At 45.3% G+C, this 123,751-nt stretch overlaps 5 protein-coding genes across 8 annotated transcripts; 3 read left to right on the top strand and 2 right to left on the bottom strand.

Annotated features, from left to right (window-relative positions):
• Positions 1-22,845: 22,845 nt before the first annotated feature.
• Positions 22,846-27,220, bottom strand: LOC146189506 (peroxynitrite isomerase THAP4-like). The gene is made up of 4 exons (XM_084604300.1): positions 26,953-27,220; positions 26,588-26,755; positions 26,106-26,241; positions 22,846-25,996 (listed from the first exon to the last, which is right to left on the bottom strand). Exons 1-4 carry the CDS (start codon positions 27,132-27,134, stop codon positions 25,955-25,957), a joined length of 528 nt encoding a protein of 175 aa, XP_084460426.1. The 5' UTR covers positions 27,135-27,220; the 3' UTR covers positions 22,846-25,954.
• A 3,567-nt stretch (positions 27,221-30,787) lies between these two features.
• PICK1 (protein interacting with PRKCA 1) lies at positions 30,788-65,100 on the bottom strand. 3 transcript variants are annotated; one of them, XM_084604302.1, is made up of 12 exons: positions 64,896-65,100; positions 63,115-63,226; positions 53,889-54,000; positions 52,182-52,310; positions 50,571-50,637; positions 49,351-49,440; positions 47,568-47,684; positions 46,213-46,346; positions 43,916-44,008; positions 41,642-41,837; positions 39,896-40,207; positions 30,788-34,637 (listed from the first exon to the last, which is right to left on the bottom strand). In XM_084604302.1, exons 2-11 carry the CDS (start codon positions 63,198-63,200, stop codon positions 39,909-39,911), a joined length of 1,323 nt encoding a protein of 440 aa, XP_084460428.1. In that variant the 5' UTR covers positions 63,201-63,226; positions 64,896-65,100; the 3' UTR covers positions 30,788-34,637; positions 39,896-39,908. The 3 variants fall into 3 exon arrangements, with proteins under 3 accessions (XP_084460428.1, XP_084460427.1, XP_084460430.1); XM_084604301.1 differs by having other exon boundaries at positions 50,571-50,640; XM_084604304.1 differs by lacking the exon at positions 63,115-63,226 and having other exon boundaries at positions 50,571-50,640.
• Positions 65,101-65,475: 375 nt separating this feature from the next.
• Positions 65,476-76,992, top strand: LOC146189508 (centromere protein X-like). 2 transcript variants are annotated; one of them, XM_084603276.1, is made up of 6 exons: positions 65,476-65,644; positions 68,256-68,307; positions 68,380-68,433; positions 70,848-70,879; positions 71,656-71,712; positions 76,692-76,992. In XM_084603276.1, the coding sequence occupies exons 1-6, from the start codon at positions 65,507-65,509 to the stop codon at positions 76,707-76,709; spliced, it is 351 nt and encodes a 116-aa protein (XP_084459402.1). In that variant the 5' UTR covers positions 65,476-65,506; the 3' UTR covers positions 76,710-76,992. The 2 variants fall into 2 exon arrangements, with proteins under 2 accessions (XP_084459402.1, XP_084459403.1); XM_084603277.1 differs by having other exon boundaries at positions 65,476-65,606; positions 68,254-68,307.
• Positions 76,993-89,872: 12,880 nt separating this feature from the next.
• Positions 89,873-93,821, top strand: LOC146189509 (uncharacterized). Its single transcript, XM_084605285.1, has 2 exons — positions 89,873-90,142; positions 93,350-93,821. Exons 1-2 carry the CDS (start codon positions 89,873-89,875, stop codon positions 93,626-93,628), a joined length of 549 nt encoding a protein of 182 aa, XP_084461411.1. The 3' UTR covers positions 93,629-93,821.
• Positions 93,822-108,457: 14,636 nt separating this feature from the next.
• Positions 108,458-116,989, top strand: LOC146189510 (uncharacterized). The gene is made up of 2 exons (XM_084605286.1): positions 108,458-108,588; positions 116,695-116,989. The coding sequence occupies exons 1-2, from the start codon at positions 108,458-108,460 to the stop codon at positions 116,987-116,989; spliced, it is 426 nt and encodes a 141-aa protein (XP_084461412.1).
• The last annotated feature ends 6,762 nt before the right edge of the window (positions 116,990-123,751 follow it).

Raw genomic sequence — 123,751 nt, forward strand, 5'->3', positions numbered from 1 at the left:
CTAGGTCAACGAGAGTACGTTGAAACTCATAAAAACTTTAGAGAATATTCTGGAAAGATTAAAGCTTTGATTTTTTTTCGAAATCGTGAAAGTAACGTCTTCGTTACTTTCACGTTACTCTTCGTTACTCAAAGAAAACCGGAGAGTACGCTAAGAACCTAGGGCTGGTTCGCTCGTGAAGACACATTTGCCTATCATGTAAAAATGCTTTAGCAATAAAAAACGTTTTCATGTCACTTCAGCTCGCGTCAAACTGAATATATTTGAATATAATTTCCAGACGCCTGACAGAAATAAATGTATTTCTGAATGTTATGTTCTAATTTAAAGCCACTTAAGTGGAAAAAGTGGTGCATTTAACATAAGGCAAACACCCATGAGAGTCCTCATTAGCACTCGTGCCTCCAAGGAATTAATTATTGCTTATATACACACTTATCTTTAGCACGGGTAAAAATAACAGAGAGAGTGTCGTCTTTAGCGAGCTTCCTTTCAATGCGGATCACGATTTCCGCAAAATTAATTCAAAAAACGTAAGCAACACTCAAAATTCAACATGAATATAAATTCAACGGGAAACAACGTATTCGTGTAGCTGAACAAAAAAAATAAAATTAGAATTTCACAAAAACAGAAAAAAAAACTATTTTTTTTTTCTAACGGTGCACATTTATATCATTTCGATCCACTCAACAATTCGTCATATCACAAGAAATGAAATCAATCTAAACGTCCAAGCACGGTTATAAATATATAGCCGCTTTGCTCACACTTGTCGCATAGTCATCGACCACGGACGTGTGCGAATGCCAGCGGTCGAGATGAAGTGGACGGCTATCTTTGCTCTCATTATTTTGGCTCTGATTTCTGTGTCAAAGTAAGCATGTATTTTTTTTTTTATTTCCCTCGTATACAGCGCTAACGCTGGCAGAAATGTTTAAAAGGAGACTTATTCGGCTGCACAAATATAACATATTTCGAATATAAGTGCCTATTGATGTTAAGATAATGACGGGAAACTTTTCTAATTTTTCAAGTGGGAATTCACTTCAGGAAGGCAAAATGGCTATAAGGGTGGCAGGGCATGTTCATTTTTATCCTGCATTTTTTCTTTACGAACTACGCGATGGTGATGCGAAAATATTTTATCCAAAACTGTCATGACCGTTCCAACATCGCTCTCTTTTTCCCTAAGCCTACCAGCACGAGGTTCGCACAAAAGGCTGGGAGGTGGTGAATGGTGGCCGCTCTTGGCCCTATGGGGCTGATGCTGGTAGGTCAACGCTGCTTGCGGCGGGGGCTAGCCTGCCACCAAAATTTTATCTGTTGCAGGCCGTCATTGCACCCGCCACTGCTTAGGTGGTGGACGAGGGTTGTGGCGGCGCGTATCTATCTCTCCCTCTTTTATTTCTTTCTCCTCTACTTTCTCTCTTCTGTCCGCACGACGGGGTTGATTACTCCATAGCCCTCCACTACGGCTCCTCTTCCTCTCTTTCCACTTTCACTCCCACCTTCCTCCTTTCCCTTACGGCGCGGTTGAGGTGTCCACAGAGAACAAATGAGATAGTTACCGCGCCTTTCCCTTCCTATAAAGAAAAAAATCAATCATTGGTAGGTCAACGCCGCTTGCGGCGGGGGCTAGCCAGCCACCGAATTTTATCTGTTGCAGGCCGTCATTGCACCCGCCACCGCTTAGGTGGTGGACGACGGCTGTTGTTGCGGCGCACGTCTTTCTCTCCCTCTTCTTTTTCATTTCTTCTCTATTTCCTCTTCTGCCCGCACGAGGCAGCGGAGGTGGCTCAGCTACAGAGCCAGTAGCAGGCCCGTGCATTTTCTTTTCCTTCTTCCTAAAATCACAACAACAACAACAAAAGGCTGGCGTTTCCCTCTCAAAAAAGCCATATTCTTTTAGCGATGCTCTTTCGCGCCAGCTCGAGGTTAGGTAGAACATTTTGTTGTGCCTTCAACGCGACTGCCTCAAGGCCTCGTTCACAGCGTTGCCGTCGTCGGCATCGGAGTTACGAGCGAAATAAAAATTGGCAGTGGCTTAGCAGAGCTATGCCAGGATATACGTAACGTGAGCTTGGTTTATCTTGGCATGTCCCGGCTTTTCCTTTGTTTATATTATCTTATCTAGGCTTTTTATGGTTTATCTTGGCTTGTCAAGACTTATCTCTACCCCCTCGGCTTCCTAAGACAGACAGCACGGCATACGACGCAGATGCACGGAACGTTTATTTAGCGAACACCGGTGGTTTACAAACGCCAGTCTACGAACTACGAGCTAGGAACGCCGAAATACTCTGTCATGGGCACGGTTGCGCTCCCTTTCTCTCTCTCTCTCTTTCTCTCGCTTGACAACCCCGGTAGAACCAACACCCTCTTCTTCTTCTAGATGGTGTTGGTAGAACGCTTCAGTTACGCCTTTAAAAGTGGAACGCGACAGCGTTCTTCCCCTTCTTTCATCCATGCTACAGAGGCCGGTTTGCTAGCGCCGGTCTGCGAACACTAGGTACATACGGCTTTCCAGTCTCGGACTACTTTCTGACAGGTCTCGGCTTCCGCTCTGACAGGAATTAGCGTGAGCGTCACATGACCTAACAAGTTCCCTCCATCGTTCTCTCCTAGCCGCTCTTAGCAGACGATGCCAACCACCAGTCACCACGACTCATTCTATCGGTATCTCAGGGCGCCGCGTACACATTTATGTTTTGGTATACGTGCAATACAAAAGACAGATAACAGAGGAGCGAAGCAATCGGTCCTTTTTGCGAAAGTAGCGGGGCATGCCTGAATGTGGAGTGTTTTACAGACCTCAGTTTGGCAAGTTTCTGTTGATGCTCGCGAAGTTCTTCCAAGGGTCCAGCTCACTTCGCTCGAAAGCAGATGAAAGTGTTTGCAAAAGACTTACAGCAAGCATTAGCTGCTCCAGCACAAAGCAAGCTTTCAGACCTGCGCGCTGAAAAGATTGCGAAACGGTGAATAACTTCAGTGCAGCACGAACAAACAGTCAGTGCTCAGGGCTCTGGACGCCTCCGTGTGTAGGAAAATTGAAGACAAGAAAGCGAAGATGTAAGGCTGAAGCTTGTGCACTCCATATCGTCTGTAGGAACGCGAAGAGTGCTCAGAATGCGCTCGGAGTCAATATGGCCGCCGGCCCAGTAGCTTCACTGATGGGCGGAGCTTTTGGGCTGCCCAAGGAAACTCGAACGCCGACAGCTGTCAGCAAGTAGTCCCAGACAGTCCGAGACTGATAATCGAATGTACCCACTGATGGTTAACGAACACTGGTCTACAATTGCCGAGCTACGAACGCCGAACTACACTATCATGCATGGGCACAGTTGCTCGCCCTTTCGCTTTCTCTCGTTTGACACATCCCCTTCTCCAATTCCTCCTTCTCCTTCTTGCCTATACTGACATGGGCATGGTGGATATCCATTTCCCTCTCTCTCTCTCGCTCAACACACCCTTTCTTCTTTCCTTCAGCTGGGGCAGCGCCACCTAGAACGTGTCAAGGTGGTGTTGGCTGGGGTTGCGGCGGCGGCAACTGTGTCCCTGTGACGTACGTGGCCCTCACGCATGCCCAGCTTGGTCGGCGCAGAGGACCCGCGAAACTCCTTCCAACCCGCGTAGTGTAGCTCACGCTACAAAACCCCGAGCGTACCATCTTCTGGCGGGTGGCAGTTGGTAGGTGAGATGGTCGGGCAATGATTGGCTGCTGGGCTCTGTGACGTCACGAGCCCACAATGAGAAGAGCTGCTAACTCGGGTAACTAAGTTGAGAGGAAAGGAAACCCAGCCTTGTGGGAACCTCGGATGAAGTCTCACTTGACCCTGTCGTACAAACGTACCCTCATGGCTTAGAAGTAGCGAGTAGTAGCGCTTATGACTAGGACCAAAGGGTTTACATTATAAGCGCTACTCCTAGGTTATGAGGGCACGTTTGTACGACGGGGTCAAGCGAGATTTTATGTAAGTCAGGTTATATTTCATATATCTTGCAATATGTGACTTTGCTCTAGAGAGTGGGGAGAAAACACAGCCAAACATTTATTTATTTATGCCGTCTCAAAACTTCGAGTAGTGGAGGCATGGTGTAATGGGATCCCCCAGATGTGGCAGATGGCGCAACAAACTTGCCGCAGAGCGAGGAACAAACCGCGGCGGTCATGCGGGCGGAAAATGGTGCTGACGAAGTAGAATTCGCAAGCCGCCGATGGCCACGTTTTCCGCATGGCGTGGGCAGACAATGAACCTTTGCATGAAGCATTGAGAGCTACCGTGGGGAGTATTGATGGTAAAAGCGCAGCTTCGCTCATGCCGGCGATACGGGAAGCATTGCGTAATGGACATCGGCCAGCCGGGTGACCTACGGGCCCTCGCTCTCTGCTACGCTTATGCTGATTAAGCGCGCTGGCATGTAGCTTTGTCCAGTTCGGCCAACGCTCGCGTGCTTCGTTTTACTTTTAGTTCACCTTAACTTGGCGAGGTAACTTATGCGCAGGCATGCATGGTACCTATCAAGGAGACTAATTTATACTATCGCATTGTCTCACTGAACCCCAATCATGCGTCCTTATTATTTTACACTCTTCACTGCAGCGGGAAGTGTCTTTGTCTCACTCAGCCATATATGACATGCACGCTGTGCATTATCCACAATGTCATGCTAAGCTTGTCCCTTCAGCCCTTGATGATCGCCTGGCAGGTCATTAACATAACGTCTAGTATGGGCTTCCTACAGGGTAACAGAATTTCATAGGTGAATCCGGTGCAGCAGTTGGCTCCTGAAATGGGTGAGCAAAGTTGGGCGAGCTTCTCTGGTGTGTAAAACGCATACGAAACGCTGTGCGGGCTGGCTACTTTTTTCACAAGTGGCAACGTTTGGCACTGCTGGTTTAACTGCGCTCCTTTTCAGTGAGCTGCCATTCACAATGACTCGTTTTGTTTTCCTAAGAGCTTGAGGCACTGACAAGATGACCACACAGGCGTACCCGGACGTAAGGAACTAGTGCACTAACCTATTAAACTAGACAGCACAGCATGAGGGCACGACTTCGTGACAGCCGACTCCAGGCATAGGCTAGCGACAGCACTCTTCATTTTATTGCTTAGTTTCAGAGGACTAAAGCTCTTTCAGTGTCCGAGGAGCTTACTCTCAAAATACATGATCCTCCTTTATAAAAACGTACAACAGACATCTAAATACTGCATCGAACACTGTTAAGGGAGTTCATGCGTGCCCAGCAAATTCTTACCGCATTGCTGTAATCTGTTCAAAGTACTAAACACTGCGTCAGTGTACGTGAAGATATTTAATTTGCTCAAAATGTTCCAAAATCATCTAGGTGTCTAAACACTTTCTGCATTCCCTTACCATTAAGACTTTATTTCAAGGGCGCGCTCAACAGAAGCTAAACAAAGTTTCATAGCATGACTGTTAGGCAATACTCGAAACAAATGCTTTTCTCCCAAGATAAAATTTGTTCTCAAAAGAGATAAAAGTCACTCTGAGCATCTGTCATAGCCTGAGTCACTTTGGGACGTAAAACGCCACAAACCAAATCGAAAGTTCATCATCATCATCATCAGCCTGAATATGTCCACTGCAGGGCGAAGGCCTCTCCCATATTTCTCCAGTTAGCCCTGTTCTGTGCTAGCTGCATCCACTTGACCCCTACGAACTTCTTAACCTCATCCGTCCACCTAACTTTCTGCCTCCCCCTGCTACGCTTTCCTTCCCTTGGAATCCAGTTTGTTACCCTAAGCGACCATCTGTTATCCTCTCTTCGCACTACATATCCTGCCCATGCACATTTCTTCTTAATTTCCACTAGAATGTTACCCCTTGTTATCTCCCCCTCTAAATTCTTATGCATGTTTTACTCTGTTCCTGGTTCTTTGGCAACCTCAACCTCAGTTAGAGCTGAATCCTCAGTTAGAGCTGAATACCTATTCTGTAGCGAGATCCTGAACTCTTCTGCCCTCCCCCTCACCGCTAATTCGTTGATGGGTTTCTTTCTTACTAATCTGTTGCGTTCCTTCTTCAGATTTAGGCTAATTCGGGACCTCACCATCCTGTGGTCACTGCATCGCACGTTTCCAAAAGTTACCCAGATATAAACCTCCAGAAGGCCCATAAAATTCTCCACTGTAAGCCCAGATGAATTATAGAAATCTAGAGCCCGTCTTTGTCTATTGGATTCCAAACAACGATGCGTAGTTCATTATTGGACACAGAATAAACAGATCTATATCAACACAGCACAAATATCCAACTCGGTGAAACACATCTTTTCAGTTCTTAGCTGCGAAGTAGGCGTGGACCTGTAGGGAACTTAGATATTTCCGTAGGTAACTATTAATAAGAATCCAATCGGTTTGAAGCACATCCGAAACAAATATGCCCAGAACAGTTGGAAATTATTTCCATGAATGCGCTCTTATGTCTCTCTTAAGTAAACGCTTTTAACAAGTAAATGGCTGTTGCGAATCAGCTTGAAGACACCTATACAGAATTTTTGCTCTATCAAAGGTTCCAATGCACGCTTTTTTTTTTTTTCAGGTGTCAAATGTCTGGATCTAGACCAGTAGCTCGACCCCCGAATGTTCCTGTGGGTGCTTGCCCAGCGCTCGTAAGTCCAATTTGATGATTATGTACCAGCTTGTGTAAGCAACCCTAAAGAACAAAGGTTGGGCTAATTCCTATGAAACGAATGCATGATGTTCTGGGATCAACTATCAATCCGAGGACTACGTTACCAGAACATAAGCAATATCTGCAAGGAGAAACTCCTCAATAGAAAAACAAATTCACTGTGACATGTTATTACATTACGTACCGGCAATGCAAGTGTATAAAGACGTGTTGATGTCCTTACATCGAGACATAGAGTTTTTACGATTCATTCATATTCATAATTCCAGGCTCCTGTTCCCAGTCAGCATAAACAAATAATACTACGGCTAGACTTTTCCCTAGACGTGTATGAAAGAGCCACCACGAACGCAACAAAGATATATCACTAGGCACATTCGTGCTTCCAGTCTAGCGACGTACTCTCCTCCCTCTAAAAGGAACACATAAAGAAGTCCACTGCGCTCAAGTAAAGTCTCTTCTTTCCAGCCAATAGGATACAATTACTTCGACTCTGTTGCCATCATTTCTCACCAGCCATAAACTGAGTTATATAGTAGACCATGAAATGTTTCCCTGTGAGGTTTTATTTGTCTCGCATTAAAGCATTCCTTCTATTACCTCAACTTCCAGAACACCAATGCAGGAAACAAAAGTTAAGTTAGACAACGAACCGTCGATACAGACACAGACAACGCACCATCGATCCATGCACAGTTAGTATAGTTTTGCTTTGAGATTCTCTGCTCTGTTTATCGTTGATTTCATCACGCAGCTTATTTGGTTGAACCTGTAACACTACACAAAATTCCGCACAAAGCACATCTTAATCAAAGCTGCTGGTCGTGATTCTTGAGTACAAGAACAAGCAGCCAAAGCCATCTGCTGCAGTATGTTCTGCCTCGAAGGAAAGAACCGCATTTAGCATGGGACTACCTGAAAGGAAAATTTAAATACATGCTGGGTAAATACATATGAAATTTCTAATCTATGAAGACGTAGGAAACTGGCATTTTAGTGCAACGGGAACCGGCAACAGTATATTGAGGGACACTAATCCTGATCTGTCACTAGCTCGAAACGCGATCAATCCCACATGGCTCAATACTGGGAAAGACCTTAAAAGCGACCACTACATTCTCGCCATTACAATACAAACCAACTCACGTAATAAGAGGGCATGGAACTCCTTTAAGCACACCAACTGGGATAAATTCAGGAAAGACAGGAAGAGTAATGCGCCGTGCAGCATCTCGGACTTGGACAAGTGGGTCCAGGATATATGCGTAGACGCCCTTAAGCACACCAGTAGCATTGAAACGGACGGAGAGCAAACCATCATAGACTCCAGGCTAGCGCACATGTGGGAAGCCAGACACGCGCTCATGATGAAATGAAAAAAGCAGAGAATTAATCGGAAGCTCAAGTTACGCATTGCACGGCAAGAGAAGAAAATTGAAGAACACGCCATTAACCTTACACGCCAGAACTGTTATCAGGTATGCGACGAACTTAACGGGCAGCTTGGAAACAAGAACACGTGGAACCTTCTCCGCCACCTTCTTGATCCAGCCCAGCCCAAGATAGTCAACAGAAACGCTATAGACCAGATCATCTATGCATATCCCGGAAGCGGTGAACAATTTTTATCGTCACTACAAGATAAATATATAAACTCCAGCAAAGATGGAGATTTGTACCCGGACTACACGGGACGCGACAACCCAAATCTTGACGAGCCTTTCTCGGACGCAGAGATCTGGGCTGCACTGTCTCAACTCAAGACAAAGTATGCGCCTGGACCACATAAAATCAATAATAAAATGCTGCGGAACCTAGATCTAAAGTCGGTCACAGTGCTCATGGATTACTTGAATGAGTGCTGGGAGAGTGGTAGCATACCCCAATCCTGGAAGCACGCCAAGATGATTTTTATTCCAAAACCTAACAAGATGATAAACATCGATAACCTAAGGCCAATCTCGCTTACCTCGTGCTTAGGTAAGCTAATGGAGCATGTTGTGCTTAATAGACTGCAGGACTATGCCGAAGAATACTCGCTTCTACCACGCACCATGGTGGGCTTCAGAAGGGGACTTTCTACACAGGATGTCATGCTTCAACTGTCACATGACATCATTAACAGATCTAGAATGATAAATACGCGGGCTATCCTGGCTATCGACCTAAAGAAAGCATTTGACAATGTCTCCCATTATACGATACTAGAGCACCTAAACGAAATTAACCCTGGACGAAAGGCTTACAACTACATCAAGGCCTTTCTGAGTGAGCGCTCGGTGGAACTGCACGTGGGCAATTTGAAATCCGACTCGATAAAGCTGGGAAACAGAGGCACCCCTCAGGGGGCTGTTCTCTCTGCGTACCTCTTTAATCTGGCATTAATCAAGATCCCGGATAGACTTGTCAAAATACCAGGAGTACAGCACAGCCTCTACGCGGACGATATTACGGTGTGGGCAACTAATGGCTCTCACGGGGAAATCGAGGCCGCTCTTCAAGCAGCTGCAGACGTCATCGATGAAGAGGCCAGGAGAGCGGGCCTAGAATGCTCCCCTGAAAAATCGGAGCTTATAGTGTTTCATAAAGGCAAATTAAATACGCCCTTGACGACAGTCATTATACAGGGTGTGGAAGTAACAGAAGTTCAAGAGATCAAGATCCTGGGGATCAAAACAGACTCTGGAAACGCGCCAGCAATAAACAAACTGAAATGGGCTGTTCACCAAACAGCCAGACTAATACAATCACTAATAGAAAACGAGGCATGAAAGAACACGACCTCTTCAAACTCATAGACGCCTTCATCATAAGCAAGATTACATACTCCCTCCCGTACTTAAAACTCCAAAGAAACGAAGTTGAGAGAATGCAGGCCATCATTAGAATGGGCCTGGTTCGCTCGACTCCCAACGAAGAGCTTCACAAACTCGGGGTCCACAATACCTACGAGGAACTTAAAGTAGCACAACGAACTGCCCAAATAAGGCGCCTATCCAGCACGCCCGACGGTAGGACAATACTTGAAAGATTAGGTATTGAGGGCGAACCCCTACAAGACCTCCCTCAAACTATTCCACGCGATATCCGAAAGAGGATCACCATCAAACCTCTTCCTCGGAACATGAACCCCCACGCCCATCAAGGCCGAAGAAAAGCACGAGCCTGCACAAAACCCTGAGCCGGCTACAGGATGTTATCTACGTCGACGCCGCAGAAGACGGGGAAGACCCTAACAAATATTCGATATGTGGAGTCACACAGCCCAACGCTAACCCAGCGAGACTCGTTATGGCGGAGACTGTTTCCCCATCCAGACTCCTAGTGGCGGAGGAGGCAGCCATCGCCGCGGCCATCGCTTTTACTAATGCAACAACCATAGTAAACGACTCCAAACTGGCAATCAGTAACTTTGCTAGAGGTAGAGTCTCCAAACCCGCCTCACAAATACTCAGTGAAATGAGATAATCTCCTCTCGAGAGAGATATCGAATTATTATGGCACCCCAGGTCATGCGGGGAATCCGGGAAATGAGGCTGCCCACCAATACGCTCGAGAATTAGCCGGCCGAGCGGTGGCGCAAAATCAGGAACCGGAACCCTTCGGTGAGCCAGCCGTATCATACCACGAACTCACTGCACATTACAAAGCAATGAGAAGAACACTCCCACCACCCCATAAAATACTGACCAGACAACAACAAGTAATATGGAGACAGCTACAGACGGGGACCCTCCCCAATCCAAACTACATATCAAAATTTATAAATAAGGATATGAATCCCTTCTGCCAGTTTTGCGGGGAGAAAGACAACTTTGAGCATATGATCTGGGCGTGCAAAGCCCATAAGCCTCCCTCAGAACTCTTGCCTGATCCCTCTAAAGAAGCTTGGGACAAGCTAAGGTCCAGCGATGACCCTGGCATTCAGTTCAAGGCCGTCGCATGGGCCGGCGTTGCCAAAAGTCTCCACGGCCTGCAGCACGCTAGCTGACTTCCCCTATTCCTCCCACTTATTGTGAATAAAGTTTTATCAGCCTCAGCCTCAGTGCACCAGCTCTGAGGAATGTCCCCTATAGCTTCCCGTAACATGCTGTAAACACTTGGCGTCAGGGATTACATAGACATATTACTGAAGCGAAAGCTTCACCCCGTCATGGATCAGCAAAGGTCAACCTGGCAGGCCACTTGACCTTCAATAAGACAAAGGTCAGAGTGTAGCTATTAGATTAACCATGGCATTACGTATAATGTACCACCACTTGACCTTTACCCCTTACAGTGGCCTTTGATGGCAGATAATATGTTCCCTCTTGTATATCACGGCGCCCTCGACTATAAGCTCGGCAATTTAATGGCTGCATAATCGTGCCTACCCATGTCTAAACCTAAGCCTGAGACCAAACCAAGAAAAATGACCCTTTCGCTTCGTATAACTAGGTTTAGCAGGGTTAAATCCCAGCACATTTTGCTGCTTGGAGCCATGAATGATTCAATCAATAAAATTTACTTTGTCTATTGAAACATATTGCAGCCCGTGTTCTGGATTTGGGAACGCCAGAAAGCTAATTTAGTTCACTTCTATCCCAAATTAATATTTCACGTGAAAAAAAAAACAATATGTGGCGTAACTCTTTCGCGCATTTAAAATGTAAGACCACTGTACGCCCATTAAAACCTGCATTTGAAGTAGTGAAGAAAAATTTTGATCGCATTCATACTACGAATACACTGCTAAAGTAGCGATGGTACTTACAACCTCTTCTGCTTTGTACGACTGCACGCTTCCCCTTTATGCCTTAGCAACAACGCGTAGCGGAAATTGCTGGTAGTGCTCTCCCTAAGACTATTGTTTGCTCACTTTGTATTGTGGCAGAATTCGTAGCACGTACAGGAAGAACGGTTGGCAGTAGATTACATAACAGAACGACCTAGCAAGCTGCAAACATCCAAAGCGATAAGCGTCTCTCAGGGAATCTAAATTGATTAGCCTTGTGCCTCCAGGATCACACTGGCTTCTTCGTCATGAAGCGAATCCCGAAATCACACCCACAAGCCACCAAAATTCTTTAAATCACTCTCAACGCATCTTTAAATAGCCTTACAGCACCACATTCGTGTAAAGAAGGAGTCGCAGTAGTTCCCAAACAGCTATTACCCTCTACATGCCACAGTATTCTTGTTGAGGGAGTATACCGCACATATACTTGCTACGGCACGCCGCGCTCTAGACTAAACACGTTTGAAAGACAGAAAACGGGGTGCAACGTATGAAAGCTTGCTGTAATTCGGACGAAGTCAACTTTCGGGAGTCTGAGGGGCTTATGCACACCTTGCACAAAAGCCTTGCACACCTACACTAAGCTAGCTGCTAATAAACGCCCTGGCCAAGATCCTCGAAGACGGCACAGCCGAAAGCATGAACAGTTAAGAGCACAGAACCGATGGCCAAATAACCAGTATGCCTGTGAATCTTTTCAATTCGTAGGCATATTTGTGCAGTGCGACTTTACAGCTATATATGCATGTCCCTTTCATATTCTTTACTTCGGCATACTGTAAATTGAATATACCGTCGTTGTCAAAAGTAACCAGGCTGCATGTTTTTCTTCTCACTTGCATTCTAAAGGCCAATATAAATTTCTAGAGGATTACAACTTGTTGAAAAAGTGAGGACAGGAGCTCGTCTTTACATTGCACAGATCTGAAGGTTGAGAAGTGGGGGAATAGAAGCAAATTCTCTGCTATACGACTGAGAAGTAGAACACGCAATCTGGTTACTTTTCGCAAATACGGTACCTTTGCAGCTGAAGCTGATTCTCTCCTACAGTGCTAACCATACGTGACAGGGTTAGTGGGACAATCGATTGCCCTCTGGTTAAGCACGTGCGCGAGTACCCCTTTTATGTCCGGTAATATTTTATTGCTTTCTTTGCTGCGGTTCCAAACAAAAACTTTCCTGCAAATCGGATCGACACGTGATCATTCCGGTTTTGTTATTACATTGGGGAAAATATATCAGTCCTTGCTTCAGTTTCTTTCATTTCCCTCGATGTTTTGCACGCCAAATTATTGTAGCTGTAGTCGAACCTCTTTTCTGTTGATTGGTGCATTTATATAGAAAACGTAATATTGTCAACGCAACGTTGCAGCCTTGGATGCTAAAAGATGACGCAAACAGTATTTGTGCACAAATGTAATATATTAACATAACATTCAATTTTTATTGCCTGCCTATTGCGAGGTACGGCGAAATTTTTAATGAAGCTTTTCTGAGTGCCTTCCAATTAAACCAATTGGAGAACGAGGTCTGTTTGTTGTCCTTATTGTCTCTTTTGATTTCATGCAGTGCCCGCACGGCGCCAGACGATTAGATCCATGTGGTCAAGGATGCTTCTGCGGCGGAAACTGGGGAAACGTGAATCTACCACAACTGCAGTGTTTGCCGGCTGCTAGGGGAAAATAGCCGTAAAGAAGGCGAACCTTTTCACGTTGCCGAATACTTTAATAAAGCATATATGCTAGCCCTTAAACACGGCAGAATTATAGCTAATTTAGGAATTCGACCCTGTACGCGATAGTTAAAACCGCAACGGGCTCAGTCCCACATAATACCTTTGCGAGGCTTGTTGGAAGATTGAAGCGATGGAGCATTTACTACTTGCCTATCAGACGTTCTCACCTTAGGCGAATGAAACATGTGCTCTGACCACGCCGAAGTGAGCTGTCATGACACAGAGAAAACTGAACCTAGTTAAACTATACTTCATGGCTTTTTGTCATCTTTTTTTTTTTTTGTCACTGTAATAACTTGATAAAATACCCGTCAGACTTCACTGTCGGTGGCATGCCCATCGCTTATCGCTATTCGGGGCGGGTGCGAACATTACGATGAACACGCAAGTCTAATATATTGCCCAAGCTCCAAGGAAGCGCCGGCTGAATCTTTATTAGCAATTTTTACTTGCAATTTGTAACATGCAGCTGCGTCATGAAAATAAAGAACCCCGAATATCGTTGGTGGCAAGTGTTTAAAAACAGGCCTAGTCAGTCCGCGCTCGGCAATTTCGTACAGAACTGCTTACAAATGAGAAGCAACTCAGGTTGCGACACCTTCGTTACATACACTTTGCAAGGACAATGCAGGCCGTTATTCTTTATATGCGTTTTGATATTTTACTCTTGTCGAATATAGAATGCAGCTCATTTGTAAAATTATTTTGGTATTTTTTCAGTCTGTCAACCACATGTTTTAGCATTTTACCACACCAGTCCTTTCAGACCCCGCAGGGATGGCTCAGTGGTTACAGCGCTCGACTACTGTTCGCACGGTTGCAGGATTGTGTCCCGGCCTCGGCAGCAGCTTTTCGATGGAGGCGAAAAGCAAGGCACCCCTGTGCTGTGCGATGTCAGTGCACGTTAAAGAACCCAAAGTGGTCAAAATTTCCGGAGTCCCATCCCACTACGACGTCCCTCGTAGCCTGAGTCGATTTGGACGTTAAACTTCACAAACCAAACCAAACCAGTCCTTTCAGGATGCATTCACAAGATACAATTAAATACACTTGAATCCAGCACATATTTTGTGCTCAGTAGATAAAGCTGCTTTTGTTCTTCTTTGGCGTCTTTTTTTTTTTTTTTTTTTTTTTTTTGTGGAGTAGAAGGACTCATTGCTCTAGTTTTAAACATATATCGTTCCTCGTTTTCCGGCGAGCTACAAAGAGGAAAGAAAGCATGTGTTCTCTTTAGTCGTCACGTCTTCAGTGTTTATTGCCTTGTGCTGCGTGTCTGTTCCCAACTCCGTAGTCTGCCTGCCCGCACATGTGCGTCTAAGCGGAAAAATCGACAGATTTTCAGACGCCCGCAGAAAGTTGCTTGACGGCCAGATGAGTTCCAAATGAAAGGGCTCCTCTATTCTTATTCACTGCCTCTTGCCTTCGTCCTGACGACTAGCTTCCAACCCAGTAAGTTCTTTATTACCCAGTGGTCCCTTTTTTTTTTCTTTTTTTTTTTCTATGAATCATCAGCTTCATTCTTGCTCGGTGAACGTGGCATGATGCGGATGTCTATTTAGGGTTTGTACTGAGCGATACGCCAGAGCGATATTTTCGCAACGAGCACTTATTCTGTCGGGGATTTTCTGTCATTCACTGAAGTAGACAGCCGCGCGCTGCCTGATTGAGCATACTTTGCAGTGCATATTCCGTTCTTTTCGACTGTACGTAACGTACATACTTTATATGCTTTTGCCAGCTGCGGAAGTGTTGAGTTGGGATTTCTGGCCCATGCTTCGTAATATGGCTACTATTCTGCACTAAGCACAGTTTTAGCGTGCCTGCGTGAGCGCTCACTAAACGACAATCATTATTTCTACAAACATTTTTCTTTAGTTCTGTGAGCCTCCAAGGGTGACTAAAAATACACGACTTCAAATGCGCCATAGGCAACCTACATTTACCTTCGTAAAGTTGCAGCGAGACTTACACCCAGTAACACTACTCCCGACAATAAAGTTCTCTCTCTCTCTCTCTCTCTCTCTCTCTTACTCACATTCAAATCGCATTTGTGCAGTTGTTGCAGTCTTGCAACTCTGCCTGCAAAGTGCAACTGCTGCGAGGAAGCAACTATGATGATGATGATGATGATGATGATGATGATGATGATGATGATGATGATGATGATGATGATGATGATATCATCCGTCAAAATGGCACATATCCACGGCGGAGGATTGGCCAGGGTACACTGACTTCAAAGTGTCCGCGACAAATCGAAAAAGACGTCTGAGCAACGTTTTCGTCTTCTGTGCATTGCCTGCTGTAAAGGTGCGTAGGATACCCCAACAACTTTTCCGGTGCAACAAGATTCTTCATTTATTATCCAGTCAGCTTTGTTCTAGCGGCAGCTGCTGTTCCGACCGAAAGAAAAGAGGAAAAACAAAATACGCAAGCAAGCAAATACGTCCCGACTGAGTCATCCCCGCTCCCTCGTGCGGGCAGATAAGAGGTGAAAAGGATATGGGGAGAGAAATGCAAACAGGAGAAGCAAACCGTAACAACCGTCGTACTGGGTGCGTAAGTACCCAGTACCCAGAACGATCCCACGCACCCAGTACGACGACGGCGCGAAAAATAGATACTCCTTTGGCAAGAAGCCTTCGTCACAACTGACGAAGGCGCCTAAATTCCCAACGCTGAAGCCCGGGAGTAATTATCGCCAACCCCCTTCGGTCGGCAGCCTACTAATGATTCTCTACTGCTAATATAACGCACATTGATTCATGAACTGGTGTTTAAACTATGCCACTAGTAATATTTTTTTTCGTTTCTTACTATTATTCATTCTCAACTACAATAATTTCCACTTCACCACTTACGCAACCTTTTTTTGTTAATTGCTAACTTCTTATGCCTGGATACTAGTCGTTACACAAGCATATTCCACATCGTCATTTTACTCAGCCGCCCTACGTCACTGCTCTTAGCGATACTTGATTTTGACCTATGTGAGCACTTCGATAATTGATCTGCTGTGTCTTTTATCTTTTTTTTTATCGATAAATTTACAATTTTCATTCTTTCTTTGTGCTAAAATGTCGCCCACTTTACAATATTGCTTTTTTCGTTTAGTTATGCCAGCCACAAATTTGTGTGCTGTCTCTCACTCATAATAAGATTTGTTTTGTTCTAGGCTATTTTTGTTCCATCCTTAGATACAAAAACGCATTGTTAAACGTAGAAAACAGCAGTTCCTGAAACCCACTCTTCTTTTAAATCCTTGCATTAAGGCTCTAAATACCTGATAAGTAAATTATTCTTAAATGACGTCACTAGGGCGGAGCAGTGGTTATTCGCTAGGAGAAAGCGGAGGTAACTTACGCAGTACATCCCTATTGCTGCCGAGGCTGGCCACAGCGTGCGGGAGAGAGCAGGCCATTTTTTCACAAAGCGATGGATCCCTCTACCCTAAAATCCAGTTCACCACATTTCCTAAAGATGAAAATATAGAGCTCCTGTACATATAGAGCCCGAAAACTTCACAGAACTTGGTTTGGAATACGGACCGTGATGGAATGCCCGCTTCATGGTTCCAAAACCACAAATTTGCTACGCCGGTGAATAGAAAATTATGTTGTTAGGCTTGATTTCTGCGTCCCATTTGTTACAAGTTGTCACCGGCTTGACAACTGTCTCCAAGGCGGGAAGCTCTTTTCGTCACTTGACTTTCGCTCTGGCAGGCCTCAAATGCAGCTGAAAGTCGGGCCAAAAATACATTACTCCTGGCGGCCTTTGTGTTCACCGTCATGCCTTTCGACCTACGCATCGCTCCTGCAACATTAGAGCGAATGATTGACACGATTTTGCGTGGCCTCAGGTGGGAAACGTTCCTGTGCTATTCGGACGATATCGTAATCGTTTCGCCCGATTTTGAGACGCATCTACGTTGCCTGAAGCACTTCATGACATACCTCTCAAACGCTGATCTGCAGCTGAACTTAAAGAAAAAACACTTTTGCTGCCCATGACCTCCCAACTTTAGGTCACAGATTTCGATAGATGGTGTGCGCCCTGATCCGCCAAACTTCGCGCCGCGACTGTATTTCCCAAGCCCTCCTGCACTAAGGAACTACGAAGTTTCCTGGGGCTTTGATCTTAAGGTGGTTCATTCGCAATTTCGCATCAATTGCTGCCCCTTTAACTCAGCTTCTTGGTAGCGATACCGCTTTTTCGGCTTGGTCGCTTGCGTGCGACGACGCCTACAATACCCTGCGTCGTCTCCTCACGACCCCTCCCATTTTGCGCCATTTTGACCCGGCGGCTCCGAAGGAAGTCCACACGGACGCCAGTGGTACTGGTCTCGGAGCAGTACTTGCCCAGCGCAAAGCTGGATTCGACAAATATGTCGCTGCGTATGCCAAGTGCATGCTTACCTAAGCCGAGCGGAACTACACTGCAACAGAAAAAAAGTGCATCGCCACTGTGTGGGCCTTCGGCAAGTTTCGCCCGTCTTTTCGAGGTCGTTACGGAACATTATGCCCTCTGTTAGCTTCATTCATTAAAGGATCCTTCCGGCCGCTTGGCACGATGTGTGCTGCGGCTCAAAGAATATACCATCCGCGTCATCTACCGGTCGAGCGGCAAGTATCAGGACGCCGATTCCTTGTCCCACTACCCGCAGAAAAAGCGAAATCGAGACTCCTGCACCGTCTCCCGCCATCAGGGTCTTCTGAACAGCGCAAGGATCCTCGACTTAGTGCTCTTATCGGCTTTCTCTCGACTCCTCGTTGGTTACACCGCCGCCGGTTCCGCGTCGTCAAGTTCACATTTAGACATCCGAGACAACATGCTTTACCGTCGGAATTTTCCAGTTCTAATGGACAAAAATGGCTCCTCATCATTCCACGACACCTGCAGGCCTACATTTGCTCATTCTTTCACACTTACATGCAAAGCGGTCCTGCCAGCCTTTTCAAGACATACACACGCCTGCGCCTCCGATATTATTTCCGTGCCGTGTACCACTTTGTTTTGAAGTACATGCGCTCGTGCCTCGAATGCCAACATCGCAAGACGCCCACTCACCATACTCCAGGAGATTTGCAGCCACTCCCTTGTCCGCCTCGCCCTTTCGACCGCGTTGGCATTGATTTATACAGGCCCCTCCCGTAAACGGCATCTGGCAAATATGGGTTATTGTTGCCATAGATCACCTGTCACGGTATGCCGCAACCGCCGTTCTGCCTGCTGCGACAGCAGGATGTGGCATCCTTTCTTCTGCGGCGGTTCATCCTTGTACACGGCGCCCCTCATGAGCATGCTCAGCGACCGAGGCCGCGTTTTCTTTTCCGACATCACCTAAGTTCTGCTCCGAGAATGCAACATAATTCATCGGACTTGCACTGCGTACCACCCTGAAACAAACGGCCTCATTGAGCGTTTTAACCGCACTCTAAACGATCACTGCAGCCGTGTACACCGGCTCGAGTCACTCGAAATGGGACCTGATACTTCCCTACATTACATTTGCGTACAGTACTGCTACACAATCTACTACAAGTTTTTCACCTTTATTCCTTGTTTATGGTTAACATCTCTCCGTTCCTATCGATACCGTTCCACCCTACCACCCTAACACACATGAGTACACTGTTTCGCGCCGAAGATTGTCGCCAAATCGCACGGTCCCTCTCGATGGCTACCCAATACCTACAACAAGCTTGGAACGAAGACAATCCACCTGCTGCGCCCTTCACACCTTGCTATGTCGTCTGGGTATGGATACCTCCTAGTACACGGGCCTCTCCAGGAAATTTCTCGCAAAATATCATGGTCCCTATCCTGTCTTCAAGCGGACATCACCTGTCAATTACCTTATTGAAACCCTCACGCTATTTCCCGATATCCGTCGCTGCGGCCAACACTTCAAGCCATACTATGGCCCCGTAGTCTTGTCCGCCCCTTAGGTGGCCAGGTTGGCTCCTTTTGTGGCCGGGGGCCATTGTATAGAAGAAGACAGGCTTGCGCTCGAGCCGCGTGGTCTTCGCCTAGTTCACGCGCTTGTCTAGTCTCGTTGATCGGTGACTGCTGTTACGCTTTCTCCAGTTCACAAGCTTTGTAGGAATAAACCTCCACCTTAAAGAAGGAACAAATGCTTTTGTCAGAGCAGTCACTTGTGGCGTACACATTTGCTACTAACCTTCGCACAAACCCGAGTTCGGCAACAGGCTGCGAACTACAACCTCACACAAGGACATTACAATTAATATTAGGAGTTTTGTAGAGAAATGGTGACCGCACCTGTCGCTACACCTGAATAATTGAAGAGGTATTGGAGAAGCTTCTGCCCTGCGCTGGGCCTAGTCTGACTGATAATGATAACGATGAGCGATTTTTGTTTCCCTATAGAGTGGATGTAGTTCCTATTACAGCAGTGTTGCTGATGCAGTTTTAAACACTCCAGCCCCCTTTGTCATGCAGAGGGCGAATACGGCGAGTTGTGCGTCCCCTGCTCCTGCCCGCAGCCCGGTACGACCGTCTGCATGGTGAACAACGGCACGGGCTGCCAGTGCGTCAACGGCATCTACCGCATGGGCCGGCGAGGGGTGTGTGGTGTGCGGGCACTCTGCGAATTCGGCGACGACCTGCCTATTTTTGTGACTGTCCAGGCTGCCCACGGGCCCCGAGTCCCCGTTGGACCGAGGGCGTAGGGCGACATTCAGAGTGAACATCCACCAATGTTTCAGCGTCACTCAAGGAAAGTTGACGAAGAGCGCATATTCCTAGCGGGCATGCACATATGCCCCGTTAGACAGACACACGCCAGCTGTGGGCGAAGATCCCATGAAATCTCATCGGCGCATGCGCGCTAGCATGAGAGTTATACAGTAGACTAATTACCGCTACGTCAAACTAAACATTTAACCATACCATAGACGAAAAAGATCCTATTCAGGAACTACCGTCGCTTCGCTTTTCTGCTGTAACGAAACCTTCCGCGTTTCAGCTGTGCAAGCCCGGCGGTTTCTGCTAGAATGCGAGATTTATTTTTGCTGTGAAATGCAATAAAAATCAATTTTGTATATCAAGATCACGTGCTAGACCACTTTGTCTCTATATCAGAGGCTGCTACTGAAAAATTACAGGTCTGCGCTTCAGGTAAAAGGCTACTTTAATTTTTTTCTAAACAAAACATTTTTGAAATAATATTTTAATTAGTTACTTATTCATTTCTGAATGATTTGCAAAACAATTAAGCTAAAACTATTCCGAAGATACAGCCAAATCTGTAATTCCCCATGCATTTTGCAAAACAAAGTAACTATTTCTGTTTCCACATAGCGAAATATAATTCTTTTTCACAGCCTTGTTATTTTTTGTCTTTTAGTAGTATCTCAATTTACAATCAGAATAATTGTTTCCAAGCATGTATAAATATTTTGATTGGAACTCATAAACAAAAACGCTCACAAGAAGGACGCATGATATTATAACCACGTAGGTCGAGTATATTACAATGTTTCCGTGAGAATTGAAAAACCTTACGACTGATTTTGTTTTCAAGTTATATTTCATCAATTTCAACGTTCAAATAAAGAAATTATAAAACTACAAATTAAAAAGTTATGCACCAATGCAAGAATATGAATATGTTTTACTTTGTTTTATGAAAGAGGTAAGCTATTTTAATAAAGCATTTATAAAGCATTTCATTTTCTTTTTAATTTTACAACAGTCTTGTTGCGTCCACGAAGGCAACGAAGCAGTTTCCTATCAGTGCCGTAACGCTGTCTGTTCTAGTTAAACATCCATATTTATCTGAATACTCCAGTCCTTGAACATTTATATTTACAATCTGCAATGCACCCTGGCCAATCCCCCGCCGTGGGTATGTGCCATTTTGTCTGAGGTCATCATCATCAACGCAGTCTGGATGGTTCTCCCGATAATGGTACGAAGTTAGCTCACTTTTTTAAAGTGTGCCGGTTGCGAAGTCTTCGTCTTGCATGGAAGTTGTTTCTCAGTCATTACTATTAGACAACATGCTTCAAAGTTTTGTAAGTCCGTCGTCTTCTCGTTCTACGTGCGGCCAGCGCAGTCTTTTGTGCCGTTGTGGCAAGCTTTCCGCTTCTTTCAAAACTTAAATTGGTGCCTATAAAACTGAGCTCGCTGCATGCGTATAACTGACGCACCAGCCATAGCCAGGATTCTATACCGTCGGTGTCACCAACATTAGAGAGATTTAGCTTACCGTGATCCGCGATCCGCCACCGTGATTCTCTACCGCGCGTGGGCGGGGCGTTCAAGCTGATTGGTCCCAACGCGGCAGGTCTGTGTGCCGACATCCAGTATGTGGCGCCATCTATCGGCGCCAAGAGCGGTCTGGGCATGCGCAGTGGAACGCGCGGTGGCGGATCACGGTAGCGGATCACGGTAAGCTAAAACTCTATTATTTCCCGCAGGACTTTCACACGTGAGCTCCCGTCTCCATTTGTAGTCTACCTTACGTGTGCGTATTGGTAACTTACATGTATTGTTCAGTGCTGACTTTGTTGTACATTTTGTTGGTATGCTTTATCACTATTTGTGGGCTTGATAGAGTAAAGCACGGATATTTTCGAGGTATGCTTATTCGACACTTTATTGCGAATTATGAGGTTACACCAGCTCTTTACAGGTCATGCTGTACGAATATGCTGAGCCTGCCCCTTTGGATGAGGGGCTGGTTTGCTTCCTTAATGTCCTGTGTTCTAATTTCTGAGTGTGATTGTCAACTACACCCAAACAGCAGGAGTCGAGTCCAGTAGAATGACGAAGTTTGTGAGCGCTGAAAGGCGCCCTTCAAAAGGACGCTCTCGAAAATACAGCAGCATTCAGAAAAACGATTTTATAATTCGCGCAAATTTTATACGTAGTTCTGACGTCATTCAACGTCACTAACTTTCGTTGCCCCCCCCCCCCCCTCTATTTCAATTTTTAGGGGGCGCTGAAGTGCCCATAAGCCGCCATGTTTTGAACGTATATGCGTCTAAGGAGCCTTTGCTCAGTGTGGTGGTGTACACAAGAGTTCACCCGCGGATTGAAGAAACTGCAGATTACCTCTTTGAAGTCTCATGTATACAGTCGCGAGCAAAAGAGGTTACAACACGCAGCCGGTGGCGGCGTTGGGGAAAACTGCATTGCGATGACATCTAGTAACACTAGGACTAGGATTGAGACAGTTGTGACAGTGCTCCATTTTACTGACATGCATATGTCGCAGTCGCATTCTTTGTCACTAGAGAGATTTAGCTTACCGTGATCCGCGATCCACCACCGTGACTCTACCGCGCAGGGGCTGATTGGTCCCGACGCGGCAGGTCTGTCTGCCGACATCCAGTATGTGGCGCCATCTATCGGCGTCAAGAGCGGTCTGGGCATGCGCAGTGGAATGCGCGGTGGCGGATCACGGTAAGCTAAAATCTCTATTAGAGAGATTTAGCATACCGTGATCCGCGATACGCTACCGTGATCCGCCACCGCGCGTTTCATTGCGCATGCTCAGATCACTTTCATGCCGATAGATGGCGCCACATACTTGATGTCGGCACATTGACCTGGCGCATCGGAACCAATCAGCTGTACGCCCCGCCCACGAGCGGTAGAGTGTCACGGTGGCGGATCGCGGATCACGGTATGCTAAATCTCTCTATTATTGCTCTATGGCGTTTCGATGCAATTCTTCTGACCGTCGCCACCGTCTGCGTGTTGTGTGCCACTTTTGCTCGCCACTGTATTTCTAAAAATTCACCTCGTTGTTAACTGGCTTCAACTACGTGGGATAGGTGAAAGCGTATTCGAAAGCTTGCTTGACAGGCAACCAACCACCCATCAAGAAATCCTGCCGCCACTACCAGAGCTGCAAGAAACGCAAGGTAAAAAAGCGAACAGATGAATGGGCAAAAGGAAGTAAAGAGAAAAGAGAAGAGGATCTGAGCTACAAATGCAACTGGTTTAAACCAGTCTGGACAATGCTATATGACATATGTAGCTATGTAAAAACTTTGTTTTTTTTTTCTCGAAACTCAGATTCCTTCCATTTCGCCTGGCGCGAACATTCATAACGTTTTTTTTCTCCGAAACAAATATTTTACTAAAACTTTGCGCACTTCCTCTTCATATATTGGGCTGTGCAATGAACCAGGAAAAATAAAATCTTTAAATAACTTTTATTACTATTGCCTTTTTGAAAACATTATTAAAAACCATTGTTTTTGGCAATTAGGTCATTAAGAAACTAACATTGATGAAATAGTAATTTTTTTTTTCATTGCACAGCTGACATCTCTACGCAATAACTTCAAAAGCAATTTCCGTTTCGGCGAGAGTTACGATTGCTGGCATGGGACGCAAACTTAGTACATTTCTGATAGTAAAGTTAAAAAATTTTTTCCAAGCGTTTCAACCCTCTGATTATAATACAAAACGACCATCCTCCATGCAGATCACTAATTTCTTCTTTGTGCTTGACATTGAAATTCTTTTTCTGATGAGTGGCCTCCCACCTTGTCTGCTTATAAGCGCGGAAATGGCGAAAGCCACACAGGACTGTTTTTACAAACTGCATCGTTATTGTCGTCCCTATTAGCATTATCATTATCGCTACCGCTACTATCATCATTATCATTGTTTGTATCGCCATTGTCATCGCTACTATTATCACCACGCTAGACAAGAATCACGATCGGTTTCTCGCGGTGCTTTATGGTTTGATTTGTGGGGTTTAACGTCCCAAAGCGACTCAGGCTATGAGAGCGCTTTATGATTTATTGATGTTGATGGGTCTATATAGTAAATGGAAAAGCTGAACGATCGACAGTCATGCTGCATCAAGGCGATCATAAAAGTTTTTGTTCCGAGGACAGTGTGCTCTGGTGCGGAGTGTATGCTGTCCAGTAATGGCCGCCTTGTCTACAACCCCATCTTGATACTTTTGTGGAGGGGGGGGGGGGGGGATTGCTGGGTTTTAGCGAGCTTGCATTATGCAGCCCGGTGGATTTGAGGCATAAGCTCTTTTAGCCTCTATTTCTCCGTGGTTTTAGTGGTTTGGCACTCGGCTGGGGACTGGTGGTATAGCGGTTCTATTCACGCTGGACAGATCTTTTCACGTGCGGATATTTTTTGCGAACATTTCCGCAGTCCACGAGCCTAGAAAGGATTTCGTCATAAAAAAAAAAACGGTTTAGAAGCTGCGCTCCGGTTTCATATATTTCTTGCAAAATTGGACACCGGGTTTCAGTCGACCACTTGTTCAGTCCCTACGAGGCATATCTCTACTCAGTGACCTGATGTACGAAGGTGGCACTGGCAGAGGCTCTTGAAGCGATCTTCATTACGCGAGATCGCCAGATAAAGCCAAGGTCACTGTATGTTTTCGATTACCTTCAAATGGCTTCTAGGTCAAGTTGGAACTTCAGCCATAACCACTTTGGGTAGCTATATGTTCCCACCGAAGGTCAAGGCCAATTGAGGTGGGCAGTAGCTTAACTCGTGGGCTGCTGCGTGGCGGGAAACATGATCGCTGACGTCAATCCCGAGTATGTATAGATGGGTTGCAGAAACCTAGAAGTCAGCTTCTCTGCAGAGCAAAAACCCCTTCACCATGGCGGCCAAAGACGGCTGCCTGCTGAGCAGTTGATTAAAAGTCCTTTCTCCAGTGGCCCTTATGAGGCTTCATATGTCCAGTCGTTGGCGGTAACACGAAATCGCAATGATACAACAGTGTCTTCTGCTAGATCTGACAGTGTGTGCTCACTGATGGCTGAAATATCCCAAGCTAGTCGTGTTGTGTACTTTAACAGGCGCGTGCTCATGTAAACAAGCCATCTGTCATGCGCTGCAGCGCTACTAAATATCTGCTCTAGAAGAGCATGGTGCGGGGTTTTACGCACTTTCCTTTTAGCTTTCGCTTGTGTTGTTGAATGCAGAGAAGAGTGCGCACCCAAAGTTACTTCCAAACCACTGCATGCAGATGACTAAACTCGATCTATAAATGAGCTTTCCCTCATTCGCTATTAACAAATGTACTATATTAGTGGTTTATTCAAAATCACTTCAATGATTTGAGCGCTGGGATTTCATGTCCGAAAGAAGCCCAGCCTATGCTCACACATTCAAGCTCGTACCCAGCCCAGGTCCAGAACTTTAAGCCCGAGCCCGTGCAGTGCTCTAGCCATAGCCCTCTGAAATAAAAGTTATTGCACCATTGGGTGCATGTATCTACCCTTGTAATGGGAGAACCACATGTTTTGTGTCTTCACACTCGGCGGCATTTCAGTTTCTAGCTAACTGCAGTCTATGATAGTCCTGCACATATTGTATTTTTTGAAGCTTGGCAGCATTGTACACTGTACTGCAAGTCGTGACGGTCAATAGTGCCAAGATTTCCTGGCGCTTTTTATGTCAACAAGAACAAATTTGAATATTCTAACTGCCGTTGTGTTATGCATACAAAACAGTGAAGCTAGGAACGGAAAGGAAAGTGCATGCTTGAACTTCATCAATGATAAAAGAAGCTTTTCCTCAACACAAAGTTCGATCAGCCTTTGAGTTCCAGGTTGAAGAACACTTAAAATCAAAGAAAAGACCTGAAAGGACACTACAGTGAAGGAATGAGGTGCATCCTCATCGCTGCAAAGTGCTTTAAAACCATCGAAGTACTACGGCTGTTTCCTATTCTGTTGCAGAATTCGGCATCGGTTACTCCGCGTTCTTTGGTGGACAATAGCAAATTGCGTTGCCATTTGATGTTGTGGACAGGATCAGGAAAAGCATCCAGCCTCCACGTCGGTCATCGTCCATTCCTGTAATTACATAAAATAGAAAAAAAAATCAACACGACAGTGAATTATGATAGCATTTTTTTTTATTTTCTGGCATGCAATATCAAGCTTTGGAGAAAGGGGTACATACATCGACGAATTTCTTTTGTGGTGCATATTCGTCACCGCCGCAAAGTGGAGAGTCGGCGGCAGATGCCGCCGAATCCGATAGGTGAAGGCCGTCTTCAACCAGATCATTATGACATTTCGTCTCTCTTTCCTTTTGCCTGCAAATATCATGAAAGTAGCTAACTACAAAAAAAATTATAAAAGGGATGACCACTGGGCTAACGAAGAGACGCTCCGCGCACCACCACTAACAAAATGTATTAACAAAAATGCGCCGCTCTGAAGGGGGCATAGATTTAATAGAGCAGCGTAGTAAATTGTTCAAGCGGCGTGCAGGTCCGGCGTCGTCACGGCAGGCGAACTGTATGTACAAAGCATTTGGGTTCATCTGGCCACGAACTGTCACTTTTCGGAACAAATCGCGGTTTCTCGGAACTAATATCAAACATCCAAGCCACAACAATCTATGCGCAACAATGAATCCAGAGACAAAAGTAAACATGCCTGTGATAGTGTACGGAAGAACCATTTGCACTTGCTCTGTTGTAGACTTCGGGGAAAATACTTGGATCGTAGGATGGGTGCGCTTCTTCCTTAGATTTTGCATTTCCCACAAAATGTCTGCTGCATATCTTGGATCTCGCCGAAGGCATCCAAGCCGTACCATCTTCGCTGCACAGAGGTAAACATAAAAACAAATGAGTAGCGCTATGCGCATGCAGTGAACGAAGATACGACGCTTTCATCCGACGTACTACGTGCAGCATAAAGACAGATGCCAAGAAACGTCCTTTTCATGCATTTAAAGACTTCAGCAAGTGCCTACTTCTACAGCACAATGTGGGTAAAAAAACGGAGCTGAAACTTACTTGACGCGACGAACAAGCCGAATCCAACGCTGTCGGCGCTCCGTCTCCCAATGCCGCGTTGGGAAGCCGTAAAATTTTGTTCCAGGCGAATTCGTGTATGTATTGCTGCAGCCTACAACACAGCAGTGTGTCCGGCTGTTTTTACGCACCATTTGTGATCGAGAAAGAGGCGCAGAGGCCATTCGCGACAACGCGCACAGCACGGCACTGACGGCACAGGGTCCCAAGCACACTACAGGTGTCAAAAGCTATAGTCAGACTGTTCCAGCCATCTCCATGCCTTCCCTACAGGGACGCGCTCAGTGCCACGAGTGGCGCGCATGTCGCGCGGGAATATTTTTGCAGATCCTCAATGCGCAAAAAGCAGAAATGCAATGCGGAAAAGGAGAGAGCGAAGCACAGAAACGCGCTGCTTAAACGCGTGATGATGTAGACTGAACGGCGATTTTGTGCGTTCGCAATCTTTGGCTTTTGTTCTATTTCTTCGGGTGGTTTGGCTGGGTGGCTGCTATTTGAAGCGATGCAGGGATGCTCAGAGTCATGAGTCTGCTTCTTCGCAGCGCGGCGCAAGGAATGTGCATTTGCTTTCTTCATATTCTAACGAAAACGTGCAAGAGTGCTGACCGCATGCGGGACCACAAATATAACGAGTGCCTGCGCATGAGTTATTTGCACACGCGCGCGCCTACACATTTTATAGTGGCGGAGAAGAAATAACTGTCAAGACTGAGAGCATATAGGTGGGCTGCAGGAACCTAGAAGTCAGCTTCTCTGCAGAGCAAAAACCCCTTCACTATGGCGGCCAAACCTGTTTTCGGAGCAGAAGTTGGGTGCTGCGCAGAATACTTCTATGTCCAGCCGGATGTCACGGACAAACCTGGCTTCGCTATTGAAAGCCTGGACTCGGTAGGGGCGGAGAAGGCGCTATAATGGCACTCACGAGGCACTCGCTTCGCGGAGGGGTTCTTAACCTCATAATTGCAGCAGCAAGCAGTGGGGTGCAGGATATGGACGTTATCATTATCGTCACAACAGACGTCTCCTGCACTGCACCCAAATTTTGCCCCCAAAACAGGTTAGGCCGCCATGGTGAAGGGGTTTTTGCTCTGCAGAGAAGCCGACTTCTAGGTTTCTGCTAACCACCTATATCTTCCAAGGGCGCATAAACGTTGATGTTTGGAATTAAGCTGTAAAATTATACAAGATGATACCTAGCTGCGCCACTCAGGCCAAATTTGCAGCCCATACCTCACTGCTCGGGAAAAAGAGAGAGATCGAGAAAGGAAGCAAGCGTGCATACTGCCCTGCTTTGCAGAGGGCGGCTATCTAAGCCTACACTGGTTTGAAACATTTCATCCTATCAGCATAGTCTGCTAGGGAGGAAAAAGAAGAAAAGCGTGCGTGCTTTTATGTGCTTTGCTCGCAGGACGGCTTCGTCTTCTCCACCTCAAAACCGTGCTTGGACTTGAGAGACATCTTGCAGCCAACCTCCCACTCGGGTATAATAAAAAAACAGACAGGGTACGCAGGAGTGACAATGACCATAGTCACTTTTGTGTCACGTGATTACGCGCCCAGAACCTACAATAATATCCTTCCGCATGTAGCGCCGGAGGGTGCCGAATTACAGTACATAGCCGAGGTCGGCAGAAACTCATTTCTTTGCCAAGAATTCTTAAAGATTGCATGTATTCATTTTAAATGCGTCTCTATACTCGAAGCAACGGCAGTGACTGCGAGTGATTGCACGCAAAAAAGAAAAAAGAAAAGCAAACGTATAGAGCAAGAACTAATTGCTCAGGAAGACCCAGCTACAACTGTAACTCAATCTCTAGTGCAAATTTAAGCACAAATCCGGAGGGTCAGAGCCTGGCAAACTAGGCCTGGTATATAGCGGCTCGCCAGCTCCAACGCGCACATATCCCGATGGGACGTCCTTCAAGTTCGCCAGCCAAGAGAGAGTGATAGAGCCTATGACTTACCAGTGACTGACCATGATCTCTTGTAGTGTTTTAGCACTAAAAAACCCTCAGAACGGGAAATCTTAGAATCAGAACTGGCTGGGTTCGAACCCGGCTGCGTTGCCTAGCCGAACGTCTTGGGCACTGAGCCACCATGTTTTGCTTTTGTTTTCTTTTTGTAAAATGAACCTTTATTTATATAGATATGTACAAGGATGATACTCTGCCATAGCCAGTGCACAGATGGTCGGCATATTTTAATGTTGCCAAAGAACCAGGAACAGAGAGTAAAATATGCATAAGAATTTAGAGGGGGAGATAAGGGGATAAGAAAAGTAAATGACTTGGTCATGTCGGCCTGCGATACGAGCAACAAAGAGGACAAGGGAGAAAGTCAAGGAAGAGGGGGGTGGAAACTCTGGGTGGGTTGCCACCATATGGTGCTGATCTCAGTGGCACCCGAACCGCTTGTAGTGTCGAGCCTTGGAAGAGACCACAGCGCTGCAACGACGCGACAACTCTTCGCGCAGGCAGTCGTCAGAGCCAGATGCCTCGAATACGCTCGCTGTCCACTGTTTCGTTCACAAGGCACCGCCACCCTGGTTGCTGGCCAGGCAAGCACTCCATCACATCCACATGCATACACCAGAGGGTATGCATGCAGTGCGAAGCACAGTTACTCAGATCCACTCCGCAAATTGAACTTCAAAGGCAAAAAATGCCAGTACAGCTCTGATGCAAACCATCAAACAGAAGCACTCCTGCACCAGTCCACCCGGACCACTCCCTCCCTATACTGGGCAGACGATCAAGGAACTCGATATGTACTTCACCGTCCATAAAAATACAGGATGCCATCCTAGCTATACGCAGAGCATGCAGAGGCACAGCTCCTGGAAAGATCATAATGGAGCTCCTCGCCGGCCTTCACGGGGCAGGCCCTACACGGCTCACGATTTATATTCAGAACTGTTGGTGCAAGCGCCGGCTGCAAGATGAGTGGAAGACTTCAGGGGTGCACTTCATCCAAAATATGTACCCGGACAAACCCATCAATATTAATATCCGCCTCCCTTTAACCCCCAATAACCCTTTCTTCGGGGCGAGTCTCCCTCTCGACCTCAAGGAGACGCTTGAAATTTAAAGTACCACTCTATTTTGGAAAATAGGAGCCACATCAATTGCAGCACTACACGTCACATGCTGCTGTCCCCTCACCTTTACTAATATCACTTTACTAAAACTCCGAGCCCAGCTAAATCAAGTATCCCATTTGTGATACGCCCTATACGTGGATGTCACCATCTTAACCACGGCCTACTCCACCGTGGAAATCAAGCACCGCACAGATTGATTTACAAGAATGCAGTTGTGTGTGTCGGGACTCCATCAATGCAACTGTCAGAAAAGAAAAGGAAATTGCTTTCCTCGATGATAATGGTATGAGCGTGCGATGAGTCTAATCTTATTTTTCCTTTTTGGAACACTTTTTTCTGTATATGCACTTCCGTGCTCCAAATAAAAATCAGTTGCAAGTTAGCACTTTGTCTGGTATCTCTCTGACGTTCGTCTTTTTTGTGCTTCAGGCTTCGCTAATATGAGCAAACTCTAAATATGCTTTGGTCAGTTCTTAGTCCCTTGAGAGAGACTTTTAACCGATAATTTCTCTTACAGCGTAAACTTCTTAAAAACAACACACTCCTAACTACAATGCACTTTTGGTTTATTCATATGCTCATCATAAGCGGCTTATACTATTCATGTGTTAGAAGCGAGAAATTGAATTAACTCATTAACGTCAACAACTAAGCAACAGTCACGCTTATACGTCTGCCAACCAGGTAAACTTACAACATAACGGCATACACTCAGAGTTGAAAATAACAAAGGTCAGTTTATTGTCCTCACCAATTCAGCTCATAATAAAACCATAAAACAATAACAGCATAAAAAAGACAAAAGAGTGGAATGGGTCCTGCACTAATAATAGTGCAAAAGTGCAATAAAAGGGCCACTTTTTTAACCTACAGCACCTACACTGGTGTAGCAAATCTCCTATACCTCCAATGGCTTTTTGCCGCACTAGTGTAGCTGGTGTAGGCTGGTGTAGGTTAACAAAAATGGCCCTAAAAACATCACTGGAAGCACATTTTACATACACTGCTAACATCTACATTTAAACTGCAGACACTTGAACAAAAAAAAGTGCATGAATGGACACTGGACAAGACTCCCATCACAAGAAGTTCCCCACAAGCCCCGAGAATGAGATTGTTCGAGAGACATGAAACCCAGGTTGCATACAAATGCACTCAAGCAAATAAAGCATAGAAGATGAAACTTATGGATAATGAGGGGCATTCAATGCTTCGCTAGAACAAGCACCGAAAGGTGGTATGATGGTGCATGGCAACACAGTACAAAATAGAGATAAGAAAGAAATGAAATTGATTCTCAAGAGATGACAAACAGTGCTAACTTTTTAGCCTTGCCTTAAAAGAGCCATACTGGACAAAACAAGCGCCTGCAGCCTTGTCCCAACTAGACTCTGGAAATTTTGATGCACACAACAGAGCAGTGCTCAGACATTTGGACACCAATGACAAACATTGCGAGAAAGCTGAGGTAGCTTAGTCCCAGAATACCCATTACACAAATGAGCACAAACTGATTTTACTCCCAAAATAAACACACTTGCATATTAAATGTACCACCGACACTAGTCTGGCATTTCAAAACATTTTATTTTCCCAAAGCATAAACTTTATCCAGCACAAAGTATGTGCCTTCCAAATTAGTGTTGTGTTGAGTTTTATGGCACATAGGCGACTCAGGCCATCATGCGCCAAGAGCAAGGTTCGAAATTAAACAGATTTTACAGTTGGTTTAAAAGCTTTGCTTCTCTAAGGAATAAAAAAAAAATGTGGGAAATATCAATGAGTGACTTTTCTCGATTAATAAGCTTGGGTGCCCCCATTATGAGAGTAAATATAGTAATAATCTGTTTAAGGGGACAAAAACTAACTGAAGTCAAGATAGGGCAATGCTACTTTCAGGCCACAAAAAAGACATGCTCAACTGCACCGACCATCACTTCCGCACAAAAAAAAATTGTGCAAAAACAATAGAATAGACATTACTTTGGCATCAAGCAACCACTCCTCACTAAACCAGCAATAACATTTTAGAAACAAAAGTTTACCCCTTCAACCTGAATCAATACTTCTTTAATATGTATCCCACAGGTTGAGCATACTTGTATCCACCTTTAGAACTAGCATTTATAAACGGCTAGTCGCAATCAGCCACAAGGTTAAAAAAAAAAAAGCCTTTTGTTTTCTGTATTATATATGTTTTGCTTTGTTTTTGCACATTCAACATGCACTTGGCCCTCACAAGGACTGCTGTCTCCAGACAACAAACAAGCAGTCATAAAATCAATAAAGTGACTAGCAAAGGCACGACTAGCATATTTGTAAACACTCGCAGGAAGAGATGAGGCACTCTTCAATGCACAGGATTCTCAAAACTGAGTAGATACGTTAGGGCAGACAATAACAATAATTGGTTCACAGGAAAGGAAATGCGCAGTATCTGCAGGATACAAATGCACAGGATACAAAAGAGAAGTGGTCAAACCCTTTTCTTACACCTTTCAGGCAGGAAGCTGAACACCAACGCAATGCAGGTGTCAGTGCTCAGCGACAACTTTTCTTAGTGACGAAAACAAAGGTAGAAAAGTTTAATTTGGTTTGTAGGGTTTAACGACCCAAAGCAGCGCAGGCTGAGAGAGACGCCGTAGTGGAGGGTTTCGGACATTTCAGCCACCTGGTGTTCTTTAACATGCACTGTCAGCGCGCAGCACACAGGTGCCACTCCGTTTCACCTCCATCAATAAGCTACCGGGATTAAATCCCGCATCCTTGGGCACAACAGTCGAGCTCCCGAAGCACCGCACCACCATGGCGGGGTAAAAGGTAAAGGTGCAGCCTCTGCAACCGTGTTACACTAAATAGTTCGATGACAAGACGACATCCTCACATACTGTTCACTACGCAGTTTCTGCCAGCCATAATGCCGTCACCATCAATGAACCAAATGCGCCTGAAAAACTCGCCATAAAATTAACTGTTATTCAAGGTCCTTCAAATTAAAAATGCACATTTCTGTTCGAAACTTGCCTTAAGCGTTAAAAATATATACTGTTTTAAAATAAAAGTAATAGCTTCAACAGGAGAACGTGTTTCGGTTCTGTAAACTTAGTTTACTTGCCAACACAAACTGTCCTTCAAATTAAATTGTCCTCAAAAGGCAGAGAAAAAAGGCTCTGCCTTGCAAGCATATTGACGATTTGTGTCAACCCAAACAAATATGCTAACGAGATATAGGCCAATAAAAATCCCCACTGATAATGAAAGACGCAGGGCTCGAGATAAATATCTTAAGGCTGGTCAGTGCAATAAAAGTGAGCGGCTAAAAAATATTCAAAGATGCAGTGCATAAGCTTCCCACGATGCCTCAATGACTAGAATGGTAAAAACAAACTTTGTGCAGGCCACAAAGATAATCAAGATTGCAATCGAATACAAGGCTGTGCACAGTACTAAATGCATTGCACAGCTCCCAATCTGCAGTTGGTAGCATCCCAATGATTAGAATATACAACTTAACACAAGTGTGGTATGGACTTCAAATCAGCACCACTGTCAATCTTGCAACATATTCAGTGATGGAAAGACCACAGAGGCAGCAGGATGGAAAGCTTCAAATTAAAAATATGTAAACAATAAACATTAAAAATTTGACCAGGAAGATGGTTACAATTGTTTTCATTTTCACATTTTAAAACAACCTGCCACTTGAAACCTGCAGTGAGTGGAATCACATACAAAACTGGCTCAAGGCCTTCACAACACGAATCTGTCGCTGTGAAACCGTTGTCTGTGTTGCACATGTGTAACACAAGCGGTGCAGTATGAGTGTGGATATGTCACACAAGAACTAAAGCCATGACAAAAGTAATTTCCATCAAGGGGAGCTGAAACTCTGTCAAGTATAACAAAGAAAATCCCTCAAAATCCAACAGCTGGCAACCCTGCCGCAAACCAACCCACGGAAAAGTTCAACCGCTCAAGTGAGGAGGGCGTTCGCCCGCGCTAAACTGCCTTTATGTATAATTCATGACACCCTACTGTTCTCTTGAATCTCTGACATGACCACAATACATAGAGACAGACCCTCCGATTACGCTAATGCACGTCCCTACCTTTTGTGCGGAGAATACAATGAAAATGAAGTAAGACGGGAACAGGCATAGAATAAGCAGCATACTACACCCTGTCAGCTTTATCTATAGCACGGTGAACTGCTGTGAACGTGAAGTCAAGTCAAGAACCCTTCTCGGAGCCGATGCACAAGAACGCCTTGCAAGTGTTTGCTTTAATGGCCGCGAGAATCACTCTCCTCTAGGCATGTGCAAGAAAAAAGAGGGGAGAGAAAAAAAAGGGGAAGAGGAACAGTTCTGACAAGCCGAGTTGGAGTGGCAGGAATCACAGCTGCAGCAACAACAATTTATGCAATGGCTCCCGGCACTGTGAGTGGTCCAGTCCAGGTGGTCGTGAAAAGCGGGTCACAAGAGTGGTTCTGACTAGTCCCAGGTCTGTATCTTGAAGTCAAATGACTCGAGACGAGGCAGCTGAACCTGGAGACTGAAGCCTTTAGAGCCTGCACAGGTTTCCAGACAAAGTGCAGGTTAGGTATATAAGGAGTCAGCGACCCAAGGCTGGACACTACCTATGAAAGATGCCACTGGGGTGGGCTGCGAATTAATTTCAACCACTTGTAGTAGCTACTGAGCCAAGAGCCATAGCTCTGGCAACAATGCACTCCCATGCTTGTCCGAGAATAATTTAATATGTTAAAGGTGCCATTCTCCAAGAATTGTGGCTTTGGTGTTGCCAGCGCTGTGAACAAAATGTCAAAATGTGGCAAAATGTGGCATGGCTTTTTCACTGTTATAATCAGTTACAATACAACTGTGAATATCTGTGAGGTACCAAGTAAAAAGTTAGAAATTAAGTAACGAGCAAAATGCATGAACTCGAACAAGCATTTGCAAGCGGTACCCATTAGCGCTGTTCCGTCACATCCTTAACACTTTCTTGCCAGAATCTATTTCCATCGATAGCCCACTATCGATGGCTTCACGATTCGAATTTTCCCACTTTCGAAGCGCTCCTTGGCAAGTGGTGTCATCCTATGGGAAATAGAGGAATCCTTCTTTCAGTTTTGATTTTGGTTAAATTTTTCCACCATGCCGCGTCCGTCTAGATGGTCTCCGGAGTCAGCTGATCAGCGCTCCTTGTTTACTTCATGATGTCGATGTTGCTCGCTCCTGCTGCGCGGAAGCAGCGCGGTTCTGCGGACGACGCATCGGAGAGCTCGTTTTTGGATGCGAACAGCAGCAGTGATGACTCGGAAGACAAATTCAGCTTTTCAGACTTCAGTACTGACTGCGAAACTACGTCAACCCGACCCGAAACATCGACAGCCAACATCGATAAGTTTCTCATTCGTTCCTCAAAGATTTCCGCTTTTGCTGCGCGCTTATCGGAAGAGATCACTGTTCTGAAGGTCGCAACTCTTACCTGCAAGGCGAAAACGTCTTTTGGATAGTATTACTTGCCGCCGGCAGCGCAGGGAGTTGTGTTTTCCTCTAGAGGACAGCCAGTGGTCGACCTCTACTATTGTTTTCTATCCTAACTCAGCGAATACTGTACACAGAAAGGTAGAATTTGTTGCAATGTTGGATTGGTCCCTGTTGTCAAAAATGTATCTTTTGAAAAATTTTTGTTTTATTTGTATCAAGAAACTTTGATGCTTTTGTGTATTTTTATTTACCTACAATTTTTTACTGATAGTTCTTTTTTTCATCAGTTAATCAATAAACATGTTGATTGCCACTTGTGTGATACCATTGTGAAGAGGAACTCCTCTACAATCTTATACTAGACACTCCTGTACCAAGCAAGTTTTGTTTAAAAAAAAAATGTTAATGACACCACCCAAAAACCACCCCTTTTCCCGCGGACAGGAAAGAGTTAAAGGCACAGCTCAAGCGTCTCCCCCATTTTTTTTTTTCTTGATACAGTTGAACCCCGTTATAAGAGGCACGGATGTAAGAGACAATCGGTTATAAGAGACACTCTTCACCCACTTGGTTGGTTGCCCTATCTCTCCCATTAATTGGACCTCTTTTGTAACAGACATCGGACATAGAAGACAATCAGTTATAAAGGACAAATTATCCTTGCATTCTGGTTAACAATCTCTCTTGTAGCAGACATTTTAACTTTCGATGCAGTGCCATCGGTCGCTAATCGCAGTTGCGCCCATTGTGGAAGCAAAGGGGGACGATAGAAGTGCGCAGTCACTATTTATTATAACTTCAGCAAAGCCAGAGTGAGTCGGTCAGCTATAAAATACAGACGAGATCCCCTGCAATCGGATTGCAACATAGGAAAGCACTTAAACTTACCACCAAGGGTACGAGTGCAACCGCGCATGTAGGCGTCTGCCCGAGGCAGCAGTACCGGGAGTGCGAGGTGGGCACTCTCGTTCGCACAACTCCCAATCAAGAATCACAGGTGTCGCGTCCGCAAGCCTGGCAAAGCACATAGCGGGTGCTATCTCTCGCGCTGCATTTCGTTAATGACCAATATACCTGCCAAACGCGAGCGAGGCGATCAGCTAGCGTATGGTGGCTGTAGCCACCATAGCGTCTTAGTTGGCGTGAACAAGCCATGAAAGCGAGGCAATCGCCAAGCCAAGCCCAGACAAGCAGCGCGAAAGCGGCCGCACACATGCTTTTTTAGACAGCAGCATCGCAGTTAGCATCAATGAAACTTTCCTGCTACTGCGCTTAACCCTAACTGCGCCGCCACGACGAGACGCTGCTTTTTAGGAACATCGTGAACTGGGCTTATCTGTCATTGTTACCGTTGTGCAACGTTCACCATCGCCACCTGGCTGCTTCGCTGTTACCACGTCCCCGGGCACCTACAGTTGAATCCCGCCACAACAAATACCGCCACAACGAAATTTCCGCGACAACGAATAATTTTTTATTCCCCGCGAGTATCCTATAAGAATTAATGGCCTAAATTTCTCTGCACAACGAACCATTTTTGCAGAGCGTTTCCGCTTCAACGAAATTTTCGCGTTCAAAATCGAAACCGAAACTAGTTTTATTGGCGAGAAGTCCAAGTCAAATCCAAAGCCACATTAAGCATGAAATCACGTGATTGCAGTTCCGCCATTTTGGCTTTGTGTCGTGGTCGCGTTGTTCACTCGCTGCCTTTCTCTTCGACAACGACGAGTTTTCATCCGCAGGACACGATGGCAACGCAAGTGAAAAAACGCAAAACTCTTTCCCTTGAGCAAAAAGCTCAAATAATCGCCCAAGCAGAAAGCGGAAGGAAGAAAGCGGCAATTGCTGAAGACTTCGGAATTCCTGCAAGTTCGCTGTCAACGATTCTAGGCAATAAGGACAGCGTGAGAATGGCACTTGCTTCAGGCACATCCTCGAAGCACAAAAAGGTGACGCGGCCCCTCCATGAAGATTTGGACAAAGCAGTGCATGCGTGGTTTGTGGAAGCACGAGCCAGCAACGTCCCCCTGTCCGGAAGCATCGTCCAGCAGAAAGCCTTGAACTATGCATGCCTACTTGGCATTGATGATTTTAAAGCCAGCATTGGCTGGCTAAACCGTTTCAAGGCCCGCCATAACATCGTTGGAAAAGTGTTGTGCGACGAGTCAATGTCAGCAGACGTGGACGGAGCAGCTGCTTGGAAGGCGAGTAACATGGCCGGAATTTTAAGCAACTTCGCGCCTGCAGACATTTACAACGCCGACGAGACCGGGCTATTCTACGAGATGTTGCCGGCTAGGACGCTCGACTTCAAGGGGCAGCGCTGTCACGGCGGCAAACACAGCAAAAAACGCATCACAGTGCTGCTTTGCACAAACATGGATGGCTCGGACAAGCGTCCGCCGTTAGTCATAGGCAAAAGTGCCAAGCCGCGCTGTTTTAAGGGAACTCGTAGCCTACCTGTGCAGTACAAGGCGAACAACAAGTCATGGATGACCCGCGCTATTTTCACCGAGTGGATGATGGCATTCGACCGCGACATGAAGCGGCAGGGCCGTAAAGTTTGCTTGCTTTTGGACAATTGTTCAGCGCATCACTCCGACGAAGTCAAGCTCACTAACACGGAGCTGAGGTTTTTCCCTCCCAATTGCACGTCTCCTTTGCTGCTGCTTGGGCAATTCTTTCTGCGTTTCACGTCAAATTTTTGCGATAACGAAGTTCCGCGAGAACGAATTTTTTTTCGTGCACCGTGAATTTCGTTATAGCGGGATTCAACTGTAGTCAGCATGGCGGACTGCTCAGTCAAGCGCCGTACTAGCCTTACGGTCGCGAAAAAGTTGGACATCATAGCGGATCTCAACTGCAGGATGAAGCAAGCAGACGTCGCCAGGAAGTTTGGGCTGTCATGCAAGACGATCAGCGGAATCTGGACTCAGCGAGAAAAGATCATCAAAGAAGCACCCACTGGGGCAAGCAAGTCCAAGCTGCGTAAGTCGTCCCATCCCATACTAGAAGAAGCGCTTCTTCTCTGGATTCAAGACGCACGGAGCAAAAACATTCCACTCAGCGGGCCTTTAATTCAAGCCAGAGCCAGGCAGCTTGCGTTCGGTCTTGGCATTGAGTTTGAAGCCAGTCAAGGATGGTTTGACAGATTCAAGAGTCCTCATAGTATCAGCTACAAAGCTATTTGCGGTCAAAGCAATGCTGCTGACGAAAACACCGTAAGGCAATGGAAGAATGAGACGTTGCCGTCTTTATTAAGTGGATGGAAGGCTTGTGATGTGTACAGTCTTGACGAGTCGGGAATATTTTTCAAAATGCTCCCCGGCAAAACATTTGCCTTCGCAAACCAAAACTGCAGCGGAGGCAAAAAATCCAAAGAGCGCCTTACAGCTATGTTCTGCACTAACATGGACGGAACTGAGAAAAAAAGAATTTTGGTTATTGGCAAAGCTAAAAACCCAAGATGCTTAAAAAACTACTCCTTCAATGTGAAGTACACAGCTAATAAGGCTGCATGGATGACGGCAGACATTTTCAATAAATGGCTGACAAGCTTTGATGAGAAGATGGCGAGAAAAAACAGGAACATCTTGATGTTTTTGGACAGCTGTTCGGCACATATGAAACCCCCGCCGTTGAAAGCTGTTCAGCTCAGCTATTTCCCTCCAGCTCTTGGCCTTGTCACGAAGCTGGAAGAAGCTGTGCTAAAAAACACTGTAAATGCAGCCATGAAACAGAGCAAGATTGAGAACTATTTCACCCGCAAAGCAGTGTGAGAAAGTTCTGGTGGAAGGAATGTGGATTGTATCCAGTGTATGGCTGTCGACCTAGCAGGTCATAATATGAATCAAAATGATAATAAACTTTTTGCAACAGGCTATACCAGTCTTTTGTGCTTCTTTTAGTAATAAGGTACCTACTTTGAAATAAGGGCTGATCAGAGAATAAAAGAATGGTACCCTGCTTATAAGAGACCTCTCATATAAGAGACAAAAACTGCTCTCCCGTACATGTCTCTTATAAAGGAGTTCAACTGTACTGACTCTTATCAAAAGTGATACCGACCTATTTGAAGAAACATAATATGCCTTTTCCTCTAGTCACCATCTCCACACAGTACCTCATGGTATAATTTGAGCCAAACTACAAATATCACTTCTTTTTTTTTTTCTCACTGTTCTCTGAGACCAAGCCAAAATGACATCAAAGAAAAACATGGTCAAAGCAAAAAACTTGGGAGATTCTGTTTCTTGTTATTTTTGTTTCCCCCTAAATTTTGGGGGGCCCAAGGTCAAAAAGAACCGGCAAAATGTACTAGAGTTTTCCACACCTCCTCAATGTCCTCACTCGTTGAGCAGCAAGGACTTTTCGATGGCCGCAGCAGCGGCAGTCGCACTGGCGTTGTCGCCATCAGCCACGCCGGAGGCACCACCTGCCGTGAGCAGTTCGTCGTCATCCTCGTCGTCTTCCTCTTCCTCATCCTGGTAGGGGCTGACGGAGGGGTCCGGGTAGTGGAAGGTGGAGCGCGACAGGTCCACCTCGATGGGGAAGATGCAGCTTCCCTTCATCACCCCGTGGCAGTCGCTGTGGTACTGGGACAGCGCCGACACGAGGCGCTGCAGCTGGAACACGATATCCTGAACTGCATGCAGAAAGGATTTTAACAGCGAGCCGTTAATGGCGCCTGTCTCGGTTATGCGGTGTAAGCAGCGTAATACGAAAGGACAAACCGGGAGCAAAGGCGAGCAGTGCCACATTCAGTCCCGCAAAAAGCTGCCACCAAATCTCGCATGACACAGGAACGCGTTTTTGGTGCAGAGAGAGAGAGGAGACAAGCTTTCAACGCTGACCCTCCAACCATTGGTGGTACGTCAAGGACATGATTGCCATCTCTGCAGGCCACACCAACTCACGATAGATATCGCATTCACAAAAAGATGTTTTCCTTTTCTCACACTACGCCAGTATAAGAATGCATGCCGCATTAAATTTGGAACCAAAGTAAATTTTTCTCCCAAAACAAGACAGCTAGACGACCTCCACCACCAGACTCGCAAATTGTTCAATGACCTTGGACGTGCGAGCATGGTTAAAGTAAAGCATGTCGACAAACAAGGAAAGCAGACACTGGACACTGAGAAAGAGAAGGAAGTGAAAGAGTAGAACAGGGAAAAGCAAGCATGCGACTTCTAGCAGTAGAGGCTAATATAGCAGTGAGGGGAAAATAGCACAATATAGCACATTGGGGAAAATGCCCAAAAACCTTCCCCGCTCTCATTCTTGTTCACCAATTCGCCATGGCCCTGCCATTTAAGCCTTGCTGGTAGGCTCAATAGATAAAGTGACTACCCTGAATCGGCGACAGTCCTGGGTCTGAACCCTAGGCCAGGATGAATTCTACTTCAACTATGAAGCTTCCGTAAAAGCCACATAGCTACACTTAGTACCCATTTGGCTGTGCTAGGTGGAAGCTAACGAGTAATCACTCCCTTATAATGAAATCGAACTGCTGAAAACGAGAGTCCTCAACACTTAAGTTCCTCCCAAGTAATGATTGCAACTGGAGCCAATAAATAACGGATGGGGGTCGGCTCACACGAAACACAGCAGCCTCAAAGACGACACTCACTCCAGCTGTAGAGACTGAGCACGCTCTCGTATGCTTTCTCCTAACCCTCATCTACTGAATGCGCAAGCTTTGCGTGCAGTTTCACCCCAAATGAGACAGGGGTTGAGACGGGAGCATTTTTTTTAAGGCCTTTAGTGTACGGATGCACAATGCTGCATTATTCAAAATGTGAAAAGATGTTCGGCTTTGGTGGGAAAAAAGACAGTTCAAACAACCTATGAATTCTTCTCTTACTCCTCGACCAGAGTTGAAAACGTCTCAGGACAGTTCTCATTCATAAAAATGTTATTTCAAATTAAAGAAATGCGCTTCTTGCCCTTACGTAAAAAAGGAGCAATGACAGTAAGCCAAATACAAGTAACCTGTTGTGCCTTCCATTACTGAAGCAACTTAAACACTGTGAAACTGTGCCACATACAACGCAGAGCGAGAGAGAGCGGTGCTCACCGTGTTTCTGGTCGAGCAGCTCGAGCTTGACGAGCACGTCCGAGCGAAGCTTGGCGAAGCGCACGCGAGCGTCCTGCCGGCAACGCAGGATGAGGCGGTACTCGTAGTTGCCCGTCTCCACCCGGTACAGGGGCTCCTGTAGGGCCTGGTAGGCGTACTCTTCATCGTCCATCTCCTTGACCTTCAAGCAGTACGACTGCAACACGCCCAGGGGTCATCTCAAAGGGCATTCTACTCCCGTGCCTTTTTCTTTTTTCACAACTAAGAACCATTGGGCTTTGCACATACCTGCCACTGACATGTCAGCGTAAACTGTACCAGTATGGTACTTACTGTCCAGAAACTGCACACCTGCTATGAATTAGTTCCAACCCCTTGGAGCTCTTCAACGTGCACTGACATTGCAGAGCGCATGAGCGTTTCTTTGGCATCTTAGTGCCACAGAGATGAGACTTCATGGCCAGCAGCCAAATGCCACAGAGACTGAGCCCTTGAGGCGAAGCAAGCTGCACCACCTGGGATATCGTTCCAGTCTTAGAACGCCAAGCCATAATGTACCTTCTATCTAATGTCCACTAAGCGATTCTTCCATTTTATTCTTGTTCTTTGCGAACGGTCACTGCCGTGCACAGCTGCCTTTTCCTCTGTGTGACCCCTAGCTGCTTTTGATTGCTTGTTTGCCCGCACAGTGCAGTGCAGCCACTTATAACGATACCAGATATAGCGATATATCGCTATATAACGATCAAAATCTTGAGATTTATCATTTTTCCCATTGCCCCTATGTAAAACTAACCAGATATAGCAATCGATTATCGGTGGTACATCGGATACAATGATTGCTTTACCGCCACCCGGTAGGTGTTTACCACGAAAATTTGATTGAATATTGAATAAAAGATAAATTTTAAGGCAATGACATGAAAACTCAACATATACGGCGAAAAAGGAAAAAAATGAGCACTATCATGCAAACGCAGCCGCGCAAAGCGTGCTGCTGTGGCCGTATTGCCATCCCTATAGCTGATTCTGCGTCCGTGGAAAATGGCGGCAACCACATTGACAGACGGCGCGATAGCTCACGAGATAAAACAGCAGATTCATCGGGATTTTTGGCAGGGTTTCAAGGTTGGAAGCCTAGCGAAAAAAAAAAAACTGACGTTCGCACTCTACAATTTTAACGATCATAAGGCTGGATATATCCTTCAGTTCATCCAGTTGCTAATCGGTTTCGTGCACGCAAAAAGGACTGCCGCCGCCGTACACGCTACTGGAAGCAATGCTCACAGCGATTGTCAAGCTTCAGCTGCTGCTCAAACAAGCACGAATTTCCAACTTCTTTAATTATGCTTAGTTATTTTATGGCTATTGACGTATACTTTAATAAAATGTTTAGTGCTCTTTACGATGATTAGAGTTTTAGTTGCGTGTTCTTTCTTTGAAATGATCTATAGCACACTGCTGCAGCTTTTGTGGTAATTTTTTACTCAATTTTTTTCTCTCATTCGGTTTCAACAGCCGAACAGCGGTTCTGATGCGATAAACAACTCAAGGTCACGTGAGACATATGAAAACTGCAATCTGGTCGCTTCTTGCACCATTTAATTTTCACACTATTACAGAAGCCTACTCAAGGACTAAAATCACAAAAAAATATTCAACAAAGAGCAATTTGTATCACAGTTTTTGCAATCTTCGCACAGCCTGCTACATTACAGCCATCATTTGCCCATTGAATCCGAAACCAAACAAAATCTACTCCTTTAACTGAAATTGGGAAATATTTAAACAGACGCATGTCCTAAGTTGACTTTGCTATGCACGTTCGGCAAGAAGCGATGGAAGCTAATATAAATGTGATTCCTCGGCACTTTGTGGTAGAGAACTTGCCGAGGTGAAAATCGGCCCACTCAGACAGAGCAGTCATCGAACAGTTCTATATAAAGCTCGAACCTGCAACCACCCGAACCAGCCAGAGACTACCTGTGCAGCCTTTTCTCTGTTGCCCGATAAAGCTGTTTTCATTTGTCCATTCATGTTTTGGCAGCCCCTGTACTAATCTCAACGTCTTGCACTGAAGCATCTTCCTTTGCGAAGTTTCAAAATCTGTCGATTACGGCAAAGGAGTTGGCAAAGTCTCGCAGAGCAAGAACTAGCAAAACCTTTAGTGAAAATGTCAATGACCAAAAAATGCCTTTCAGCACCTCCAAGAATACCTTCTTTAACTATTTAGGACAAAAGGACAAAAGAAGCACAAGCGAGGCTCTTACTGACCAGATATTCAAACTTGGCGTCTGCATACTTCTTGATGGTCAATTTGGTGTCGGGTACAGCCTTGTTCAGGTATGTGTTCAGGTCACTCAGCATCTGCACCGTTATCAGATGGGTTGACGTAAGGAACAGGCAATGCATCGAACATTGTCCCATGATTAAATAAGCCCAATGCTAAGCCAGTAACAGAATCAGGCTCATGTTTACATCTACTCTCAACTACGGGAAAGGTAATTTTTTTAGACAAGGCAAAGGCACCTCATTACCAGCTGGAGTAAATGCTGCATTATTTCCCGCTGTTGGTAATGCGATGCCTCTCCCTTGCATTAATCGGTGCCTTTTTGTTCCAGCAAGAGAGCTGATAGTCAGCACTCATCCTGCTGTTTCTGCATATGTTTGCTGTCCTAGGTATTTTACATGTTGCTCAAGGTTTCGCTACTCGGGAGTTTTCTCCTTGTCCTATGCAGAGAAACAAGGCAAGCGAAGTCGACATGCTGCAAACAAAGCTTCATTCACGTTTTGCAGCGAAACAAGCAAACAGAGGAACCAACAGCTGGAGTATACTTTCAACTGCCTGCCTCTCACGACGACGGTGGTGCAGAATGGTGCGTAAGCAGTATCACTTGGACAGCTTCAGAGCTTTGGGACCTTAAACTAAAGAGTTGTTCAAAGTAGCAGTTATTTTTGTTTCCCACTCACTAAACCTAGCAAGTTTCCGAGTGGTTTCAAGCAAGAAAGCTATGCAGCATATCATTTACCTGAACCATTCAATGAAACGAGTAAAAGCATGCATGGTAAACAACACGTGTTAGTCAAGCAACAGTGGCATTAAAGGACTATAGGCACCTAATTTTTGGGTTCGTGTTTTATCATTTGTAATGATGCCTAGGACATATTAATGTACATGGATCCCCACGTCACATTCGCTTACAACCGCTGAATAATTTTTAATCAAATTTCTTTTGACATCTGTTTCGGTATCGGTTTCAACAGCCGAACGATGGCTGTGACGTCACAGTCAAGTCCAGGTCATCACGCAAGGGACGAAAATACAGAGATATAATCATTGCTGCATCATTTGAATTCACTACAACGATAAAGCCAGCCTGCCTCAAGAACAGGAATCACTACAAGTGAAGAATGAGCGATTAAATCGCTGTTTTTTCATGCCACGCATCAAGACATGATTGTGACGTCACAGCCATCTCTCGGATAATGAAACCGAAACTGATGAGAAAATTCAGTTATAAATTATTTAGCGGTCGTAGGCGAAAACTGCGTGCAGATTGATATACAGGAATGACTTACGCATTATTAACAAGAAGAAAAATGCCACCAAAATTTAGTGTCTATAGTCCTTTAACAGAGCTGAAATAAGAACAGGGGTCTATTATTTACTTGTTGCCGCTAGACACCGAATGGGGTGTTCCTTTAGGTTAGTCGGTTCATCAGTTTGTCATTTTCCTGGTCCCACAATTTGTAATGCTAACCACGTTCTGGACATTTGGGCTCTTCTAACCAATCCCAAAGTGGCACTGGCACAAGCATGGTCACCGGCAGTGACCGAAAAAGCAGCTGCGTGATGAGTTTTAATGTTCGTGGTTGACTTTCACGTGAAAGACAAGGCACATGACCTTGCAGGAACTGTGCGCTCATCATGCACTGTTTGTGAATTGCCATGTAGAACCCATTCACATGAGAGGCATGGCTTGTGAGCAGGTTCCACTGCTACTCTATTTAACTATGAATGAAACTTGCAAAGGCCAATCTAACTCTGAAGGCCTTCTGTGTTGATGTTCTCAAAAAACTTGCGTGCAGTAAGCCCTTTATGGAATGCCAAAAATATTGCCACCAGGCACAGTTTTAATTTCAAAAGCAGATGATGACCACCCAGGTGTTTACCAAATAAAATTGGTATCTGGCAACTTCCGGGACAGTTATTTGAATTTCGGATAATTTAGACACTTTTCCCAGCCCCTCGACATCCGATTTAACGAGAGGTACTGTACCACACGCGAACCTTAACTAAAACTATCCATTTTATAGTAAGAATGAAACCATTCTTTGACCACCTAGTTTTGACTCTGAGCTTAAACCTTGCTGACAGGTGGTGAGTAGGGTCTGGAGGTCACTGCCTCTGTTGGTCTCCAATCCGCAGATTACTATCTTGGCATGACAATGACTCCCCAGCTCTCACTATTCACGTAGATTATTTTAAGCAGCAGATCCCGCCACTGCCACACTTGGGAACGCCGACTGCTTAACACGATCCACACAATGCAACCCGTACTGGCACTCACGGGTCGCACGGTCTTCAGCAGCTTGATGCCATACTTCTCGATGCTGCGATGAGCTTCGCCAAAGCGGGTGAAGGCCTCGCTGGCCCTCGGCTGTGGCTCGCGGACTCCGATCTCCGCAAAGACGTCGCCAAATACTGCGACAGATAAGAACAGCAAAGGCTTTTCATGCAATCCGCCAAAAGGGAAAGAGCAAAACAAACAAAGAAGGCAACAGCAATGCCTCGCCATGCAATGTACAGCAATACCAAGGGAAAGTGCATCTCGAGAGATGACAGCATCGCGGAAAGGAATAATTTTTTTGTGCTCCACAAGTTCTTAAAGCAAAATACAAAAATGCATCCCTGTACAGACCCTACTCCATTCCACCCATGATGTACTGTATTTTTTCGATTCTGACGCTGACATTTCTTCCGAAAAAAATCGCTTAAAAATCACTCACACTAGGATCGAGAACGGAAATAAGCCTATGCCAGCAAAGCAATTTTCTCTTTCCCTCAATGAAAATTACATGTATGCTATAATTGAGAGCACTACAGAACCAAGTGAATATAGCACTACTGTCATGGCTAAAGTCGTAGACGTTCAGCCGATGCAAAGAGCACACAGCAGTGTGTTCCTTCAGGGAATGCCCGGCCCTCCGAGGAACCTCCTGATGGAAGTGACTCGAAAACATGCAGGAAGTGGGTACAAAATCACTGAAAAAGCCATCACAGCAATGACTTGTCCTACATTTTGCAAAATGAAAACCGATCTACAAACCCCTCAAGTGGGGCCACAGAACGAAAACAAGCAACTTGTAGAAAATTATGAAATGATGGCTACCGAATCTACCATTGCACAGCCAAAGACTGGTTGTTCCACGGTGGCGAAACACATCATCAGAGGCATTGAAAATAATTGAAACTTATCGCTGCCGTCAACCTTGTCAATATCTGTTTTGGCTAATCTGTCGCTGCTTCCCCTCAGTGGACTTTAATCTGCCCTTTAACATGCTGAAATTGTGGTTCCAGATCCACTAAGGTTGCTGTGGATAGCTCTAATGCTTCAGCTACGAAAAATACTCTATTGCACCTTGGGTGAAGCTTCATACTCTACATTTCGGTTGCAACATACTGCTGCAATTATCCGAAATAGTCCGAAATGTTTTACCGCTTTACCTTCCGCAATGATTCGACGTCTTACCGCTTTACCTTATGGAAAGTGCCTTATGCTCAGTGTAGATATACTCTCAACTGTATAACTCAAAGCTCATGCAGTGTTCAGCAGCAATAAACACACAAACTTTAAGCAGCTTGCCACCCACAACTCTTCATCGCACTGTGGTGGAACTGCGCATGCATCGAGAGTACGCTCACTGCGATAGACGTGGCACATCTCGAAGAAGGCCTTGAGCATGTGGTGTGTGTGCTCCATGAGGCCCTTGTAGATCTGCTCGTTCCTTGACAGCTCCTCCAGCTTCTTCACCAGGCTGTCTGTAGGGGAGGATGAGGAAGGGGATGGAGAGGGGATGTGCAAACAAGTTTCGACACGCAAAGCAAAACATTTTTGGTTCAGAATAATAGAGTGAATGTGCATCCTGCATCTATAGCCATCACTATGCATTTCTGCCGCTTTTCCCTTTTGTGCAAGCACTCTACCCAGCATACCCTTCCTCCTCCTCATGATGCATCAGAGGGTGCAAATTGTAATTGGCTCTTGTACGCTTGGACAATAATGCTTTCCTTGCGTTATTCTTTCTTGCATTTGCCATTGGGCCCATACTATACTGTAGCGTTTCTCCAATAGAAATCTATGGAACTCCTGAAATTTGCAAAGCAACTTTCGGGGGTCCACGAAAACCCACGGCCAATCAAGAAAAGAAACGTCACGCAATAGCTCTGGCCTGGATAGACACAGTTTTGCAGGGTTAAAAGCACGGAAGGTCAAAGCCCACTTTAGCTTCTCAAGGCGAATGAAGAAATGCGAGAGGTGTGCGGGAACAGAGAGCGCATGGGATACAGAGGGAGAGAGACAGTATATGGTGTTTGTTGATGCTGCCATCAGTCAAACTTGAGCTCTGGCTACATTGCTGGATGGGGCTGCAATGTAAAGCATATCAGGTATCCAACGAACGAATGATGCGTGTTAGGTAGAGTCGAATCCTTTCTAACGGTATGCATACTGGCGCCAACATATCGCCTCTTTCCAACCTCGTCTCTGCAGGGCGGGGAGCGCTGGCTTAAAAGTGCACATTTCTTTTAGGCTAGTTAAGCATTGATTCAATCAAAATTCCATAACCTGCTCCCGGAACTGCAGCAGCAGTCCGCACAAGATTGCCGCAAAAGATCTCCCCCTCGCCTCAATCGTCCAGAAGCCCCCAATGACTTCCACTGGTCCACAAGGGTTCCCAGACACATCCATGGTCCAGAACCACCACTGTACTGGCATCCTGTTACTCTATACCTCTGTACCTAGCATTAAACAACAAAACACAGCCTGCATCTGCCCTTATCACAAACAGTACCAGTAAAAGAAAAATAATGCACAATGTTACAAATGAATGACAAGAATGACTGAGACTCCCCCCCCCCCCCCCCCCTCATCTCTAGCCATGCTGGCTGGTGTAGTGCGGCCAGGTGTCTTCAACTTTGGCTCCGCACAGCCCCCCGTGCTCTGTGCAATTCTCTTTTAGTCCCAGAAGCACGCTGACCCATGCGAGCCTCAAACTTCCACCTTTCCTTCTGCCATTTTTGTTTGGAACGCAAACCACTCTGTATCTTCTTGCTGCAGGATGTTTCAACACACTACTGCCAGCAACCGTTGACTGCAGTGTTTGCATGCTAGCATATGCAGCAAGTACCAACTTCACTCATGCAATCTGTGTCTATGCCAAGCTTTACTGCATACGACTGCCATATGTGAAAACAAATGAACGAGCAAAATACAGCAGGTAATTTTTTTATTATTAGAAGATAACCAACAGTTGCATAGGGGAACAATCTGTATTACAAGAGAAGGCAAGTGCAGCAGGGTGCCGCAGAAGTTAGGAAGACAGATAATGTTAGGAAGTGATGGACAGGATTAAGTGGAGAGGTATGGGAGATGCCTTTGCCCTGCAGTGAGTTCAGACAGGTTAATGATGATGAAAACTACACCCACCATTGCAGAGGATGGCACGACTCAGTCCGAGGGCATCCGCCGTGGTGGAACTCATGTTCTCCACAATGCGGTGCTTGGCCTTCTTCAGCACTGCAGGCGCAAAATAACAAGCACCACTCTCCCTTCAGACGGATACTTTCAGGCACAATTTCAGTTATACAGTTGCAACATCAATAACAGCATTTATCCTGAACAAGCAGTCTTTTGTTCAATCATTTTCACTCCAAGCAGCGTATGTTCAGGTTCACATATCTTGAAATTACTTTTAGGTCCAAAGGTATTTGCATTAAAAAGTAAATCACCCATTGGTACCCCCTACCAGTCACCACTTGTAAGTGCAATAACTGTCTTAGACAGTCACACTTCTCGAAGAAAGCAACCAGTTGCGGGGCGGCACAGTCTATCCTGCCTGAAACCGGATATGCCGAACTAAACAACCAAAGAATCTCCTTGAAAATTCAAATTAAAGGTATTATCCATACCACTAACGCTAGTGCCCAAGAAGCTACCCCTTACCACAATATTCAAATAACTGATCAAACTGCACCAAGTCGGATTGGAAGCACTGTTGTGGACATCTGTTGACAGTGCTATCCACGTGAAGGTGCAACTGGTTTGGTCTGGTCTGTGAGGTTTAATGTTCCAAAGCGACTCAGGCTACAAGATGTGCCATAATGGAGGACTCTGGAAATTTGGACCGCCTGGGGTTCTTTAACGTGCACTGACATCACACAGCACATGGGTGCCATGCTTTTAAACAAATTAAACATCAATGGAAAGGGGTATAACCATGGAACACGGGGTCATGCCACATCGGAACTCCTCACATAAATAACGAAAGGGGGCTTTATGAGCACCAGCTGAAAAGAGAATGCCACTGTGGCCTCTCTTAAAAGACTTGCCACAGAAAAAGCAGCAGTGCTAGCAAAAACAGCCTATACTGGTACTAGTACCCCACCCACCCTTATATTCCTTCGTGTTTCCAAGTGTTTAAAAACTTAATACCTTGGGAAAAGTTGGCCCAGTGAGATTACAATACAAAAATTTATCTATATTGGCCAATTTCAATTTGCTCTCACCGTCTCTTTAGGAAGGACGCATTCCACAAACTGCACCTTTCTTTTAATTATCGATTTTTGCATCATGCTCCCTTTTCTTACAGCCCTTTTTTCGCTCTCACTAGTTTCGGAAGCAATCAGAAGCGGACACAATCGACTCACCGATGTCGAGCGTCTTGCCCTGCTTTGGGTCCGCGTGCAGCTTGTTGTAGTTGATGGTCACTTCTTTCTGCTGGGGTAAACATGCGGGAAACACAGACCCCAGGAGGTGATCCCATCCACCCAGAGGGGAGGAGAGCAGAAAAAAAAAAAGATAACAGAAGCAAGCGAGCAAGCAAGGGGGGAACAGGACCAAAGAGGAGAGTGTTCGGTTGGGAAGGGAAAGCGCAGAACAAAACTTCATTACTACGAGGCACATACACATATCTGAGCACTTTTCTCCATGCATCCTCGGTTACCACAACTCATTACCTATTTAAAACACACGACAACTTGTAAGCCCTAAACAAAAGCAGAAAATCAAGTCTCAGGAAACAAGCCTGAGCAGTTATTCCAAAGAGTAAAGCTAAACTAATCAGTAAAAACGAACATGCCAGAACAAAACTACTTTCGTTCTGAAAAAGCATACTGAACTGGGTGAGCTGAAGTGGCCTGATGGTTAGAATCTAGGGCAAACAAACGAGGATGAAAAAGAAAACAAGTACGCAGGAGCACTGACTACATCAACTAGCAGATACGCCTGAGAAATCTGAAAAGCGTCTTTTTATGCACTCCTCAACTATAACGGCTGATACAACGTGCTCAATCCAACAAGTGGCTGGACAAACAAACCTAGTACAGCTTTACGCAGCTGTCACAAGACACTAACACGGGGCCTGTATGTTTGACGAGTAATGCTCCATTTCTATTAGTAGAGTTGACTGTTCTCCTTGCATACTTCACGTTATGTAATACTCTAAGTGCCACAACAGCAAAGCGACTAAGTTGGCGCTGCTTCAGTACAAATGAAGTATGTTCACCAGATGCCAAGCCTTCGTTTTACGATAGTAAAAAAGCCTCTACTGACAGAAACCGAAGAAACATCCCTTGACTTCAGTGTTGGTTGAATGGAGATCCCCCTGGGTACAGCAGATTTGTAATAAGGAAGCAATTACTCATTGAGAACACTGTATACAGCTTTCCTTTGTAACCGCTTGGGTTGATATCAAAGAGTAATACGTAACTCCCTTATTACATTCCCTGGCTCTAGCATCTGTTTCGTAACATGCTTCGTCCATCTAGTTAGGATTGAGGGGTTGGGTGGGGGGCAGTCGATTCCTACTGAAGCCAGTGTGGAAGCAACAATATAATGAAAGGTGAAAAGTCTTGACATGACCCTTTAACAAAGAGCACACACATTAAATTAAAACAAGTCATATACATTAGTAACAAGAGGTATAGATACGTAACATAGTGGACAACCTTTAGACGAATACATTTCACTGATCTAGTTTATTATTACAACTTATACTTGCACCTGCCAAAATAAAGTGTACAAAGGAGGCTTCTCAAATCTGAACTCTGTGTCAATCTAACAAATTTCCAGTTCCCCTCAAGATTTAATACAGCGAGAATTAACAGTACTGAAAAATCAAAGCAGGTGAGTGGAACTACAAATAACAGTAAGCATACAAAAAAAGAAAAAGAAAACTAAAGGCCCATTTCATGAATGGAAGGCACTTTCCTGCCCCAGAAACTATGCACACAAACTGCGACTGAGCTTAGGACCCTTGCCTTGACGCTCTGGATCATCTTGGCAACCTCCACCTTGGTCTTGCCTTTGACGGCCGAACCGTTGACCCCCACAATCTCGTCACCTGACTGCAGGGTACCATCCCGGGCAGCTGGCGTGTTGTCGAACACCTGTTGAAAAACTAGGACAGTTAGGAGACTGCAATTTGGTGATGTTGGAACACTCTAAATGACAACGTATCTACCTACTTGCCTCACATACAGTAAAAATACTCAAGCCATCGTTACATAAATAATGGACAGAGGAAATAGGTAAACAGGGCAAATGCAAGAACGTGAAAAAGCATAGAGCAGCGCCGACGAGCTACATTCTGTAGTGCAGAACAGGCTTAAAGCACGGACCTCAAAGGTAGGCCGGCAGTCTGTGAATTCACAGACCCACGACAACTTTTCATCAAAGGGCGGGAGGAAATCCTGACCCAAGCTAAAACCTGTTTGAAATACAACTTACACCAATGGCTGCGCTGTGGCAATGAAGTTGCAAGATCCAAGGAATCTTAACAAAATGTTTAGGCTTATCCCTTATCCTGTTTGAGCAGAACGCAACCCACTGATTATGAAGTCTGAAGCACCCCAGCCCAAGGTTACGTACATACTTGAACCTACACTCACTATGGCTGGTTACAATCTGCATTGCAAGAAAACGCCAAACATGCTGTGAAATCACAAAGAACAGAGAAAACCGTGGCTGGCAGACTGTGAGGTTTGACAAGCCTGTCAAAAAAAAACCCTGACACAATAAGAGTTTAAGTGTCTTACACAAGTCTTAAAAAGGGAGCTAACAGTCCCCTACAATGAAAACCTATGATAATCTTCAAAGTATCTTACAAGCACCACATAGAGCACAAGGACCAACTGCGTCATGATAAAAGCCATGCCAGAACGTGGTGACCTATCCAAAGAACCTTCACCATCAAGAATCTTGAGGGCTGTTTGCAGCTAATGCCTCCTGGAGAATGAACATTACTGCTTCAGAAGTGATAACTATACACTTAACTGCCTGAAAGATTTACACAGCAATACAAGAACAAAGTGAAAAGAATTCTTGTATTCCTTTTGTATTGGGTTTCGTTTTGAGCTATTTCCAACAGCGTTGTTTTGTATCACGCTTGTACTTGCTTTTGTTCTGTTTCACTGCCCCCCAACCCTCTGTAATGTGAAATCCCCGAGGTTAAAATAAATTAAATGAAATAAGAGAGGCAAAATTACAGTGGCCTACAAGGAGAAGAGCAAAATGCTACTCATTAGGGCTTCCATTTGTCCCCTTTCTGGTGCTTTTCTGATGAATTTTGATGAATGAGTCACCAATCAACCTAGAACTGCGTTTCACTGATCACTGGCTAAACAGCATCTCTATTGCATGCTCCTGTTCCGCAAACTGCATAACAATGGGATGACCGATGTGAGGATCGCATAACATTACTCATCTATTCTATCAATATAGGCTTTATGCCAAGTAAATAAATCAGGTTTAAACGAAAGGAAAGGGTGCAGCGACTGTCCCACTTCTTGGGTGGACACCTTAACCACTCCCCTCAGGGCAGAGATGAAAAGAGAGAGCACAGGCACTGTAGCAAAGGGCTTCATACAAACAGCAACCACTTAGGTTCTTTAACATGCACTGAAATGGCATAAGAGTGCCTTCTAAGCTTTATACAACGACAACAAGAGTGAACCATCTCCTCTTACCTGCACCACATAGAGGCAGGGACACAGGGGAGCACCACCTCCAATGCTGATGCCAATCAGGTTGCTGTCGTCCTTCTGAATCACCACACTGCCAGAGGTCACTGTCATGCCCCTGGTGGAGAGTGGAGGGCACACGCAGAATTGATGTCAGTGCTGAATGCTCAAAGGGGTGCGTTTCATCTTGTCCAGTGAGAAGCGCCCTCTAATCCAAAACATGAACATATATCAAGATAAACAGCACGCTATCGCGTCGCTTTGACGACAGCCACGGGAATAATGCGTAAAGAAAGATACGAAGCCCTGGTGATGTTCTTTACTCTGTGATGTGTGCTCTCTATTTCCGGCAATTGAAGCATGAACTAAACGAAGTTAGGTACATCATACTAAAACGAACTCTGGAGGGTTATCAAATGAGACTTCAAAAAAATGATAGTGCTCTGAAGCCAGCAACTGCACCATTAGTTCTCAAGTGAAACCCACTTTTTTCAGTATCTCAGTCGGGTGATCAGAGTATACAGCAAATGCAACCACTATTGGGACCTATGGTGTTCTAGGTCACACATAAGATCACGTGTCCGGTTCCAAGCAGTCCATACTGCACACAGAGCAGAAATGTGCCAAAAAGCTAGCTGTCCCGAACAGGCTTTAACAGCCTTGCCTCAAAAGAAGATTCTTTGGGAAAATTTTCTTTTCTTGGACAAAGAAGGCAGTGGACCCCACAATGGCACCATTTAAAAAATAAAGGAAAGAAGGAAAAAAAGAAAGAAAGAGAAAAGAAACAACGAACAGAACGATGCCACACCAGCGTAAAGGCTTGGAAGGAGATATATTGGAAAGAAGCCCACAAAAAGTGCACCACCAGCTCTGAACCACAATTCAAATCACACACAGCACTGGTGAAAAAGAACTCAACCCACAAACTACTCTGGATTGTGTCTGACAATGCCTCGACATCTTTTCAGTACAAGAGAGCTGAAAAGCACCCTTAGCGTATCCCTGCCGGTATTCATTATTACAAGATAAACCCTGTGTCAGAACAGTAAAAAAAAAAAAAAAAAATTCCCAAGCTTCTTCTCTTTATTCTGCACCAATTCCAATCACACAGAATAGTCACCAAAATGATGGTGGTCACAAATGGAGCTAATTAACAACTTTCCTTTTTCTGCACATAAAATAAGACTACTGCCCCCCATGTGTTAATTCCTTCAAAATATTCAAAAGAGCATTAAACCAATTTTCATCAGTTGAACAAACTTAAAAAAATGACAACGCATTAATCTTTTGTCAATAATCAAGGGTGCCGAGACCTGTAGCAAAAAAATGTTTGTGTCAGGAAAAAAAGACATGTCAAAGACCTTAACTATACCTTGAATTTTCACTAAAAGCTCTTGCTAAATTTTAAATGAGCCAATATATCCTGCTACACACAAAAGCAGAGTATTGAAAACACAATGGAAACACGCAGCGGAAAGAGAAAGGCCCTGCCTGTCCATTTCTTTATCTAGCACCGCCTTCCACACTGCACAGACTGCAACAGAACACATAAGCCAGCCTGGCTGGCTTTATAAGATGTTGAACTAAAGCAGTTAATCTCAATAATTTTTGGCTCATAAGGAGGCCAAAAAATTTGTTCAAATCACATGCAGAGTTGGACGTGATATTAACAGGTCCAAAACGCCAGTTTAAGTAAACCGGAAATTTAACTTAAGCGAGACTAAATTAACGAGGTTATGTTGCACATTTTTCTTGACTAACTTATGCCACCAAGGCTACTGCTAATCAAGCTTGGATCTCATACAAAAAAGTGACATTAAGTAGCATCACAATTTGAAGTAACAGACTCTTGATCTAACATCCATGTATGGAAGAAGACAACTGGGCCAGTTTAGAAAGATTCATGGTTCGGATGCTAAGTGACACAACAGGGAGATGGTAGGGAGCAAGGCGATAATGCAAGTGGCAGAGAAATTGTTTTGGAAAAATGTAGAAGAAAAAGAGAACAGCCACAAATGACACGTTTACAAAAAAAAATGGAATGAATAAAAGAAAAGCAACTTTTGCACACACAAACAGGCAAACAGTTCACTTTAATGAAAAGGCTACAAGTGATGCAAACATGTGTAATGCAGACAGTATATCCGCATTAGAACAGGACTCCTCCGATATTTCTCTAACCAGCCAGTTTCATGTTCCTTTCATGTGATATCATGTTCCGGTAAAAAAAGAAGGGGGATTACATTTTCCTTTTTCTTCATGAAAGCTGCATTATTCCAAAGTAATCTCAGTTGCGATTAAATGCTTGTCATCTCCCAGCATCTCTGTTGTCATTACAAGGCCCACAGTTACATTGAAAACCCAAGCGCAGATCAACGAACATGAGTTTCAGCAAATAATTTAGTAAGTGCAAAGTGAAAAAATGGGCAAGTATTTCACTGTCAAGTGAGGCCACCAAATGTTCCACCAACACCAATTACAGGCCCCAGCACGTTGAAAATGCGCTCTCATCTGCACAGCGCATGCACACAAGGTTCTCAAAGAATTGTGAGTAGACACAAAGTTTATAAGAAATAAAATGTGCATCCAGGCTTGAAACTGTCCCTCGTGCATGATGTTTGAAGCACAAACTCGCACTGCAACTCGCAAAACCGCTGTTCACCCCACCATTCAATAACTAGAGCCCACTATAATCATGCACTGATTATATACCCACTATAGTAACCGTATAGTGGGTATATAATTGACGCGTTTGAATTGTGGTGCTGGCGGAGACTTTTGAGAGTTCCTTGGACTGCCAGAAGATCAAATCAGTCGATATTGTCGACCATAAACCCTGACTGCTCATTGGAGGGTCAAATTCTAAAGTTAAAGCTCAGATACTTTGGTAATCTGATGAGAAGAGAGGAGCCGCTGGAGAAAGATTTGATGTTGGGAAAGGTTGAGGGTCGCCAGAGAAGGGGTAGGCAGCGAACGCGATGGTTAGATGGCATCCTCGAGGCGCTGCAGATGAAGTTATGTGATGTTAGGAAGATAGTGAGAGACCGGAAAGCGTGGCGTGACATGGTCTATAGGGTCACGAAGAGTCGGACACGACTGAACTGAACTGATAGTAACCGTATAGAGCCGTTTACATGCAATGATAGAAAAAAAATTAAATGAAACGATTAACAGAAAAAACTGACGCTAGTCAGTTACTGTCAACCATTTTCTGGTGACAGATCCTACATCTCAATTGCCTGAGTGGTGGAACTGCGTAAAAGTGGTGAAAATCAGAGTGCAGCTAGCAATGTAGAGAGAGAGAGAGAGCGAAACAGAAAAATGGAAAGGCAGGGAAGTTAACTAGGCGAGGCCTAGTAGGCTACCTGCGTGTAAGAGTTTAATGTTTAAAAAGAGTGTATTTATAGAATGCAAGGAGTGCAAACGATGGAAGGCAGAAACAAAACAGCCTGTTACCAAATCCAATGCAGACAAGAAAAAACAACACACATTAAGTAGCCCTCCTTGCCACCACCCATCCCTCTCCCCTCTACGAGAAGCGCTTGTCAGAGACGTTCACCAATGCTGCATATATTAAGGCCAGTGACACTAAAAACGCAATTTTACAATGCTGGAGTCTGCTATCAAGCACCAGTCACAAGAAATTTGAGAGGCTTCAATCTGCACCGAATGCTAACGGCCACTTTCTTCAGACACCCATGCTCCACTCTATAGAGGCCACAGTAAGCAGTATGTAGAAGGTAGCAATAATTCTCACTTAGCAAATTGGCGCTAAGCTCTCAAAGGTGAGCACAATAGTCACACCACAGCCATTTATGGCGGATGGTTTCTCTCGCTGCCTCATTTCATGCAATGTTCTGAGTATATATTGCATCCTGCTCAGCTACAACCATCGAAAATGAGTTAGTCTCTTGTCTCTCTCTCTCTCTCACTCTCCCCCCCTCCCCCTTAAGAAAAAAAAGTTTAAAGCTTTTACCATAGCTTCCAAGTGGTCACCAGATACCTGAAGTGCTCCATCTAAAAAGATGCAGTGTGCCTATCAAAGACGTACTAAATGAAGATAGAGGTCACAATCGTCCATCCCTCAGAACGTCTCTCTCATTAGGTATATGAAGAGACAGCGAAGGAGCATTCCCAAGCCTCTTGGCTTACAGCAACAACGCACTCTAGGAATTGATTATCAATTTACTACAGCTGCCAGCTGTGTGCGTCTCGTGTTTATTGCAGCACTTAAAGAAAGAGACCTGGTAGCCGCTGAGCCATTCTGAGTCGACCATCCACTTCACAATGCTTTCGAAACATAGTGCTTCAAAAGAAAAAAGCATGTCAGCACAGAGATGCAGAGGCAAACTGGCGTTAAAAGAAAAAAATTAGGGTTTTTTTTAAAACTAACTCAATGAAATATGAACTATTCTGAACACCAATTAGGAAAGAAAAACTGAGAATCCTTCTTATATGTGTCCACTGAATTTCTACTAATATTCATTCATTCACGTGCTTTCACTTTCATCACTGGAAGCATTCCCTGTAAGGTTGCCATTGCAAATGTTCTTCCTATGTGCAAACTAAAGATTGAACACTATGTGCCTAAGTGACATTGTAAAGTAAAAAAAATATACGCAACATGCTTCCACATAAGAAAGCCACACAAGAAGTGGCCAACAAATGTAAAAATTGTGAAGCGGAAAACATGTTTTCATTCCACCAGTGCTGCCTGTTAGTAACGCCTTTCTGATATGTGATAATGCTGATGCAAATGAATTTCTCCTCGTGTGTATATTGCTTAAGCGCTAGCTCTTCAATAGCCATTCGCCACTTCAGACTTTGTATCTCATTTGTGCAATTGTTACGTTATCATGAGTCACACCTCTGAGCAAACGGGCTAATAAATAAATGATCTGGCCAGTAATGCCACTAGCATTGCCTACCTCCTTGTCTTGTAACAAACTGCATATCGGACAATGGGGCATTATAGGAACAACAAACCTGGGGAACATGCAAAATAAAATACAGCAATGAAAGTGCACATCTTGCTCAGCCCTGTTTGGCATACACCGACTGCAAACCAAGTTTCCGTGATGTAAGAATCCCGGAAAGAAGTATGTAAAAAAGTGGCTCGCTAAAATTTGAATGGGACCAAACTGCCCCAGCGATTTTCAGTAGTTATTCATAATGCTGAGATGATTTCTTCGCACTTTTCCCAATAATCCTGATGACAAATCTCCGAGTATCTACCACTGTTGCATCTGTGCAGGCCAGTGCCTCTGCCTTCAATAAATAGTTGCAAGTAGCGCTTGTGTTCATCATCTTTTACTTTTGTTGTGTCCTTTCACACCTGGCACCCCTATAATGGCACAGTTTTGTCCTGTCGTTTCACACTGCTTAATGACATTACTATAATGGCAGACAACCAGCTAGTAAAAAGGTTAGCTATTCTCGAACATGGTGACTTCAATTTCTGCGGATACAGCATGATTTAGTTCGGTTTATTGGCTTTAACGTCCCAAAGCAACTCGGGCTGAGAGACACCTTAATGGGGGACTCCAGAAATTTTGACAATCTGGGGGTCTTTAATGTGCACTGCCATCGCACAGCACACGAGCGCCTTGCTTTTCGCCTCCATCGAAAAGTGGCCGCCGCAGCCGGGATCCGATCCCACACCCTTGGACAAAGCAGCCAAGCGCCCTAGAACTGAGCCACCACAGCAGGGCAGATATAGTATGCTTGAGCAGGTAAGTAAAATCGTTGTTTACAACTTTTCACCAAGTGAGGCTCGTAAGCTGGTCTGTCTCTGCAACTAGCTAACTTGTTACGTAACAACTGTAGCCGAAAAAAGAATGCGTGTCAAATAGAATAAATGTTCTTCCTTTACAGCGTAGTCCTCACATATGCACAAAAAGAACCACACTGAAAAGAAATGGCTAGTTGAAGGTTCCCTAATGCATGTGTCCTTGCTTTCCAGTCCCCCTTTGCTGAATTGCTCTTTGCTTTACTGTAAGAGACCCCATATTATCGACCATAAACCCTGACTGCTCATTGGAGGATCAAATTCTAAAGTTAAAGCTCAGCTACTTTGGTCATCTGATGAGAAGAGCGGAGTCGCTGGAGAAAACTTTGATGCTGGGAAAGATTGAGGGTCACAGGAGAAGGGGTAGGCATCAACGAGATGGTTAGATGGCATCCTCGAGGCGCTGCAGATGAAGCTATGTGATATTAGGAAGACAGTGGGAGGCCGGAAAGCTTGGCATGATATGGTCCGTAGGGTCACGAAGAGTCGGACATGACATGACAAGTGGCCCCAAATTAAATACACCATGAATGCTTAAATGAATAGTCTACTGCCAAAGACGAGTATAAAGATATTGGCATATTTTGGTAGATCTCGCCACTTGGTGGTAGTATCGAAGGAATAACTCACGGTTTAACCAGGAATTTACATAATAAATTAATCAGGAAAATTAAGTTTTAGCATATGGTGATGCCATACTCTGTCCTTTCATCGCTACTAACATTATCTCTTTTGTTTAATTTGTTTTAAGCATCTGAAGTGAATATACTACGTTTTATGACTATGCCACAGCGTCATACAGATAGGTATTTGTGTTCACAATAATTAAAGCAGCCTACTTTACTGATTTTCAATAAATTACAGCTTGCTTGATTCCCTTTTAAAATGCATTCAAAAAAGAAAGCCACACAACCAAAGACTCCATCATACTTGTAGCGGCACTGCCATTGGTAGCATTGCTAATACGCAGAAACAGTTGTTGGCATCTGCAGTAAATGTCGCCGGGTTTATTTGGTTCATTTATTAATTTCAATTTATTTCAAGCTATTTTGGTACCCTCAATTAGTTTTAACAAAATCTGTGCATCTTAGTGGCATGCTCTGTGGACCCCTGGTAAAACGGTACTGGCAAATTTAACAACTGCGGTTGGCTGAATATGCTTTTTAGAATCTTCACTGATCACAATAGGAACTTGTGGCACAGGATAGGCAGCTTCGGAGCTATGTGGCCAGACTAGAAAAAAGCTTTGGTCAAACTTGGCCAAGCATGGGAGTGTTTCGGGGAGATTTGTTTTAGTCGTACGATCGCAAAAAAGCATCAAAATTCAGGAGTTTCCCGGATAAGTCGGGAGAGCTGGCAGGTATGCATTAACATTCTTCCTTGGACGTAGCGGCTGCTGCCACTGATGAACTCCTACAACCATGAGTCTGTGGAACAATAAAATTCTGTCAATCACGGGAGCACCGCCACTTCCCTCTCAAAAACCAATCCAGCAATCCCAATGTGGCATGCCAGCTCCACCCTCTTCATGTCTTTGCACTCCCTTCCCCTGGCCTCGATTCCTCTCTCTCTGCATCAGATGGACAGGCGGACAGATTTTTCCAACTTGAGTGTTCCAATTTATTTAGGAGATCCTTCCTGTTCGCCCAAATCACGAATCCACACGCCAATGATGTCAGAAACCCTGGATGTCGAAAGCATTCACAAATCAAGCCTTGCAATTTGCCGCGACATCATCCCTTAAACTTGCCAGCATGCAACCGCTAATAAGATAGTGAATCACAGCTGGGATAGCTATTCGACACCAGTGTGATTAAATCATCAAGTTGATGCCGTGTGACAAAAAAATGTATCGAAAAGTGATAGTCACGCTGATAAGGACGAGTAACAGTATCTGTGGAAAGCACGAAAGTTATCAGAACTGTTATCGTCAGCATATCCCCTGTGTAACAAAAGGGTCTGGTCCAGCTGCAACCACCATAACATCACAAAACTTCCTAACCTCATCTGCCCAAGTGGTTCTTCGGCACCCTGTGCTATGCTAGTCCGTTTCAGAATCCACTCCGTTACCATCAGGGACCTTCTTTCCGATTCAAACTCCGACATGATTAGCTTGCACTTGTTTTTCAATTCAATTTCTTCTCCTAATGCATCTCAATGTTACACATTCTTTTTCCACAGTTTGCTGCAATGTCCGTACTGTAAATAGGAGCCTTTTCACTAGCCTTCAAATTTTAACCTACAACTGGTAACTGGGACTGCAAAACAATGTGGATCATGGACCAATCGAAATAATAAAATGCACACAACCACCGAATACAAACAGAAATCTCATTTCAGGGCTGGAGGTTTATTAAGACACAGGAAGAAGTGAAAATCAAGAGAGCGCAGCACAATTAGCAAAAATTAGCATAGTCACATTAAAGAGAAAAAAAGAACACAAAAATAAACTTTAATATGAGAGAAAAACTGAAGGTGTAACAGGCCATAACACAGGACCAAGAGGTAAGCAGTTCCAAATTTCAAAACAGGTTTCACAGCAAATTGAAATCGATGCTTCAGAGTAAATTCAAAAAATCAAAAGCTAAGGAATTTTGTTTTCATGAAAAAAAGAAAAAAGAAAGCAAGGGTAAAAGGCATGACTATACTGCACATTTCTCTCTTTGTTGTTTTCTCTGAACAGTTTGGTGATTAACAACCCAAAATTGACTCGAGCTATGGGGGACTCTTAGCGAAGGGCTCCAGAAATTTCGAACACCCGCGGTTCCTTAATGTACACGGACCTCACACAGTACATGAGCGCCTTGCTTTATTGCCTCTATTAAAATGTGGCCATCAAGGCCAGGATCAAGCCCTTGTCCTTAAGGCCAAAATGTCGAACGCACTAGCCCCTAAGCCACCACGGTGGGGCATTTAGCTAAAAATGCCATAAAACACTTGTGTCTAAGAAATCAACTAAAGAAAATTCTCGTAGCAGTGCCCTCCTCCGCCAAATTACAAATTTCACCTCTACTTCTCCACTATGCTTTGCAAAGTCCGCACTCAACATGACATCACCTGTTTGCAAGATTTTAGAACTTCGGAAGAATTATAATGTGCCCATAAAGTGCTTGCTCAAGCTATCTGTAAGTGCCGCACCAATGTCATGGCTAACGAGAGAGGAAGAAGGAGATAAGAGCTGACAGAAGCAAAGTAAGCATGGCCTTCTAGCTTTTTTAGCATAAAAAACACTTGCTGGTACGAAAAACAAAATACAGCTTGTAGTGAAGTCTCTGCTGTGCCAGACTGATTGAACTGCACGAGTCGAGGTGCTCCTTGCTGAAAAACGCCGCTCTACACGTGCAGCCATGCACCGAAACCAAAGAGGCAAATTCTTTACAAAGGCCACTTCACCAAAACAGTTCAAAGCTTAAAACGGGCAGCGAGTCATCAGAGCAGACATACATGCGGTCCTCCATAGTGAAGAAGAACGTATCCGGCGAGTCGTCTGGGTCCTCTTGTGGGATGAGTTGGTAGGCCACATCAGACATAGCACGCGCCCACAGCGCATCCGCCACTAGGGGGCCAGAAAACGGGGGGGAAAAGAAAAAAAGAAAACAGGAAACAAAACAGAACTGTGGGGACAGGGGAGGGATGCAAAGGAAACACGTGCGCACGAGCAAGTGGTGATCAAGCCTTAAAAAAAAAAGGAGGGTCAGCACACTTAACAAGCACATAAGCTCAAAAGAAGAGGGCAGCCGTAATCCAACAGAACGAGAGGAAAGATGAGAGCATGTGCAAGGGAGGATGCAATGTAGTCACATATAGCATCTAGCCTCTTCATAGAACGAAAACCAAGGAAGTGAAATGGAAAAATTTGATAAATAAGAGCCCCAGTCAAAGCTCCATACGAGTACCCTGTCGCTATTGCACTTTAAGTGCAGCTCAAGGGTTACATAGAATCTTTGCACTGGTAATTACAACACCCTTACTAAAACAATGTTTCCAAACAAGCAACATTGCTGTAACACTCTGAACAATCTGTACTACATGCACTTTCAAAGAGGAGGCGTGCAGCTAACCTTCCTTGTGAACCCTGGACGCTTGAAGATTGATTAACTGAGCTATACCATTAGCCAAGTAAAGGAACTTCAAAAAGTGAAGGCAAATGCAACATAATGTTTGTGCAAACTGATGTGCGCTATCAAATTATGTTATTAACTAGTGTGCCAAATGTCTGAAAGCATATGAGAAAGACGTATTTCGCAGCTCCATCCCACTCGGGTTACCAAACAAATCCACTCATCGTTGTTCCGAAAGCACGCGCATTCATGAGATTTCCTCTGTAGAGCGCAACACAAATACAATCCATACACAGAGCTACACAATTTCCATATTTGGAATGAGTACCAAAAATACTCCACAGAGATACCCAGCATAAAATCAAAGGATCCTCAGCAGTTCTATGGGGAACAACTTTACACAAAACATGAACTAAAAAAAAATCTCGGATGTCATCATCAATACGAGACAAGCTATGCCGTCACTGATTCCCCTTGTTTCTAGCATTAATAAATTACAACCTTCCCCATGCTTCACCGCACCTTGGGAGTGTCCTTAAAACACGCTGGAAAAGATTCTTGCAATGCGCGCTTCAGTAAAACCGGCATTCGCCTCTCCAGCAGCAAACTGAAGAACATTGCAAAGACGCCCATTGCGCGAATAGCATAAATGCTTGTTTGTGGGGGTTGAAAAAACAGCGCGACCCGCTGAACACAAGCTACAATGTAATTAATCGCGCTAGCAGTCCAAAGTGATTGATGTATCTTTCTCTAGCATCGCTGGCTCAACTTCCCTGCAAGGCTAAAGTATTTAAAATCTCGTCACTACTGACACCATTGATGCTTTACCTGAACACCAGAAGTCCCTCCGCTAAACCACGGTATTGTCAAAGGCAGTGAAAACAGCATTAAAGGTGCCAACTCAACGTAGACCGCGTGTGTTGGCTGAGCACACGCACCTGACAGCAGCTAGTCACATAGGCGTGGATCGAGATCGCGTGCATGGCGGCAGCGGAAGAATAAACAAGAAATAAGATCAGAAGCCACAGCGAGAGGCCCGCAAAACGCATGGCAGCAGCTGCCTGCGAAAGCGCCAGGTGCCTCAAGCGACACGCAGCAAACGGAAACGGTCGCGGCCGGTGGCTTGCGCGCATACGCGCGGCCGCCGCTGTGTCAGGTACGCACATTTTGTCCTCCTCGAAGTAGCAGTTCTCTTCGAGGTCCAACATGATTTCGACGGCGGCGGAAAACCCCCGAGGGCGACAGGAACGAAAAATTAGAAACGCAAAAGGGTTTAACAGAGTCGAACCATTGGAACCACCGTAGTAGGTGCACGCAGTACAGCTCGGCTCACGAGTGCGCGCGCTGACAGCAGTGACAGGGAAAGAAATGGCCGAAGCCTTTCACTTCATTTCTCTAGGCTTTAGATAAAGTTTAGATTACAAAACAAAATATTACTTATAATAATTGTGCATTCATGTTTGTACTGTTTATCAAAAATAACGTCCAAATTGGTAATCCTAAATTGATTATGTGGCACACTTTGCTTTTATTTTATTCTGTTTTTAAAGCTGCACTTTTTGTTTGTAACAAATACTGTACACGCTGAAAGTTCGCGTTTTTGCACTTCTAATAAAATGAAGTATTGTATAAAACAGTGCTATTTATCAATATTTTCCTTACCAAGTCTTTGTATTAGCTCGATGTTACAAATGATGGGCTGGTGGCGCTTCACGACAACGAGTTGCTTCCTTGCTTCCATCGATCCATTTGTTGTGCGCGCGTCAAACTTCAACATGGCAGCCAGTCCTAAAGCGGGAACTTCGAGAGCGCAAGTTGACGACGAAGATGTTGAGTTGTTGGACGAAGACAGTGATAAGAACGCGAAGCAATTGGAGGAAAGTCTCATTGTTCAAACACCTACGTTTAAAGCGGTAATTAAGCGAAGCCTTTTATTGCACACTCTGCTACGCTGGTCACTAGTGCGCGGCTTTTTGTTCATTGTCTGCTGGCGGAAACCCGAACAGTTGTTTTAAAGCCTTCGACCAATGTTTCTGCCAACATAGATAAAAGCAATTGAGTAAAACAAGTTTTTGGGCAAGTTGGTAACATTCTTGATTCATACCGGCAGCGAAAAAGCACGAACACAAAAGATAAGGATCATGCAAAAACACGAACGCTGCACTACACTCACGCGTCTGCGCACTGCATTATCTGTAGGGCACAGACGCGCGAGTCTTTTTATACTGTAAATTTTTCTCAATAAACCAATTCATCGCCTCCTCTAGATGGCCAATTATGAGTGCAGCGTTCGCTCGTATTTTTGCATGTTCCTTCTCTTTCTGTTCGTGCTTCTTCGCTGCCGGTAGGAATCGAAAAAGAGTAATCGAAGTTCTCTGGATTTGCTTGTCTCTGAAATGAAACTGCCAAAGCGGAAGCCTGGATCATAGAATTCGTGTGAGCGCCTTTGTGTTTGTAATGCATATCTCCTTCGGAGTTGCTGAGAACGGGGTGAAAGTAATTGATGCCCTAACATTGGCAGATGAAAGTGGAGAGTGTGCGCAGTGGAGCATACTAAAGACTTCTGTGGCTGCTGCTGTTGGCACTTGCCCGTACTGAAATATTTCCCTCATTTGTGTTTAACAATGCAACTGTGTACAGTGAGTATACATTCGATTATCAGTCCTAGACTGTCCGGGACTTCTTAGCTGACAGCTGCCCAGTGTTCGATTTTCCTCGGGCAGCCCAGAAGCCCCATCCACCAGTAAAGCTCTTGGGCTGGCGGCCATTTCGAGGCAGACTCCGAGCGCATTCTGAGTACTTTCTTTGTTCGTGCATACGATATTGCACGGTAAGACTTTTGGACCTTGTGTCTTCACTTTCTTGTCTTGAATTTCACCACACACGGAAGCGTCCAGAACCCCGAGCACGGATTATTTGTTTGTGCTGTCTAGAAGTTCTTCACCTTTTCGCGATCTTTCTAGCGTGCAGGTCTAGAAGTGTCACAAGTGAAGCACTTTGTGCTGGAGCAGCTAGTGCTTGTTGTAAATGCTTTTTCAAATGCTTTCATCTGGTTTCGAGTGCAGTGCGTGAGCAACAGCGGCAAGCAAGCTGCTAAACTGAGTTCTGTAAGATACTTTGCTTTCAGGCATATCACGCTCTGTTTGTGAAAAACACTGGTTGATTCACACCTCTGCTATCTATCTTTAGTACACCAAAAGATAAACGTGCGCATGGCGTCACTGCGTAAGAACCGAGTCGTGGTTATGGTGATTGCGGTGACTGATGGTTGGCATTGCCTGCTAAGAGCAAACGATGGAGGGAGCTTGCAGGGTCATGTGACCATCACGCTGCTTCCTTTCAGAGTGGAAGCCGAGACTTGTCAGCAACTAGCCCAGGACTGGAAAATCGAATGTACTTAGTGAAAGCAAGATGTGCTCTCGGGCGACGTGCATTCGTCACGAAGTGGCAAAATTCCTTGGGAAGCAAATTTAAAACCATAATTTCATACAGTTGCTTTGGAGCACTGTGTATGAGGGTGCACTCAGTTGTAAGCTGCGTGCAAAAGGCTCGAGCACTCGGTCGATCAGTCGGTCTGTAGGGATCACAGAGGGCAGCATAAAGCATTTTTGAGACTTCAAAAACCTGCTTACATGCATAATGAAAACACTGAATACGCCTTTGACCACACATTGATTCGAGTTCACGCGCGGTGCATGTGTTTGACACATCACTCCAATCACTTGACATAGACTCAGTAATATCGCAAATATGGTCCGTTTCAAAACGTTTTCTGCCTTTGGTAATGTTTCACTCCACAATGAAACCTTTGACATCATTATTGGTATATGCCATAGCTGTGAGCAGCAGAGTAGCTATCCTGATGAGTACGCAAAACCGGTCTTGCGGGCTGCAAGCCAGATGTAGGAGGTGCCTATATAGTAATTCACTGGTATTGATGAGGTCTATTTTATAGTAACAGTTTGTAAAAGCTATATATTGCGATAAGCATTTCTCAGGGTTATATCTGCATTGGTGCTTTGTTCTCCTCATTTCTGAAAGTTTTTCAGTTGTTAAAGTTAAGATGCACACTTTGCTGGGCTTTATATCTCCTGTACGTGGGCCTGTAGTTTAAAGGCCTAATTAGAGGACTGTAGACACCAAATTTTAGCTGGCATTTTCTTCTTTTAATTGATGCATTAGCCAATGAATGCAATAATCGGCATGTGGTTTATGTCTATCGCAGCTAAAAGATTTATAATTGAAGATAGGGCATTTGGGTTTATGGGCATAACTGCAGTAATTTTTAACATGTGTTGGAAAGCTTGGAACCATAGAGGGCAAGGGGGCCTAAGTAGCTTCTCCGAAACCAAGTTCAGTTGCATTTTGCTTTCAACACCAAAGGCCATTTAATGAGACGAGTTCAGAGTTACATACATATTCTTGTATGTCGATATATAGAGCAGACTTGAAGTTTTTGAAACCAAGATCGTGCGTAACCTGATATGTCTTTTTTGTTGCTTCTTCTTTTGTAACCCTATGCAGAAGACAATCCAGGAGCTGATGAAGATGAATTTCGAGCATGACAAGACAAGGAGTGAGTAGCTGTGCATGTTGAGTCTTTTGTGTACTTCTTTCCCTTCATTCTTACCTTTTCTCTTTCTTTCAGTCAGCGCCGATGCACTCAAGATGCTCACGGAACTCTTTCGCATTATGACGATAGGTGAGTTGTATTCACCATCCCTGTACGGATACCGGCGCCTAAGGTTAGGTTAGGCTAGGCTTGGCTGGGCTAGTTTAGGTTAGGCTAAGCTAGGTTAGTTAAGTTAGGCCCACCTAACCTATCCTAACTAACCTTGGGAGCCATGTTGTTGGTGAGGTTGGCCTTGCCCACCTAACTAACCTAGGAACAAGGCCCACCTAACCTAACCTAACTAACCCAACCTACCCTAGCCTAACCTAACCTAAATATCGCCCGGTTTGTTGAGTCTTGGTTTTCTGATGCTTGTAGAAATGCTGCTGAAATCTAGGTGTGTGGAATTGTATTGCAATGGAAAAAGGAAAAATCTTGGTGCATTCTTACGTCTTGAGGCTTCTCTCTCGAGCCATCCAAGTTTTAACACTGTCACGTACAGATCCCCATTCTCTAGAAACTGGGTCGCGGCATTGTTGGCAATGTGAGCAAAAAGTCACCAGCATGCCCCTGGCCGGTGAAATGGCTGGGCATTAATTGGTTGGCAGGTTGTGTGGCGTCACAAGCCAATGGGAGTGATGTGACTGATTTGGCACGAGCTGCCAATTCGTGCTGCTCATTTGAGATGGGAGGTGACTTGGGAATCGAACCATTCGGGAGCACCACATCCCGATTCAGGCGCTACTTCTAGGCCACAGAGGCACATTCATAAGGATTAGTTAAAGCGAGCTGTCATATCTGTGTGAGGTGGTCTTTTACATAGTTTGGTAGCTTACGACTGTATGCTAATAAATATTTGAGACAACAGAGGCACAAATTACGGAATTAGTAGTTAAACGAGTAGCGAAGTATGTGTACACATATAAGGAGCCTTAAGGAGAGCCACAGAAGGGAATCATTAACACCATTGCTTCAATTAAATGCAGAGCTTGAGTATCTTACAAATTCTCTCTCTCTCTCTGTTTTATTGTTCACTTTTTATTCAGCTGCTTATAAAGAAGCGTTCAGAAAGAACACACTACTTCATTTCATCAAATTTAATTGTAAATATACCGCATTAGGAATAAATATGGGCTCCCATCAAAGCTTTTCCTGACTATGAGATGATTTAATTGTAGTATACTAGAATACCACTTGAATGAACGTCATTTAAACGAAGCATTCAGCTTTACAAACTTTATTAAATTGCCCTACCAAAGCCCTATTGAATGCTAAGCAAATGCCCTTCATTTTGACGAAATTCAGTCATTGCTCATTTCAGTTTTACGAACATCCTCTGCGGCTCATCCTGTGTCTCCTACGTCATACTGAGCACTTCAGCAAGCACAACCCGCACATTTTGTCACATATATTTACGTCGAGAACAGCGTTTCATTACCACATGACGAAACCTGGCCGTCATTTAGCATTAAATTGAATTAGCCAACCTAAACAAGCTTGTGGCCAGCCGAATCCATAGCTGGTTTTGCACTCCTAATTGGCTCCGCAATCGTAACCATCCATAGCCGACCCTCATCCCTATTAAGGCTTTTAGCTCGAACAAAGGCGTACATATGCGTGCTGGTTGACCATGATCTGTTGAAGCAATCATCTGCTTGGAAAAAATGGAGGCCTTTGCTGTTCAGCAGACCGTTGTGCTGGACAAAGTTCACGGCAGCTTGCATTCAAGACCACTGCAGTCCTAAGTTCAAAAGTACTACAAAAGATTACTGCATTCTTCGCTTGCATATGAGTGCAACAACAAATGCATGGGTTGAGATATGATGTGAACACAATATTTCTTGGAGCTAACGGAAACGAACTTCCACGCACCTATTTTCAGTTAACGAACTTTCACTTGAACAAACTTTTTCTGAAGGTCCCTTGAAGTTTGTTCAGGTGCAGTTTCACCGTGTTATCAAACTGGACGAACGCAAGTGCAAATTAAACCCGCGTGATGAGCCGACGCTGGCCATAGCCCCTCGCAAGATGGCTGCCGCAGGCTTCACCCGCTCCCATTGGTGCCTATTATGAATCACCACTCCAGCTGTTTTATGTAACCTCCTTTGCACTGATAAAGGTAGCGCATTCCCGTACCTGCCTAATTCAAATGTCTCTTTTATTCCCAATGATTTTAGTTTAAAATTTTACTGTATGGTGATTTTGTTACCTCCATGTTGACCCCCACTGATCTTCATTTGTCGTTCGTGTTGCTCTGTTTGCAAGATGATGCAGCTTGCCTGTATTGCTAAATTCTCCATTTGTAGGGGATAGGCGTACTCAGTGAACAAATGAAAATAAATCCTACCTGCAGCTTTCTTTTTTCTGTTACCTCCTCGATATCATTCCCAAAACTAGTATAGAACAGCGTGATGCAATTTTTTATATGCTGATCTTTTGTGCGCGCAAGTGGAGATGTGGTGCACTTCTGATTGCTGTCTTCGCTGCTTGTTTTATTTTTACAGAGACCGTAATGAGGGCCACTGATCAAGCAAAGGTGTGGAATGTCGATTCATTTCTTAAATAATTATTGGCGCCTTGCTGTGATATTGTTTGTTGATGTCATTCTCGTACGCTTTCTTTTGACATCTTTCGGTCGTGTTGTGCTGGCTTATGGGAGCCTTTGGCTCTTAAGTCTGTATGAGAAGCATCAAAAAGCTGCTTCAATGTGTCACTGCAAAGGCACCTTTCAAAATAGAAAGTGTCAGGGGTAATGCTTTATGCCATCATTTTGCGAAATTTAATTCTGGCTTGTTTATTCTGCGTGTACTCAGGGAAGGTGCACTGTTGAGAATGAGGAGTTCGTTTGGATTCGTGTCGTGCAGCGAACAGTGCAAAATTACACAGATGAAGGATTCGAAGTGTGCGTGCTGACTCATTCCTTCGCACTTTTGATTTATTTATTCTGGGATTCTGTGCAAATTGTAGACTGAAGAATAGTCTGATGCACACGTCAGTCAGATTAAGCAAAAGCTTAAAGTGTGAGCATGGTATTGTGCTGAGCAGTAGTCATCAATCCCCCATGCAGTGCGGTAAAACTATGAAATAAACATGCCACATGTGAGGATTAATTCTTTTCTTTTATTGTTTGTGCATCATGGGAAAGAGCAAAAAGATGCCTTTGTCACAGCTGAAAATCGTTACAGGTTTTGACAGAGCTACGGGTATGAGTTTTGTTGGCATCTGTTATTGTCACTGTCTGTTTTCTCAAAGGGTAATGAATGCTTATACCGACTTTCCTGTCTCTTCTTTGTCGTTTTCCTAATGTTCCAGATCCAGTGCGACACTGAGGTTCGTCCTGAGCACCTGGAGAAGGTGTTGCCGCAGTTGGTAAGCGTAAATCTGTCTTGCTAGTCACAAAAAAGATTTCTCCACTCTTTCTGTGTGTACCATAAGAACCCTTATTCACTTAAAATGAGGGGGCTAGAAGGGCAATGATTACAGGACATTAGAAGTAATGGGAAAAGTAAGAGGCATAGTTATGAGATACATGAAGAAGGAGCTAACAGCCACTGATGCAAAAGAGAATAGGGGATTGTTTTTTATTTTGTTTTGATGAATGTGGAGCAATAAATAATCAGGGAGGTAATTTGTGAGAAAGTAGAACAAAAAAAACCGCATGCCACCATGTCAGTGGCTGCTAACTCCTTTCTTGTTTTGAAGTGGTAGCTGTATATGACTTTTGTTTAGACAGAAATTACAGGCCAAGCATGTCAAGTGTCTGGGCGACTAGTCGATGCTTTCTCCTTCCCCGTCAGCTCCAATCCAGTCATGGCAGGTGGTAATGGAAGAGGAAGGATGGGGTCGTGAAGTAGTGGACAGGAGGGTGTAATGAGTGCATTCATCTGGATGAGCCAGAGAACGCAAACTTCTGGCATGGCTACTGATACTTGGGATGTGGGTTGGGTACAAGCGCTTGTTGAGGCAAAGCTGTAGGTAGGACTCTTTAATGCTCCAGCACAGGGAAGAGTCTCTCACCGTCCTCAGAGGGCTTGGGCTAAGGGATAAAAGGTGGCTGGTCAAGAGTGTCACGGGTGAGTTGATGGGCCAATTAACTGCCGTCAATCCCTGAATGCTCAGGTTTCCAACGGAGGAAACAATGGAAGGCTGTAACGTAGTAGAGCATTGTTTTGACTTTTTGTTGAAAGGGCTAGCTCCTGCTTTTATATGAGCCATAAAGTGGTTTGCAAGTCTCAATACACCGTGTACCCCGGAAGAGAAAGAAGGAGGGCAAAGGATTGGAGGGCGTCGTCAGTGGCGACGATCTCAACACACGATGCGTCCAGCGGGTGGAGGCATGGACTAGTGGTGTGGGTTTCAGGGTCTAGGAGGCAGAGTACAGAGCGTAGCCACCTTGAGGAGTCACAAAGGAGGCATCCGCATAGGCCGCTCCCTGGGTAGCGAAGAATGGAGAATGGTGTTCCACGGCCACAGATTGGCAGTTACCGGCATGGAGGACAGGGTACATATTGGATAGGATGGGGAGGATATGAAGGTTGGGAGCCGGGACATGATGGGGAGAGATTGTAATGGAGTTGGGAATGGGAGGGGTGCCCACTGAGCCAGTTACCACTGGCTTACAACAGTGTGGCAATACATACTAGATAGATGGAAGGGACTTTAGAACATGCACATGAATCGAGAATTGCACATCTATAAAAGTGATAGCGTGTAATACAAGCATATACAGTACCTTACGAACGAAAAAACTACTTAAAAGGTATGCATAAATTTTATTTAGGAAGTTAACTTATTACAAATAACAGTTACAAAGAGGTACTAAAGAGTATTACATTTTGTTAACAGTATACACTAGAAAAAGAAATCTGCATGTCCATTACCAAAAGAACGTTCAGGGCAGTGCAGGAGGATGCAACCTTATATAATAAGTAGAAAAAAAGTGTGTAAAGAGGGCAGGCAAGATAAAACAACGGCAGGCGAACAAAGTTGACAGCATATACCTATTTATGTTTCCATTGTTGTGCAATGGCCTGAAGTCAGGATCACCAGATTGTTACAGCCACAAATGGCCTAGTTGGTCTCGACAGTAGCCAAAATGTAGCCAACAGCAAACATTTCAAGTGATCCGAAAATAGTCATTCAGATTTATATTAAGTGAAATCAATCCTTAGGTATAATAAGTTAATTTTGCACAAGTATACCTGCATGATATATTTTTCCAAACACTACCTTCAAGATGGTGCAGGCGGCCCGGCTTTTCTGCACTGTGTGCGTGAAGGGATTTATTAGCATCCACCATCACGAAGGCCTTGAGCCACAGAAAGGAGACTTTGAATTAGTTCAAAGAGTGCAACAATACAGCCATACTATCAAGTTTACAATAAGGCAAATGTGGTCTTCATCACAAAGGCATGTTTTTTTTTTTTGTTTCCAAAAAACAATCACTAGGGAAACAACAGACAAATTGCACCGAACTATAAACTCACCGAGGAATGGTGTAATCCATTGCATAGTCACAGCTCATGACAGCCTTGACTTGCTGAGCACAACACTATCAACAGAAAAGCCTAGAGAATTATCTTAGGCACCATGTGCTGATTAGGAAGGGGATGTGCTTGGCCCATACAAAGTGCTGGAGCTGAGACAAGACAGAAATTATTGACTAAGTTTAAAATTCTTCTAGTAGCCTAAGTTTTTGCCTTGGGCAGGCATGATATGGAAGAGTGCTTCATATGTCTCGTCCAACGCTTTATTTTGCTGGTCTGTTTTTGTGAGACGTGGCCGAACACTTGTTCAGCAGCATCAGGCGTCAGTAACATTCTTTTTTTTTTTTTCATTGTTCATATTTGCTCAAAATTCTTTTATGAACTGATACCCTGTACCAAATCATAGGCTCTTTCTCTTTTTTTTTTTTTTTTTTTTGAGCTAGCAATACTCAAGATCAGAAATTGAATTGGTTGGTATAAAAGCAGCGATCAAGCGATGAACAACATGGAAAACATACTCTTTTTTCTGTTTTTAATTTGAGAGGCTGCAGGTCATCTAGAGCCTCAAGTATGTGCACAGCTACTTCCACTTGCTTCTAACGTGCACTCTAGCCCTGTGCACAGAAAAAGATTGCCCGCATATTGAATGTTCGTTTGTGCCATCTGTTGAATTCAGAAAAAGCACAGCTTGCAAGCTGCTACGGGAGCTGACACGGCACCGTGCGCATACTGCAAAAACAACCTGTAGGCACTTTTCCAAAATTAGAACTAGACTTTAACTATCGACATAATTTGCATTTAACGACCTTACTTATCTTGCGAGAGTATAGTAGTATGCAAACGATGCAGGCAGGCTTCAGTGATGCAGCTGGCAGTGCTAGAAACTGTTCATCTGCTCCTGCTGTTGACGCAATGATTAAGCAGCACAAGCATTAATAAAAGGTCAGATATAGCTTTGTCGTGCGGTTATCTCAAACCATCCAGGACCGCAACTTGCATCTGTTTTGAGTCCAGAATTAAAAACATCCATGGCCAGAAGGTTACGAAATGTGGGGTATTCAATAATTTGGACAACCCGGAGAAAGCATGTTCACTCCTCACATTTGATCACTCAAGCTACGAATGCAAGCGCGGCAATTCCAACTATCACAATGGACCCATGGCAGAAACTCGGGTGTCTGTTTGCTGTACTGTTATCTGCTGCGCCATTTCAATGCTGCCTCACAGATTGATGCTTCTGATATGAAACACAGCAAAGCGTTGCTATAGCGGCGGGCTGCCCGTACCTTTCTTGTGTAGTCAAGGAGTGAAATTGATACGGGGTTTTGCTCGACCGGCGTTTGTTCTAGAAGATGCTGTGAGCATGCGGGAACATCCCACAATGCGGTCAGTCACCGAATGGCAAACATTGTAATGGCCACATTCTTAAAGCAACCATTTCAAACACCTTCATACTAGTGTGCTCGTACTTAGCTCGATATTTTTTCTGTGCACCATAGTTACTCATATTTGTAGCAGGGCATTATTTTTAAAATGCTTGACGGGAAACGACGCAGAGCTTTTGACACATGTTGTACACAACACTCATTAATACAGCTTCTTCATTTCCTTTAGTTGTTATTGGTCTGTTGACAATGCAGCAGTGCCCGGATGAGCTCTTTGTATTTCCAGGAGCATGACAAAGGCATGCTTAAGCATTCGCACAAGTTACAGCTTCCGATTTTTGGCCATGGTAGTATTTCGCCAGTCCAAAGAGGAACCGAGTTGTAGAGTAGATGTGAACCGGTCCTGATTCACGAATAGTTTGGATGGTCGGCCTTGCTACGCTTTCTAGTATGGCTATTGCAGATTTCTAAGCTGACCCGTAGGGAAGACAATGAGACCGTGCATTTTCTGCAGTGTTGGGAAGCATCAATGAAGGTCAGCTCCTACGCTAGGCTTGACAGCTACTAATAGCTGTGCAGCCCTACAGTTTTCATTACCTTTAATAGATGCATTTAGTTTAGCGCTCCTGCTGACCGCCTACCGCTACCGCGTGAGTGTCAGTGTGTATGCGCAGATCACTCTGATGACAACAGATGGCGCCATGTGACCATCAAATGTCGACAGGCGCGACGCGCAGGGACCAGTCAGCGCATGCTATGCTGGTAGCGCGGAGTAGCGATAGACGGCTGCGGTAAGCGGCCACGGTAAACTACAAGTCTCTAATATATGTCTGGTTGAAGGACCTTTCTCGTTGTTTGTTTTTTTGACAGTACAAATTGTGTTGTAAAAGTGATCCCATCATGTACTGTGTATGTGCTGTCTGCCACTGTAAAATATTTTACTAGGGAAAACAAATCTTGGTCTGCATCTTGCTCCAAGTCCCATCTTGAAGCTTGAATGGGTTTTATTATGCATCTTTCTTCAGGCTACATAAAACCTTTTTGTATGAACTTAAGAAGACCGCAGTGTAAGCTTAGCAATTTTTTTGTTAGCTTTCAATTAAGGCCTATACTTCAAACTTTCTTTTTTTTTAAACCTCAAATTGTCCCTTCTGCCTGTTGAATGAAATAGTCATTTTCACGGCATTTTATTCACTCAGAGCACCAAGTTTCCCTGCCTTTAGGTGACTACCTTAAATGGTGCGAAGGCTCCCATACCAGTATCCATATCACTGAGTCAAATATTGGACTAGAATTGATTTCTCTTTTTTTGTTTTAAATCAAAATCTCATTTTGTTCTGGAAAAGGGTGTCATTTATACAGTCTTTGGGATGGCATGTCATTTGGAGGGAATGATCAGACGTGCTTACAAGCTTCAAATTTGCCACCATTGCATTCGGATGATACACTGTCACTCTGATTCTTTATTCCTGCGCAGATGCTGGATTTCCGTTGAGTTCCCGCTGGGCAAGGTTCACATCTGTTTGCCGGAGGTGGCTGGCTCGATCAACGTTTAGGTTTTGTTGGCTGGTACTCAAGGCACATGTTAAAAATCCAGCTAAGAGTTCTGTATTTAACATGTTTAACTGTGCGTAAATTTTGTTATTAAAGGAGTTACCAACGAGTTGCTTTTGTGTTCCCCTCTGTGTCTGCAGTATTATATAGGATGTATGGTACATCTTGGCATCTGTGCCTGCACATATGTTTAACTGTGCGTAAATTTTGTTATTAAAGGAGTTACCAACGAGTTGCTTTTGTGTTCCCCTCTGTGTCTGCAGTATTATATAGGATGTATGGTACATCTTGGCATCTGTGCCTGCACATGTCCACATAAGATTGCTGTGAAGCCAAAGAGATAAGAACAACTGCGTTTCAGCGTGTAGCAGGGTTGTTCGCGTTTATCGAACTCCCATTGAGCAGAATTTGCGATATATAGGTATATCAAACCGCACTCCGCGTCTCTGCAAGGGTGGCTTCTCCTAATGGCGGCCACAAGCTAGAGAGAGGTGCAAATCTGGAGACTGAGTTCCACGAGGGCAGGAAGAAAGATCCTGGCCAGCATAGGGGAAAACCAGAGGGAGCTGTCATACGTGGCAGCACAAATAGATCTTCGGGTCCGAAAAAGACTGAAGATCGCTCCAATTCCGAAGAACATGCACCCGATGCACAACAAGGAGCGAAGGGCACATAGAGTCAAAGTTATAAGAAAAAGACTATGAGGGGTATACTCTACTCAAATTTCGTACTGCGATGCGGCCTAGAAGGGGCGGCTGTAATGGCAGTGATCGATGGAGACTACGAAACAGTGGTCACCGGATCCCTCAACACTAGAAACTCGCTCATAGTGGAAGAGGCTGCTCTGGCGTTACCCTGCAGGAGCATCAAAGCCAAATTCATATTTTGCAACAGCAAGATAGAATTAAGAAACTTTAATACGGGGATCGATTCGAAAGAAGCAGTTAGGATACTTGGTCAATCGGTATTGGACCTAGAGATCTCCAACAATATTTACGAGTAATGCGAACGGTCAGTTACCATAATCTGAGTGTTTTGCTGGTGTGATTTGTCGCCAGAAAATTCACCTGGCGAACAGGCCAAACCGCAATGACGAACGATAACTTTTCCACTTTTTTTGACCATGGTTTTTCCGAAGTGCAATTACGAAATTTGTTTTCGTCTGAGACACACGGCCACTTTCGGTTACTGCTCCTTTCAGTTACTGCTCCTGCTCTCAGGCTCGACAAAACGGTCGTGTCCTGGTCACAGTTAAGTAGCTTCCTGCAAAGGAGCCGTGGTTGAAGTAGCCTTTGCTTCAATCACGACTGCTGCCCATATCCGGACACACAGTGCCAGACGTCGCATTCGCGTCGTCTTTTTTCGGTGGAGATGCATATATGGGGCTGAAGGCCGCATCTGACGAAACTAATAAGCCTGCGCTCTGTTATCCTACACTGTATGTGTTATACCGCAGAGTAAGAAAATAGGCTTTGACAGACGAAATGAAGGGCAATGAAGCAATATGAAATGTTAAATGCACTGACTGAGATACTCTGAAAAATACAATAAAATTTTCTTGCATTGTTGTACGACTTTGCCTTAAGTTTAGAATGGCATATGCATATATGTGTGCTGGAACGTACGGAACTCGAACACACGTTATGGTATACCCAGAGCGCCAGCGAAACTGTTGCGGTGAGACATGAACTGCATGGTGAGAAATCCGACATTCGACTGAACGCACACTAATGCATCAATTAAACCGCATTGCATACAGTAGACTCAGATTTGCGTGGCTCAGCTTTTGTGACCTATTGCACACATAATTCGAGCTTTACAAAGGACTATCGCTTCAAGTACTGACGGCTGAATAATGTGGCAAAACACTGGATGCCGGCCTGCAAGGCACTAGAGCCGTGGATACTGGAACGCAAAAGTCTAGCTCCATGATGCCATCACGCGACGAAATGTCCAAAGAAAATGATTTCTCATTGCTCTTCGCTGGAATTCGTCTCGCAATGCTCGGTTTGCCAAACCGCTACAAAGCGCAAAAACCGTCCCAAAAAAAGGCAGCTAGCACTAAGCTGGTAGCTACCAGCTTAGTTGGCAGCGTACAGTGACCGGCGTAGACCATAGAGGAAGAGAAAGGTCCAATTGCGCAAGTGCAAAAGAGAAAGTTTCAACTTCCTCCATATGGTTTACGCCAGCCACTGTCCGCTGCCACCATTTGTTTGCTACAGCCTGTCGACCCAACGTTATAGTGCTCTAGAATCTAGAGCACTATACCAGCGTTGTTGATATGGTGGCGCCCAGACAAAATGGCCGTCCAACCAAAAATACCACGTCATTTCAGCCACACTTTTCTCGCGCACCTTTTGAAGGAAGGCATCTCCTGAGTGTTCCTTCCTCCATGTTTCTGTCGCAAAACCGCACGATTAGTCATGTCCCGGCTGCTCGACCTACAAGGAGCGGCCTCCCGAATCGTGGAGCGGACAAAGGGGTGTGTGATGTTGCTGTTGACGGACATGTCTAGGGAACCTACATGTTGCTCTACACATAGGCAAAGCTTTGACTAATAGGGTATGACTGATTGGACACAACATTGTATGTGTCGAGAACTGCTCACAAACACTGTTTTATTTCGTTTTTTTATTGTAAGACTTTTTGGTTTCATTTTGGTTGGACTCCACCCATATTAAGGGAAAGGCAAGGATATGTATCCTTGCCTTTCCCTTTATATGGGTGGATGTCTGTTTAAAATAGTCAATAGCTCCCTGGAGGCAGGTGCGGGGGAAGTGCAAAATTTGTAACCGTGAGTGCAATTCCCCGTCCGTTTGTCTAGCATTCTCATTCGAATCTCGCTTCGCATATGTACATGCATTGCAGCAAGTCAGTTCAAAAGACTTTCCCGCCAAAATACTAGAAAATGGTTATTTTTCGGTACCACTGAATTTCGCAAACCAAATGGTGCAGTTCGCAAGCTTTCATGCACTGCCTGGCCGGTATACATGGTTCAGTTGGAAGGCTCACCTTAGCAGGAATTCGCAAATCGACAAAATGAAAACGTGTATCAAGCTGGTGAGCTTTGAAGTGTACAATTTTGTTATTCGTACTCTTGCCGGGAGTGAACGGTGATTTCTGTTCAATAACAACCCCAAAACCTGACTGATCGAAGCTCACACGGCTTTTGAACTCATTGTAGAGTTCGAAAATTTAGGAAAGCAGAGGGATGAGATAAAGATAGGGGCAAGGAAATGAGAAGCTGTGACGTCACCAGGAGGGGGGAGGGGTGCAGACTGCAATGGGAGCAGCTCTCAGGAGGTACAGCTTGAGACATGGGGAGGGGGATGCATAATTAGAGAAGTCATCCCTGAGAAATTGAGGAGGAACAAAAAATTTTTGTAGATGCACCTGATGAAACTGCTGCATATATATATCGCATATGTGAGGTAGCTGTATTTGTAAAACAATGAAATAAAATAATTGCTCTGGATCGTGAAGAACTGATTTGGTTTGAACGCCGTAGCGGAGGACTATGGAAATTTCGACCACCTGTTGTTCTTTAACGTGCACTGACATCGCACAGTGCACGTTTGCACAAATTCAGTTACAGCGTACTAGAAAATATTCTAGTTCACTAACTCAGTCACGTCACCGGTAGTGGAGTTAACTGGTCGAAATGGGAAGGGTGGCAGTTCTTGTCCATACGGGACTAGGACGGTAGCTCAACGCCGCTTACGGCGGGGGCTAGCCAGCCACTGAATTTTGTCTGTTGTAGACCGTCATTGCGCCCGCCACTGCTTGTGGTTGTTGTGGCTGTAGGAAGAAGGAAAAGAAAATGCATGGGCCTGCTAATGGCTCTGTAGCTGAGCCACCTCCGCTGTCTCGTGCGGACAGAAAAGAAAATAGAGAAGAAAGGAAAAAGACAAAAGAGAGGAAGACGCGCGCCGCAACACCAAGCGCTGTCCACCACCGAAGCAGCGGCGGGCGCAATGACGGCCCACAACAGATAAAATTCGATGGCCGGCCAGCCCCGCCGCAAGCGGCGTCGACCCACCGTCCCAGCTCCGTAGGGCCAGGCCACCCCTCCAATTCGCCACTGCTTCGGTGGTGGACGACGGCTGTTGTTGTGGCGCGCGTCTTCCTCTCCTTCTTTTTCCTTTCTCTATTTTCTCTTCTGTCCGCACGAGACAGCGGAGGCACTGGCTCAGCTACAGAGCCAGTAGCAGGCCCATGCATTTAACCCCTAAATATTTGACCAACACAGTTCCTACTTCGAGCTCTCTCGCCCTACCATCCGATCTGCTAACCGTCCTGGTTAGCTCAGTCGCTAGAGCGACTGCGCGGAAAGGCGGTGGTGCCGGGTTCAATTCCCGGATCAGGACGAATTTTTCTTTAAGTACGAGGTTTCTGAGAAAGCTGTATATCTTTCCTTTGTAGCCGTGTGGCTGCGCTTGCATGGATGTCAATGAGTTAAATTACTCCCTTATTAGGTGTTGCACTGTTTGCGGTTAGATATTCAGAAGCTGCACAAAAACTTCGCCGTGTTTGTCTGGGCGTCTGAATGGGAGCGCTGCAGCCGGACTAATTTGTTCAGACGAGTAAAAGATGGTGGGCTAGGATTGGGCCACCTGTTTTTGCGACAGCTCGTCAGTCGTTTTTTGTTTTTTTAAAGACACGACTGACCCTTTCTTACGCACCGTATGCCAAGTCAGACTGAGGCGGCTGCTACTGCAGTACCTTATTTGAACTGAAGAATTTTCCGCAGGGATTAAGGGCTTTTATAGAGACGTCGTAGAAAGTGTTCGGTTCGTTTCAGCACAGTTTTCAATTGTGATTATTTGCCTACAATAAAACAAAAGAAATTGTACCGTGCATTGTGTGGAATTATGTTCCCTGTGCCTTTGTACAGGGCCTTGTACGATGGAGATCCAGGTGCAGATGCTTTAAAAAAAGGTAGAAAGAATGCAGGTAACAAAAACCTTTTTTTTTTTTTTTTTAAATTGCACACCGGAACCTTGTCGGTAAAAACATTTTTGAAGAAAGGGATTAAATTCATACCCTAGGTATCAAAATGCAGGAAGCCAGAAACCATACACCATGTTATTTTACACTGTTTGGTTGGTTGGTTCACAGGAAGGGAAAGGCGCAGTATCTGTCGCACTTGTTTCTGTGGACACCTGAACCGCGCCGTAAGGGAAGAAAGGAAGTTGGAGGATAAAGTGGAAAGAGAGAAGGAGGAGCTGTAGTGGAGGGCTACAGAGTAATTTCGACCACCAGGGAATCTTTAACGTGCGCGCTTGCCATTGCACAGCACACGGACACCACTTCGTTTCGCCTCCATCGAAACGCAGCGGCCGCGGTCGGGTTAGAACCCGGGTACTCCGGCACAGTGGTCGGGCGTTTTGCCAACTGCACCACCCCGGCGGGGCTTATACCCGTGTTACACGGGCAATTTCAACTGCCGTTCAGTTAAATCACAGTTCAGCGTTCCAACTGACGTTGAACTGAACGGCAGTCGACTGTAGTTACACGGAACATACCGCGAATCTCAGTTGACCCCCAGAATCACGTGATCCTCCACATGCAAGCAATTCTTACTAAAAAAAGTGCTTTATTTTTTAATATATAAATTACTTTGTACAACATTTGCACACTTTATATTATTAAATTGCACATTTTGCACGCGTTTTCTTTTTCGAGTATGGAACAAATGAACTCGACACAAAGCCAAGTCAATCCATTTGAGGTGCGTCTGGCTTCGCTGCTTAATCGTCGTTTTTTGGTGCCGCTTCGCGCGCTTGTGTTTTGAAACTCATTTGAGTATTTAAAGTTGCAGGCTGGGACTTGCGTTAGCTAAGGCAGCAATCTTTCATGTGATTTTAGAACGCACAGCGGTTGAAAATGCCGCCGACTCGGTCGATGCGACGCGTCCGCTGACAGCCACCTTGTCAGTTGACTGGTTCAACTGGGACCGCCGACCTCAGTTGAACTGAACCGCAGTTGAGATTTCAACTGCAGTTGGCGCTGCCGTGTAACATCGCTAACTGCCGTTCAGTTCAACTGACCGCCAAATGAACTGCCGTTGAAAACGCCCGTGTAACAGGGACTGTTGGGAAGAAGTATTTTTGGGGTGTATTGCAAAGAACGCTAATGAAAGATTTTCCGCTAGACCCGCATGGCATATGCGGTACTTATGCGTAGAATGTGAGGATGGGTTATCATTTGATTTAATTATGCTTATATGCATGTGCCTCCACGTTTCTTGCTCCTTGGCCTCCATTTTATATGGCGCTCGTTACCATTGCGATAAACATGCACGGCCTGCAATAGTTTATTTTCGGGAAAGCGTGGACAGGTTTTTTGGCAATCCAGAAAGCTGCAGCAAAACCTCCCGAGTGGAACTGTCAAGGCTAGAGCCTTTGTGTATGCGTGAATTTTATGTATCATGTAAATAGCGCATGTAAACAGCATTTTAGTGATTTTTTTCTTATTTTGTTCTCATGCACAAGTGTACTACTGGCTCCGTAGGAGGGTTCGATAAGTACGTTCAGGAGTGCACGTGGCTGTGCTGTCTGCTCGCTTTTTGTTCTTACACAGCCGTCGCGGCATGAAATTGCTTTCCCAATGAAGTTCGCATTGTTACATAAAAATCATTCGCTGCAAATTAATTGTGAAATACACTTGGGGTTATCTCCAATAATAGTTTTCTTTTTCTGGAAGGGGGGGGGTAACGTTGAGACTCAACCAAACGTGCCGGAGATCACGTTTATTCGTCCCAGGTACGAAGGCAGCAGAACGACTGAAAGCATTCGAGCTCATTTTGCGTTATCAAGTCACCCGCTGTTGTGTTTTTGTTTCTGCATGAAAGTATTTGGCGCAATAGCGGTACATCTGTATGGATTTTTAGACGTTGGCTATCATTTACGTTTGGGTACAGGCAAACAAATATGTTGGTTACTGCGTTATTTTGTAATAGTTTACTTGTGTATTGCATTGTTGCATATTCTTGGGGCGCTTAATATTTCACGTTATTTCGTAGGTCTTGTGCGCAAAGTGAATGCTGATAGGCTTGATTGTCGAGACTTATTGAATGGAGCACTGTGCTACAGGCGCGTAGTGCATCTAATCAACGGCGTGCACTTTGCTTGTCCATAGTCGCTTTCGTATACTGTTTGTTCTTGTAGAGAAGCGTTTAGGCATTACGGAGCGTAGAGTTTATATCGAAGGTTGTAAACATTCGCTATATCGCATTTCACACACTTACTGCTGTGCACACTATGAATATAATGTAATGGTTTTGATCTCGTATGCCGAAACGGCTATTTCATTGGAGGTTAATGAAAATATGAGCATGCTTAATTACTTGCTCACAGCTAATAGTAGAAGGTGATAGCATTGTCGCATTCTATTTGCATCACTCGTAAATTAGGTGCACTTTTCTTTAGCTTGAACCAACGAGCCTCCATGACCAATGAGGAGAGCGCCCGCTTCGGAACCCAGAACGTTCTGGGTCGACTGTCATACTCACTAAAATGAAGCCAACATTTTTCTGTTTAATTGCTTCGCTATGGATGCATGAGCCGCCTTGAGAAATTTAACGTCGATCCGAATATTTCAAGCTGTTCTTTAATTTTTAAGGTCAAAGCCTTTATAGGCTTGTTAATATCTGTATCACACTCCTTCGCTAGATTCAGCGGGACACTGCGACACTGTGACGTCATCACCTGGTGACGCGTCATCGGCCATGATTAGATGTGAGTTCGTGACTACACATCCGGCAGTGTCTAATAAACGGAACTGACGTCCTCATGACGTCACATCTGATCATGGCAGATTACTTCATCAGGCGATGCATGCATATACGAAGCTGACCCCGCCGCGGGCATCCGACCCAGGCGTCCGTGCTGTACCTTTCATTTAGCTTTTCTTCGAACACCGCACCACACAGCCTGCAGAAGCAGGCGCAGTACAGCGGGCATCAGCGGCGTTTCAAATTGGTTTACAGAAACGAAAAGGCGCCGTATCAGTCACACCTCTCCGCGAACACCTGAACCGCTCCGTAAGTGAGGGAGGAAGGTGGGAACATTCTTTGTTAACGTTAATCTAGGGCAAAATTTGACATGTAACGCGCTTGTTCAAAGCTTTCGCATAACGTTGCTGGCGAAACGAAATAGTGATTTTAGCCTCATAACCATTAGTGAAACATGCAGCAGCTTCGTAACAGCAATGTTTGGCGGGACACAGACAACTTCGTCTCCATCTTTCTTTCATTAAATGAATTTCTCTCTCTTCTCTGCAGCAACTTCGAATATAACGTACTTGCCTTGATGGGGCTGGGACAGGTAGGTCACCGCCGCTTGCGGCGGGGGCTAGCCTGCCACTGATTTTTATCTGTTGTAGGCTGTCATTGCACCCGCCACCGCTTTGGTGGTGGTGGACGACGGCTGTTGTTGCGGGGCGCGTCTTTCTTTCCCTCTTCTTTTTTTCTTGTCTATTTTTTCTTCTGTCTGCACGAGGCAGCGAAGGTGGCTCATTTACAGAGCCAGTAGCAGGCCTGTGCATTTCTTTTCCTTTTTTCCTACAGCCACAACAACGAACATTCTGCACGCAATGTTAGAACACTGAAATAAGACGCATAAACCTGGAAATTACCATTTGGCACAAGCACATATCTTACACGCCTGAGTCAAGGCTTGAAACAGTGATCAGACAGACAGATGGAAGGCCGAACTGCTCACTAAAATTGAAACTATGATGCAGTAATGTTTGGAGCAGTAACTTGAAACAGTGAGAAAAATCGTTTGCCTTGCTAAATTTTTCTAACATCACTTGTTCTACAAATCCCAGTGTTAATATCCGGTGCGCGTTAGCACTTTTCAACTTTTATTCCATTTATTTCACCTTTTCGTTTCTTTTCCTCTACCCCTCCTATCACTTTCTTTCTAGACACGTAAGTATAGATCAAAAACTTTATCTTCTGCTCAATTCTTGGCTGATCCTCCTGTGTGAATATGTGCCATATGTTATTTGGTAAGCAACAACAATAACAGCTCTGAGCCAGTCACAACATATCTACTACTTACAGAGGCTGTGTAACGATCACTCTATTACCAACATTATTGACGTCTAGACAACACATTGGCACTTACGAAGTGGCGGTGACCCAATCGACCGGATGGGTCATCGGAACAGTGAGGAGCTTTAGGGGCTTTATTTATACACTCCGTGACCTTCACTCTCATCGTCGGGAAAGGGCGCCAGCACGTGGGCCGGCAATCTGCCATGGTCATCTCTGCACGAAGGTGAGCTTCAATGGTAAGTGGCGAGAGCGGGCTTACGGGGCTTACACAACGCCACGCGAATACGCGCCACGCAACTAGAGGGCGAGAGCGCCGCATTGCACCGAATCTGAATCTTCCAGCAGAACAATGACCAGGTCACACCGAAGCCGCCGGCTGCAAGGCGTTCCTCAATTTCAAACTGCTTCTTTATCTTTGCTTTTTTTTTTTGTTCCATCGAGATTTTTCCTTCACGACCAACCACGACGACGTTACGGGTTTTCCGCAACACGGCCCCCTTAATTAATGATTTAGCGTAAAATGTCACGAATTCGACTTGATGGAGGGACATATAAAAGTACAGAGTGGGCCTAGTGTAGGGGCGGGTGGCGCAAAAGGCCACATCGAGTCGACGACCCTCGGTATGTGCACTTGAAAGGTGCTTGTAATGTAGAGGCTGGGTTAAAGAATAAAAAAATACAACCAAAAGAGCAATAAATTATTTGGCTGAAATAAGTGATCACCATTTGAAACATGCGAACAGTATAAAGTTGGGCTCAACATTGCAGCAGGCTATTTAGACTCGACTATCCGCCGGTTGTCCTTGAAACAACAGAACATGAGCGGCAACTGATCTGCCGGTCTCATTTTCGACAACTACCGCTAGACGGTTTGCAGGGTAATATGAAAGTAATATTGTTCTTAGTGTGAGCAGGATAGATAGTTTCGAATAATTTGAGCATCACGTAAGTGAGCTAATTGGTCTGCTGTTCTTCCTTTAACATTATTTTACCCTATGTATGCTGCTATTAACTCAGAGGACAGAGTTAGGTGCGTATACTACCCCTTACATTTATCATGATGGAGAGCAGCAGCATCGAGGAAACCCTACTCAATGTCAGGGTTTGGACGTGCGCATGTTGGTGGCACTGTAATTTGTGCAGGATGATATAAAGAAGAGGCCTCCTGGCTTACAGGGCTTCTTTATGTCTGACATGCTGATGCATCATGCACAGGTAAAAGTGCCCTTGCTTTAATTAGTTTGTTTTTTCTTACTGACAGCTCACAGCTCAACAATGCCTTTTAACGCAAAGAACGGGCCGGCGCTACTCCCTATATATTTTGGTAAGCACCATTTGTACCTGATGATGCGGTTTCAGTGTATGTTTTTCTGTTACTTTGCAAGTAGTTCGCCATGTTTGATTCATAAGTGGCATATTTATTAATCGCTTAATCCTTCTTTCTAAAAATTGCAACTCCTGGCGAGAAAAGCCATGATACCGGCTAGTTTCACGCAAACTCATACCAGCCCATTGTGCTGGATTTCTTTCTAAATACATACCAATGGAACGGAACTTTGTATGGCATGGCGTTTGGATGATTCCGGCTTTAAGATGAGCCTCGGGATTAATGATTCTTTTGCAGTCGCATGAAAAATTTATTGCTTGCAGTGCTTTTATATCAGTTGCGTCACATACATGCCAGAAGGAATCTTTAATAATGCAAGGAAAGGCCCCAGGCACCCATGCAACTTTTATTTGTCTTGCGACCTTGCACCGCTGTCTAGGTAACCTACAGGAAACAACATGATCGCAAATATATTCTTTGAACGCTACGCTTGGTTAAGCCTGGAATATTGCGAAAGCAATACCCTTGGCTGCGCATTGTTCGGCGGCTGCGCCCCGACTACTGCGAGGAGCTGAGCCGCAGCCCCATTTATCCTCCTAACGTGACGTCACAAACAGCGAGCGCCCTCTATCGGCTGCGACACAGCGCCGTGTATGGACTCGCCGCCACCATCCGATAGCGCGAGCTGGGGCCCCGTCTCTCGGTGTGGCGTGACGTCACATGGTCACGTGCAAATGGCGTGACGTCACCGCTGCGGCTTCTGTAAGGACTCACCGCCACCATCCGATGGCGCGTGCTGGGGCCCCGTCTCTCGGTCTGGCGTGATGTCACATGGTCACGTGAAAGGTCATGTATGAAGGCGCCACGACACGCCAAAGGCTCGAAGTGCTTGAAGTATTGCTTTCGCAATAAAAATGTGTCTCACATTTGATGTTGACTACCTGCAATGTCGCATTATATTATTGCCTGTTAAAATGATATAAGGAAGCTGTTTATTTATATGTAAATAATCGTTTGCTCATCAAGCCCTCTTCGCATAAATATGTCGAATTTGGTTTGAAACCACCTTGCACAGGGCTAGCAGACTTATCTCCCGGAGCTTTTAAAATACAAACTTTTACAGGAATATAAAAATCACCCTCTATTGATGTATTCCCATATAAAATCCACATCTACCGACGGCTTATTGTCATTCTGGAGATTTGATTGGAACGTGTTATATGCGTTTCAATGAAGCTACTAAAAGCGACGCCTTCGACAAACATAAGCGGCATCCCGTCATTGCCATTTGAGGTAATAAACTGGTTGGCACACAATTTTTAAATTGACAAAAACAAAGCTAATTGCTTCAGTAACCACCCTCCTCCCAAGTAAATTATCTTGAGACAATTCTTTCACATAGTTCGTGTTGTAATCTTTGTAATTGTCCTCTGTCAGCCAGCTGCTGAGTTTAACAGCTGTTTGACCTTGGGTCTAAACCAAGGTCGACGGAAATTTTTCAGCTTCGTTGGCCACTGCATTACACCTTTATGCCATCGCCGCATCTCGAACAAACTCCAACTCGCCCATCTCTCTATTCTATTCACACATTAAATCATTGCCTTCTTTATTTCATTAACCACAGAAAATAGCAACGCTCGCATAGTACCCTCCCATTCGTCAAACTTTCTATTCTATTGAGATATCAGATCATAACCCGGTTACTTTAATTAATTAACAGAAATAACACTCTCTAACTCCAAACTCCGCTGCGGTATGATAAATTCCCCGCTCTTTCAGTGCTGCATCGAACTACGCTGCGCTGTTCTGTCGTTTTGCCATTGTTGTTTTTTTTTTGCGTGTGCTGTTTTGTCTCTGTACTGTTTTCTCCTTCTGCTGTTTGGCCGCTTTGCTGTTTTATACCGTGTTCTGAATTGACGTGTGCTGTTTTCCCCCTGTGCTGTTTTGTCGCCATGCTGGTTTTTTCCCTGTGCTATTTTGACGCATGCTGTTTAGTCATGTGCTGTTCTTTCGTGTACCCCTTGGCGTTGCATAGTGCCCGATAGCTAGTAACGGAACAATTCAAGCGTAACACCCTTTCGACATTCTTACTTTATTTTTATTTTATTTTTTTTTTTTGCACCCAGTCATAGTACAACATGAACAGATTCTGGCTGAAATGCGCGCCAAGAAACTAGAATGAAGCTCAGCGCCAGTGCTCACGGAGAGCGTCTGCTAGTTTTGTTGTGGTAACTTTAGGATAACTTACGAAGGCTACACTGGACGTCAGTTATGTCCGCCAATCTTGACGTCACTCTCGGCGCCCAGGGGAAGGGGATGAAAATTTAAGGGGGGCAGGGGGTGTTATGTTGTTCTTTTCGTTGCAATTGAATGCACTACCCCAGCCGGCAAGAGCGGGACTAGAGGAGGGAGGACAGGCCGGTCTCCTTTAAGTAGACCAACAAGATTCGGCGGGCAGACAGGAGCTCCCCACGTGTCGGGGCCACGGTAGGAAAGAGAGCGGAGGGGTAGTCAGGCAGGAAGAGGAGAGAGGAAACGCTGCTTTCGCTCCCGCTTGTCTCGGCCTTCGAGGAGCCTCCCTTGCCTCTGCGCGTTTGCCAGGAGCACGTGTAATGCGTTATTGACTGCCGACTGCCGAGCGGCCAGAGCCGAAGAAGTTGTGAGCGACGTGTTTTGCTCGCAGCTATTGCCTTTGAAGCCGATATTAGACGCGATGGCCCAACAAGCTCCGATTTGCCATGTCTACCTGTGCTGCAGAGATCTCCAAGGTAGCCTCCGTTCGTGGACCAGCATCCCTGCCAGCGTCAGCAATGCCACTTCATCGGGCAGCGGCGTTGCGTGGAACAAGCACTGGTTTGTTGCCTATGACTACGATGAAGAAAACGTTGTCATTGCAGAGGGTGACAACGTCAACGAGGTGCTCATGGGTCAACTCCGCGGGATGCCGGCGAAGGAATTTCATGAAACCGAGTGGAGCGTGAAGGTGAGCGCTAACGAAGTTGGTTTGCAAACCTACCTAATAACCGGCCACGGATCTCCACGCAGAAGCAATATTTAGCACTCGCTTAGCTAAGTTTTGATTCGTTTAGCAGTGTTCTGTTACAATTTGGCACCTCTAGGCACCTCTAGGGCGCTTTGGGCACGAAAGAGGCCTGACTAAAATATTTACTGTGCATTTGGCAGATAAGACAGAGACGAAGCTTGAGCAGTTCGGTCTTATTGTCGTTTGGCGTCACCGTCTGTTTTTACCGCCATTCAAAACTTCTTACTAGAATCCAAGCAACTGCCTTGCTTATATACCTTGCTTATATACCTCCGGCGCTACAACAGAGTTGTACGGTTATTTTTTCGGTAATTTTTTTCGGTAATTTTTTTCGGTTATTTTTTCCTATGTAGTGCTGTTTTCGCCGAGTGTTTACAATATTTTTTTGTTCTGCGTCCAATATCGAAGTCAAGTTAGTGTACCTTCTCATAATGGGCATTCGTTGCATTTGTCTGGAAAATAGTCGAAAGGTGTATACGCTTCGCAGATTAAGAAACGACACTGGAGTGGTCCATGTAACCGTTTGAAGCAGTGGTGCGACAAGAGCAAGTCTGAGGAGAAGTCTGAAGTACTGCCGTATTGGTGCGGTCGAGTTGCCCCGACACACTTACGCCTGTAGCATTTAAATTTGATTGGGTACAAGCGATTGTGGAACGTAGGTGATTGCGCCTACATAAAAGCAGGAGGACGCAGTATTGTCGTTCTGAAGTCTTTTTTTTTTAATTTAAAAGTATTTTCTTCCTTCATTTGGCTGTGCGTTTTGGTGCAAAGAAATATTTTGCTATCATTATTAATTTAAACAGCGCGAACACGAAGACAAAGGACAAGATTAAATGAAGCCAGAGTACAAGCGCTGGCTCACAACTATGCCTAAGCCATTACTCCAAGGCCCTGGTAAAAACAAACAATGACGAAAACGAAACAATCATGTGAAACAACCCCTGGATTCACCTGCTGCACAAAAAGTCACTCAAAAAAGACACCTCTTTGCTTCAAAGAGCAAGAGAGGTCTTGCTGACACACTTATTTTCCGTTGAAATAAAATATGATTCAACTATCTCTCTCCTCATCTTTTCTTTTCAAGCAAAGAGGTGTCTTTTTTGAGCCACTTTTTGTGCAGCAGGTGAACCCAGGGGTTGTTTCACGTGATTGTTTCGTTTTCGTCATTGTTTTTACCTGGGCCTTGGAGTAATGGCTTAGGCATAGTTGCGAGTCAGCGCTTGTACTGTCGCTTCCTTTTATCTTGTCCTCTGTCTTCGTGTTCGCGCTGTTTAAATTAATAATGAATGTGTACCAACTTGCCCAACAAAGTATCTTGGGAATGTTGCTACCAATTCGGAATATTCAGCTCCACGCAGCCCGTACGGATGTGTAAAATTTATTTTTAAAAAATGTGGCGTTGTTCTTTTAGTTGTACTAGAAATTGATTTGAGCACTCAAGTTAGACATCGAACCTCATTCAGCCAGGCAAAAATTGTGCGTACGTAGCAAAGGTTGCAGCTCCAATATTTGTAATGGCTAAGGCAACGACACGTTCATATGTCGGAGATGAGCGAATCATATATGACATGATGACGTTCTGTTCTGCAGCTTGGAAAGTAGCGACAGTTCTCAATCAGATAATGGGGTGAATCACATAAAGCAGGGAGAGTGTTTGCCTGCTAAACCCTACGCAGCAAAAATTGTTTCTGGTACCGCAATCGCCGTCGATAACTATTCGGGGAGACGAGAGACAAGACAGAACCGCTGCTCAGCGCTGTTTATGCTAGGTCCGAACGCACGCGGTGACCACGTGGGCGGTCAGCGTCTCTGGTTGTGACTAACAAATCGTAGTAGCCTTGGCTGAAAGATTCAGCAATATCCCCTGGCACCTTCGACTTGCATTGCTACCTGTGCTCGCCTCGCGACTCTTCTGAGCGATGTAATTTCGCGGTGTAGGTCTGAGCTTCGTTCTTGCGTTCCTGGTCACATCACGTAAACGCGTGCCCGCAACGTCTTATATTTAGTGACCCCGGACGGTATACGTAATCCGGACCGTCACAAACTGGTTATTGACCAGCGCCAGCCACATGGAGGTATCGACAGCCAGACATTCGGGAGGACAAATGAGCTAGCGCGCACCGCATGTGGCAATGCGCGGGGTCAAAGGAGGCTGTCTTGGAGTCAAGGGCGGATTCCTGTGGGCGCAGTCAACAGCTGGTCCGCGAGCTGCGCGTCAGAGATGCTGCATGGCGCCATCTGCTTTCGCGCCAAGCAGCGGCTGTGTCTTCTCTGTCGAGATATTCAGTGCGTTGCTTACGGCGGTGGTGCTACTGCGGTTCGCTTCCAAGACGTGTAGTTACACTTTTATTGCATTAGCAATACTGCGCCAGGTTTCAGCCCGTCGCGTCTTCCCGGGAAGGGCCATGTTTGACCTTGATCCGAAGCCGAGCCGAATACGGCTTTAACCAAGCCGTATGAACGTGCCTTTGCGGATTATAGGGGTAACGCGATTTCCAGGGTCCTGGCAGGCTGATTCTGACATAGCCGTCACATGTGAAACGAGAGACCCAAGTATTGCTAACGCAATTCTACCCGGTTTAACCAGAACTGAGCCACAGCCAATGTTTTAGTATTCGTGTGCATGTTGCGTTTTGCAGCTATAGGAGGATGAAACAATGACGTAATTTCTGAGGCTGGAAATTCGCCGTCCTTGCAATTCGTCAGCTCAACTTAATTTTTGAGGGGCCTTTGCCAAACATTCTGTTCTTGCAGTGTGTCTGCCTGCTCCCGAAATTCGGCTGTGGAGACGCTCCAGAAAACAGGACAATCATATTCTCATTTTCACCTATTCCACAGCTTTGCGCGGCTGTAATTCTCGAAGCGCTGCATCTTCTTCTTTCTGTCCTGGTTTCTGCAGATACCGTATTTTCATGATTTGTTGTACCTTGATATAACAAGCCCATTTTTTTTTTTGGGAAATATAGAGTTACTTAATTGGATAATAGCGAAATGTGTGTTAATTGTTTTTTCACTTTGAACTAGTTGACCACGTAATTACGGCCGTACCAAGACATTTTATCAGTACGTACCTGTCTGAAGGCAGCCCTCCATGGTGTTTGTTGAATTTAGTGATGGTGAAACAGGCTTATTTTGTTACTTTTTCAGAAGGACCTGGGCTGCCACTCGATTGAGAAGAGCACTATTTTTGATTTCGTAACTGGCATGCAGACTTGTGGCTTGTACGACTTGATCGGTAACAACTGTCAGAAATGGTCCACGAAGCTTCTCAGCGACCTCCACATAGAGGTGCCAAGCGACATGTGGGACGCAAAAAACGTTTTCACCGTGGGCACCTGGGCGATCGCTGCGGTCACGATACTAGGAGCCGGCTATCGGCTATGCAAAGAGTTGAACAAACAGCAAAAGCGCAAGCAACACTCATAGGCGTTTATTGCGCAGTTCCATTTCAGGGACACGTGACGTTCTGGTTTTGCTTGTCACTTCCCATGTCTCAGTACGTGAAGAAAATGCTTACGCCTCTTTTGAATAAATCGGTTGAAAATCTGAGAGTTACCGAGCCCATCTTGTGCTGTTTTCGTTTTGTTTAAGCGAAGGCAGATATACAGATGTGACGAACACCGTAAGCAGCACCTGCATTGGAGCGCAGAAACTGAACGAACAAGGCGGCTAACATTTGCATGCGTAAGCAAAAGACGAGCAGCAAATGAGCTAGTGCGAACAACAATGAGGTATGCTTAATCTCTGTCAGTTATGAGGTCAAATGTCTGCACTTAAGAAATTGCGATTACTAAAGGCCTACACGCTAGCAAAACTGTTGCAATTTTTGGCTTTTGATTTTGTACACTACGTGACTGTGTTACAAAGCTACTAAAGAGATAAGGTTTTCATATTTCCGTTGTGTGCTAAAAGCGCTTTATGTCACGGATAACGTTACGTAAATGTGTAATAGTTTTTCGTCGCAGATTATATGCTATCCCGCCAACTTATAAATGCAGAAGAAAAACGCAACCACGATATTCCATCATTGTACGGCCAACCACTATGCGCATGTCAGGGACCAGAATCTAATCAGCTAGCATGTGTCTCAAAAATCAGAAGTGTTCGAAAGAATAACGTAGATTGTGCAAGCTGGTCAAGTTCGCGCGCAACGTGAAACGAAGTAGGACACCTTTAGTGGACAACAAAGGAAAGGCCTACGCATTGGAGATACTGGATACTATCGGCAAACTTACTTTCTGCCGAAGGGTATTATCTTTATGGAAGCACACTTATGGCCATGCATCATTATCCCGGCGGAACGTGACGGTACTTCACTTGTACTGGTTTAAATCGCAGAACTGTTCCCTCCACTGCCTCCAGCCAACACTTACAGCGCGCTGAACACAAGAGAACTTTCCAATGCACTGCTGATGTACAAGCGTCCGTACTGAGAAACGCTCCGAGATGCCGCATGGAGGGAAGACCATCGTGGACCACATGTAGCGACTTGCCATGGATGCTGCTTTGGATGCTGAACCTGGAATGCTGCTTTGGGCAGCAAAGGGAGCATGCTCAAACTGGCAGCTAGAAGCGCACAATCCACTACTATGGCTTCTTCAGGAGACATGGAAGCAATTGTACCGCACTCGGATGCCAAAACAGGACACCAACTCGCTGCCAAGCACACCGCTTGAGCGCTGTGGCCTTCAGCTAATAAGATATCTGCCATGCAGTAACCAAACGTTCCCTAACATTGAAATGAAAAAGTTTTCATTTCTTGTACTGTTTCCAAGAGTAGCCTGCTGTGAAATGTCACTTCAGGTTATATAATCTTCGGCTGTCGAAATAAAAAGAGCTCTTCATGTTGGCATCCGTCATAGCCTATGTCACCCTCTGAGATGTTAAATCCAATAAAGCGCAGCATATTATATCTTGTGAAAGTTTTGAAAATGTTCGAACAACAGAGGGAAGGCCTACGCAATGGAGATACCGGAGACTATCGGCAGACCTACTTTCCGCAGCATGGCAATATCTAAGCGAGGGCATGATGCTATCTGGAGTCGCCGAGTAGACGGTGCATCAGCCTCTGGAATGTGATCGGAGCTCGGGCAAATCAAATGGCATTCTCTTCAAGTGGAACAGTCCTCTGTGACACGAGAACGCCGTTTTGTACTGCATATCGACCGGCAGGTACCCCATGCTTGTGCCAAGTATCGAGAACTGAGCGCCCCCGAGGTTTGAGACGATCTCGTCTATTCTCGTGAAGGGAAATGCGTGTAAGGCAGGGCTGGGGCTGCCAATAAGAACTGCTACCGCGAATTTCATGACCTTCGGCTCAACAAATACATACGAACACAACAGGGAAGTCCAACTTGTCTCTAAGAAGATGAGGCTACAACGCACTACGACGGGACGAACTCTTCTCCAGAGACTGTGTTATCGTGACAGCGTATACAGAAAATCGAACGGACGATATACACCCCAGACGCGTTCCGGTGTACATTTATAGCACAGCACCAATTCCTAAGAACACGCATCCTGTCATTCATCAGGGCAGGCGTCGAACCAGGACGAAATGTTTAATTAAGACCCGTCTGAACAAGATGAACACCGTCTTGTAGATGCGGCAAGGTATTTAAACAGAAGAGATGCAGCGGTGATGCGGATCGATTCCCAGCCAAAGGTGACGATCAGCGCCTCGTGACGACATTTTACCGTGTCTGACACTAAGGAGGCCCCTGTTGCTCTAGCGATCGCTGAGGGCATCCGGCCAGAGTGTTGTTAATAACGTTGTTTTTTTCCTTGGGGTGTAATGGAGTATGTAAAAAAAAAAAAAAATTAAAGGGGGTATTAAATGAAAGAAAAAAGGTTAGCTGTTCTAATAAAGTTCAAGAGAGAGCGATGATAAGGCCCTTCAGTCCATGCAATGTATGAAGATGTGTTGTTCGGCGAAAGGCCCACTGCCGTCAGGTGCCGAATTCTCGTCGGCTTCAGTGCCGGGCAAACCCACAACAAGTGTTGAATATCCGCCTCGTGATCTGGTGACTTGCAGACAGAACAACCTGGACGTTGATATAAATATCGATATTGCGGCCATGTTCGTGTCGCCGCAGGTGTGAGGGCAACTCCGACCCGGATCCTCCGTAGCGCAACCTCCTCAGCGCGGATAACTGCTGGGGAGGGTTATCGCACACGGTGGGACAAGAGCACGTGTGCGGCACCGGAGGTGCTCCTTTCTTGTGAGAAGCAGAGTGGCATCATCCATAGTGAGGAAGCGTGTCATTGATGAAGGTAGAGTCGCCTGGCGGGTTGCAGAATCTGCAGAGGTTTGAGAACTGAGTAGGTCACGTGGGACCCACTCAATTCGAGTGGTATGCGAGATGCGAGCTGCCAGACGATGTATATTCTGTTTTCCAGTTATTCTGACCAATTCACAAGACGACCAACGGTAGGATAGGTAAGAAAAAAAAAACCTGCTGCTATGTTGAAGGTCGGCAGGGAAAGGACTGAAATAAACTACACACTTTGACATCGGGGCACGACGGCATTGCCGGGAACCTCAAGGCCGATCCTATAGTTCGAGGTTATGTAAAGCGAGTGAGCTCCAAGCTTTCCAGGCCCAAACCCAGCAATCCAATCGTCTCATCCGGCGCGTGGCGAACCGGCGCGCGGGTCTGAGAGAACGGAACACACTTCGCCTCACACAAGCCTACACCACGAGCCGCACGGCGTACACAAAAGGAGCGGGACCGCATCGACGCCTCCTCAGGAGCTGCACAAAGGTTGCCCTCCGTCTACATCCCAGCACCTCTACTACCCGGCTTCTCAATATCGGTATCAGTTCAGTTCAGTTCAGTCGTTCAGTCGTGTCCGACTCTTCGTGACCCTATGGACCATGTCACGCCACGCCTTCCGGTCTCCCACCATCTTCCTAGCATCACATATCGGTATGCACAACACATTTGAGGAGCTGGCAGAAGCCACCCTAACAGCGCAGCTGACTCGAATGTCGGGTACCGCGGTAGGCCACACACTGCTCTCCCAGCGAGGCATAACTCCGATAATCCATCCTACCCATGGGGTTTCCCTACCTTCAGACCTAAGTTCCCATCTCATGATCCCTCCTATCTTCAAGCACATGCACCCCGTGTACGACGGGGAACGAAGAGCAGCCCGCGCCAAAGCCCTGCTTAAGGAGTACGGCGACAGTTCCGAAGTAACCTATGTGGACGTGGCAGAGGACTCGTCGGGCTCACGCATGTTACTCGCCGTCGCTAACAATCAGGTCCGATTACTCATATCAAGCTCCATCACCCCAGACTCCTCCGAAATTGCAGAGGAGGCAGGCAGCCATTGCGCTCGCTCTCATCTCCACCTCTGCTACCGAAATTCTCTCCAACTCAAAATCAGCAATATCAAATTTCGCCAATAGCCTGGTATTCCGCACCGCGGCTCGGCTTCTACGCGCTTGGTATCCCACACACCCTGAACCCTCATTTGGACCTCACCACACGTAGGCCTCGCGGGTAACGAGGAGGTGCACTCCCTCGCCCGGGGTCTCACTTTCCGGGCAGGAGTCGTCGGATCCACTAAGCCAGCCCAGGAGCGTCCGCTTGCATTCAGAGATATCTTTACCTACTACCGAGATAGTCGGCATGTTTACGTACCATCGGCTCCTTCCCTAACCCTAACCGAGGCCTCTCACTGGCGCCGACTCCAGACACGTACTGCTCTCTACCCAATTCTCCTTCATGCCCGATACCCAGATCAGTTCCTGTCGTCCTGTAAGCTCTGCGGAAAACCGCGAAACTTTCTTCACGTCCTCCTCACATACCCTACCTTTTCACATCCTCCATCCCCAACCACAGCCGTGTCATACTGGGAGATTCTCCTGGTCAGCTCCACTGCTGCAGAGCAGCGCTGGGTTATACCAACGCCCTGAATCGAAGCACTCTGCGAACTCAACTAAATATTCGCCCTACTAGTCCTAAAGTCAATGTTATAGTCACTCATTGCCTGGTCTTCAGCCTGTCTTTTGCCTGTCTTATCACTGAAGTCACCCATCAGTACCGTATATTGCGCTTTTACTTTCCCCGTTGCCAATTCAACATATCCTGCATACATTCGCTCCGTATGTTCCTCTGAAACCTCCTCTCTCGTGCCGATAAATCGACATGTCAAGTAGGTTCTAGAAACCTTTCGTTATTGCAAGACTTTTTTTGCTTCCCGAACCCGCTCGGAATGGTGCCGGGATCGTGTTTCACCTTCTTTCGTCTGACTGGTCTGACGGTCCTTCGTCTGGCCCTTCGTCTGACTGGTCCTAGGTCTGACTATCCGAATTCCCTCCTTCAATGGATTCACTCCTTCAATTCACTCCTTTCCTAATTCACTCCGAGTCATTGCCTCGAGCTCTTGCCGACGATGCTTTCAACCTCCTTTTATGCAGGGATTGCTCCACCGTGGACTCTGTGCTACAAGTGTGCCGACGTTTCGAACAAGCGAAACAGAGGCGCATATCTCATCGTTTCGATCGGCTACCGAACACGGCTGCCAGCTCCTCCTGTGTCGATCTTCCGACTCCTCGACCGCCAACTAATGACACTACTTTGACCCGCATCGTTCGCCAAGAGCTCGAGGCAATTCCTGCAGCTTAACTCTCGCATACCCCCGACAACACCTTGGCTACAATGTCGCTCATTCAGGCTGTTGTTCGCCAAGAGGTTGCGATTATGGGTCTCCCGTCCACCCCGCACCTCCACTAAGAGATGTTACGGGAAATATTCACAGTACGGCAGCTGTCCACACCACTGAGGATGATCACAGCACAGCACTCTTCTTCTTCTTCTATTTGGCACATACCCACAGCACTCGTCTGCGTCTTCTTCTTCTGGGAGTCTGTCGCACTTCTTTTTCGTCAGCACGACCAGCGAATACCGCTCAGTAACAATATTTCTAGCTGGAACTGACTTCACCTCGACTTCACCTCATGGCATGAGACTGAGGTTGACCGCATTAGGTTGCCTACCTCTGGCTAGCACACTCTATGCCAAAACATGGGGCTAATGGCTTGCTTCCAGGGGTTATAGAGTCGAACCCTCCCTCAGCTCTGCTCCTCTAGTCACTGTGTCCATATACACGCCTCTACTCGTACTTATTTAATTGGGCTCAATACCTGTTTTGAGTTTCTTCGAGTGGAGAAATCGAGAATATTTTCTAGAATCTCAAGGCAGGAGCAGTGCTATCTTGAAAGCTCTTCTACCACCACTCCACCTATATTCATGGCGGGCGTCGGAGCGTGGACTTTGTTCTGCAGGTATATTAATATTTTCATGAAAGTGAATACAATAAATACAGGCAGAACCGTGCTCCAAAGCATCGTCTGAGCGACAGCCTCAAGGCGCCTGCATTAGGGGAAGCCTTGCAATGTCGCCCACATTGTGCGGGCATGTCACAAAAATCCTAACCTTTCCCCTCCACTTTCCAAATCCCCCCCCCCCCCCCCCCCTCAGATGCATTAGAGGCGGCCGCGCTCAGCTGCTCATCGCTAGAGTCCCAATGGGCTTTGGCGAAATGGGCAAGGGCGGCGGCTTTATCCAGCGGGGTCCTGTATGAGACTCCACTCATGCAAAGGGCTCTTTTGGGCCCGTCCTCTTGATTGCTTTCCATAAAAATTCAACCCTACCTCTACTCCTCGGGGTGCAAACGCGGTGACCACTTGGTTCCGTCCGGGTGACATTGGAGTCTCGCCAAAGTGCACGGCAGCAGGTTGCCAGCAGTTTCCCGCTTAGGTAGTTAAACCTGTCAGTAGACGATCCTTTTGACACGAGAGACTCTTCTGAGGTTTGTGAGTTTTTGTCTGAGAATATGGCAGAGGTAGACTATGCTTTTTAGGTAGATTAGGTAGACCTTTACAACTGTATCCCTCACCAAGAACTATTTGCTTCTGTCAAAGAATGCACTGATGTGAATGGCATGATACCCTTCCAGAATACCACTGCTACGAACATTGACACTTTTCTGGCCCTATTGGAGTTTTACTTCCACGCTGCGTTTACCGCTTTTAACAACCGGTTGTATTTACAGCGCCAGCGTACTTGCATTGAGTCCTGTGTTTCTACCGTGTTATGTAGCATTTTTCTTGCGTCTATTGATCGGCCCCTGCTTTGACACTGGGTGAGTTCTCAAGGTCTTTAGATACGTCGACCACTCTTTAATTTAAATTCCGAGAAGACAGTACAACGGGTTTTGTAAGGAAAGTGTGGAACAAACCCTAGGTGTTTTTCAGAGTTGCGGGGAGGGCTTAAAGATTACATAAGAAATACCGCAGCAGGATCGCCTGCCGTTTTTAGACCTGAATCTAAAGTTCACACAAAACGGTGTCAGCTGGTGCTATCATAATAGAGTTTGTAAAGATTTACTTCGTTACGATTGGGCACATGCCGATATAATTAAGCAAGCAACCACGAAGCAAGCGCTAAAGTATGTTTTGCAGAGATCCTGCTGTCACATGATGAAGGAGAGCTTTGATAACCAGCTAAAGAGGCTTCGATCGGCGGGCTATCCCGAACACCTAGTGGTGGCCGAGACGGAGTCCATGAAGCATAGTATGAAGGGAGAGTACAGTTTGCAGAAAATGCATCACGAAGGAGAGGTCGCGACCAGACCTGTTGTTGCACATTATGTGCATAACGTGACTCATTAGTTGAAGATCGCTAGCAAACACGGTGTCAGGATGGTCTTCTCCGCTCCCCAAAAATTGCCTAACATGTACGTACGCGTCATGGGCGATAAAAATAGAAAACAAGGCTTCGCTAAGAAACATGTCAAGCCATACGTCTATGTGCCTCCGGGGCTATTTATCAAATCCCTTTAGCGTGTTGCAAGGTACACTTCGAATAAACTGGCCGATATTGGAATGATCGGGCTGCAGAGCAGAAGCGTTATTTGATAAACAGTCCAAATTTACATCTCCCCGCCCATTTCCAACCGTGCGATTTCAATCCAAAGTGTGCAGCAAAGCTCATAGAAGTTGGGATTTTAAGCAGGAGCGGGGAAACTGGCCCGTGAGTTTCTCAAAGCCCCTTATAACAAAACTCGAAGCCCCTTAAAGCTGGAATAGGAATGCATCGGTGATACCTCAGTGACACCTCAGTACCACTGTTTAGTGGCGAAAGTCGTCTTCTTAATTTTGTTCGGATAGGGAAGGCCTAACGTGACATACACGCCTTGCCGACGGTGTGGAAGCATTTTCTATTTGCGCATGGGCAAAAGTTTTAATTTTTTTTTTGTCATTTCGAAGAAGAAAACTGACTTTGTTGTCGTTTCGAAAAATGAATGTGACCATTTGGAGTAAGCGCCTGTCCTGTCTGTGTCTATTTCTGAGCTCGTATTTGTTAACGCTATAGAATATTTCCTTTTCTGTGAAGGCAAAGAAACTGGTGTAGATATCAACTCGGTAGTTGCCACACTAGTAGAGACGAACGACCGCAGTGAGTTGCCCACAGCGAACGCTCTCGCTCCACATTCGGTTCCGCAATGTTGAACTCCACTCATATTTTTTAAGACTATGCGTACCTAATGAAATAAACAAAGTGACGTGGTTTGAGTCAAACCATAAAAACCTGATCTACATTCCATCGATCCGTTGTTGCGGTTTAATAGTTCGAAATCTATCAGCAGAAGTTTCAAAACCCTCCTTCACCACCTGCGTTTGGAAACGTCTTCTTACACAAACCACTTTCTTCGTAAAACTGGCCGCTCAGACAGCGAGCTTTGTGTATGTGGCCACGAAAGAGAGGATGTGGCTCACCCATTAATGGATTGCCGTGTGCAAGACACCACCAGGTCGCGACTGAAGACACTTGAGCGCTCTTGAAAAAAGACCTTTATGTCTACAAAACCTAATAGGTCCGTGGCCCACGTGTGCACTGCAGAAGCGAGCACTTGTGGCGCTTGTAACAGGTGGCATCCTTGGCAACTACTAATATAGTACATACGGCCCAGTCAATGTTATAGCTCCTCCCTGTATGTAAGTGACTGCCTTAATATATTTGTTGTTTGCTTTTCCTCTATTTGTGCAAGTAAGCTTTTTGTCATTATTTTTTTAGTGTTTGTGAGCGCTTCAACAACTTTGCTATTTGCTTTGCGGTATGTGCCGCAAATAAGGCTGTTTTCGTCCCTATGTCATTGTTTATTCATATCTGTTATGTATCTTGTATTATGTACTGTTCTGTACAGAGTTACACATTTACACTCATCTACTCACATTTTAAGAGTTCATATTGCTAATTAATGCTACTTCTCTTGTCGCTTGTACTTTGTTTTATATGCCGTGTACTGTTTGTGTAATGTAATGTAGTAGTGTAAATGTTATGTTATGTTACCTTGATATGTATTTCGCAGACCAGGTGATTCCTATAAATAGATGAAAAAGAGTAGCCGGAGCCGTGATGCGGCAGCAACCTCTCCTTTGTTGTCCTGTAAATAAACCAAGCTTCAAACTCGACTCATAAGAACACAGCAGTTCAGGGACGAAACGTCAAGTACAGCGACCGTTCCAGATCATGTTCAAGATCTAGAGGACGATCCAGTTTCCGGTCAAAGTCTAGACCGGTGAATCTCTTCAACTTCAGCCACAGCAAGAAGCAAGCGAAGGGCTGGCGGCAATCTCATGCTCGTAAATATATTATAGGGCCATATGCCCAACGAGAAGGCGGGTGAGGTTCACGAGAAGGTGCGCGCTGGTCTCTGGCTGCCTCCCCTACTGTTCAAAGCAATGATAAAATTGTCAGGATTGCAAACTATTAAAGCTAGATAATCGCCAAAGTAACCGTTGGTTTTGGGACTTGTATTCTTTTTACCGTACTTTAACGAGATTGCAATTTGTGCCCATCCACTGCTTGACGTGAGACTGTTGGCAGACGATTTTTGTTTATCTCAGTGGAAAGTGTTAAGAACCAAATAATTCTGAATGAGTCTTTACGAATTTTCAGTGACTGGAATACTGCATGGGGAATACAAGCTAATTTTGTAGAAACTTCCGCTATCGTACTAATAAGAAATTCCCATTACAGTATATATGCATATAATACTGGTAAGATAGAAATGAGGCTTTCTAAGCAGCTAAATACTTCAGTGTCAGATTTACCGATAATGTTTGGTGCAATAAGCATACTTAGAATATTTGTGGGCCCACCTAACCTAAATTTGGTTTCCAGAAAAGGAAACTACGGAATGCGACTCCCAAGGTCACAGTTGAGGCATAAAATCGTCTGGTAGGACACCCACTTGAATATACAGGTGTTGTATGGGATTGTCATGATCAAACTGACATTAGAAAACTAGAGAGCGTACAGAAGATATTATCCCGATTCATTTCTTTTTCAAACTACGACAGAAAGCAATCGATGACTGAGCCTCCATAATCTCCATAATTTCCCCTTCATTGATTTCCCGCCATCATTGCCTGCGATTACTTTTGAACCCGTTGTAGTCTAAAAATGACAGACTTCTTAAAACTAACGTCATCTGTAGGTAACGACGGCATCAACGCAAATGTATTGGAAAACACGGATCATACTACAAGTGTCATGCTGTATCATACCTTTCAACAATCTCTTTCATCAGGTGTTGTACCGCATGACTGGAAAGGGGATAGTGTGATTCCAGTTGCAAAATAGGGTTATACATCTTCACGTCATAATTACCGACCCATATCTATCACTAGCCTTCCTTCAAAGTAAATGGAACATGTCCTCTTCTCTCATATCATGAATTTCCTAGTAACGGTCAACTTTTTGCACCCCAATCAACACGGTTTTCTCAAAGGTTTATCCTGTCACACTCAATTAACATTGTTCGTTAACGACCTAAGCTCTAACATCGATCTTAACATTCCTGTCGACGCCCTGTTCCTAAACTCCGAAATGGCATTCTACAAAGTTCCACATAAATGGCTTTTTCTTAAAATTTCCCGCCTGAACCTTAATTTCTTTGTCTTAGATTGGATTGGCAACTTTCTCACTAACCGGCAGCAGTTTGTTCTAGCTAATAAATATTTATATGCACGTACATCTGTTATGTCCGCCGTTCTCCATGGCACCGTTCTTGGGCCTCTGCTTTTTCCTATTTGCATAAATGACTTACCCGATAACATAGTTCTAACGTCTTGATGTTTGCAGAAGACTGCTTTATTTACCACCCTATCATTAAGAGCAATGACCTCCCAAGCTCTTCAACTGGACATTGAAGGTGTAGCAACCTGGTGCAATAAATGGTTAATGTCGTTAAACACGAAGAAAACATTACTACTATCTTTCCATCGTCGTCGCTTCCAGGCATCATCGAAATAATATGTCTCCAACACGGAGATCGTCGCTGTATCAACGTATAAATACATAGATAATTATTTAACCCGCGATCTAAATTGCCCCATCATATAAAACAGCTAACAAACTAAGTTAACCGCATACTCGGCTATTTTCGGCGACACTGCGCACAACTTCCCCATAAGTTACGTTACTAGCTAATCTAACATTTATTCGTCCCAAATTAAAATACGCCTGTGCTGTTTGGGATCCTTACCAAAATAACCTTTCCAACGTACTAGAAGCAACACTAAACCGCGCGGAAAGATTCATATTCTTGACTTATTTCTGTCATGTATGTACCATCGAACTGAAACAAAATGCTCACCTTTCTAACTTAGCACACAGACGCAAAATTTCATGACTGTGCCTTTATCACAAGTTTTGCCATCACCCCCTGCTCAAGTCTGTCATCAGCCCCGCTTACCGTGCCTACAGCCTCACGCACCATGAAAGGACGGTTTACCTTCCCCCGCCCGGACATCTGCGCATCTGTCATCCTTTTTTGTTCGCACCCCACGGGACTGGAATGACTTGCCAAACACTGTCCTGCTTCACTCCGACCCATCAACCTTCACATCATCCATCGAATAACTCACGTACCCGACAGCCACTCCCCCATGTAATAGCCCTTAAATGTAGTCGTTGCGGTATAAATAAATAAATAAATAAATAAATAAATAAATAAATAAATAAATAAATAAATAAATAAATAAATAAATAAATAAATAAATAAATAAATAAATAAATAAATAAATAAATAAATAGTTAGTTAATTAATTAATAAAGCGTATTTTCACTGTAAGAAATATGATGCTTTCTCTTTAAAGAAAGAAGCATATGGTTGTGGTATGCGTGTTTGGCTGAGGAACGGAATAATGGTAGTCCGATTCATGGCCCGGACGCGATTTTTTCTTACTAATGATTGGCAGTTCTTGCGGACAGGTTCTGCCGACACACTCTGTCCCCGTCAGTCATAAGGCAAAACCGTTTCACGCATTAATAAGAAACCATAACACAGTGAGCACAGGGCTAATGCTTTATTGCATTTTTGGGTACATTGCCGACTCTAGCACGCGGCTTAAAGCAAACTCTGCAGCAAGGATGGCACCGATGAGCAGGTAAGGAAGAAAACTGAGCTCATTTGTCTGCAATGTAGCTGCGCAGTCGTGCTTACTTGGCAGAAAGGCGTCGTTCCCACTCCTTATCTTTTTTGTTGTCATTGTAGATCTTATAGCCTACGAATCCAAATAATCCCAATCCAATGACCGCACAAACGCCTGCGAAGATGGCATCTCCAGAGTCCCACATATTCTTTGGCACCTTAATATCCAGTTTTGACAGCCGCAACTTTGCCCAATGTTGGCAATTATTAGTAAGAAGATCGTAGGTGCCACATTTTTTTATGGTCCCTACAATATTTTGATGGTGCTCTCTTCAATCCGGTGTTTCCCCAAGGGCTCCTGAAAAGAAACAAGAAGCTGGTTTCACTCTCAGCAATCTCAACTACATGACCTCGTGGAAGTAAATCCGCACTAGCACAAACTTTTGTTGCGGTCTTGAATTGCGCAGTTAAATGAAAGTTGCCATATTCATAACACCAAACTTTCGCACTAGCATTCAAGGGAGTGTTTATTTGCATCAAACAGTAGCAGAAGTTCCCGAAGAAAAGGGTGGAACAATCTTGACTGGCTTCAAGGCTCTATGCGCAAAGCTCTATACGAAGCAAAAATCATCTTCTTACCTCAAACATACAGGACCAATATTTAAGCAGCTAAAATTGTTAAAGTAACATCTTTGTATAACTACAGGCTTTTGCGAATATATAAACAGGGCATCAGTAAAAAGGACAACACACTAACACTCATAGCAGCGCTTCAAGACAACATAAACATATACGACATCCGTAACCCGGAGCATTGGCACGTTACAGCGTGCCGGACGAACTATGGCAGGCAGATGCTTCGCTTCAGGCTTTCTACCATATTAAATCAATACTTTCCTAATAGTGGTCAACATTTCTCTCTTCCTCCCATTAAATTAGACCGCGAAATGTTTCTATAATACACATTTTTAAATTAGATGTTCTGACTTGCTGCGTGTCTGTGTTATTTTCATGTATTTTTCCTGAGTTACTTAGTGCTTTTTTGTAGTTTAATTAATTCTTCATTCATTATTTATTCACTGTATGGGCGTGACTTCTCTGCTGTGAAATGCCGTGATATACAGGGCAGCCGCCCCGTCAAGCTGCTCTTCGAAGCAGCTTTTTAGCGGCTGCTTTCCTTCCCTTGTAGTTAAGGAAACATAAAGTATTATTATTATTACTATTATTATATCATCTCCTTTCCAGATTACAACAATAAAGTATGCGGCTTGGTATAAAAGCGGCTTCGGCTTCATCGAAAGATTGATGCGAACATTGAAAATATATAGGTGGCAAAATTTGAATGCAACGCCATGGTGGTACTGTCGTGGATGAAATGGAACTCTCGAAACTGCTGTCGATGGATGCTGCATGCAAAGTTGGAAGCCCTGTAGACCTACGTCAGTACACCCCTGAAAGGAAGAGCTTACTCCCTTTTTAGCATGGGCTTGTCATTGTTCGTGCCTATGGTGGGCAACTGGGCTCTGTGGACCTACGTCAGTACACCCCTGAAAGGGAGAGTTCACTCCCTTTTTAACATGGGCTTGTCATTGTTCGTGCCTATGGTGGGCAACTGGGCTCTGTGGACCTACGTCAGTACACCCCTGAAAGGGAGAGTTCACTCCCTTTTTAACATGGGCTTGTCATGTTCGTGCCGATGGTGGGCAACTGGGACTGTGGACCTACGTCAGTACACCCCTGAAAGGAAGAGTTCACTCCCTTTTTAGCATGGGCTTGTCATTGTTCGTGCCTATGGTGGGCAACTGGGCTCTGTGGACCTACGTCAGTACACCCCTGAAAGGGAGAGTTCACTCCCTTTTTAACATGGGCTTGTCATGTTCGTGCCGATGGTGGGCAACTGGGCCTGTGGACCTACGTCAGTACACCCCTGAAAGGGAGAGTTTGCTCCCTTTTTAGCATGGGCTTATCATGTTCGCGCCGATGGTGGGCAACTGGATGCAGGTACTTGGAGCGTTCAGCAGAAATGAAAACGTGAAAGTGACCTATCAGAAAACGTGCTCGTGGCCACATTCGTAAGAGTGAAGACTCTTGATAGATTACGTGACTATTGCGACGGCGCAGCATTGAATAGAGAAATGTGACGTGCGCGCTTAACGTACAGTCTTTAACATACCAGGTGGTATGCAAAACTAAGAACACAGTTAACAGCAGCCGCCTTCTTTATTTTATTTCAGATTTTCTACGTCTTGTAAAAAAAAAAAAGAAAGTTCGCAGCAGACTTCCAGACACTTCATTCAGCATACATGCAGGAGACGTTTCGATATAGTTCGTTAAACAGGCTCGACATAACCTCTAGAGGTCACTTTTCCTTTATCGATTTCAAGTCGAGAGTAATTAGGCAGCATAGACGCCATTAAAAGAGAGAGAGAGAGAAAGAGAAATACTTTTATTCGCACCTGTCAAAAATGACGGGGAGGAAGATACCATTGAGAATTTTTTTCTAGAATTTAAAGTGCTTTCAAAATAGTTAAGCCTACTTCTTACCCCCAGTCTACTGTGGTGTATGCTAGCGCTCGTTTGTCAATGCTGGATTGTTCTATAAAGAACAAGCGTCTTGACGCAACCATGTTAAATATTATTTCTTGAAGCTCGTGGAATGAGACAAAGTTGAAACCTTTGTTGGATGCCAAAGATTGAACATCCGAGAGGAAGACGAGGGTGACGAAGTGAGAAGCAGGAGCCCAAGCAGTGGACAGGCTTGTGCCGGCGGTCCCCGAACACTGCGAAAAGGAAAGCGCCGCTATGGCTGATACGACGACCCCCGGGGTGACTTCCTCCGGCAGCCTGACGCAGCAGCTGAACCCGGACCAGATTTCGCCGGCCGAAAAGCCACTCAAAATCACCAAGAAGAGCTCCAAGCAGAAGGTCCGAAGGTAAGCGGCCAAATAAGTATCGGAGCGATCCTCAATAACTTCTCATGTTCATTGGGTCTGGTTTGGTTTGTGAGGATTAACGTCCCAAAGCGACTCAGGCTATGAGAGACGCCGTAGCGGAGGGCTGCGGAAATTTCGACCACCAGGGGCTCTTTAGCGTGCATTACAATCACACAAAATACGGGCGCATTGCTATTAGCCTCCATCGAAAAACAGGCCGCCGCGGCCGGTATTCGATCTCACACCCTTGAGTATAATAGGCGAGCGCCCTAACCACTGCTCCACCGCGGCGGTGCACTCCTCATGCGCAGGCTTCTTGTCAACGCTTATTACCCGTACGCTACTCTCTGTGATTACCTTTTTGACCAGGCAATGTGTCATGCTGTGCCGATCAGTACAGCATGTCTTCGGGAATGCAGAGGTAAAGACACAGCAGTACGATGGACTTAACAGTACAGCGTACTTGGCCAAAGAAGGCGTACTAAGTGAGCTTGTTGATCTCTGAACATGCTGCAATTTTTTACCCGACAGTGGATTGGACTCGCTCAATCAACAGAAATGTGTTGGAAAAATAGATTTGTCGCCATTCCGGCTCGAACAAAGGCCTTTTGCACGACAGAAGGGCCCGCAAAGCTAAAGGGCGTTGGTAGCAAGTGTGTTGTGTGAACGTGTGTGTGTTATAGTGTGTGTTAGAGTGTGAGGCGTATGACTTACTAATATGTGTCTGAGATGTGTACTGGATTAATTTACAGTAACATTAACTCATGCAGTCTCAGCTTTATCTGTTTAGGCTTAATGGTCTTTCTGGGGCAACCAATGAGACAATAACGCCTCCATGTCATTCGCCGAAGCGCGATCTTGCGTTCTACGCATGCACGGATCTCTAGCGCTCGCGCATGCGCAGAACAGAAGGTCGCGCACGGAAGATTTCATGGTATGAAGCCCCGAAGCACTGAAGCCCTACTGCCGTCGGCGTAGTATGACGTCACACACCATGTGACGGAAGCAAATCAATAAAGCGTATAAACAGCATACGGCTCCGCATGTGTGCCGAACTCACGGCTAAGCGCGCACGGCAGCTTCCCTGCCAGCTGCATTAACCAACTATGCCACCGCCGCAGCCTAACGTCTGAAGTGTTGATTAGTAACTTTCTCACATTGTGCGTCGCCCTCATCCCCTTCCGTTCATGTGCCGGTCAGTACCAAAGCAAGTGTACGCAGACCCTTGCACGTGCAAGCCCAAATTTTTACCATGGTCGCTTCAAAAACGTGTCAGTGCCCACTGGAAATTGACTCAGGGGAATCCCCCAAGGTGCAGCTGACTTGTAATACAGAAGTAATTAATTATCCGCTACCATCCAACCGATAACAGCCATAGGGCTACAAGGAAAGTCCTGCAGCTTGCTCAGCTACTAAATTTCTTAAGAAGCTGCAGTGCCTTTCAAGCCATATGGCTGTTCTCGGGTGAATGATAGTTACTCACGTTCATATGTCGGACACTTTCCGCCTATTAATTACCTTTGGTAGCTCTGCCAGTTCTATTCTTTCTTTTGGCGTTTCTTAATAAGATCTTTCGTCTGTGTATATAATGTGCCGGTATGCTCGCTGCAAAGATCCTAGAGCCTAATTTTGCCGCGCACATGTTAATTATATCTCTGAAAGTATCGTTCATTGCTTCACACTAAGGCCTTCTTCCTCTGTTGAAGCTGAATATCTGTCCTGTAGTGAGATCTTGAATTCTTCTACCTTCGCTCTCACGTACCTTCCCTGTGTACGCAGCCTGGCGACATCGACGGTACCGGAGCTGTGGAAGAACGAAAACATTATCTCAGTTGGAAGGGTACGCTAAGGACTTTAAAACTTACTGGCAGATCACCTTACTATCCGTTACGTACAAGGTATCGACTATGGTAATCGCCAACAGAATCAGGACATCCGTAGACTTCAGTCAACCCAAGATTCAAGCAGACTTTCGGAAACGGTTGTCGATCATATCCATATTATCAGCCAGATGAGAGAAAACTGCTCGGAATACAATCAACCCCTGTGTATAAGCTGGGGAGGAAAATCAGCAGGAAAATCAGAAGGACTGGCGCTAATTAAAGTTTATTTTCTTGCGCTTATCACTTCTGAAGCTAACGAAGTCTGATTGCTGGCGGGTTAGAAAAATACTGGCTTCTTCGCCGAGTAGTACCTACCCAGAGCAATGAATGTTCTTCTCAATTTCTTCTCAATGAAGCCATTGATACTCAAAACTAAACGTTTCTGCTTGCACGAGCAGCTGTACGCGTTGTGACTTGCCTTAGGAAGTTTGAGCAGTACTTCCAAATGACCGAGAAAAGAAATAACTATGCAAACCATGATCTGCTCCCGTAAGGGTCAACAAAACTATGCGGAAAAACAAGCACCCACCCGAAACTCGAGTGGCAATGATCAAGGTCAGTGTGAGAGAAGGACCAGTGTACCTCTACACAGTTACACTTCCTCACGTCATCCCCAATTTAAAACTTGAATATTCAAGGATAATCCGAATGGGCCCGCTTCTGTCGGCCCTATGCGAAGTGCCCCGCTTCTGTCACTACCTGTGAGCTCAATTCAGCTGGCAGAGAAATACGATTACCGAGCAAAAACAGGGATGTAATGTTTGCCGTAATTTAGAGCCCCTTATTTTTGACTGGATCTGTCACTTGTTCACTTTCTTTAACAACAGCTGCAACAACGGGAAGGTGTGCGGCGTCGCAGCAGTAGATCAAACTCGCCGGGCCACACTTCGACAGCTCACGGACTCTGTGAAATGCCTTCTTGTCGAATGAAGTTGGCTTAATGCCTGAAATAGTCTTCAACAGGCCTAGACGAAAGTGCATATGAAATAAATAAATAAATTCAGCATTATCGCGCAACTAAACTGACTAGGAAAGCATCACACAGCAGTAGTTCAACGCCCATTATCCCACTTACTATGTCACATGGCGCTGCTAAGAGGTGGCGCCACGACATGTCTTCGCGCCCAATGCGTTGAGGGGTGTGTACCTCGTGGCAGGATATGTAAGCGTACTGCAATGGTGTGGTGTGTTGTTTACTCTAATTCATGAATGAATACCGGCGCATGCAACTATAATGCAACTCTACCAGCTCCGGAAGCTAGCGCCAGCTGGCGCGAAATTCGCGAGCTGAGGGGAAGGAAAAAGAAAGACGGACCTTGTATTCCACGCCCGGCGATCCCGGCGCGAAGCGGATCAAGTTACTCGAGGGAGAAGCGCATGAAACTCCTAAACGTCGAGTCGGAAGAACGCTGCTCCGCGAATCATTATGTAGCCCTTTGTTATATAATCCAGTTGTTCATTAAATTGTTAAACCGCGAGTTTTTGTCATCGTTGAAGGCAACCCGTGAATGGCATGGCGACGAGGATTATTTAAAACAAGACCGACTGAAATACAGACCTGCACAGATAGCACTGCTCCAGCGCGCACCTTCAAGTTCATAGCCTTCGCCGCTAGGGAACGAACACTAAGGGTAGCCTGACGCTACTGTAAACCTGTTAATAAGAAGGGTCTATTAGTTTTGTCATTTTTCTTCGTCGTTATAGTTTAATTATCTGTCCACGCTGTAATGCACAAGCACCTGTTCTGCGCATGTGCAGCGAGTAACTGCAGTGCTGTCGCACAAAGCGGAATCGCGGTATGTGTTCTGGCGAGAGAAAGACATTATAAAAATAAACACTCTCTGCTAAAATACAAAAAGGCAAAATTTTCGAAGTATAACTCGGGCAAAGATCTTTTTTTTTTATATTTGGGTACAGTTTGTTTATATTAATTTGTGATTTAATGATAATGAAGATGACCTACGAACAGGTCAACCGAGCGCCCTCAACGGCGGGAAAGGTAACGAAAGTTGGCGCACGAGGTCCCATAGGACCCTGTTTTCTGCGCAGGTCTGTATTTCAGTCTGTCTTGATTTAAAATACCTCAGGCGGGCCAACGGCAACCGGAGCTCGAAACTTGAGCACGTGAAGTGCGACCAGCCATTGCGGACGGCATGGAGAACGATGGAAAAACTCCACGTTGATTGCGTACGAAGCTGACCCCGGCACAGACGATTTGCAGATGCCACGACTACGAGGTACCTTCGGATTGCAGATCCCACGAGATTTCTCATACGGCTTTTCGACAACGGAAGGCAATCGAGAACTATGGAGAGCGACGGAAACCTGAGCGCGCCAACTGAACTCGCTGCTCTCAACACAACTCTATAAATGAATGCTCGACTACTAGAACGACAAATGGGGACATCATCCATGCTTAACGACAGCACGACTCTGCAAATTACGACAACGCCAGACTTGATCGGAAAGTTAAGCCCTCGTATGTCATTCTCCAACCCCTTCGAAACCATTGGACCTATCAATTCACAGGACTGCAACAAGTTTTCATAACTGCCGTTGACGTGACAACCCGATTCATCGTAACGCGTGCCGTACCCGACAAATCTACAGAATGCGTACTCCGTTTCGCAGAGGAAGACGTGTTCTCACGTTCGGCGCACCGGAAACTGTGATATCGGACGACATAGTATTCACGTCCAGAGCAGTAAAGAGGTACTTTGCCCAGAAAAACATCACACACAGCCTCACAGTTCCTTACGCTCCAGAAGCAAATGGTCTCGGCGAAAGAGCAAACTGCAAATCCTGTCCGCATTGAGAAATAACGTGGACGGCAATATTGACGACTAGAGTGAGTACATGAAAGAGACGACCTTTCAAGTGAACAACATAGAACTCACATTGAATTACAAACCTCGCCATTCAAATTACTTTTCAACTACGTCCTGCGTAAAGAGTTACTTTGCCCAGAAAAACATCACGCACAGCCTCACAGTTCCTTACGCTCCAGAAGCAAACGGTCTCGTCGAAAGAGCAAACGGCAAATCCTGTCCGCATTGAGAAATAACGTGGACGGCAATATTGACGACTAGAGTGAGTACATGAAAGAGACGACCTTTCAAGTGAACAATATAGAACTCACATCGATTACAAACCTCAACATTCAAATTACTTTTCAACTACGTCCCGCGCAAGCGACTGGACAACGATATGAACCTACGAGAGGCCCCAGTCGAGGACATCGAAGCGAAACGTGCCCAAGCTAATACTATACTAACAACCTACCTACGAAAATGATGCGCAAGCACGACGTTAAGCACCGTCTGTCTAATTTCGAAATCGGAGACGTATGGTACCAAAAAGGCGCAAGAGATGCCAAACTCGGACCGCTCTACGAGGGACTATACGGAGTTGTCGATGAAAACAAAGACGCATTTACCATCTCGAAAAGCGACAATGGATACGAAGACACTCGACTTGCCACAGCAAGACAACTAAAACACTACCACGTGCGAGACCTAAGCACGGTGACGCCGTCATCTCAAAAGATTGATCCATGGACGAACCTCCGCGCGCAACAGAGCCCGACGAGTTACCGCACGAAGGCGCAGATCACCCAACGCTTCTAAGGAAACTACCTAAGTCGTCTGAAGATTACGTCACTGAGTGACGACATCCACGGCATTGCGAGGACGCAATATTTGGGAGCCCGGCCGTGCCGGCGCGTGCAACTGTAATGCAACTCTGCCAGCTCCGGACGCTAGCGCCCACTAGAGGGAAACCCGCGAGTTGAGGGGAAGGAAAAAAGATCACGAGACGGACCTTGGATTTCACGCTTGGCGATCCCGGCGTGAAGCGGATCAATTGTGTCTCAAGGGAGAAGCGCACGAGACTCCGACGCGGCGAGTCAGAAGAAAGCTATTCCGCGAATCGTTATCTACACCCTTGTTATGCAACCCAGTTGTTGATTAAATTACTAAACCGCAAGTAGTGTTCATCGTTGACGGTAACCCGCGACCGACAGTACCGAAGAGGTTTCGCATTCCACTATTAAGACGAAGCTAGAGCTAACTCCAGGTTTTCCTTATTGATCTACGTGTTTGCTCTGGAAAACAGCCGGGATAGCTAGAAAACAGCCGGCTGCCTACGCTACTTGTCTATAGATTACACATGTTTCGCCGCCAAATGCCACTCATTTCGAGCTGATTGCCTCGCTAAGCCGCTTAGCTCAGCTTTACCAGTATGCTTTTTAAACAAAGGATTTAAGCTAGAAATAGTTTAGAAGGTTGCGAAATGAAAAGACGGTGTTAAAGCGACGTCGAGTCAATTCAAAGTACTACGATAGCATTGATGCTCCGTGGGAAAAAAAAAAAAAAAATGTCCATATGTTGCAAAACTTTATACGTGCCATAGTAAAATACAACTAAAAAGAAACAGCAGTTGATCACGATGACCCCTGGCTGCTGACCAATCAAAACTTCTATAAATCTTTCATTTTGACGCGATAGCAAGGTTCCATACTGCATAAAGCACTGGGTCGTTGTTGGCGTCGTGATCTAAAATTCCCAGACTTATCGATATCTTCGTGATGTTGCAACCGGGTAATGAGCGGGTAATTAGCACTCTACAAAAATCACGCATTACAACCACGTCCTTTCAATGCAAGCGAACTGGGTGCGCCTCCAGTTGCACAACAGCCATGACGCCACTATACAATTCCTCATTGGTCTGCTGGATCATGCACAACAGCCATGACGCCACTATACAATTCCTCATTGGTCTGCTGGATCATGGCATCGCACAGAACTGAAATGGATCGTAAAAGCAGGTCGGTTCTGGTTCTAAGGGTGCCGCATGATGATTCAAAAGCCACGTCTCCTGAATTCCCTTCATATCAATAATATCCCTCTAGAATATACCTCATACAAAAAACTGCTTGAATATTTCCTACTGAATGACACTCCATTATGAAAGTAAAAATTCTACATGGTGATTTTATTTTGCATGTGAATAATTATGTATGTGGTTTTATTTTTGTTTTTGTGACGACTACTTGTCATGTGCTTATGCAGGTTTCTGTGATACGTGTATTGTCGTTTTTCTAAATATGATGTGCTGCTTTTGCTGCCAAAGTAAACGGCTGGGTGCCTGTGGCCTTGTCAAGCTGCCCAAGAGGCAGCTTTTACTGTAGGCATCCTGCCACCATGTACTTTGTGGTGGTGAAATAAAGCTATTATTATTATTATTATTATTATTATTATTATTATTATTATTATTATTATTATTATTATTATTATTATTATTATTATTATCATCGTCATCATGACGAGTGAGTCTGAAGTGAATTACTTGTACTAAAAAGTAGATTGGCCTGAGATGTAAATCACGCACCCAGTGTCTTCGGGTTGCGAGCCAGACACTGAACTCCTAGGCATCATAAAAAACTCATCCAGCTTGTTTAAAGGAAGGATTGTGTGCCTAGTAGTCAAAATAAAAAAGCGCCATAATCAGCGAAATGTAAAGAGCACTTCAGGCTCTTCAGGGGATCCCTAACGCCATCGCGTCGTACCCATATGGCAGAGTTTCCTTCAACTTTTTGAAGTTTGCCTATGCCAATCCAGGCAGAGACGTCAAAACTCTCCAGTTTATAACTGACATGCACGTAGTGATGTTGCCATAGTGGCAGGCTTTGGTGGCTGAGCTTTCCGGAGTCCTTCACAATACGGCTCCCCCTATAACCTGAGCCGTTGTGGGATGCTAACCCCTATGGAATTAATTTCGTGCGATATTTAGCTGTTTGGAACAGGGCTCGACGCAGTCGCTTTAAAAATTGAGGACAGCACTGCACCGTACCATGGATTGGCATCCGTAGAAAAGCATGTCCCGACCACCGCAAAGGCAAAGAGGCGCTTGCCCTAATTCTTCTATGCTGTCGAGGTACACAACCCGGATATATATTCACGTCATGAACCGCCAGCTTTCGTGATTAGTTATTTCGTTTGTTGTGAGCACCGGCAAATTTCATTTATACCTAAATAAAATTTTCTTCAGCAGTTTATGATAAGAATAATTCTAACCGACATATTTCCCTTGCAATAATAAGGTGGTTGTTATCCCTTCATGTCGAGCTGCTGTTGCTATGCCGTTAGGGGTGTTGGTGATGCTTTGGTGGCTGCCCGAAGTGCATCAATCTCGAAAATGTCGCAACTATTTTCCCGGAACGCAGGACCGTATCCTGGACAACCGACACCGTGGACAATGAGCATCTCAACAAGAAAAGCTCCAAGTGCTGCTGCATCTACGTGAAGCCGGTCAAGTTCGGCGAGGACGAGCCGGACGAGGAGGAAGGCGACTGCGAGAACTGCCGCGGCCACTTCCCCAAGCGCCGCATGCCCCACGACGGACACCCCTGTGGGCCTACCCCTGGGCCAGATCTATGCACGCCACCCGACGGGCCACCTAGTGGGCCGCCGGGTGGTCCACCTGGCCCACCGGCGGCGCCAGTTCCACCTTCCAAGTAGCGAATTCATTAGGCTCTCATACGCTGTCCTTGCTGTCAGTAAAATTCTTAAAAGTGTCATGTTCTTCTTCTGTAATACTAGTTGCTTGGTGTCTCTTCTTTCTTGTCCTTGGTACGTCTCGTCTCCTTATATCGTCGAATAAACATCTCAGTTGGGTCGGATTAAACTGAAAAACATGTTTCATTAAATGACTTGAATACGGCAAGCAAATCTTACTATGTAATTAAAGTAACGACAACAGCATAAACACTGGGCTCAGCTGCCCTTAAATTTATAACAGTCCGCCGTCCCTAAGCAAGCCTATGGTAGGATGTCCGTCTTCCCTTGCCTCGACCACAAATGAATGCTCACATATCTGCAGCTTATGGCATTGCAGAGTGTCTATAGAAACACGGTTTCCTGCAACGCATACAGCATGACGTGGTTGAGTTTTGCCGAAGGGTCTGTCCAGGCGCTCTGCGGGAACAAACCATTTTTGCGCAAGTACACAAACATTTACTACACGTGGCTCTGAAGGTCATTACTGAGAAATACCTCATAACGGACATCCAACGGGCACATGAGGTGGTTTGCCGACAGCTTCTGGAGTCGCGTGCATTGAATGATGCGCCGAACATACGGCGTTCGGCTTGCCTTCGGTCTCTTGGCACGTTGGCACGAACGCAGAGTAGGTCGACGTTTCGGAGCAGCCTTTGCCGGCGGCTCCCCGCTGGCGATCTCCACTTGAAGCGCCGAGGCATCAGCGGCGTCCTCCCGCGAACGCTTAGGCTTAGCGGCCACGCTTCCATTAGACACATCCATAGGCTGCTGCACATCTTTGTCCTCAGCCTGAGATGCTGCAGCTTCACTGATGTTATCCACTTCGAGGAAGGCCCCTTCAGATTCGGCCATCTCATATGGATTGTCGCCAATATTTCGAGGCTCTTCTCCAGCGGACTCAGGTTTGCGTGTCTCAGTAAGAGTGGCACTGATTTCAGCTGCCTGAGCCGCGTTCGTCAAGAGCATCTCCAGGCCTGGAGTTGCTACTTCCTCCGCATCGGCCTCATCCATGAGTCTCTGAGGAGTCGTAACTCCTCAAGGGTCCTGCGACACTTGCGTACGTGCGCACACACTGCGTTTCTTCGTACCCGAACCGGCGACAGATTGCACAGCGTGGAACACGACAATCCTTCCGAATATGTCCGGTGTTGTGGCAGCGCAGGCAGAGAGGTGCTCTACCGGGCACAACCACGAGGGCCATCTTCCCTGCAGCATTCATCTGATGAGGAATGTCGTCTAACTTCATACCCGTCTTTCTGCAGTCACGTTCAACACCACCACCACCATGCGTATGGTGGAGCCTTTGTTTGACATACCATCCACGTGCCAGCGTTCCTTGGCCACTTCGGTCACTTTTCCATTGGGGAGAAACGCAGCCCGCACATCGTCATTGGGCACAGTGTGCAAAAGCCAATGTATCTTGAGACGCACGTGGTGGCGCATGTGGTTACGGCGCTCGACTACTTTTCCCAAGGACGCGGGATCGAATCCCGGCCTCGGCGGCCGCTTTTCGATGGAGGCGAAAAGCAAGGCGCCCGTGTGCTGTGCAATGTCAGTGCACGTTAAAGAACCTCAGGTGGTCGAAATTTCCGGAGTCCTCCACTACGGCATCTCTCATAGCCTGAGTCACTATGGGACGTTAAACCCCACAATTCAACCAACCATCTTTGTTTGACGGGTCGATAACAACGCAGCGCTGATCTTTCACCTTCAGTTCCTTACAGTCAAGCAATCGCTTTAGTCCATCGGCACTTTTAAAAGTAATGGACCACACATGGTTAATTTGATATGCTCCCAAGGCCACCACCTCCGGAAGCAGATTCCCACTTGATAGCGCGTCTCTGAAATCTTCCGCTCTAAAGGCCTAGATCTCACATCCGCGTGCGGAAACAAAGTGTTCAAAATCAACCGACCTGAAGGCAAACATGGCGGAATAATCCGGTACTCGTCTTTCATTGCAGAGAAATGCTGTTACCGCGGCTAGATACGACAGCTGACCCCCAAAGGCAACAGTATAAGGACCTGCTTGATGTAATGATGCCAGTGCCGTTGTATCGATTATTACACTGTGGAGGGCAAGGTAAGGACGTCCTAAAAAGGGTTAAAAAGATGCCAGTATACGGTTGTCAGCATAAAGTTTTTTCTTCCTCTTAAACAGTGGTACATTACCTGCTAAACCCTGGTTGAGGGAAAAAGGTGTCTGTCCCGTGGCCGGTGGACTGCTTGATTTGCCATAAGCCGGAAACCATAGACCATATTTTTCTTGACTTCTCGGATGCAGTCTTTCTGTGGGGTATCATGCCGAGTGCTTTAAAAAATGACTTGCCAATTACACCATATGGTATACGGTTCCTGTCGATCCATAATCAAGAGGGTGTGCCATACGACTTATGTTGCTTTGCCTTCACAGTGTATGAAAAACGAGACAGGCAGTGAGACACGCGGACGTGGATGCTCGCTCCGCGAGGGAGTATTTCATTGAAAGTGTCAACAATGCGATCGCCATCTATAATACCCAAAGTGAGAAACCTGAATGGACACCAGTTTTGAGCAAACTGGCTGACCTAAAGCGTTTTTGAAACTTGTGAAGCCTTACTTTTGCTGGAACTCCTCGTGGTATTGTACTTTGACTTTGTCCCACTGTAAATTTCATTAATAGGAAATGAAGAAAAAAAAAAAAGCTTCAGTGGCGCGATGGATTGACACGACTTACCTGAGCGCTGAGCCAATAAAGCATTTGTTCGAATCATGTGAGTGAACTTTTTTCGGATTTTTTCTTTAATCGGAACGCTAAAATAAGCTACCAAGATCTTTCCAGGGGGCTGTTCATTTTAACATTTAGAAGTTAAAACTTCTAAATGTTAATCTGTGAAAGTATGTTCTGCGTTTTGATCAAGGGCAAGTTTTACACCTAGGCAACGCCAAAGAACATGCCTATAGATAGAGACATATATATATATATATATATATATATATATATATATAGTGCGTAAGTGCACATGTATTGGGAAATTATTTACGCCAGTACACATCTGATTGCGAAAGGCTGACGGCGGATAAATCTGCGGGCGAGAGTACATATATCCAGTTGCTTATGTTTTAGTCTGTTGCACACATTTCGCACTTAAAATGTAACACTTGTGTGACCCGGCGCGCCCTATTTCCAACAAGTATCGGTCAGTGATGTGCAGTACTCTCACTCCGTCACTGTGCTTGTTGTAGCCACCAGCTGGCTTTGTGTGTCACCTGAATTCCACATAGGCTCCATGCGGGCATAAATGCTCCTTTTTATTTTCCCCGTTAATTTGTTTTTTTTTTTTTGCCTCGTTAACATTACACGTCCACTGCTCAACACTAAAATATTGAACGCGAAGCTGCGCGCTCCTCTGTAGCTGCGCAATACTTGGCAATGCTGTCCGGCTACACTAAGCGCGCTGTGTTTCCATTGCAGTGGAAACATGTTTGGTCGACAAGGTTATGATGTCACAACCACATGACATCACAAGAATATCGAGCAACTCACATTTAAAACAAAGCTATCGAAGACTGAAGGATTAAAATGAAGCCAAAACTGGTGAGGAGGTTCCTCTAATTGAGGCATTCCAGAAATTAGAAGTATTTCAATGAAATAAACTTTTCGCCATGTGGGTTCGAATGCCAGACGGGCACGCAACGCGTAGGTTGAGAAGAGTCGTCAGTACAAGCGTTTTAGAGGGACACACTCCATGAAGCTAGCTGCACACTTGGTTTGGTTTCAACGTTGTTCGTGCACACTACTGCAACAGTGACTGGAGATGAAACCCCGCGACCAGCCATGACAATGTAGATCGTCGGTGCACATCTACATTAGAACCTCATAAATGCTTCCGCATGGCAACCGGCCCAAGGACGCGACTCTCAGAATGTGATACGTTATTTGCATTAGAACGAGAGACCCCTTGAATCATTGCAGCAAGGAAGCACTTGCATTCACTTCAACTGGTAAGCCACCACTATGCTCTCGGCAGCTTTTTATATAACAACGCCCCTACCGCTGTAAAGACACATGTTAGCTTCGATACTAAATTTGATTATGCTTCATCAAAATCATGACGATGCATGCCGCATGACACGCTTCTTTTGACGGTATCTGCAAAAATGTGCTCGTAACAGAACGAAGCCGGCAGGCGGCAGCGGCCATTGTAGATGGCGGGGGCAGGGCTATCGGCAACAAGTTCTGTGCGCTGATTGGCTCATGTTAGCCGGAGTCAAGCAGCGGCCGCCGGGCGAAAATATTAGACCAAGCTATGGTGCTCTGGTATATTCTAGAGCCCTGTAACCATGCTGGATCGGGCGCGAACAGCGCTTTATCGCGCGGCGCGTGCAGCGGAGACAGCACCGCGGGCGAAGTTGTCGAATTATTCGGACGTGTGCTCCAGGGAGGCTGGATTAAGGCAAAGCTTAAGCGTCTCCCTAATTTTTATTTTGTTTTTACCTCTGTTTGTGACCGAATACCCAATTTTCTATTTGTTTTGTCTCCTTCGTCTTATCCCCTTCCATCCGTTATCTTTCTTTCCCGGCCACCTTGATAGCTGGCCTTCGACGGACGTCACCCACGAGACTGCTCTAGGTGTGCCGCGTACAAGGGCTTACGCAGTAAACATTCACAGGACGTTACACCAGAATAACGCGAGGCTTAGCAGTAGCTGATGACCTACTTCCGTTATCAGGCATATCGATGTAAAGAATTTGAAGGCGACACGCAAAAGGCTTGGTTTAGTGTTTAAAGAACCAAAACTACCCAAGGTATGAGGACGCCATAGAGAAGGGCTCACGAAATAATGAGCTCCCAGGGTTTTACCGCGAGGACGTTTAAAGCAACGTGTCCCAGGAAAGCCGAGGCCAGCGTTGTTGTAACGCTATAATCAGCGCCAGCATGTGGCACCTACAGCAAAGCTCAATTGCAATCGTATACTGCGCTGCCGCAGTACAAATGGCACGCAAGCAGTATAAGAAATTGGTCTATTGTAATCTTTGCCGCACTACTGCATACCCTATTGAAAAGCTGTAAATTTAGAAACGAAATTTGGAGAATGAACAGGTGGTGCTAAATGCGCTATTGTGGATATTAGCTCTTAAAGTGAAACTACTGTGATTTTTCGGCTCACAGATATGAACGGAATTTGCATCAGAAGCTGCTCTCAACGTCAAGATTACGTGTGCCAAAAAGTACAGGTGAGGGCGCTTTATTTCTCCCGCAAGGTATCCTTAAAGATAGCGCTCCGGGATTTGTGACTCCCACTGCCAAACAAACTTTTGCGACCTACACTGAGCTTGATAACGTCATCATCAGCCTGACTATACCCACTGCAGGGCGAAGGCCTCTGCCACATTTCCCCAATTAACCCGGTTCTATGCTAGTTGCATCCACTTGACCTCTGCGAACTTCTTAACCTCGTCCACCCACCTAACTTTCTGCCGCCCCCTGCTACGCTTTCCTTCCCTTGGAATCCAGTTTGTTACCCTCAGCGACCATCGGTTATCCTCTCTTCGCACTACATGTCCTGCCCATGTCCATTTCTTCTTCTTAATTTCCGCTAGAATGTCGGTAACTTGAGTTATTTCTCTGCCCCACTCTGCACGGTTCCTATCTCTTAATGTTACCCCTACCATTTTTCGTTCCATGGCCCTCTGGGTTGTCCTCAACTTAAGTAGAACCCTCTTGGTTAGCCTCCACGTTTCAGCCCCATAGGTGATAACGTCACAGTCATGAAAGAGCGTTGACCAGACGACTGTGACAATGCAGTTGCCTACAGGGCGCGGCTTGTTCGATGTGGGGTCGCCTCTACGATCTTATGCGGTGCTACAGGGCACTATAGCGGTGCTACTGGCGCAGGGCAGACCGACCGTGGCGTTGCTCGGAAACGCCCTGGTACAAAGCAGGCACGGCCAGCAGCTTGCTTGCAAACAGCATCGATCGTGGAATCAGCATCTTGTAGTTTCAACTCACCTAATGCATTCCTTGCAACGATAGGCGGTAGCTACGTGCTATGTTGTTGGCTGCACGAGTTATTCAACGAAAAACAACTGTGATTTATCACCAATTTGCCAGGCAAAAAGTGCTTCGCGGCAAATTCAATCCTGCGATCCGGCACCCCGCCACAGTAAAAACTTTTATACCTTTAAGGATGCTAAAAGGGTGCTCCTACAAAGTACACCCACAAAAGCACCCTTCGAGCCCCTCTTCATATCTGCTTTATAAAGTGCTTTTGTCTCAAAAAAAAAAAAAAAAGAAACAGCGGGAACAAACGGGGACGAAAGGAAGAAACCACAGGAACAAGCGCTGTGACTGTGAGACTGTGATGTTGCATATCTGGATATCACATAGTTACACGTGCGTTCTGGCTTTGGTGTTTTATTGTTTCTGTCTCCTTATATAAGCGTGTTTCCTGTGATTAAATTTTAGTTGAGAACAGCGCTTGTTCCTGTGGTTTCTTCCTTTCGTCCCCGTTTGTGCTGTTTTTTTTTTTATAATGCATCACCAACTCGCCCGCTTAACTATATCCTGTTGATTTTTCTCAAAGCACCCGTGATTCTGTGTAGGGTGCGGAAAAGGTGTGAAAAGGGTGCGAAAAGCCTACTTAGAAATTAATACACATTGCATTTCATGCAGTATTTACATATACCTTATACAAACATATACGTGGCTGGAGCCGAGGGTACCGAACCAACAGTGAACCTCAG

This window comes from Amblyomma maculatum, chromosome 5 (assembly GCF_055883805.1).
Source record: "Amblyomma maculatum isolate TAMU_Amacu chromosome 5, ASM5588380v1, whole genome shotgun sequence".
Classification (NCBI taxonomy): Eukaryota; Metazoa; Arthropoda; class Arachnida; order Ixodida; family Ixodidae; genus Amblyomma; species Amblyomma maculatum.

Coding starts and splice junctions, on each gene's coding strand:
- PICK1 (XM_084604301.1), bottom strand. CDS start 63,200: ATGTCTGATGTGGCCTACCAACTCATCCCACAAGAGGACCCAGACGAC. Junction 50,641..52,181: donor AGATGATCCAGAGCGTCAAG/GCAAGGGTCCTA, acceptor TGTTTACCCCAG/CAGAAAGAAGTGACCATCAA. Junction 44,009..46,212: donor TGCTGAAGACCGTGCGACCC/GTGAGTGCCAGT, acceptor ATAACGGTGCAG/ATGCTGAGTGACCTGAACAC.
- LOC146189510 (XM_084605286.1), top strand. CDS start 108,458: ATGGCTGATACGACGACCCCCGGGGTGACTTCCTCCGGCAGCCTGACG. Junction 108,589..116,694: donor TCCAAGCAGAAGGTCCGAAG/GTAAGCGGCCAA, acceptor CCCGGAACGCAG/GACCGTATCCTGGACAACCG.
- LOC146189506 (XM_084604300.1), bottom strand. CDS start 27,134: ATGGCCTCTGCGCCTCTTTCTCGATCACAAATGGTGCGTAAAAACAGC. Junction 26,756..26,952: donor CGGCTTGTTCGTCGCGTCAA/GTAAGTTTCAGC, acceptor ACCTCTGTGCAG/CGAAGATGGTACGGCTTGGA. Junction 26,242..26,587: donor TCTTCCGTACACTATCACAG/GCATGTTTACTT, acceptor TGATATTTGCAG/GCAAAAGGAAAGAGAGACGA.
- LOC146189508 (XM_084603276.1), top strand. CDS start 65,507: ATGGCAGCCAGTCCTAAAGCGGGAACTTCGAGAGCGCAAGTTGACGAC. Junction 65,645..68,255: donor AAACACCTACGTTTAAAGCG/GTAATTAAGCGA, acceptor AACCCTATGCAG/AAGACAATCCAGGAGCTGAT. Junction 68,434..70,847: donor CTTTCGCATTATGACGATAG/GTGAGTTGTATT, acceptor TTATTTTTACAG/AGACCGTAATGAGGGCCACT.
- LOC146189509 (XM_084605285.1), top strand. CDS start 89,873: ATGGCCCAACAAGCTCCGATTTGCCATGTCTACCTGTGCTGCAGAGAT. Junction 90,143..93,349: donor AAACCGAGTGGAGCGTGAAG/GTGAGCGCTAAC, acceptor TTACTTTTTCAG/AAGGACCTGGGCTGCCACTC.